The sequence below is a fragment of the Monodelphis domestica genome, chromosome 1 (assembly GCF_027887165.1).
Source record: "Monodelphis domestica isolate mMonDom1 chromosome 1, mMonDom1.pri, whole genome shotgun sequence".
Lineage (NCBI taxonomy): Eukaryota > Metazoa > Chordata > Mammalia > Didelphimorphia > Didelphidae > Monodelphis > Monodelphis domestica.
In genome coordinates this window covers 394,340,093-394,484,271 of record NC_077227.1, presented here as the reverse complement: position 1 = coordinate 394,484,271, position 144,179 = coordinate 394,340,093, and the positions used below count along the sequence as shown (strand labels likewise).

The 144,179-nt window shown below is 41.0% G+C and overlaps 2 protein-coding genes across 7 annotated transcripts; one reads left to right on the top strand and one right to left on the bottom strand.

The window, feature by feature from the left end:
• The first annotated feature begins 33,991 nt into the window (after positions 1–33,991).
• Positions 33,992–52,157, top strand: EIF2S2 (eukaryotic translation initiation factor 2 subunit beta). The gene is made up of 9 exons (XM_001371328.5): positions 33,992–34,300; positions 40,004–40,181; positions 40,934–41,037; positions 43,487–43,622; positions 45,690–45,790; positions 46,490–46,638; positions 47,787–47,843; positions 49,622–49,707; positions 50,273–52,157. The coding sequence occupies exons 1-9, from the start codon at positions 34,286–34,288 to the stop codon at positions 50,446–50,448; spliced, it is 1,002 nt and encodes a 333-aa protein (XP_001371365.1). The 5' UTR covers positions 33,992–34,285; the 3' UTR covers positions 50,449–52,157.
• Positions 52,158–66,634: 14,477 nt separating this feature from the next.
• RALY (RALY heterogeneous nuclear ribonucleoprotein) lies at positions 66,635–133,094 on the bottom strand. 6 transcript variants are annotated; one of them, XM_007474213.3, is made up of 9 exons: positions 132,963–133,094; positions 80,199–80,463; positions 79,055–79,127; positions 74,972–75,133; positions 73,948–74,105; positions 72,549–72,662; positions 71,819–71,958; positions 68,760–68,807; positions 66,635–67,104 (listed from the first exon to the last, which is right to left on the bottom strand). In XM_007474213.3, the coding sequence occupies exons 2-8, from the start codon at positions 80,452–80,454 to the stop codon at positions 68,763–68,765; spliced, it is 948 nt and encodes a 315-aa protein (XP_007474275.1). In that variant the 5' UTR covers positions 80,455–80,463; positions 132,963–133,094; the 3' UTR covers positions 66,635–67,104; positions 68,760–68,762. The 6 variants fall into 6 exon arrangements, with proteins under 6 accessions (XP_007474275.1, XP_007474278.1, XP_007474276.1 ...); XM_007474214.3 differs by lacking the exon at positions 66,635–67,104 and adding an exon at positions 67,995–68,420; XM_007474215.3 differs by lacking the exon at positions 66,635–67,104 and adding an exon at positions 67,995–68,381.
• Between the last annotated feature and the right edge of the window lie 11,085 nt (positions 133,095–144,179).

Sequence of the window (144,179 nt, the reverse complement as noted above, 5' to 3'; positions counted from 1 at the left end):
GGCCACTGCAGCATGCTAGCAGCTACTGGGAGCCACAAGTGAGAGCTGGGTGTCAGGTAGGGGTCAGAGGCTGGAGAGCTGCCCTAGGAGGGCACGACAGGCCCTTCATACCAGAGATACTACCCCTCCTATTGATTTTAATAAATAAGACTAGAAGCTAGTACTTTGAAAAAAACAAATAAAATAGACAAAATACTAGTCAGTCTAATTAAAAAAAGGAAAGAAGAAAACTAAATTGACAGTATCCAAGATGGAAATGGAGACCTCACCTATAATGAAGAGGAAATTAAGGCACATTAAAAACTACTATGCCCAATTATATGGCAACAAATATGGCAATCTAGGTGATATGGATGAATACTTACAAAAAATAAATTGTCTAGACTAAAAGAGGAAGAAGTAAATTACCTAAACAACCCCATATCAGAAAAAGAAATTGAACAAGCCATCAAAAAACTCCCTAAGAAAAAATCCCCAGGTCCAGATGGATTCACAAATGAATTCTATCAAACATTCAAAGAACAACTAATCCCAATAGTATACAAACTATTTGACAGAATAAGCAAAGAAGGGGTTCTACCAAATTCATTTTACAACACAAACATGGTACTAATCCCAAAGCCAGGCAGGCCAAAAACAGAGAAAGAAAACTATAGACCAATCTCCTTAATGAACATAGATGCTAAATTCTTAAATAGGATACTAGCAAAAAGACTCCAATAAGTCATCACAAGGGTTATTCACTATGACCAGGTAGGATTCATACCAGGAATGCAAGGATAGTTCAATATTAGGAAAACCATCCACATAATTGACCATATTAACAAGCAAACCGACAAAAATCACATGATTATCTGAATAGATGCAGAAAAAGTCTTTGATAAAATACAACACCCATTCCTATTGAAAACACTAGAAAGTATAGGAATAGAAGGGCCTTTCCTAAAAATAATAAACAGTATATATCTAAAACCATCAGCAAACATCATCTGCAATGGGGATAAACTAGAAGCCTTCCCAATAAGATCAGGAGTGAAACAAGGATGCCCATTATCACCTCTATTATTTAACATTGTACTAGAAACACTAGCAGTAGCAATTAGAGAAGAAAAAGAAATCGAAGTTATTAAAATTAGCAATGAGGACACCAAGCTATCACTCTGCGGATGATATGATGGTTTACTTAAAGAATCCTCGAGAATCAACCAAAAAGCTAGTCAAAACAATCAACAATTTTAGCAAAGTTGCAGGATACAAAATAAACCCGCATAAGTTATTAGCATTTCTATATATCTCCAACCCATTTCAGCAGCAAGAATTAGAAAGAGAAATTCCATTTAAAATCACCCTAGATAATATAAAATACTTAGGAATCTATCTGCTGAGACAAACACAGGAATTATATGAACACAACTACAAAACACTCTCCACACAATTAAAACTAGATCTAAACAATTAGAAAAACATTGATGGCTCATGGGTGGGATGAGCTAACATAATAAAAATGACAATCCTACCCAAATTAATTTACTTATTTAGTGCCATATCTATTGAAGTACCAAAAAACTTTTTTAGTGAATTAGAAAAAAAAAAACATAGCAAAGTTCATTTGGAAGAACAAAAGATCAAGGATATCCAGGGAAATCATGAAAAAAAAATGCAAAGGAAGGAGGACTTGCAGTCCTAGATCTCAAACTATACTATAAAGCAGTGGTTATCAAAACAATTTGGTACTGGCAAAGACACAGAAAGGAGAATCAATGAAATAGACTTGGGGTAAATGACCTCAGCAAGACAGTCTATGATAAATCCAAAGATCCCAGTTTTGGGGACCAAAACCCACTATTTGTTAAAAACTGCTGGGAAAATTGGAAGACAGTATGGGAGAGATTAGGTTTGGATCAACACCTCATACCCTACACCAAGATAAACTCTGAGTGCGTGAATGACCTGAATATAAAGAAGGAAACTATAAGCAAATTAGGCGAACACAGAATAGTATACTTGTCAGATCTTTGGGAAAGGAAAGACTTTAAAACCAAGCAAGAACTAGAAAAAAATCACAAAATGTAAAATCAATAATTTTGCTTACATCAAATTAAAAAGTTTTTGTACAAACAAAACTAATGCATCCAAAATTAGAAGGGAAGCAACAAATTGGGAAACAATCTTCATAACAAAAACCTCTGACAAAGGTCTAATTACTGAAATTTATAAAGAGCTAAACCAGTTGTACAAAAAATCAAGCCATTCTCCAATTGAAAAATGGGCAAGGGACATGAATAGGCAGTTTTCAGTTAAAAAAATCAAAACTATTAATAAGCACATGAAGAAGTGTTCTAAATCTCTTATAATCAGAGAGATGCAAGTCAAAACAACTCTGAGGTATCACCTCACACCTAGCAGATTGACTAACATGACAACAAAGGAAAGTAATGAATGTTGGAGGGGATGTGGCAAATTTGGGACATTAATTTATTGCTGGTGGAGTTGTGAATGGATCCAACCATTCTGGAAGGCAATTTGGAACTATGCCCAAAGGGCACTAAAAGACTTGTCTGCCCTTTGATCCAGCCATAGCACTGCTGGGTTTGTACCCCAAAGAGATAATAAGGAAAAAGACATGTACAAAAATATTCATAGCTGTGCTCTTCGTGGTGGCAAAAAATTGGAAAATGTGGGAATGCCCTTCAATTGCGGAATGACTGAACAAATTGTGGTACATATTGGTGATGGAATACTATTGTGCTATAAGGAATAATGAACTGGAGGAATTCCATGTGAACTGGAAAGACCTCCAGGAATTGATGCAGAGTGAGAGGAGCAGAACCAGGAAAACATTGTACACAGAGACTGATACACTGTGGTACAATTGAATGTAATGGAAATCTCCATTAGTGGCAATGCAATGACACTGAACAACTTGGAAGAACCTACAAGAAAAACCACTATCCACATACAGAGGAAACACAGTGGGAGTAAAAATACTGAAGAAAAACAACTGATTGAATACATGGGTCAAAGGCATATGGTTGGAGATGTAGACTGTAAATGAACATCCTAGTGTAAACAACAACATGGAAATAGGTTCTGATCAAGGACACATGTAATACCCAATGGAATTGTGTATTGGCTGTGGGAAGAGTAGATGGAGGGGAGGGAGGGAAATAATGTGATTATTGTAACCAAGGAATAATGTTCTATATTGACTAAATAAACTCATTCAAATGGAAAAAAAAAGAAATCATCTAGTGCAACCTCTCCTCCCACACAACATCCCCCCCACCTCCACATTTACAGAGGAGAAAACTGAGGCCCAGAGGACAAGAAATGATGGACTGAAATTTCATGGTACAATAATAGCTAGCTAGAAATTGTAGTGCCGGGGAAGACTTTTGAGAGTCCCTGGCACAACGAGGAAATCAAATTAGTCAATATTTAAAGAAATTAATTCAGAATAGTCACTGGAAGGACAAATACTAAAGCTGGAGCTTAAATACTGTAGCCACAAAATGAGAAGACAGAATTCATTGGAAAATACTGAAGGCAAAAGGAGAGTGGGACAGCAGAGGATACAATGGAGATCGTGTCATGGAAGCAAGGACAGAATGTGGAAAATAGTCGAGGATATGAGTGTATATATATATATATATATGGTCCTTGGGATCACAAAGAGTTGGACATGACTAAATAACAACAAAAAGCATTTACAGAGCACTCTAAAATCTGCAAAGCACTTTACAAATATATTATCTCATTTGATCCTTGCAACAACCCTGGGAAGTAGGTGTTATTATTTTCCTCATTTTACAAATGAGGAAACTGAAACTGAGAAATGAGAAGTGATATGCCCATGGTGACACAGCTAGCTAGTATCTGGAGCCAGGATTTGACCTCAGATCTCCCTAAAGTCTAAGTCCACTGCACTGTCTAGCTGTACTCAGTAATGGAAAGAGAACTGGATTTAGAGTCAAGTAACTGAATTTGAGTTCTAATTCAACACTCACTGCCAGTGTGATCTCTGGCAAGGTACTTTCCCATCTGGTCTCAGTTTCCTCACCTGTAAAATGAGAAGTTTGGATCAGACATTTTCTAAGCTTTTTCCCATTTCATCATTGATCCTATGACCTGGGAGCAAGTGTACTTGGCAGAGCCAAGAATCATTCTAGTACCAAATCTAATGGTGTTTTTGCTACCCCAAGTTACTCTGGGGAAAGGCTCAGCTTTGTTTCTGCTTTCTGTACACTGCCTAAAATGCAGAATTTGCAGAAAAGTTATTGGGGGATATGTATGAAAGGCATACATCATTTGTATCTCTCCTAAACCTTCTTCATTAAAAAAACAAAAACAAAAACTCTTACTTTCCATCTTACATTGGTTCTAAGGCAAAAGAGTGGTAAGGGCTAGGCAATGGGGGTTAAGTGACTTATCCAGGGTCACACAACTAGGAAATATTTGAGTTTAGATTTGAACCCAGGATCTCTCCTCTCCAGGACTGACTTTCATTCTACTGGGCTGGCCCCTACTAATTCTTAATATTGCTGCGAACTGTTTTTCATTATTGGCTCCTCATCTTGAACTCGAAATCATAACTGGCAATTTCCTAGTTGGGCTTTTGTTGTTTTAAGTTATGTTCTCGCCTCATGTTCCTAACTCTGTCTTTGATGTCGCTTTTCCCATCATCTCTTGTACTTTCCCCATTTGGCATCAGTGTTTGTAACCATGGCCAACAGAGAGACTATTTTATCTATGAAGATGTTATTTCTTTTGAAAATGTTAGCACCTATGGCCCCTCTACCACCAAGCCAGTATGGACACTTGGGCTTTCCATGATTGTGGTCCTCTCCACCATCTTCACTGTCAGGATTCGGCTGAGAACTGGTCCTAGACCCATCTCCTTCTGGCTCACTGTGCTTTCCCATCTTCACATTGTACTTCCAAGGGCCTAGCACAATTGGGATGATTGATGCTTGGTAGATTCTCCAGTATCCCAGGCTGACTGGTTGCATGCTGCAGAGCTTCATGTTCAGAGGCCAGAGGGCATCTATCCAATCCCACATTATCCAGTTAGTATCTGTGTGGCCCTGGCAAATCACTTCAACTCTCTTAGTCTCATCTGAAAGACACAACCAAGTGTCTTCACTCCAAGTCTCATCTTAAAATGAGGAAAATGAATCAGATAATCGCTGTAGTTCCTTCTAAGTTTTTATTTTTATGGTTGACTTAATATTTAATTGGTGGTCACCAGGGATTTAATTTCTAAATCCCAAAATGAATTACTAAAGTCAAATGTAATTTATGGTAGTTTATTTTATAAACTATATGGAATATATTGAGAAAGAGATAAAAGGGGGAGAAAGAGAGAGAGAGAGAGAGAGGGAGGGAGGGAGGGAGGGAGGGAGAGGGAGAGGGAGAGGGAGAGAGAAAGCTCCGGCTTCTTCTGAGCCAGTTAGAAATTCTAAGGCCTCAGCCAGGGGAAAGGAGTCTCAAGATGATGGGCCTTCTCAGAGGTTCACACCTCTGAAAAGGGCAAGGAAAGAAGTCACTCACCACAGTGACCATCTAAAAGGAAAGTAGTCTGAGTTCTCCTGCACAAGCTCCTCCAGGGGTCTATTTCCACAGCCAAGTGTCTTCACTCCAAGTCTGAGTGTCTGTCTTCCAGTCTCTCTTCAAGTGTCTGTCTTCCCTCCAGCTCCAAGTGATTGTTCTTCACTCCAAGCCTGAGTGACTATCTTCCACTCCAACTCCAAGTGACTGAATGTCTGTGTGTCTCTGTTTCCACTATTTAAAGACCTTTTTCTCTTGTGTCACCTCCCCTAAATTTTACATCTACCAATCACAGCAGACACTCCTCTCCAGCACTGCCCACTCTTTCACACGTGGGTCACAGACCTCCCACTCAATGTATGAAATGGGTATTCATACCTTTTGTGGTTAGTTCATACCTTTTTGTGGTTAAAATGGGTAGATCTACTTTAAGTACTGGGTTTACACTTTGGGGATTAAAATCTAAAAACAGACATGGGATTACAATTTAATATTCACAATAAAGGAAGAGCTTCATTATTATAATCAGGGGAGAGCCAAATCCAATCTTCACAAAGTCAACACTATGAGTACCTACAACAAATAGTTGATTCTGATATGCTATTGCTTTACTATGAATAGTGTAAAAATTAATCTCTAATAATGTTTTATTTTAAGAGACTTATTAATGTGAGAGAAAATTAGCAACTTACAGCAATAATAAAACATCAGTACAACCACTAACTGCCCCGATAGTATCATTGTGAGGCACAGATTTTATTTATTTATTTAAAATTTTATTTTTATCATCATGCAAAACACAATTTATATTGGTCATTGTTGTACGTATGTACTCATACAAAACCAAAACCCCAAAATAAAATTGTAAATACACTAATGTGAGAGATACTAGGCTTTCAACTAAACCCATCCAATTCCTAGTTTTTTCTCTGGAGGTGGATAGCATTCCTCATCACAAGTCTTTCTGGATTGTCCCTGATCATTGCATGAGGCATAGATTTTTTTAAAAGCATTGCTAATTGGTATGTTTCTCTTTAGAAAGTGCTATATTTGGGGGCAGCTAGGTAGCTCAGTTGATAAAGAACCAGGCCTGGAGATTGAAAGTCTTGGGTTCAAACCTGGCCTCAGATATTTCCTAGCTGTGTGACCCTGGTCAAGTCATAACCCCAACTTCCTAACCTTTACCACTCTTCTGCCCTGGAAACAATACTTAGTATTGATTCTAAAACAGAAGGTGAGGGTTTTTATAAATAAATAAATAAAAAGAAAGTGCTATATGTTTAAAAAGAAATCTATGGCTTAGAAATTGCTTGTATGCAGCCTGGTCCCTTCCTGTTTCTTCAAGGCTTATTCTTTCCTCCTTTCTATTTTCTCCCAGTGATATTGACCTCCTTGTTGTTCCTCCTTACATAGGATACTCTATTTCCTGCCTCTACACATTTTCACTGGCTGTCCCTTATGCCTATAATGTTATCCTTCCTCATTTATTCCTCCTGGCTTGCTCCAAGTTCCATCTGAATTCTTACCTTTTGCAAAAAGCTTTTCCCACTCCTCCTTAGTGCATCCTTATGAGATTATTTCTAATTTATCTAAATATATGGACTATATCCATATACATATTTTATATATAATTTAATACATTATACATATACAATTATATATGTGTATGGACATATACACATGTGATTGTGCCTATAAAGTACATATATAAATTATATATACATGTATGTATATATATGTGTACATCTATATCTATATAGATATAGATATATAGTTTGTTTGCCATAGTTTTTGTGTATTGTCTCCCCCCTAGACTGTAAGTTTCTGGAGGGCAAGGATCGTTTTTTTTTACTTTCTTTATATCTCCAGTCTCTAGGCAAGTTGATCAGAATAATCAGCATTTTGATTTTTTTTTCCTCTTTATACAATTTAAGTATAAAAATCAGTATCAAGATTTGGCTTGGAGTATTGAAATGAATGCCACAGTATAATCCTTTTTCCTTTTCCTAAATAAGGAGCTAAACAAAATAATATTTTATAAAAGTTTTTAAAACATTCTTTAATGTGACTTAGGCAATTGACACTCACAGCATGTGATTAGTATACTTAATTCTGGCCCCCCAAATCAAATTCTGCAGCAGGTCCCAGGACAAAATGAGTGGCTCCCTGCCCTTGTCATCCTGTTACTTCTACTCAAAGAATTCTAGAATGTCGGTGATAGAAGGGCCTTTAGAGAACATCCAGTACAACCTACTCATTTTGAAGATGAACAGAAGTCTAGAAAAGGAAAGAGACTTATCAAAGAGCATACAGTTTTAGTAGAGCTAGAACTAAAATTCAGATTTTCTGACTCCCTGGCCATTTCAACAATGTTCCTCAACCACAGACCTGGGTCAGGAGTCAGGCGAGAGAAAATTCTTACAATCATGGTCCTTCCTTCTTAATTCTAATGTGATAGGAACTGAGACGAAGGAACCTGCTTGAGAAAGAGCATGATGCTCTCTAATTTGGAGCATCCGTAGAAATCCTGTAACTGCTTCCTGTCTGATAACCATGTTGTGAAGAAATCCGTTTTTGATTGGCCAAGTAGCTAGAACTGGAGTGCATTCAAAGGGTAAAACCAATCTTTTATACTGTGCTAAAAGAAATGATAAACAGGATGATTTCAGAAAAAAAAAAACTGGAAAGACCTATGTGAACTGATGCAGAATGAAATAAGCACAACCAGGAGAACATTGTAAGCAGCAACAGCAATATTGTGGGATGGTGAAAGACTTAGTTACTCTCAGCAATACAATGATCTAGAACAATTCTGAGGGACTGAGCACAAAGAATGTTCTCCACCTCCAGAGAAAGAACTGTGGGAGTCAGTTGCTGATCAAAGCATATAATTTTTCACTTTAGTTTATTTGGGTTTTTGTTTTGAGGTTTTTTATTTTCCATCAGTATTCTCTCACAATAATGAACAAAATGGAAGTATGGTTTGCATGATAATACATGTATAACTCAGATCAAATTGCTGACCATCTCGGAGATGGGGAAAGTGAGGGAGAGAGGCAATTTGGACCTTATAACTACAGAAAATGTAAGTGGGGAATTATTGCATTAATTGGGAAAATAAAATACCTTTTAAAAGCAACCTTTTATCTCTGGTTCTTCCCAGATTGGCTGGTATTGGAGAAGCCTCAGGCCTTTATCTTCCCAATCAGGCTACTAAATGAAGAAAACAACTTATGGCCCTGCTGGTTGGTACTTCTGTCTCTTTTGAGTCTATTCTTTCCTGAGTTTAGGTAAAAGAATCAGAGTTGGCTTTGTGGACTCAGAAGAGTAAACCACCAGAGATCCAGGAGGTAGAGTTCATGCCAGGATCTGCTGAAATTCAGATGTTATAGAGCAACCCTCCTGGGCCAGTCTAGCAGTAGCAAAGATGCAGGCTCAGGGATCCAGTCGTTGGCCATGCTGCTTTTAGAAGGCGGAAATGCTATATAGAAGCTGGATTAAATATGGAATTGAGGAAGTATAAAGGAGAGTGTGTCTGGGGGCTTTAAGGGGAAACATTTATTCTTTTGTCCTTGCTCTATCCTCTTTGTAAAGTATCTTTTGTAAAACTGGATATTTGCTAATTGTTTAAATGGTACTGGACAATTTACTAGTATTATCATGACAGTGGGAAAAACACACCAGAATGGGGACTAGAGCCAGTAAATCACCCCCACAACCTCCTAAGGGGTTCTCCTAGAACTCTGAAGAAGGGATATATAGCCTTCCTCATTCTGTAAGAGCAAGTTAGGGGACAGTTGGGGGGTGCAGTGGATTGAGAGCCAGGCCTAGAGATAGGACCTCCTTGGTTTAAATCTGGCCTCAGACACTTCTTAGCTGTGTGACCCTGGGCACTTAACCCCCCCCTGCCTGCTCTTCTGCTCTTCTCTTTTGTTTTTTAAGTGCAAATCCATAGAACTTTTATATCTCTAAAAATTTTGGTGGGGGGAGGGAGGGAGAAAGAAATAGTCCCTGCCTTCAAGAACTTTACATTCGCTTGGAGGAAACAACAGGTATACTGTCAACATGGAATCTAGAAACCCCAAACTTGTGGCCTAGTGGGATTTGGTGAACCCCAGATTTCAGGTCTAGCTTGTAGGTTGGAGACCCCAAAGTTTGTATCTGTTCCTTGTTCCCATGGGAATCCACCCTGAAGGGAATCCCCGGTTAGCAGTTTCAGCCTAAGTGGGGGACCCTCAGATGAATGACAATCCTAGTTAGGTGGGACTGTAAAGGGAAATTTTAGGGTTGTAACTTAATCTAAATTTAATTGGTTGCCAGGGAAAATCCCAAATAAAATATTCAAGTCAGGTTGGAAATTTTATGGTGGTTTAATTAATATAGAGGGAAGGAATTAAGAAGAAGAGAGAGGGAAAGGATATAGGATTTCTCCCACCAAGCCTGTGCCAGAGGGAGTTCAAAGACCTCCACCACGAGGTCTCTTCAGAAGATTAGAGGCTTCCTAAGAGGATAATGTTTTGGAAGGTAAAGGAGAAAAGGATCAGTCTAAACTCCGAGAGAGCTCAAAGAAGATGCCTCACCTGAACTAGGTTACTAAGCTTCCCCAGTAGTGTATCAAGGACTCTCAGCGCCAAACCTAGACAATAGCTTCCACCATGCCAAGATGCCAAGATACTCAGGATGCTGCCGCCGGAGCCACCTATCTGCGAAAAGAAGCCGAGAAAGGAAGTGACGCAAAATATATAGACCATTTTTACATCACTTTCCTCCATCTCACATGTACCAGTGGTAGCTTTAGTTTGACTTAGGACGGCCCAAGGATCTGTCAGTTTTTTCTGATTTGTCATTTGCTAGTACATGTCTGTCATAGGCCATCCTTCTCAATACTTAATCCTTAAGTAGGGGTGTAGACATTCCTGTTTTGTTAGACTAATCAGGGTTAAGTAAATCTAATGTTCACAGGACTAAGCATATGCTATAGACCCTCTTTGTCTTAGGTAGTCTCCCCTATTGTATCAGAGACCCTTTCCCAAGAAGATCTACAGTTGGGCAGGAACCATCCTTTAGTATCCATTGTAAGCAGTCCCTACTCTTACACCTTAGCCTCTAGCTATGATTCCTTTCCCAGGCTTGATTGTATCCTATCAGTGTAGTTTGAATACTTCCATTTCCTTTGTAGATATGGTAATGTCAGTCATCTTTCCCTGCCCCGGGTTTCCCCCCAAATGGTATATAGGTTCCCCAAATTCCTTTGTTCCTCAGAGCTGTCAATCTCTCAAGTTTGGCAGTCCCAGCGGTCAGTGTCCAAAGCGGCCGGAGTTTAATCCTCGGACTCTGTGCAGTTGTGTGGCTCGCAGCTCTGTGTTGAGGCCTACTATTGCATCGAACCCCTTTCCCTTGATTAAAGAGTGATTTTTGACTCTTTCATAGTTCTGTGTTTTTTCCCAGTCAACAATACATGTTGTTGTTGGTTGTCTCTCAAACCGAGGATGACGATTGTCTTTCTGCGTTTTTGTGCACAAAGACACCTGTGCATGAAGATTTAAGTGGAAAAGTCAATGCACAGAGACAGTCCCACTCTCTCGGCATTGGAAGCCTGGGTCCATTGGCACAAAAAGTCGTTACACCTGGAGACTTCCTCAGCTGCATTGGATGGCCTTGTTGTCTTTTGTGCTCCATCACGCCCTAAGCATTCCACAGTGCCTTGCTGCATCGCCATCTCAGATGTTGAACCTTCTTGTTGGTTTCTTCCACCTGTTCCGCCGAAACAGTCTTCACATTCTGGGTGAGCAAAGCCCTAGTTCATCAGGGGTCGATGTCGACCTGATAGCTACCCTCACAAGGTTTAGCCGGCCTGTCAAAGCCGTTGCTCGGGGTGTGGCCACTGCTGCATGCTAGCAGCTACTGGGAGCCACAAGTGAGAGCTGGGTGTCAGGTGGGGGTCAGAGGCTGGAGAGCTGCCCTAGAAGGGCACGACAAGCCCTCCATACCAGAGATATTACCCCTCCCTGAGCACCCCATACACCCAAAACAAGTTAGTTCTGGCAAAAAAATTTTAAAAATTTAAAAAAACTTAAAAAGCGAAGCTGAACTTTGAAGGAAACTAGGGATTCTAAGAGTTAGAGATGAGGAGGAAAGGAAAATTCTAGGTAGTGGGTATGGCCTGAACAAAGATCCAGAGATGGGAGATGAAAGGAGGAACAGTTGTGAGGAACAGTAAGAAAGTTTGCTTGGTGGGGCAGCTGGGTATCTCAGTGTATTGAAAAGCCAGACCCAGAGACTAGAGGTCCTAGGTTCAAATTTGGACTTGAACACTTCCTAGCTGTGTGATCCTGGGCAAGTCACTTAACCCCCATTCCCTAGTCCTTACCACTTTTCTGCCTTAGAACCAATACACAGTACTAATTCTTAGATGGAAGGTAAGGGTTTTAAAAAAAAAAAAGAAAATCTGTTTGACTGAACCACAGAGTATATTGAAGTAGCCCCAAAAAGGGCAAAGATAGAAAAATTAAAAGTGGATAAAGCAGATAGACCCCTGCCAGCATTTTTTAGGGAACAGACCTGGCTTCCCTCCCTCAGGAAGTCGAGCTGTTTATGCAGACAGCAGACCAGTCTCTACTCAGCTTGGGGAATGTGAATTAGAAAGGGGCAGAAGACAAAGGAATTTCAGGACTATCAAAGAGGTCAGGATGGAAGCAAGATAACATATGGCTGACTAGGGCTAAGTGACTAAAATGAATAGCTCCTCAATAACAGCCCCCGCATAAATCTGAGGATTGATGTTTGATTAAGAACCTTTGTGTAAAAAGAAATAACTTTGTATCTTGTAACGTATATAAACTATCCTATAATGCCAGTCTGATGCACCCTTCCACTAGGAAAGGCTGTCCCAGCTGGTAGATTCCTTTATTTTTTCTTTTATTAATAAATTGCAGTTCCAATAATTGAAATTCTGGGTGTTTGAACTCACTTGTGAAGTGCACCGCTTCAATATGAAGGAGAATACTACATGGAAGAGAGGAGTTGGAACTACCCAATCACATTTTAACCTTGATATCTTAACTAGATGAGAATTTGTCTCAATGAATCAACTATAGACCTTAGACTAAAAGGCCTCCTGAAGTTTTGTCAGAATTATGTTCTCACAGGCCAAGGAAACTTAGCCGTGCCCTAGGGAGCATCTATAAATTATCAAGGGAGCCAAGGAATGATTGATTTTCAGATCGTGGAGCAAATGTGATTATCTAGTATAGCTCTGAGGAAGAATAACCTGGTGATGGGGGGGAAAGTAGAGGTCTCAGCTTCAGTCTTGGTCAAGTCCTGGTACCTCCCTTTTTGACAAAGGGAGATCTTGAAAGCTTTGGAGGGTCCTAAATATTTGGGACTTATACACACCCAGAGATACATACCCAGACACAGACACACACATCACACACCAGACACACACACAGACACAGAAATACATAGACACAGAGACACATAGACATACAATAAACACAGACACACAAATACACACACACACACACACACACACACACACACACAAATAGACACTGCCTTGAGAGCCAACAGTCTGGATTTATAGCCCTATCCCAGTATCCCAGTAAATAGGCTCCATTATGCCTAAGAAGAACTCTTTCATCCACAAATGGATGAAAAGGATTTCCATTCACCAGGTGCTGTTACCCTCTAAGCTGGGATCCTACTTTCATCTGGATTCTGTATGTATTTGTGGGAGAATGTGTCACAAACTTTTAGGGGGATGTTTTGTGTTTACTTCCTTGGTGAATTCTCCTTTCTTTTTTTTTTAATTTTTATTTTTTTTTTATTAAAACCCTTACCTTCCGTCTTGGAGTCAATACTGTGTATTGGCTCCAAGGCAGAAGAGTGGTAAGGGCTAGGCAATGGGGGTTAAGTGACTTGCCCAAGGTCACACAGCTAGGAAGTGGCTGAGGCCAGATTTGAACCTAGGACCTCCCGTCTCTAGGACTGGCTCTTAATCCACTGAGCTACCCAGCTGCCCCCGAATTCTCCTTTCTAAAAGCGACCTAAGACTGGCTAATTAAATTGATTCTTAACTGATCATCTTCCATTTGTAAAGAGATTTTATTTTACCAATTACAAGAAATTATCTCTCTACCCCTCTTCCCTCCCTTTCCCCTGAACTGGTAAGCAATTTGGTCTGGGTTATACATATATTATCATGCAAAGCATATTAACTGATAATCTTTGGAAGAAACACACTGATGGGGCTTCAAGACAGACACTAGAGAATGCCTGACACAATACCTTTACACCTCTTATGTGGACCACCTGGGATGCTAAAGGAGAGATGGAGTCAGTCTAGCTCTAGGAAGTCAAATTATCTGAAAGAGTGGGAGCTGGAAATAGCTAGGTCACTCAGTGGATAGAGAACTCAGCCTGAAGATGCTAGGTTCCAGATTCAAATATGGCTTCAGACACTTCCTAGCTATGTGGCCCTGGGCAAGTCACTTAACCTCCATTGTCCTTACCATTTTCTGCCTTGGAGCCAATACTTGGTATCAGTTCTAAGAAAAAAAGATAAGGGATTTTAAAAAGAAAAATAAAGTGGAGGCTGAAATGAGAATCCTCTGGGTTTACATAGGGTATGCAAAGAATAAGCCTGGGAAGAGCCATTGGAGTCAGGTGGTAAAGGAGTTCTGTAAAAATAAATTTGGCAAGTTGTAAAAATATAATATTTAGATGGAAAAATTGTTCCAATATAGGTTCAAAATTGTTCAAAACTGTTCAAAAACGATTTAACTCGCCAATCAGGTTCAAACTATTTGGACACTTTTGATAGATGTAATCAAATGTAAATTAAAAGCAATGAAGTGAAGCTCAAATGTGAACTTCCCTTCAGGGCCAGGAGCAAGGATGCTAAAGAGATTCTTATTATAAACATAAAATATTTATTGAAAAAGATAAGGATAAATAAAGGATTTCTAATTCTAAGGATTCTAAATCCACCCAAATAAACTCCCAGGTTCCACAAGGAACCACTTCTCCTGTGTTTCACAGGCTATACTACTCCTCTGTGTCAAGGAAGTTCATTCTTTCCCCCTCCTGAGTAGCCTGACCTGTCCATCAACATTCCTCACATAACACAGTTACACCAGGTTTTGTGTCCCTGTACGTGTTGTTCATCAATAAAAGTGAAGGGCCAGTGATGGTCCAGGGCTTTTGGCTTTGAACGAATGTGGGAACAGAGCAAGCAGGTAAGGGGGAAAGAGGAGGGACTGACAGGCTAGGCAACTCGTGGTCAGGTTACTTAGAGGAATGATGAGATTTAAAATTTTGATTGTCTACCCTTTCTAATAAATGTAAAAATTAAAAATCTCAATAATAAAAAATGTATTTTAAGGCATTTATTAAATGATCATTAGAAATCAAGGAATAAAGAGGATACAAAATAAAAACAACATGCCCATGGCTGGTTAGCCATTTTCAAAACCCTCACTCACCACCATCACTGCTGATTCTACATCAGACAGGAGGAGCCTCAACACCCACTCCCTTTATCCTCTGTCTACAGGAAGTACATAATGACAGGAAGTCAGTGGACTCTCAGGATATGTAGTTCTTTTTTAGGGTAACAGATTTTCAATTATACATTCCCCCTGAGAGCCAAGGAAGACTAGTCTCTCTGAAGGGTCTTGTAAACATACCAACTTTGAAATTACAATGATTTGAGGATAAGAGGAAAAGAAAACAAAACCAATAATTGCTAGGCGTATTGACAAAAAGCCAGTTAGGGGGCAATCCCCTACAGCATAAAGAGTATACATACAAAATAAATGCATTCAGTCCCACACAGTTCAAATCACCACATCCCAAAGTTCACTCTGGATCTTCTAGTGCAGTGTGTGGTCTGTGGAGGCATCTTCATGGTGCCTTCTCCAAAGAGTTCCCTTCCTGGATTTGGAAAGGTACCCTGTTTCTTAACCTAAAATTACTCTCAAAAAGAATTTAAACTTTGCAATTTAAAATAATTATATATCCCCCTCCCCCCTGAAGAGGATGTTGAAACACACAGGGATCACTTAGGAATGCATGGCTGAGTTATGAGGTATATGAATCAATTATCAAAAGAAAAAGAAGAAAACCAAAAACATAAAAGAAAAACAAATGGAAGAAAAAGTAAACTTTTTTGGGAGAAAGAAAAATTCAAAATCAGAATCAAAATATCAAAAATGTATGTACATAAAATTTTGAGTAAACAACAATAAATTTATAACAGGCCCTTATATTAGGGTCCAATGAAAGTAGTTTTTATCCCACAAGTCTGTAGGACAAAATGCAGTACTATTTTACTTGACCATTTGCAGTCAAGACTACAGGAAGTTACCACACTATGAAAGACAGAATAGGGACTAGATTATAGGAGTCAGGTAAGAGCCAAATTTGAGATACTTGGTAGAACAAGGAAGACCTGCCTTTAACACATGTTAAACAGCCCACAACCTCAAACCCAAACAAGTTCAAGTCCTCTTGTCTTCGCTCAAAATTTTCATCAATCCCATTGGGATTGGTTGGTCTCTTTGACCTTTTGCTTGATTGGCACTATGCAGTTTAGCTCTGTGCTTCTTTAGCACTGTGCAATGGCTCTTTTTGTATTCTCTTGTCCTAGAATCAGACACAATCATTAAGCAAAGTCCCATAATTTTTAAAAATAATCAATGACATAATTTTTCTAGTCTAAAGCTTTTTGAGTTTGCATTGACATTATAGCAAATGTATTTTAAACTTATATTACTGCAAAATAAAAAAAAGTTAAAGAAAAATATTCTCACTAAAAAAATGAGATCCATTTCCTTTTTAACTTAACCACTGTGTGAGTACAAACAATTTTCAGAATAAAACAGTAATACAGTAGATAATGCATATTCAAATAAGTACCAAAGTCCCAAAAATTCACAATAGTCCAATTAATTATAATAGCAAACAAGCCCACTATCATATTTCATATAAGTTGCTATATGACAAAAAAAAACCCAATGAACTGATGGATATTTGTCACAATTTTTATAGATGTAACAAATCTTTCAACCTTGGCAAATATATTTTTATGCAAAGTAAAAATTATTTGGGTCTAGAACATCCAAGAAATCTAGATTGTCCTGGTGAAAGTAAATTAAACTGAAGAATTTTGCAGGTGCTCTTTTTGGCTTCCTGCTTCATAGAAACACCTTGGTAGGAACATTTCTTTGTTTCTCTACCTTTAATATAACATTCTTTATAATATAAATATTACAAAAAATCATCCCTTCAGAAACCACTAGCTAATTAAAATTATTTTGAAGACCCCTTAGAATTACCATTTAAATTCTTAGTCCATTAAATTCTCCAAAGGTTGTTAGCCAGGTTGATTCCATCCATCATCTATGTGACAATTAGCAAATGAAAAATGGAAAAAAAAACTATTTATGGGCTTTTACAATATTTTATAATATTTTGTTCAGTAGCCATAGGGGAAAGGTAACAGAATATATCTAGTAGTTAAAACACAGTAGATTAAAATGATTCCATATAACAGAAGAGTATTAAATACATTAATATATGAACTTAAAACAAGAAAATTAAATCTTAACACAATCAGCAAAATACAATAAAATACAGAGACTTTTGTAAAAACAATGGCATCTGAAAAGGCTCACCTCAAGTCTTTTAAAGTTCCTTTCTCTATCCATTCATATTCTTTTTTTCAGTACTGTGGTATCTCCCATAACAAGGGAGAGCATGGGTTTTAGGAATCTCAAACTGGGCAGGCCCAAATGGCAAAGAGTTGCAGGGAAATGAATTTCTCCCCTGAATCTTAGGTAAGATAAGTAAAAGGATCAATGTACTCACGAATGGTAGAAGCTGTTTGAAATAGGCAATGCACTTCTCTTTCATATAATATGCCATGCTTATAATCAACTTCCTCTTTGGAAGAATATCTTCCTTCTCCTTGTCTCTCCACATACACACACACACAAGGTACCTGTCACATGGAGGCTAATTGTTGCCTACAGAAAAAAACACCTCAGTTTTTTACCATCTGCCCTGACTCCTTGCTTCTTGGTGGCAGCAATCAGCAACAGCAGTAGGGGTCAGGATCTGGTCGGAGGCTGATTTTAGAAGCAGAGCCACTGAAGGCCTGGGACTGGGGGCCAGATAAGCCATTGGGGTCAGGGGCTGGAGGAAGCAGTATCAGCAACACCAGAGTCAGCAGCAAGGAACAAGGAATGCAGGATTCAAGCAGTTGGGCAAGAGAAGCAGTTTATCTCTTCTTCACCAAGAGTCCCCCGGCTAAAGCCCAGCCAGTAGGGAGAGCAAGCAACCAGCAAAAAATAAGAAAAGAAAAACGCAGCAGCTCCAAATAGAGTTGGAGTTTGAGATGATGGGCAAAAAGCCTTGGCAGGAGAAATGTGACTTAAAAAAATTATCTAGGCTATCTTTAAAAAAAAATTGAGAGTTTCTCATCCCTTTTGGTCACCAATTGTAAAAATTAAAATCTCAATAATAAAAAATGTGTTTTAAGGAATTTATTAAATGATCATTAGAAATCAAGGAATAAAGAGGATACAAAATAAAAACAACATGCCCATGGCTGGTTAGCCATTTTCAAAACCCTCACTCACCACCATCACTGCTGATTCTACATCAGACAGGAGGAGCCTCAACACCCACTCCCTTTATCCTCTGTCTACAGGAAGTACATAATGACAGGAAGTCAGTGGACTCTCAGGATATGTAGTTCTTTTTTAGGGTAACAGATTTTCAATTATACATAAACTTTATAAAATATATATCTGGGTAAAAATAGTCATTTATTTCTTATACTTCCTTGATCTGACTAACCCAAATGTATACTATCTAAATAAAAACTATTGCTATTATCCTTATAAAGCTTAACTGTACCTTCAAATTATAATATAGCAAAGGCTAGCTGGTTGAGTCTCAATGAGAATCAAGTTAAACCAAAGACCAGATTTTTCTTTGGTCTTCTCAGAGTTAAACAATCTCTAAAAACTACAATAAATATTCAATAGTGTTTCCCAAGTTGATAAAGGAAAACACTGAGTTCCTTCAGATCTTTCCCTCAGACAGAGAAGCAAAGATGTTACCTCCTCCAGCCTTGAGAGATAGTATCTGAGAGTGTGTCTCTGCCAATTGGCAGAGACTAATTCTCAACTGCCAGAGAGAATGTTTGACACAGAAAAAAAGGTTATAACTGTCAACATCTGAAATCAACATGCTCTCAGCTCTGCTTCAAACTCCAGTTCTTTTCTCAAGCCAGCCACTTTACTTCTTATCTCTAAACTAATAAAACAATACTTATTTTCTAATGTCATCCTTACAGTTCAAACCCAAACAAGTATCTATTTGATCCCAGAGGTAATAGGGGGTTTGATCAGAGGACTGAAATTTTAGTAATTTTTCAGTTATATCTGACTCTTCATAACCCTTTTTGGGATTTTCTTTTGGGGTTTCCTTCCTTCCTTCCTTCCTTTTTTCCTTCCTTCCTTCCTTTCTTCCTTCCTTGCTCCCTCCCTCCCTTCCTATCTTTTTTTAAACTTTTACCTTCTGTCTTAGAATCAATACTCTGAATTGGTTCCAAGGCAGAAGAGCAGTAATGACTAACCAGTGGAGGTTAAGTGACTTGTCCAGGGTCACACAGAGTACTGTGTCCAAGGCCATATTTGAATTCAGGTCTTCCTGACTCCAGGCCCAGTACTCTATCTACTGTGCCATTTATCATATCAATTGTTCTGGTATGAGTCTAACTCAGGCCAATCCCCCAGTAGTTTGTTGGATACAGAGTGGAAATGAGACAATTCTGGAGTATTCAACAAAAGGAGATTTGGTCATTTAACTAAGGCTTTATTTAGATGGAGCTGGTAGAATATATTCAACCAGGCTAGACACTGAGGACACACCTAGTTGATTCAACTGAGATTGAGGCAACTCCCTGGCCTGATTTGCTCACAGCAAGCCTTCAGCCCAGCAATCTTTTGCATACAGGGCTCCCTCCCTGAACCATTAGTCTCCTGAGTCAATCAAGTCTTGAGGATGGTCTCAAAATTTAAAACAAAATGGCCTAAACTCACAAGGGGGCAGAAGTTAGAATATTGCTCTCACCACACTGCAGTTCTTAGTGGTAAGTTGCTTTGGGCCTTTCCTCATTTAGACAACTTTAGGGTTATACCTGGTCAACTCTGATCTCCAGGATTCAAGAAGCATGATTTAGGCAGTACTAAAGGAGAAAAAAAAGAAGAAAAAGCTAAAGCTAATTTTAAAAAAAGAAAACAACCCACCCAAATCAAAAGAATTACTAAATATTTGAGGACACCAGAAGTTCCAGGCTTTGGGTCTTTCCTCCCCTCTCTCCCTGGATCCATGTGATGAGAGATGCCAAATCTTTGTCATTTACAAGACAGTGTCAGAATAGCACTATGAACGATTTCAGGGCAACAAAAAGAGTTGATGACACTTTGCATCCTGCATAGTCCCTGAACTTCCTTACAGACAGAGCAGAAAGAATTGTTCTGTATTGCCATCAGCTAGTGCTTCAATTTTTTTTAATTTAAAAAAAGTTTATATTTTTAGTTTTATTAATATACTTGGTTTTATATTAAGGACATTTACAGATTACTTTAGGAGAATTCTTTTGTAACAAAGTAAAACAATTAAGTAAGAATAATATGTGACTTTGTCTGAATACATCATTTTACATCTGCAGCACCTCTATTTAAAAATTTAATAGAAATCTCTTTTCTCTTCTTATCACCCCATTTTTAAAAAGAAAGCTCCCCCAGATTTCATGTAGGAAATATGCATAATCAAGCAAATTCCCCAATGGCTATACTCGAAAATATTTGCGTTTCATTCTGTACCCAAAGAAATATTACTTTGGCAGCAACATAGAGGATGAATATACAAGTCATATAAACTATACTGCTGCCTCTCCAAAGATGATTTGTGTTTTACATCTACTTCCTATGGTGGAGGAAGACTTTGTTCCAATAAAAAGAAAATCAGGCATCAATAAGCATTCATTTATCCATTCAAATGCTTATGTTTATTAAGCATGTGCAAGTTACTGTGCTATGACTGGAGTGATAAGATTTCCTCTGTTCTCAGGCAGCTTTCATCTGCTAAGAGAGGTAAGTCACATACATACATATCAGTGGTAAACACATCAAAACATGGCAAGGACCTAAAAGGAGAGCTACATGCTATGAGATTAAATGAGGAAAGATCACTTCTAGATAGAAGAATCCAGGACAGTATCAATTCGATTTACATGAACATTTATTAAATGCCTACGACATGAAAGGCTGTTATGAATTTTAGATTTTCTCCACCCTGATTAAATCTTTAAAATCCTAACAAACAGGAATGTCTACACCCCTACTTAAGGATTAAGTGTTGAGGAGGATGGCCTATGACAGACATGTGCTAGCAAGTGACAAATAAGAAACAACTGACAGACCCCCTGGGCTATCCTAAGTCAAGCTGAAGCTACCATTGGTACATGTGAGAATCAGGAAGTGATGTAAAAAAGAGTCTAAATATTTCGCGTCTCTTCCTCTCTCTGGGCTCTCTCGGGGACACATGGCTCTTGCTCTGGCTGGTGTGGCTCGTGGCAGCATGCTGGGCATCCTGGCAGTTTGGCGGGTTGTGGTTTTCCGGTAAGGTAACTGGGAGAAGCTCTGTAGCGTGGGTTAGGTGAGGCATATTCCCTGAGTGACCTGGGCAAGTGTGTAGGTTGATTCCTTTTTCCTTTACCTCCTAAAACACTATCCTCCTAGGAGACCCCTCATCTTGGAGAAGGCCTCAAGATTGGAAGCCGAGCTAGATTAAATCTTCTGAGGAGGCCTCATGGCTGAGTTCTCTGAACTTCCCTTGGCTTAGGGCAGGTCAGAGAAATCTTATGCCTCTTTCTCTCTCTTCTTCTTAATTCCTTTCCTCTATATTAATTAAACCACCATAAAATTCCCAAACTGACTTGAGTATTTTATTAGGATTTGAATGAATCCCTGGCGATCACTAGTATAATATATTCAGCCAAAACCCTCTAAATTTACCCCTTACAGTGCTGAGTCAGAGAATGGTTGTTGTCCTTTGTACTTGAACAGGACCAAAATAATATCATTCTGCTGGGATCAATGTAGAGTGTGTCCGATTGTGGCTGATCAGACTTATAGGAGCTCCTGCTTTCAAAGAGTTTACAACCTACTCTTGAAAACAACAAAGAAACAAATAAGCATCATAGGAAGTGGCATGTGACTAGCTGGTGAGTGTGACTATATGATCCTGATCTCTTAGGTGAGTTAAACTCTCTCAGCCTCAATTTCCTCATTTGTAAAATGGGGAGAATAATAGCACCTACCAACCAGGATTATTGTGATGATCAATAGAGGGAAGATATGTACAGTACTTTGCAAACCTTAAAGCACTATGAGATATACTAAATATTATCTATTATTATTCTTATTCCTAGAGTCAAGGACAGATTCAGACCAAGATCCAGACCTTCTTAGAGGAATGAAATTCTTTCAGCTTAGTGATTAAGGGAAATCATAGTTCAGCTATGAACATTCTTGTACAAGTCTTTTTCCTTATTATCTCTTTGGGGTACAAGCCCAGCAGTGCTATGGCTGGATCAAAGGGCAGACAGTCTTTTATCACCCTTTGAGCATAGTTCCAAATTGTCCTCCAGAATGGTTGGATCAATTCACAACTCCACCAGCAATGAATTAGTGTTCCCACTTTGCCACATCCCCTCCAGCATTCATTACTTTCCTTTGCTGTCATGTTGGCCAATCTGCTATGTGTGAGGTGATACCTCAGAGTTGTTTTGATTTGGATCTCTCTGATTATAAGAGATTTAGAACATTTTTTCATGTGCTTATTAATAGTTTTGATTTCTTTAACTGAAAACTGCCTATTCATGCCCCTTGCCCATTTTTCAATTAGAGAATGGCTTGATTTTTCATACAACTGGTTTAACTCTTTATAAATTTCAGTAATTAGACCTTTGTCAGAGGTTTTTGTTATAAAGATTGTTTCCCAATTTGTTGCCTCCCTTCTAATTCTAGTTACATTGGTTTTGTTTGTACAGAAACTTTTTTATTTAATGTAGTCAAAATTATTTATTTTACATTTCGTGACTCTTTCTAAGTCTTGCTTGGTTTTAAAATCTTTCCCTTCCCAAAGGTATGTATACTATTCTGTGTTCACCTAATTTACTTATAGTTTCCTTCTTTATGTTCAGGTCATTCACCCATTCTGAGTTTATCTTGGTGTAGGGTGTGAGGTGTTGATCCAAACCTAATCTCTCCCACACTGTCTTCCAATTTTCCCAGCAGTTTTTATCGAATAGTGGATTTTTGTCCCAAAAGCTGGGGTCTTTGGGTTTGTCATAGACTGTCTTGCTGAGGTCATTTACGCCAAGTCTATTCCACTGATCCTCCTTTCTGTCTCTTAGCCAGTACCAAATTGTGTTGATGACCACTGCTTTGTAATATAGTTTGAGATCTGAGACTGCAAGGCCACCTTCCTTTGTATTTTTTTTTTCATTATTTCCCTGGGTATCCTTGATCCTTTGTTCTTCCAAATGAACTTTGTTATAGTTTTCTCTAATTCAGTAAAAAAGTTTTTTGGAAGTTCAATGGGTATGGCACTAAATAGATAAATAACTTTGGATAGGATGGTCATTTTTATTATGTTAGCTCATCCCACCCATGAGCAATCAATGTTTTTCCAATTGTTTAGATCTAGTTTTAATTGTGTGGAGAGTGTTTTGTAGTTGTGTTCATATAGTTCCTGTGTTTGTCTTGGCAGATAGATTCCTAAGTATTTTATATCATCTCGGGTGACTTTAAATGGAATTTCTCTTTCTAATTCTTGCTGCTGAACTGGGTTGGAGATATATAGAAATGCTGATGACTTATGCGGGTTTATTTTGTATCCTGCAACTTTGCTAAATTTGTTGATTATTTCGACTAGCTTTTTGGTTGATTCTCTAGGATTCTTTAAGTAAATCATCATATCATCCACAAAGAGTGACATCTTGGTCTCTTCATTGCCAATTTTAATACCTTCAATTTCTTTTTCTTCTCTAATTGCTACTGCTAGTGTTTCTAGTACAATATTAAATAGTAAAGGTGATAATGGGTATCCTGGTTTTACTCCTGATCTTATTGGGAAGGCTTCTATTTTATCCCCATTGCAGATGATTTTTGCTGATGGTTTTAGATATATACTGTTTATTATTTTTAGGAAAGGCCCTTCTATTCCTATACTTTCTAGTGTTTTCAATAGGAATGGGTGTTGTATTTTATCAGAGACTTTTTCTGCATCTATTCAGATAATCATGTGATTTTTGTTGGTTTGCTTGTTAATATGGTCAATTATGTGGATGGTTTTCCCAATATTGAACCATCCTAGCATTCCTGGTATGAACCCTACCTGATCATAGAGGATAACCCTTGTGATGACTTGCTGGAGTCTTTTTGCTAGTATCCTATTTAAGATTTTTGCATCTATATTCATTAGGGAGATTGGCCTACAGTTTTCTTTCTCTGTTTTTAATCTGCCTGGCTTTGGGATCAGTACCATGTTTGTGTCGTAAAAAGAATTTGGTAGAACCCCTTCTTGGCTTATTCTGTCAAATAGTTTGTATAATATTGGGATTAGTTGTTAGAAATGCTAAAGTGACAGAAAGTAAATTTAGGCAATACTATTTCACAAAAATGCTTAGCAGAGAGTTTGCTGCCCAAGTGAAACATTTAAATTTCACAAAATGTTAACAGCCCAGCAGAAATATGGAGTGATCCAGGGTCTGAATTATGGATAAAATCTCAGCATATTAAAACTGATCTGGCTGGTTTGTGGGGTATTTTTGTGCTGCAGATCTGGATCTTGTGCTGTGGGCAGGATGGTATTCAGCAAACACTGATGAATCATCTACTATGTGCAAGGGACTTTGGTGGGGATATGAAGCCAATACATTAACAGTTTCTGAAAACAAGGAGTTTTTATTTGACAGTGAGGATACATGTAGGTAGAGCATCCCAAAAGTGTTGAGGAAAGACAAGATTAAGACAAAAGTCTTTGTTTTGGGACTTTGGAAACACCCTGTAGATAAGTAAAAATAAAGTATATAAAATTTTATACAAAGTAATTTCAAGAGGACTGGGAGCACTGTCAACTTGGGGAATCAGGAAAGGCCTCAAGCAAGATAACTCCTGCTCTGTGCTTTGGAAGAAGCAAAATTTTTAAAAAATTTAATTTAATTTAAGAGAGAGAGAGAAACAGAGAGAGACAGAGACAGAGTGAGAGAGGTAAAACCCATGTAACCAGTATTCATAGTCAAGAGAAACAAATTCTCACTCTGATAATGTCTAAAAAATGTCTGTCTATACCCTAAGTCTATTGTCCTCTATCAGGAGATGGGTAGACTCTGAGTCTTCTGGAATCAGTTCATTGATCAGGGTTCTTAATCTTTTCAAAGTAATTTGTCTAGTGTTGTTTTTATTGTATAAGTTGTTCTCCTGGTTCTGTCTACTTTACTCTGCATGAGTCTATACAAGTCCTCCTAGGTTTCTCTAAAATGATCACCTTCACCATTTTTTAAACCTCACAATAGTATTACATTCCACTAAGTTATATGTACTGACACACATACATATGCACACACCCACCATTAATGAGCAATTCCTATGTTTCCAGTTTTCTGCTATAGCAAAAAATTACTGCTACAAATATTTTTGTACATATGGGTCCTTTTCCTCCTTCTTTGATCTTTATGGGATATAGAACTAGTGGTGATATTTCTTGGTCAAAACACTTTTGTTCCTTGTTCCAAATTGAAATTAAGAATCTTTGGGATTAGCTGGGTAGCTCAGTGGATTGAGAGCCAGGCCTAGAGACAGGAGGTCCTGGGTTCAAATCTTACCTCAGACACTTTCCAGCTGTGTGACTCTGAGCAAATCACTTGACCCCCATTGCCTAGCCTTTACAACTCTTCTGCCTTGAAACCAATACACAGTATTGATTCCAAGACAGAAAGTGAGGGTTTTATTTTTTTTTAAATCTTTAAAAGTAAAGGTGAGGAAGAAGTGCATTCAGGGCATCAAGGTACCATCTGGGAAAAGCACGGAGGCAAGAATTAGAATGTTGTATGTGTGATAATTAAAATGTTTTGGGAGCAAGGGAAATATATATATCAATTATGACCACTGAAATATGTTTTCTACTGTGTCTTGGTTTTATATAAATATAAGATGGTCGCCAGGGAATATATTCCCAATTTATGAATATGCCCAAGCCAACTGGGTTTTATAGAGAAATTTAATTTATAATACACTGATTAATTAATAGAAAAAGAGAGAAAGTAAGAAAGGAATAAGAATGAATAAATCAGTCAGTTGGTTTTATCACTCACCCAAGATCTCTCTAGGTAAGGTTTCTCATGCCAACCTCAGGCTCCACCTTCAAGAGAGCCTCCTTTCAAGAAATGTTTCCAGAGAATTCTCCTCCTTCAGAGCCAGCCTTCTCTCCTGGTCCTCCCACAGAGCAACCTCCTCAGTCCTCCTTCAGAGCCACCTCCTCAGTGCAAAACCTCCTCCCAGCAAAACCTCTCAGAGCAAAAAACTCTCCTCTCTCCTCAGACCCCGCTATCTTTAAGGAAACCATCTAAGTTCCCTCCCCTCAGTTCTCACATCTACCAATCACTGTCCATGTCTCCCCTGTGCCAATGGTGGCTCTAGCTTAACCCAGGACCACCCAGAGGTCTGTTTCCTTTGCACATGTCTGTTGTAGGTCATATTCTCAAATAATTAAATCTTGATCTATGCTGCAGCCCTTCCTAAATCCTGTTACTCTAAGTAGGGTGGAGACTATATTTTCCAAGACCTGGTTCTGTCATTCCAAGTATCTCTATTGTATCAATTCTAAAATCAATCATGACTCAAAGAACTTCCTGTTCTATACTTAAGCATAGGTCAAAACCCTTTCCATTGTTTAGCAAAAGGTTTCTGTCCTAAAGTAGTCTTAAGTAGGGAGGAGAAGGATCCTCCCATGCCAAGGGGTTTCACATTCCAATAGAGTTCTTACTATCAGTAGGAAATTTTTTCCAGTATGAAATTTCCCAATGGTGAAATTTCCAACATTCATAAGTCTAAGAAATTTTAAGGTTTACATATGAGAGGAACAGCCAGCAAGTTGGTTTGACAGTGACAATGAATTCATGACAGAAATAACATGAAATAAGATTGGAAAGATAGGTGGAAACCATAATGTAGAGATCTTCCTTTCAATTCTCTCCATTTCTACCTCAGCCCTCATAATCATCAAACCACTAGAACTAATTTTTGGGAAACTAAGGTGGATGTGAGAAGTGCCTTAAGGTACTGCCACCCTTTGTCATGGATTCTGAGCCTAGAGGTACTATTTTACTGTGGCTTCATGATTCCTATAACACTAGTTTAACACTGGTTTAATTTCACACAAATAAAAAAAGCAGTCAGCAAGATTTGTTTGCAATCCTAATAAAAACATCCTGATTCCCATTTACAGATGAAGAAGGAGAAATTTACAAAAAGGTTTTGACTTTTGCTGATGACCTAAGATCACACAGATAATAAATGTCAGAAATTGGAATAAACCAGGTCCTCGACTACAAAGCCAGTTTATTCTTAACACCCTAAGCCGGTGGGGCTGGTTCTAGCACTGGCAAGAAGAGACCATTTCTTAATACCACTAGTGGTCTACATGCCCTTCCTCTTCTTGGTGGGGGTGAGGTTGGTAGAGCCTGTGATGATTTGGGTTTTATTTTTCTTGAGGATTGCTATAGAAGAGGCTACCTTTTCCCCCTCATGGAATCCTCTAGGGGAAAAGCATATTAAATCCTCCTATTTCATTGGTCAGAAAGGAGTATGAAGTGGGCACACCTTGGTCCTCAGAGAGTAAGTCATTGCCAAAAAATTCACAAGGTTGGAATTTTGCCTGAGTTTGGGGTCCACTTCCTTTGGCTCACCTGCAAATTTTATTGCTTATATTTAGTCAGCTCCAGAGGCACCACAAGTCCTATAATTAGCCCCTTGCTTCATCACCAGCCCTCATAAAAGCTTGTGCTGTAGTTTCCCTTTAACAAAACTAAAGGCTATTTGGGACCTCATAGCTCAGACTGAAAGGGCTGGCCCAGCACACCCAGCCTCATTTAACTCATCTCTAAGAGGAACCAGCATACGTCATCTTTAGGGTGCACTCAGCATGCAGAAAGGAGCTAAATTTATATCAAGTGTAAAGAAGATCAGGAACACTGCAATCCTGAAGGAACTATTCTCTCCCACATTACCCTGATAAGTGTGAAGATTTGGAATTTACTACAGATGCACAAGATGGCACACTGAGTCTCTAGTTCTCCACTACTTCCCACCTCCCCGCCCCAACTCCAGTTCATGCCAATAAAGGCCGAGAACCTGAAGGAAAAGCCCAGCCCAGGTCAAAAAGGCCATTAGGCACTTAAAGATTTATTGTGTCAGCAATATCATCCTGAGTGGCCTCAGAGGAGAGGACTAGAATCAAAGGAAAAAGAGTGACAAGAAGACAGCTTTCAGTTCAATAGAAAAAATAACTTTCTAACCAAGCTTCCAACAGTTGGGTGAGCTGCTTTGGGAGAGAAGAGATGTTCTAGCCAATAACATGGCTGTGCTGTATAGAGGATGCTCGCTCAGATAGGACTTGGATTAGACTGACCCCTTATTCATGTGTGATTACTCTCCATTCAAATTATATTACTCTTCTCCTCAAAAACTTTCCATAGCTCCCTGTTACTCAAAAGAGTTAAGTCCAAACTCCTTGGGCAGTTCACAATATTTCTTCAATCAACTGCCTTTCCAAATTTTATCTCAGATTACAAGGTCCCAGGAGTTCATGTTTGGATTTCTCACTATATAATGTGTCTCCAAAGTCTTAGGACAGGTTTCAGTTTTAATAACTTCAGATGTATAAGGACTATAAATATATATTTTTTAATTTGAAAGGTAAATTGTCTTTTTTTTCCCCTAAACCCTACCTTCCATCTTAGAATCAATACTGTGTATTGTTTCCAAGACAGAAAAATGGTAAGTGCTAGGCAATGGGGGTTAAGTGACTTGCTCAGGATCACACAGCTTTGACATATGTGAGGCCACATTTGAACCCAGAATCTCCTATCTCTAAGTCTAGCTCTCATACCACTGAGCCACCTAACTGTCCCTGAAAAGTAAATTATCAAAATTCAACATTACTACTCTCTTATGCTATTTATCACTCTAATCCATTTCTGAACTTCTGAAAAATGTTCATGAATGAAAGGATTATATTTATAATCCTAGCCTTAAGATCAAAGAATAGATAACAATTTGATATGAATCCACCAGAAGAAAGTTAAATAGCTGTACCTCAGTTGACTGAAGCAACCAAGCAAGAGACCTCTGGTCTGAAAAACTGACATCTGGAAACTGTCACACAGGTGATGTATAATGCTTCATCTTATTAAAATTAAAATTTCACCATCATTCAAAATTCACAAAATTAATTATATATAAAACAAACTTGAGTGAATAAACTTTCAAAAGATGTTTTTTATAAGTTTTTCACATTTATACATTTCAAGTTATTAAAGCTGAGAACTGCACTAAGACTTCTGGTATACAGTGCTTTGCTGTGTCATTGTGATAACTTCTGTGCCTATAAAAGAGGAAAATGACTTTGAGTTTCCCCACTAGTATGAGGAGAACATTAATTAATGTTTATGAGATGCGGATATATTCCTAGATGAAAGGGATTATAAAACAGATGGGTGACTATTTGAGTAGCTTCTGTTATTAGTTTAGTCTAAATGGGCTTCCATCTCTTGTGATACCTGGGAAAGTTCAACCTACTTCAAGTTTTGAAATATCAGTAGAAAGCTAGGAATTTCTTCTAAAATGGGTCACTTTGACCAATCAGTATACGTGGTCTGGAATTCGACAATGAAACATTCTTGCTGCTTTGGCCAAGGGATCCTAAGATGGGGAGGTTGGTGATAACTGGTGCCAGATCATAGCATCTAGTGCTGGAAGGGATCTTAAAGGTCCTCTAGTCCAAACCCCTTATTCTACAGATGGGGAAACTGAGATCCAAGGAGGTGAAATAATTTGCTTAGAGATACGCAAGTGGTCACTGATATAGCTGGGATAAGAATTAAGGTCCTTGGGGCTCCAAGTTTAGCCCTCTTTACAGGGGAGGGGAGGACCACAAGAGTTGGAAAACTGATTTTTCTATCAAGTGAACCTCTAAATAGAACTGCATTTCCTGGCGAGCAGAAACACTCTGATCTATCTCAGTAAAGGTCTGATGGGCATGAGTAAATAAAGGAACAATTTAAGAATGACTTTTCTCTAACACATTGTAGAACAATCTAGTGTAATGGACTTTGCTACTAGTAGCAATGTAACAAGTCAGGACACTCTTGAAGGACTTATGGGAAAGAATGCTGTCCACCTTGAGAGAAAGAACTGTGGGAGCAGAAATGCAAAAGAAGAACATATGACATCACTTATCACATTATATATAGGTATGTGTTTTGGGGTTTATGCTTTTTAAAAAATCACTCTATAGGGGGCAGCTGAGTAGCTCAGTGGATTGAGAGCCAGGCCTAGAGACAGAAGGTCCTAGGTTCAAATCTGGCCTTAGAAGACCCTGGGCAAGTCACTTAACCCCCATGGCCTAGCCCTTAACACTCTTCTGCCTTGGAACCAATACACAGTAGTGATTCCAAGATGGAAGGTAAGGGTTTTGGTTTTTTTTTTAATCACACTATAGCAAAAATGAATAATACGTAAATAGGTATCAAGTGACATTTGTACAACCCAGTGGAATTGCCTGTTGGCTCTGGGAGGGGAGAGGGAAAAAGTGAGGGAAAGAAAATGAATTATGGAAACATGGAAAAATATTTTAAAATAAATACAATTTTTTGAAAAATGACTTTCTCAATATATATTATATGACAGTAGATGTATAACCTATATCAAATTTGATAGCAAAATGTCAGAAAACAAATGTTAAAAATTGTTTCTATAAGTAATTGGGGGAAAATAAAATATTACTGGAGGAGAATAAAAAAAGATTTCTTCTTTTTTCCCCATTTCTATGTTTATCCCTCTCCTTGCCATCAATATGAAAGAAAAACATGATTCAAGATGGGAGAGTACAGGGTTTGAGTGCTGGGCCTGGAGTCAGGAAGCCTCTTCTCAAATTCAAATCTGGACTTAGACATTTACTAGGTGGGTGACTACATGGGATAAGTTGCTTCAATTTTTTTTTTGCCTTGGTTTCATCACTTGTAAAGTGAATTGGAAAAGGAAATGGCAAACCACCCCAGGATCTTTGCCAAAAAAAAAAAAAACCAACCCAAATGGGGTCATGAAGAGTCAAACATGAACAAAAATAAATGGAAAGTATATTGGAGCTGGGATTCTAGGCCTTGGGTATCAATGCCCAGCTTTCTCACTTACTAACTGTGCGATCTTAGGGAAATATCTAGCAGACGAGTCCTGGTTTCTGAAGAAACTGCATGCATCCTAAGCAAATATGCCTTTCAGATCTAGGAAGAGTTCCTAAAACCCATTAACATAGTTTTTATAACTAACATTCCAATTTAAGTAACAACATATACACCAGGGGTTTATGGGTTTAGGTTGGAACTGAATGAATTAATAAGGTATAAAGAGGAGGATGAGAAGTCTATAATGACCCCAATGGATTTAAGCCATTACAGTTATTAGGGGAAGCTAGGTGGCACAAGGGATAGAGCACTGAGCCTGGAGTTAGGAAGATTCACCTTTCTGAGTTCAAATTTGACTTCAGACATTTACTAGCTGGGTGACCCTAAGAAAGTAATTTAACTCTGCCTCAATTTCCTCATCTGTCAAATGAGCTGGATGAGGAAATGGCAAACCACTCCAGTGTCTTTTCCAAGAAAACTCCAAATGGGGTTAAGAAGCATTGGGCAGGATTGAAAAATAACTGAACAACGATAATAGTCATTAGGTTGTCATTTTGGTATACCCTCTATTCTAAGCCTATGAACATCAAAAACCAAAGTGGAAGCAAGGATCTAACTCTTTTAGTCCAGCTGAATCAGTTAAGTACTCTGAGGGAGAGAAAAGGGGTGGCATGTGCCAAGAGAGCTGACCCACCATATCCTCAGCCACTACCTACCCTCATCATTCATAGCCCAAACTCAGGATCCTGAGACCAAGAACCCTGTTCCCTAGACCACTGTCCCTGCTTCCAACTGGCTGGTGATGAGTCTTTCTGAACAGAATTGAGCTGGTCCTCAGAATACTTGCATCCAAGATACACTTAAAACCTTTCTGGTAGGTCCTGTCAAAGTTTACTTTCAATTGGCATTGCCTTATAGAGACCAAGGTCACATTCAGGACATAAGGAGATACCAGACAAGGACTAGTGGAAAGTTTAATACCCCATCACCTATAAGTGGGTAGTTAATAAATGACTTTGGGTGGTGGAGAGGGAAGTCCATTTGCGGATTGACCTTTGCAGATGGGCTATGCTGAACCAATGTTATGATAGGATTTTAGGAAGGGAAAACACATAAGGATGAACACATAAATAGTTTGTATTTATTTGGAATTGGGGAGAAGGTTTTGGGGAAGGAGAATGAGGGAGAGGGTGATCTTATCTTTAAACCCTTAATTTTAACTCCTAAATTAATCATTCTAACTACACTAATATCCTAAAGGCAAATCAAACAGAGAAACTGGATCTTACAATAGAGTCTCTGGGAGCCAAATCAGGAATTTGATACAGCCCTATCCATAGTGCAAGTTCTAGCTACCTCAGTTCCCTGGTTCTGCCCCTCTGGAAGCATGGTCTACTACTCCTCTTTTAGCATGAAAATCTTCCAAGAGCCAGGAATTCAAGCAGAAGGATTAGTTTGTGTTTCATGACTTTCCGTCTCTGGGCCTTAGTTTTGTGGCCTGCAAAATGGGGACAATATTTGTACTATCTCTGAGTTATAAGTTAAATGCTTTATCTTTACAAGAGTTAATGCATTATAGAAATGTGAACTATGAGCTTGATGATTATTCCTGGATAGTTATTTTTTGGTCTTCATGCCTTGGCAGCTCTTACATCCTTCAACTCCCCTCAGTGTCTAGGGGCCTCCTTACCCTAGAACATCCAACCATCCCATGGATATTCTTACCCTGGAATATCCTTCTACCAAGCTGCCCTACATCTTCCTTTGGTGAGTTCCTCCTTGGAATCTCTATTTTGAGTAGAGGCTCAGTCTGACTAGCCTTCATTCCCTTCCCAGTTCTCCTGACTTCCCAGGCTCCAGAGCCATGACCCAGCTCAGGGTATCTTCATCTCTACCCCACCACCTCCCACTATCAGCTCCCTTTTTGGTATTATCTTCTCTTAGAATTTAAGCTCTTCATCTTTTTGCTTGTACTTGTATCTTTCACATTTGTCATAGTGACTAGCACTTAGTAAGAGTTTAATCAAAGTTAACTCTCTTCCCTCCCTTACATATGGACATTATTATGCCCATTGTACAGATGAAGCAATTGGACTTGGGGAGGGGGAATAACTTGTCTAGAACTTGTCACAGTTCTAGTTCCACACTGGCATACCACCCAGGCTTCTTCTATTGTTGCTTGATGGACCAGATTATAGACAAAATGTGTCAAGTTTTTATGGAGTGCACTGGGAATTTGAGGTCCTTCACCATACTGAATTTTTGGATGAGAGGGGATTGCATTTTTATTTTTATTGACTTCTAACTGAAATTTAGCATTTCTTTCAATTACTTAAAAGCTCTATTCTGAAAAGGGGTCCCCGGGCTAATTTACCAATTTACTAGAGAGGTCCAGGAAATAAACGTGCACGAGCACCCATACCTACACTCATCCCAATTCAGAAGACTTTGGTGGTCATTTCAACTTAGCAAAGGTCTCGCTGTGTGCCCTAGGGGAAGTCGCTCCTCTTCTCTGAGCCTCTCCGCAGGGCCACACTGGCTAAACGACCAGACCTCTAAAGTTACTTCCAGCTCGGGATCTCCGCTAATGTTGCCTACGGTCCGCTCAAAATTCCCTCAAACGGGTGTTTACGGGGCGAGGGACAGGGGAGGCTTTCCAGAAGGAAAACCTGGGCTTCTAGGACGGGTAGATCTCAGACCCGCATTCCAGAGGAGCTCGTCCAACTCGTAGTCGCATTCACGCTCTTCTTTCCTTCCACCTCCCCTTCTCTCTGGACCGAATAGAATTTTCTATCCCCACCTTTCTAGGAGAACCACTTGGACTCATCCATGCGTCAATAGCACGCATGCGCACCCCAAACCATCTTCTCGCCTCTTTCCAACGGCCCCTTCTCTTCTACAAACTACAACTCCCAGCAATGGCCGGTGCGCTGGTGCGCTGCAGGTCAGCGGAAGCAGAGCAGTGGTAGGATCCAGCTTCTCGCGCTCATGCAGAAGGGGGCGGGCTCGGCGCAGGCGTAGCTCCGGCGCCGGGAGGTCGAAGGGGAAACTCCCACCCCTTTTCGCTGATGCAAGAGGCGAGTGCGGCGCTGGGAGCGGCAGGAGCAGCAGCGGCATCGCTGGACTGGGGCCTGAAGCGGCGACTGGGCCATCCGATTCTCTGTCCGCACCGAATCTTCTTGAGCTGCAGCCATGTCCGGGGACGAGGTGAGGACCCGAGCTTGGCGCCGGAGGCCGGGGAGTAGCCGCCCGGACGTGAGGAGCCGGCGAAGCTGGGCTTGCGGCCTAACCGCGGCCGCCATGTGAGAACGAGCGCGGGGCCAGCCGGGGGTGGAGGCCAGGGCCTAGGCCCGGGGGAGCCCGCCCGACATCGGGCCTGCCCAATTCTCCTCCGCTCCTTTCTGCTCCTCGGGTTAGAACCTTGGATTCTTTCTCCCGCCCCCCACGTTGGAGGGTCGGGCCCAGGGTCACACAGCTTCGGGGACTGTTTGGGGCGTAGGCAAGGGAGAGGGTCGTGTGCGAGGCGAGGCCTCGGGAGAAGCGGGGCAGGAAGACAGGCCTGGCCCAATCCTTGGGAAACTGAGATCGGAAGAGAAGAAATTTGGTGGCCGGGGGGTGGTGTCTCCAACCAGCCCATTCCACATCCCACGTCTGGCCCCCACTGTCCCTGGGTGGGGTTGGGCAGAATGCGTAGTTAGGGGAGGCCAGGGTAGGAGGGATTGTTAGACTGAGATGTTAGAGAAAGGGTTACCAGCCCCTGGGAGAAGAAAAACTCCTGAAAGTTACTAGGAGGAGAGAGATGGCTCCTCCAAAGTTAAGTTGGTCTACAGTTTTCAAGACTTCTTTTTCCCAAAAATGTGGTTTTGCACTTTTTCATCAATGTAAGTTATTCCAGAGCTGGTTGCTATATAACTTAAGTGCTTGCTATCAACAAAAGTTGTAATTGTCCGTGGTTTCCATTGTAAATTGTAGGCTAGCAGATATTCTTATATAGCATTTTGCAAGTTGAGAGAATAGTGCTAAACTTTGTTTTCCCAGCTTTTTAAACATTTTGCAGAAGTTTATTGAATGCTTTTTCTATGTAAAGCCCAGTGCTGAGGATATGCAGATATCAAGATTACTACAGGTTTACTGGTGCTTCTGTTCTCACAACTAATAGTTTTTCCTGTAAAATGAAGGAAACTGTTTCTGAGTGGGTCAGCAAGATAATTTGTGCTTCTGCTTCTTAGTGATTAACTTTGGATTCCTCTAATCTCTTTCATTTTACAGTTGTTAAAAGGGGATTAATGATCCAAGAATGTTAAACTATATGAGGCAGTAATCTTAGTAAAGAGTCAAAATACACAAGTAATTGCCAAAGATTGGAGATTGTGACATAAAAAAAAGTTCTCAATGTATATTATAATCTAGAAGGGGGGAGAGTTCTCTTGCAACTAAAGGAGAGGGAATCAAAAGTTGACTTCCTTGGGAGGTAGAATGTGACCTGGGTTTTGAAGGGTTGACATTTCAGAGATAAAGAAGAATATAGGAAAGCCCAAGAAGAGTTTTCAAAGACATTAATTCTCTACCTTTCTTTTCCCTCTTAAAACCCGTACCTTCCATCTTAGAATCAATATTGTGTATTGGTTCCAAGGCAGAAGAGCAGTAAAGGCTAGGCAATGGGGCTTAAGTGACTTGCCCAAGGTCACCCATCTAGGAAGTGTCTGAGGCCTTATTTGAACCCAGGACTTCTTATCTCTGAGCTTCTTGATCCATTGAACCCCCTTAATTCTTGATTGAAGCATGGCTAGGGTCTTTAGAAGCCTCGGGCTAAGGAAGGACTTGAGTTTAAGACCTTTCTTGAATATGCTGTATGACCCTGGGCAAGTCACCTAACCTTTCAGTGTCCCAAGTATTCTCTAAAACTATAAGTTGGAGAACAGGTGCTGGTTTGCATTAGTAGAGGGCATCTACTCCCTTGGAATTTCCTATACCAAATAAATAACAAGTCCTGTCTCCCCACCCCCCAAAAATCACAGAGACAAATGGGAGTTTGGAATTTTACAGATAACAGGGAGCTCTTTCAAATAAATTTATTTTTTACCTAAGTTTCATTAATGAGTATAATATTTACTATATAACATAGACATACCTACTTAGAATCCACTCATTAGAACTTCAGCATGCCCCTTCTGGTGGGGTCTAAATCCATTAGAAGTGCTGGAGGGGGCAGCTGTGTAGCTCAGTGGCTTGAGAGCCAGGCCTAGAGACAGGAGGTCCTAGGTTCAAATCTGGCCTCAGACACTTCCCAGCTGTGTGACCCTGGGCAAGTCACTTAACCCCCATTGCCTAGCCCTTACCACTCTTCTGCCTTGGAGCCAATACACAGTATTGATTCTAAGAAGGAAGGTAAGGGTTTGCCCTAGATGTTAAAGGTTAATCACCAGTATATTTTCATTTGGTTTTTAAATCAGCACTTTCTGTATTTGGACCCCATTCACAAGGTATAGCTTTAGATTTTCAGTCACAACAAAAGATGTTACCTGTCTCTGACATGAATATTTTTAAAATGTAAACCTTTACTTTCTGTTTTAGAATCGATGCTGTGTATTGGTTCTAAGGCAGAAGAGTGATAAGGGCTAGGGAATGGGGGTTAAGTTGAACCCGGGACCCCCTGTCTCTAGGCCTGTCAACTAAATATAAGCAAAATTAACATAAAACAAAACTCATTTCATTTTTTACATAATTTTTTTTGGCCTTAAGAAACTGGGTGGGGGGCAGCTGGTTGGCTCAGTGGCTTGAGAGCCAGGCCTAGACAGGAGGTCCTAGGTTCAAATGTGGCCTCAGACACTTCCCAGCTGTGTGACCCTGGGCAAGTCACTTAACCCCCATTGCCTAGCCCTTACTGCTCTTGTGCCTTGGAACAAATACACAGTATTGATTCAAGACTGAAGGTGAGGGTTTAAAAAAAAAAGAAACTGGGTGAAAAGCTTTTAGTACATTTAAAACTGCCTGAATTTGAGCTGGAATTTTATAGAAACAATTAGTGATTTTAACTTCAACTGAGCTAATTTCAAAAATGTTTTTAAAACAAGTTTTTGATAGGCAATTGCACAATAAGTATTTGCTAAGCTTTCTGAAATTACTTACTGCTGAAAGATAAATAGCAAGTATATGTAACTTGATTTAAATTATTTCTAATAAATTTTGTCTTTCTTTTGTTAAACTAGACATACTCTTTTTCCTGTAGTAAAACTGAAGAGTATTTTTTCCTCTGAGAAGAATTGAGAATTTGCCTAGTTTTGGATTCCTAACATTTTTCCTGTTGTGTCTTTTTTAACTGCTTGAGTAATGATAAATGGACTGTTCATATTCTAGATAGTTTTATACTTCAAAGATACAGTAATTATCAAAAGCCATTCCAGAAACTGTAGTGCCTTGTGTAGTACTCTCCCTTTGTCAGACTGGTTTTAATTTAGTGCTACCTTCTTGAAACTGGCCAGTGGTTATCATTAGAATGAAGACTGACATTCAGAAATACTTGTTTTATACAATTAAATCCTTGTTTTAACTTGCCTGGTGTCATAATAGCCATTATGTATTAGAAGCTCAACTTGAAAATAAGGTCTTGCTACTACCTTTATTTTACCTAGGCAATTCTGGTAAGATTTAAGTTGCAGGATGATCGACAATATGCATTTTTCAAGGATGATTACTCACAGGGAATCTCTTATACCAAATAAAATCACAGGGCTCGTAAAAACATCTATTTATTTATTTATTTATTCATTCATTCATTCATTTATTTTCGGATAAGCCTTTGTTATATAAGACAGCCAATTCCGTTGTTATTTCATCCTGGTTTTTAAGTAATGGTTTTAGCAAAATAAAAATATCAGCATCTTTTCTAATAGAAGCTATTTCAAATTTTGTGAATGAAAATCAAGCTTTGTTGCTCATGATGCTCCATATTCAACTTTTGGTTTGGGTTTTACCAAATTTGGGAAATTCTCAGCTGCATATGAGCAAAATTAACATGAAATGGTCTTAAATGTGGTGGACTTTATTTTTACTGAGTTCATTTTACTAAATATTATTGCAGTAGATTTTGTGACAGGAAAAATACAGGGGGATTTATGTATTAGTTTCTAGCTAAACTAGATTGACTCTGAAAACCTTTAGACTTTGATTTTTTTTTAACCCTTACCTTCCATCTTAGAATTAATACTGAGTATTGGTTCTAATGCAGAAGAGCTGTAAGGACTAGGAAATGGGGTTAAATGACTTACCAGGGTCTTACTGCCAGGAAATGTTCTGAGGTTAGATTTGATCCCAGAACCTCCCACTTGAGGGACTAGCTCTCAATCTATTGAGCATTTAGCTGCTGCTCCCTTGAGGAAGTCATGGAAGCACTTTGAATGCATGGTAGGTTTTTCTTACTGCTCTCAGTTTTAGTTTGGAATTAGTATGTGGTAAGACAGGGTGGGAGAGTGGAGTCAGAAGTGGTTTGGGGTCTTAGCAATGCCTATTAACTAAGTTATAAAACTGGGCACCTCTACATCTGGTAACACCTATACCTATTTCACAAGGTCAAATGAGATAATGTATGTGAAAGTATTATGTTAATGTAGTATATATCATGTTATAAAATTATATAGCTGTGTATTAGTTGTACAGATTTCACTTAATGTGCTTTCTGACCAGGTAGCATTGGGATAGTGATTTCTAACCTTTTGGAGTTGATAATCTCACAGTTTAATTTCACAATATTCCTGTATGATGTTGTTAAAGTGAATTATAATTAATTTTTCTTTGAAAAATTTTTAGAATTTTAGAATATTTCTAATGAAATGGGGGGGGTACAGTATTGTAAATTAATGCAAATGAAGAGCTTTTAAAAAGGCTTAACAGGAAGTAGACAAGGAAGTATATAGCCCCCAAGTTGAAAGAGAAACAAGATAAAAGATCTCTTGAGGCCAGACAAGGGAATTAATTCTCCTGGGTTGGGAAAATCTGACCCTCAGTCTCTAATACTGAAAGGGAAATCTTTAAGGAAGCATCCCCTTGCCTTCAGCAAATGGTCAGTTCATAACTTTATTGCCTTTGGTAAAATATTATTAGTGGGAAGACTCATAAATAAAAAGGAGTACAATCTAACCTTAAGTGTGAAAACCTAGGCGTTAATTTTTAGAATTGATTTTGTAAAAAGTCATTCTATCATTATTGTTTTATCCTATTTCAAGTGATCCTTGATTTCATAAATATATATTTCCCTGCAGATTTCAACTCTTCCACACCTTAATTAATAGTTTGAGCTGCTTTGTGACACCCTCCCAAATCATCTAGTGGTCATTGTGGAGATTAGCCTCTCCATCCATAGATGACTGCTCTGGGACAATGGGTTGACACCAGTCTTATACAGTTCTAATTTAGCTGGACCTATCACAGCATAGGTAATTTTCATGCCACAGTAAGATCTCAGAACAGGTCATTATTTGGTGGCTGGATTTTTTATTTATTTATTTATTTTGAGCCCTTGGAAAAATCACTTAAACTATTCTGAGCCTCCAAGTTGTCATTATGTAAAATGATGCGACTTGATTAATAATCTTCAAAAGTAAAGTAATCATAGAATTTCAAAGATTATCTAGCCCAGCCCCCTCCAAGAAACTGAGAAGGCCAAAGAGGGAGAAATAACTCAGTGAGAGTTGAGACTAGAACTCAGGTCTTTTTTTATTCCAAGTTCAGGATTCTTTTCACCACACCATATTGCCTACCATGTTTGGTGCTTCTCAATTTCAAATGTATTCTTGCCATTTTTCTTGTACTTTTAAGATATGGAAGAATATTAATGTCACTAGAGTTCAGTTTCTTTTTGCATTTGTCATAAAATGAACTAGATGTGGTGGTTTTGTTCTTTTTTGCAAACAGATGATTTTCGATCCTACTATGAGCAAGAAGAAGAAAAAGAAGAAGAAGCCTTTTATGCTGGATGAAGAAGGAGATGCACAGACAGAAGAAACACAACCCTCAGAAACAAAAGAAACTGAACCAGAGCCAACAGAGGACAAAGATGTAGAAGCTGATGAAGAGGATGGTAGAAAGAAAGGTAAAAGAATACCATGAAAGAATCATTGTAAAACTTTAATGAGAGAGAGGGAAAAATGTGGAAAAGTTCTGTTTGCTTCACTGAGCATTTATTAAATTCTTATTAGTATAAAAATATAAAGATTAAAAACAATACAGACCTGGGGTCTTTAAGGAGTTTATAGTCTCCTCATGGGAAAAAACTTATGATCCAGGTACACAGATAAGTAAATGCAAGATATAATATATATGAGATGAATTTGGGCAAAGAGGATATAGGAAGAACTAACAACTGGTGGAATTAGAAAGGTCCTCTTATAGGTAGTTGCACTTGAGAAGTTGGGATACCTAAAGGTTAAGTCTAGGAGATAGAGTGTGGTAGAACAAGAAGTCAGTTTAGATAGAACCAAAAGTGGGTAAGTGAAAGTAACATCCATTCAGCCCAGGAAGATATTGGGAAATTTTTCACTTTTGCTTCTTAACAGATCTGAAAAGATTTAGAGGAAAGAACTAGAGCTGTTGACTAAAATAAGATTTAGTTACTTGGTTTTGGAAAGAAGAGTGAATTCTCTGAATTTCTTTTCTTTCTTGTGGTATTCTCAGACAATTAACTGTAAAGCAGAAATATACTAGTAGTAATAGTTATCTCATCCTTTTTGGTTGACTTGACTGAATAACCTGTGATACCTTTTAGCTGTGATTGGTATAGCCATTCCCAGAATTCATAAGGGAACTCATTCAGTGATTGGCAATTCCTGGACTTCCCTTTTTCAGATGCTTCTGATGACCTGGATGACTTAAACTTTTTCAATCAAAAGAAAAAGAAGAAAAAAACAAAAAAGATATTTGATATTGATGAAGCTGAAGAAGGTGTTAAGGTTTGTATTCACATACCTCATGTAAAGATAAAATATACCCTGTGGAGGTCAAATTGTTGATGTTCCTTGTCACAAATAACAGTTATGCCCTCTATTGATAGGTAAAGAAAAAATGGGAAACTATATCTCAAGCTTCTAATAGTCACTATTCTTTTGTTCAGTTTATTAAGAATATGTCACACTAGGAATCTTAAAGGTATTGTAGTATGGATTCATGAAGATGTTCACTTCATTATAAAAGGTTTACAGGTTTGGGGATTATACCATTGTTGTTCTTCCCATCTACTTAACTTTTTCTGTAGAATATCTATTTCAAGTAAGATATGTATATTTGAATAGCTATGTAATTTCATCTGATTTTTCAGATGTGATGAAATTTTGGGTGGTCCTATCACAGACAGCAGAATTTTGGCATGGATTGATTATCACCTGGATGATGGCATTGGACTAACATGCTGTAAAATGGTCTTGTTCAAGTCCATCCACCCAGTATAAACTCACATTTAAAAGTCTTAGTTGATTTGTAGATACTTTATATTTTGCAGGATTAGTGAACTGTCTGAATTAACTTGTTCACTCACAAAACAACCCATGTTACTGCTTAATTTGTAAACTTCCAAGAAATGAACGACCAGACTTAGTCTTCTGAACCAGCAGGTCTTGGGCCTAGTTTCAATACCTTTTAAGCAAAAACTGCCCTAAAATGTGTGGGTTAGGGCCTTAGAATATTGCTCTTAATCTCTTATCTAAATATGGACTTGAACTTCTAGGTCAATTTTATATTGAGACTCTAGGGACCTTGAGAATAAGGGTTATAGTTTCTGTGTAAATGAATTTTTAAGACAATTGAAGAGTTTTTGTGGAGATATAAATAAATGACTGAGATGTGAGAGGATTAACTTAAAAGGTCCAGAACCTCAAAAATGGTTCTTTCTATCACTACTAACTGGTCTTCATCTTCCCTCATCTACTCCTTTCTTCCTCTTTGATCCATTCTCCCCCTTGCCCCTTTCTTCTCTTCTATACCATAGAGTGGCTGTAGTTTGGAAGCTAATACCTTTAACCAGTAAAACAAAGTGATCAATGTCTTTTGGTCTTGAAACTTAAAACTAGTATGGGAATAAAATTTAACATTGTTACTTGGTAAATCTCTCATTAATGGACAGTGACTTCTTTGAAGGTCAGGTTCTTGTGTGGAACTGTGTGTATTATGGGGTTTAGCTAGTGCTATGAATAGCTAAATCAGGGATGACCAAACTTGATACTGAGGGTGGAATATGGTATTAAACAGTGTTAGGACATGTTCAACTGGGTTCTTCAAACCTGGCCTCAGACACTTCCTAGCTATGTGATCGTGGGCAAGGTTGGAACCAAGGACCTTCCTGCCTCTAGGCCTGACTGTCCTTCTGAAATTAAAAGTTGCCTCAGCTAATACAACGCTTTGTTAGTCTTAAGCTTCTGGGATTGATGGGAACAGGGAGCCAGGCTGGAAAGTGATATGGGCAAAATGGTAAGCAGAAGTTGTGACTAGATCTCTGTATCCCATCAGTGTTTCGTGTTTGTCACATCTGGAGTTAAGGTTTTGTGACTTTACCAAGTGGTATATAACTACTTATCGCTGTGCATGCATGTGTGCATGTGTGTGTGTAAAAACTTTGAGAATTTCAAGTTTCCAAAAGGCACCACCGCTTCTGTTCTCTTGACCTTAATTTAGTTCTCTTGAATTGTTGTATTCTTCATACCTTTCTACTCAATCTCCTTTATCTTGTAGCTTAAAATATATATAGATATCTTTTGTTTTCATATCACCTGCATTTCCCTCTAGATCCTTTCCCTATCCCCTTCCAAAGAGGCATCCCTTCTAACAAAGAATTTGGGGAGAAGGAGGGGGTGTCAGAAAAGGCAACTTTTATCTCTTTAATAATCTCTAGTATAAATTTTAGGAAGAACAGACATGAAAAGAGGTGAAGCAAAGTGACCCCTGACTCAAAATTAATTAGCGTGCCATAAACCATGATTTGGCTACTGGACATGGGCATTTAATAAATGTTTTTGACAAATAACCATGGTCTAAATTCATGGTCTAACATTCATCTCTTCATGACTCTGTACTTTGTCCCATTGGGTTAAGTGGAGGATTCCTGAATGAGACAAGATTGTTTGCTTGCCTATCCTTTACTAAATAGATAAGATATATAAAAAATAGTTAACACAAAATAAAATTTAAAAGGGCAGCAAAAAGCACAAATAAAGTTCTGTGGGAATTCCAAGAAAAGGGAGAGATTACTTCTAACTGGACAGTTTGAGGGAAAGGCTCTGTGGAAGTAGGTGACTTTATGCCTTTGTTTGAAATTTTCCCTAAATCATGAAACGAGATAGAAAACAATCTAATATAATCTTTTAGAAGTCTCTTATTTAAAAATATTGTGAATGGCTGTGATTTTTTCAGGACCTAAAGATTGAAAGTGATGTGCAAGAACCAGCAGAACCAGAAGATGACCTTGATATTATGCTTGGCAACAAAAAGAAGAAAAAGAAGAATGTCAAGTTCCCAGATGAGGATGAAATCCTAGAGAAAGATGAAGGTAAGGGTACATTACTTGCTTATGTGAGGGTAGGTTCTTGAGGTATAAACTTTTATCTGCTAACCACTTTTAAAGTAGGAGTAAAGAAAAATCATTTTACTACTTCCCAAGTATGTTATTTTCCTACAAACTTATTGCCACTGTTGCTTTATGGATGAGGGTCTAGACTAAACAATGGGGGAAAAGTGTCAGTGTTTTCCTAACATTCCTATTAGAGTTTTCTCTTCACACTATCACATTCAATTAATTTAATTAAAGTTAAAGTATGTATTTTAAATGCTGGGTTCCTTATTTCTTAAAGTGGCCAATATTTTATAGGTGAAATGCTTCAAGATTTATTTTGATGTCAAATTTAATAAGGTGGAGGTATTAAGCTTTAAATGTTTTCTTTTTCTGAGAGTTTACATATTGTTGGCTCATACATAAGATTATATACATAATTACATCATAGTATACCTCTGAAATATATCTACTAATGAGAATGGAACATCAATTTGCTTAGGAACAGAGTTTTTGTTTCCTGAAGTCTTTTCTTGGGTACATTGAAGGCCTTTATGACCTGAAAAATAAGGAACTTTTCCTTGTATCCTTGTGTGTTGAGCTTCAGAAAAAGGGAAGATTTGCTTTCTTTGGATGCCATAAAGAGGCAGCTTGATTTTAATGTAGGAATTCCCAGCCTCTTTCTCCAGGCTCCTTATCTTTCAGGCAACTTTCCTGTTCTTTCTTTCAGAACAAAAGGAAATAAATCCCCAGGTTTACCATATGTGTGCAAATAAAAAATGAGAAAAGAAAATTAATTTTTCGTAAAACTAATACAAAAATTTTTTATTGTATCACAAAGTTGTTGAATGTGTGTCTGAACATAGTCAATAAATTGGTGCGACCAAAGTGTCATTTTTTTAAAACCCATACATTCTGTCATTGAATCAGTTTTAAGTATTGGTTCCAAGACAAGAGCAGTAAGGACTGGGTAATTGGGGTTAAATGGCTTGCCACAGTTAGAACAAGTCTGAGGCCAAATTCGAACCCAAGACCTCCCATCTCCAGACCTGCCTCTATTGACTGAGACATCTCACTGTGCCTTTTTGGTATCATTTTTTGAAAGGGATACCTCTGTGTCATGTTCAGCATCTAGTTCGTTTCTTTCTTTGGATTTGAGTGAGAACAGGGCTAAGAATCTCATTCACAGAGAGTTGTTATAAAAAGAAAAAGAATTAAAGCCTTGCAGTCACACATAGTAAAATTAGCATATAATTCTCCAAAGATAACACCAAAATCTTGTGCCTTCATTGACTAGAAATCATTTTGGAATTTCTAGTTGTCATATAGTTCAGTTAACTGGTCTTCCACTGGGTCATTGTTGCTGATAGTTCCTAGCTCTGAAAAAGTTTTTTGTATCCAAATTCATTTGGTTTTGTTGATAGAAATTTTTCCTTCACCTGACTCTCCCTTTTTTTAGATGCTCTGTAAAACTCCCTTCTGACTTTGCCCCATCCTCACCATTTGCTCCTCCTCTGGGGAAAGGATAAAATACATATTGACTGTCTTATTTCTCATACCCCCTTGAGAAACATCTCATGGTCCTAAGGTTTTCCATCCACATAGAAACCTCTGATCTAGCTATGTATATGACCTTAGAGGAGAGATTTGATTCTTTGAAACTTAAGCTTTGTAGTTGGCCTCTCAGGATACAGTCATGTAATCTTTGAAACTGATTCTAGAAAACCTAGAAATTTTCTTTTAACCCTTACCTTCCATCTTGGAGTCAATGCTGTGTATTGGCTCCAAGGCAGAAGAGTGGTAAGGGCTAGGCAATGGGGGTTAAGTGACTTGCCCAGGGTCACACAGCTGGGAAGTGTCTGAGGCCAGATTTGAACCTAGGACCTCCCATCTCTAGGACTGGCTCTCAATCCACTGAGCTACTCAGATGCCCCCTCGGATTATGTTTTTTAAAAGTATGTGACAATTATATACTTTTAAGCTGTGTGAATGAAATTATAATAGGAAAATAAATTGGTGTTAAGAATCTCTAATTCCCTCTGGAATCTATTTTGCTTTTTTCTCAAGCCTTAGAAGATGAAGACAGCAAAAAGGATGATGGAATCTCCTTCAGCAATCAGACTGGCCCTGCATGGGCAGGTTCAGAAAGAGACTATACTTATGATGAGGTAAAATAATCTTTTTTTACGGAAAAATGCTCCCAAATATATTACTTTGCTATATAAACAAAAGTATCTGAATGCTTCTGTTAGGCAGCAATGTTCAACATTTTCACTGGCAACACTGATTATGGTCTAAGTTCATTCATTAAGGATCTGAGCATTTTTTCATTGTCAACAGCTTAAGAAAATCCAACCAGGTTGGGGCACAGATCGTGTGCTTTTGATATGTGTATGTTTTGGAAGTTTGTTAAAAGGACTTGAAGCTAATTGAAGTAGTAAGAAACTTAATTTTTCCACTCTAGGATTTAACTTGTCTCCTGTTCCTTCTAATTGGAGAGAGATAGGGCAGGTGGGTAGGTAATTAAGGGTGTCAGTGGGTAAGAATTTAATTTTCAAGCTTGTTCATTTTTAATCTATTTGAAAAATCTTGGAAGAAATAGCAGAATTAACGGAGAGGTTTCATTCCTTTTAGCATAAAAAGGGCAGGTGTATACAAATATTTTAAAGCTGAAAAATGAAATTCGTTTTTTTAGAAAAATTAAAAGGAGATCTTGGCAACTTTCCAATGAAATTTGGCATTCAGCAACCAATATGATCTGTACATACTAGAAAGTTGTAAATGTCACTTCTGGTCACTGAGACTAAAGAATATGAGCCTATCTTATTGAATATATACATAATTATAATTGCCTATTGTCTTTGTAGTTGCTGAATCGAGTATTCAACATAATGCGGGAAAAGAATCCAGATATGGTTGCTGGAGAAAAAAGAAAATTTGTCATGAAACCTCCACAGGTTGTTAGAGTAGGAACCAAGAAAACTTCTTTTGTCAACTTCACAGATATCTGTAAACTGTAAGTACTACTGGGGAAACTTCTCGGTTTGAATTTGAGATATCATTTGCCAGATAGATTTTCATTTACCCTCTCCAATTTGGCCTCAAGTAGGGTTGCAGATGTTTTTCTAAAGAAGCATTCCTTCTATAAATTGTAAGAGGAGAGTTGGAAAGTTCTACAGTATCTTACAGCATTTTGCTGTTGGTCTCTTCTTTCCATAAACCTGGCATATTTTTTGTCAGGAGTTTTTAAAAGATACTTAGATGGAAAGTTAACTTTTCTCATCCAGGTCCAATCCAAGTACTTCTCTTGAACTATGAGATTAATACTTGATAGCCAACAAATATTTCCCTATTCCCCCCAACCAAGTTCTTATATATATTCTCTTGTGACTTTACCAATGGTCACCAACAGAACTCATTAAAATTTTTGTTTTTTCTCTCCCTCTCCTCTCTCCTCCCTCCCCCTCTCCTGGCATATAATTCAAGCTGGGTTATTCATGTATATTATCTTTCAAAACATTTCCATATTATTCTTTTTTGTAATGCTCTTGTAAAACCAAATCCCCAAAAAACAAGTGATAAATCATATGCTTCCATCTGCATTCCAATTCCAATAGTTCTTTCTCTGGAGGTGGAGAACATTCTTTGGTCATAAGTCTCATAGAATTATCCTAGATCATTGTATTGCTTAGAGTAACTAATTGTCAGAATGATCATTACACAATATTGCTGTTACTGTGTACAGTGTTCTCCTGGTTCTGCTTATTTCATTCTGCATCAGTCCATGAAGGTCCTTCCGAAATCATCTTGTTCATCATTCCTTACAAGTATTCCATCACCAACATATACCACAATTTGTTCAGCCATTCCCCAATTGAGGGACATCCCTTTAGTTTCCAATTCCTTGCCCCCACAAAGAGCAGCTATAAATATTTTTGTACAAACAGGTCCTTTCCCATTTCATTTTAAAAAATTTCTACTAGTGTTTCACCGGTTACAGATGTTGCTTCCTGACAATTGGGTTCTAATTTATAGGACCATAGAGTGTGAGTAAGTGTGTTTGTGTTTGTATTTTTTTTATAACCAGGATGTTTACAGGGAAAAGCATGGATAAATTGTCATTTCCTTAGAATATAAATGTCAAATATTGCATTTTTCTTTTAGATTACATCGTCAGCCCAAACATCTCCTGGCATTTTTATTGGCTGAGTTGGGTACAAGGTAAATGAGCATCTTATTTTTTATTAGTTTACATTTATGTATGGTTTAAAATTTTTTTTATTAGAATTTCATTTGACTTAAAAACTCAGTGTATTTAGAAACCGTGTGCAATTTTATTATAGAGAGATTCGTGAAATGTAACACAACAGTATGACTTCATTAAATGAGAAATTCATTAGCTTGGGGGAAAGTGCCTCATTTGAATAGAGCCTATGCCCGTATCAGTGAAGATGTGGCATGCATGCCCCATTCCCCCGTTCCATGGTTCCTGAGGACATTTTTCAAATGCCCCACCCTTCTGCCCAATGCTAGCACTTCCTCCCTCTGTTGTGTAGGGTAATGCTGGGGGCTCACAGGCAGCTTAAAAGGTGTAGTTTGGGCACACAATCTTTAAAAGGTTTGCCAAAGCTGGTCTAGGCTTTCACTAGAAGGTTTTAAATGACCTTTGTGGAGTCCCGAGTGCCTTGTATTAGAAACTAGCTACATCTTGGTTGTCACATTTAGTCAGATAGACTGTGTTCCTTCCTCCCACTCCCTATAGCTACTTTAAAAATATTTACTTGGAAAGTTAGACATGGTTTAATCTGTCTTGAGAAAAGCAGGCCTGAAATGGTGGTGGTTGTATTTAGAAAATACTGCTCATGGGTCACATTGAAGCATAGCAACTGTTAGCAAAAAAAAAAATAATAAAGAACCTGTATACAACCAAAGGTTGGCAACTTGGACCACTTATGACCAGCAAAATTCAATGAAGGATACTGTTCCCTTGGTGTAGTTTGTCATAACCAGGATTTGAACAAATATAAATATCCAAGAAAAGCAGAATCCAATACTTCTATATCTGGGTGAAAAAAATAACATAGCAAACCAGCCTGTTTGTTACAGAAGCTAACTTTCTGGATGGGCTTCTGTAGACTGATATTTTGAAATTTGTTTTACATTTTCTGTTTTTAAGATCATCTATGTTTCCCTTCCTTTCCCAGAGTCATCCCTTTTAACCAAGCCATTAAGAAGGGGGGAGGGGGGAAAGATGGGATCAAAACTAACCAACACCTGTAGTGCCCTGCCTCTACCAAGTATGGGGAATTACCTTTAGAATAAGGCCACCATCACAATGAAGTGATTCGTTGGCAATATGATACTAGGAGAGGCCACTTCAGCTGTGGCATAGAGTCCCTTGTGACCACTGTGGGGCTAGTTTATAGGGTCCTGGAGGACAGGAGCCCTCTGTGGTGCTGGCACCATTCCTCACAAACATTAAGGCTCAATAAATGTCTGTGGGCAGTGAAGGTACAGTGTCTTCTTGGACACATCAGTGCCTCTGCAGCTTGTCTATGTCCTCTCCTATGCCGCATTGTTTATGCTTTTCCATCAGACCTTCAAGGAGGATTAACTTAGTGCATAGGAGGTCTTCCTTTTGTTTTCTTAGTCTCAAATACACACCGCTATCCTCAAAGGCTATGTTCTGAACTTGGAACCAGTGAAGTTTTCTGTTACCAAAAGTCTTATCTAATTGAAATGAGATTGACTTTCTAGTTTACAATATGCTTTCATATACAGCTCATGTGTCTTCTGAAGCGGTTGGCGTTCTAGTCTAGCTGGCCTCCCCTAGCTAGCATGACTGAAGCCCGTTGGTCAGTCCCACCTTGTTCTTAGAGAATCTCATGTTACTGAATCTCCATGAACTCTCTCAGATGTGCTAGGTATAAGGATTTGGTTTTCTCTTAAGAAGTCACAACTTTCATAATGAGTTTTTTTCTCCTCGTTTTTATTAATAGTGGTTCCATAGATGGTAATAATCAACTTGTAATCAAAGGAAGATTCCAACAGAAACAGATAGAAAACGTCTTGAGAAGATATATCAGTAAGTGCAGAGTTTGTCTTTGCATCCTTAAACATAGAGTTGGGATGGACCTTTGAGGTTATCTTAAGATTTGGGACTGTTGGGAAGCAGAGGTATTTAAAGGATAGCTGCTGCACACTTTTGGCCTTATGGCAGCATATGTCATAGAGAGCAGGCCCCGTGTTGTAACATGACCTGGCTGATTTAAGAGCATATGGTGACTTGTTTTTTCTATAGCTTAGTTAAAGTGTCAGATGATGTCCCTCCACCTGGCCAGAACTAGTATTCACTCTACAGATGCTTGTGGGCTTCTGGGAAGAGTGACCATCATGCCTTTTGGAGAGGTCTGACCTTTTTTCAACAACGGCTTTTTTTGGTGCCCAGATGCTTCACACAGAGCTTCAAAGGAGACAAGTTGTGTTTTCTGGTGCTAGACCCACAGCCTCAACTGTTTTGTGGCTCTGTGTTAGTAGTTTATGAATTGCTCAATGTGTCCCCTGATTGGCCTAAATCACAGGTTGCTTTCCTGAGTACTTGTGTCTTTTATGAACAGTACTTACATTGACACTGGGTTTCTTTTCCACAGAGGAGTATGTCACCTGCCATACATGTCGGTCACCAGACACAATCCTACAGAAGGATACACGACTCTATTTCTTACAGTGTGAGACCTGCCATTCTCGCTGCTCCGTCGCCAGCATCAAAACTGGGTTCCAGGCCGTCACAGGCAAGCGAGCACAGCTCCGTGCCAAAGCTAACTAATTTGCTAAACGACACTGGATTTTGCAAAGTATTTTGGAGATGTGGCTGGACAGGTTTACGATCTGAGTGGATTTACCATTGTATTAAAAGCAAGATTAAAAAAGCTGCCAAGTTCTCGTTTGGCATTGGGTTGGTTGGTCTATGAAATCCTTGCAAGATGCAGATCCTCAAACTGTTCACATGCTCATTGAATATTTTAACAACTGTCAGAGAAACATGATGGGAAAAGAGGAGGTGCTTTTTAAAAAACCGTTCCTAGACTTCTGTAAAATGCAAGATAAATTAAAGTTATTCTAACAGTGACTCTTTTCATGCCGGCTTGTCCTTCAGTTTCCTTTTTATATACATAAACAAACAAAAAATAAAACCATAACTGACAAATGCAACAAAAACAATTTACTGTGACCATGTGCAGGCTCTGACTAAATATCTCTGTACATTCCTAGTATTGAGGCCTGGAGCTTTAGCATAGACTTCCAAGATGCAGCTTCTCAGCTCCTCATGAGAAGCATTGACCCATGTGGGCAGAGGAGTATGTGAAAGGGATGGGAGGAGTTTGAAGTCCATGGCGGAGCTATTAGCAAACATTCCCAATCTGTATGGGATGATCTTATTGGTTTGAAATCTCTTTTTAAGATGTGAGAATTGTTTACTTTCTACCTCACTTCCACCTCATGCATGTGTCCTCCAACTATGATCATGTGGAAAATGGAAGGATAAGCTGGTTAATACCCTGATCACTTAGAGCTCTCTCTTCCCGGCATCTTGAGGTTGTCTTGGCAATACTGAACTTTTTGCTACTACTTTAACTCTTAAGACTCAACATGGCATCCCTGGGACGCTGGGTCAATGTGAAAGCAATGTACCGTGTGTCATATTGGACAGTATCTAGATGGTGATGTTAAGCATTCCCCCTCCCCCCCCCCCCCCCCCAGTTTGTAGTCTGTATTCTGAAAAGCCCCATTGTGAACAATTGTTTTTGTATACTTTGCAAACAGAGAGACTATTGCCAGCAAGCCTATAACTAGCATCCCAGGTTTCTAGCAGTAGAAAATGAATGTGCCATGCCACCTCAAGTGGATTTGATTATAAAGCGATTGTTCTACCTCTAGGAACCAAGAGGAACAGATGAATAACGTGCGCCTGTCCTCATTGGCCACATTAATATTGGTCTGACACAAGCTCATTGCAAAGAAAGGCACACTCCCCACTTTCTCTCTACCTTTCACGCCCTAGGGTCTTGGAAACCCACCTAAGCAAGTTTTACCGAGCATGTGTTCTATATGAGGCTGTGTTGGCACCCCAATGACTGAGCTGCGTTATTTTTAAATCACTGTGACCCTTAATTTTAAAGTTCGGGCCAAGAGCAAAGGAAACTTGGCTAAGAGGTAGTGGGTGGACGGGTTTGACTGGCATGTACCCGTGGTATCTAGACCCTAGGTAGCCCAAGATGACAGCTGCTGTGACTACTTGTTTTTGAACTTGACAAAACAGTTTCTATTTGGATTTTACTTTTTTTGTATCTGCACTAACAGTTTCCAATTTTACTGGCAAGTCATTTTTTATTTGAAATTCTTGACTGCAATTTGAAAGCAACAGGTCGAATCCAGGTTTGAGATTCTACAAAGCATTTTGGAATTTGAAGAAAGCTGTAACAAATGTTGGATGTAACTTTGAATAAAGCCAGGATCGGTGCCTCTTGTGTAACACCTAGGACTGTATTGTTTTGTTTTGGTTTGGGAGGTTTGTTTCGATTTTGGGGTTTTTTGCTCAGTTAGTACACTTTTCCTGTATTCCAGAGGGGTCAAGAAGACTGAAATGGATATCTAGGCACCTTCCCCATTGTTTTGGGGTAAGGCAGAAGACTTCATTTCAGAAGCAATGGTCTTGACTTGGGTCCTTAACTGGGGCTTTCAAAGTTCAAGCATTGGGTCTTGGACACTTTTTCTATAGGGGTTCAATTGAAAGCAAATCACCCAAGTGTGTTTGGATTGCTTAAAAAAAAAAAAGCAAAATCACTGCTGATTTTCATCTATTCTCAATAAAAATGAACTAAAAATTACTACAATTATGTTTACCCATGTTCTATGAGATATATTTGGACTTAGGGGGAGGCATCTATAAAATGTGGGCGGCAGGGTGGAGAGTGGAATCTCTAATGCCCCTTTCAGTCATGATTTCCGTGATTAGCTTTCTGCTTCATTGAGGTGCATGATGGGCATGAAGGGAGTACTGGATGGATAGAGCACCAAGCCAGGAGACAGTAAATACTGGCTTCAAATTTGCCTTCATATACTTCCTAGCTGAGCGACCCTGGGCAAGACACTTAACCTCAGTTGCCTAGCCCTTACCACTCTTCTGCCTTGTAACAAGTAATATTGTTTCTAAGAAGGTAAGGATTGGGGGGGTCGGGGGGGTGGGGGGGCTTAAGAAAGGTCCTTGGAGATCATCTAGTCCAAACTTTTGAGTGGTAAGGGCTTAGGTGACTTGCCCAGGTCACACAGCTTGGAAGTACCTGAGGCCAAATTTGAAGGGTCTCCCATCTCTAGGCCTGGCTCTGTCCACTGAGCCACCCAGCTGCCCCCTCATTTTTCTGAAATTTAAATCTGAAGTTTAAGCCAAAGGATTTGCCCCCAGGGTCACAAAGCAAATTGGGAGAAGAGTTGGGACAAGAATTCAAGTCTCCTAGGCCAGTATTTCCATAAATTTACCATCAAGAGCGCCTGGTTAGTATCAGAGCCTTGTGAAGTTGTGGGTTTTGAACTAGAAGGAATCTTAAAAGATTTCCACCTAATTTTATAGCTGAGGAAGTTGATTCCCAGAAAGGTGGTAACTAGCAGATGTCTCTCCTGAGAGCTGTTGGACTTTTAGGACTTAACCCTTGCTTGGCTCCTTGGCAAGGTTGTGGCTGCACAGAAGAAAGGGTTGGTGATTGTGCCAAGGTGGGCAGAGATGGTGGGAATCAGCTAGGAAGTAGTTTCTTCCCTATCAGCCTCATTAGAATAGAACCAATTGGCACATCTGCTCCCCCACAAGGCCTGGGATTGGAATGTAGGTTGTTAAGGCTTTTAGATTCACATCCTTTGAGTTAAATATTGCAAGTATTAAATCCCATTTTAGAGAGGAGAAAGTGGGCTCTGGGGGACTGAATTGCTCTGGCTGACTGTGGGTGTGCCTAGCTCGAGGCAGATCAGTTTATCCAGCCATAAAGTCCTGAACATCTGCCACTGCCTCCTGGACATCAGCTACAGGCATCGGGAACAAAATTCATCATCTCAAACCTTCCTTGTCCTAATTCTCTGATTTCCATGAACAGGCCTGCCGTCCTTTCAGGGGCCCAGGTTCATTACCCTTGGCTGCACTCTGTCACCTCATATCCAGTCAGTTGCCAAGTTTCATTGCCTTTTACCCCCACAATATCCCAAGAATCTTTTTTTTTTTAAACCCTTACCTTCGGTCTTAGAATCAATACTGGATATTAAGAGTGGAAAGGGCTAGGCAATGGGGGGTTAAGTGACTTGCCCAGGGTCACACAGCTAGGAAGGAAGTGTCTGAGACTAGATTTGAACCCAGGACCTCCCATCTCTAGGCCTGGCTCTTAATCCACTGAGCCACCCAGCTGCCCCGAAGAATCTTTTTCATTCACAACATTTCTCCTGGTTAAGACTTCTCTTGTAAGAGCCTCCTCATTGGGTGTTTGTCTCCAAACCATTCTCTACAGTGGCCAAATTGATTTTCCTAAAGCATTAGTCTGTCTGATCATGTCACTCCCCTGCTCAAGAAGCTTCTGACTCCTCGTCTCTAGAACAAAATGCAACACTTGACTCTAGCCTGCCTTTCCACGTTTATGGCCTATTACACTCCATGTAGCCTGCATTCTACCCAAACAAGTCCACTTTCTGCTTTTGAAAAGGATGGCTCTCCTCCCTGGACTGTGCTCCCCTCTTCCCCTCTGCCCCATAAAACCCCCAGCCTCTTTAAGGCTCAGTTTATTTGCTGCTAAATTCAGTTCTTGCCCCCTTCCCTCTACCTGGCAACCCACTTCACCTGTAGACACGATTCTATTTTGAATTGCATTTTCTAGATTAATGTGGGCGCCCAGAATGCAAGCTCCAGGAGGGTAGAAGCTGGTCCATTTGTATTCCCAGCCTAGCACAGTGCCTGTCACATAGAGAGTGCTAAATAAATGCCACTTACAGGAACAGTGCCCGACACGAACCTTGGCTCACAGGTGAGCAGAAAGCAGCCCCAGGAGGCTGGACCATGGCTCTAGGAAAAGCAGGGACAGGACTAGCACCAAAGACAGAATGATCACCTGTGGCGGCCTGTTACTACTCCAGGCAAAATAGCAGATAACTATAGCAATTATTAAGTGACTACAGTATCCACAAGTCTGCTGGATGCTGGGGAAGCGACGCTTGGCTAAGGGGATTCCTACCTTTAGCAAGTTTATGAGGCTAGAAATGCGATGAGCTCTGATACAGGTGCAGGAGGTACTCTAGGAGATCGGAGAAGGAAGGGTAGTGCTGGGATTTGGGATCGCAGAACAGGGAATTAGGGTTCTGCCTACCAGCGCCATGCATTTGGACAAGCTTGAGAGGAAGGAGGGGGGCAGCAAATACGGCCCCCTCTGAGGCTTCTGGCTACGCTGGGGGGCAGAGAAGGGGCTGCGTGAGAAACGGTTCCCATACCGTCGCGTCTTAGGGCATCATCTCTGTGAAAGGCAGACACCTATCGGCCACCAGAGGGCAGCCTGCGCCTGCGATAGGGGCCTCTAGTCCTGGCCACGCCCTCAGCGGGCCTCGCTCGTTGGCATGGAAACAGCTATTCTGAGCTTCCCGGGCTATAGGCTTGCCTAGACCTGGTATGGATGTCTGTGGGGTTTCTTAGGGGATTCAGCTCCCTCGGACCTCCCCTATCCATCCAGCCTCCACATTGACCACAATTACCTTTCTGCTCTAAGGTTCCCATCCCTTTCTTTCTTAGGCATGTGCAGATTAAACTTGTTTTCCCCTAAATTAAACTCCTGACTCCTGTCTTACCAGCCCCCATTTCTAATTTAAATGATCTCTTATTGCTAATGGATGAGAGATAGATAACTATCTATGTCCATGTAGAGCAGTGATGGCAAACCTTTTAGAGACCGAGTGCCCAAATTGCACCCTCACTCTGTGTATGAGCCACCCCCTTGCCTCAGACAGGGGAGGAAGGAAACTCTCCCATTGGGCTGCTGAATAGAGGGGTGGGCATGTGAGAAATGTCCTCAGGTGTGATGGAGAGGGGGAGGGGAGTAGCCCCCTCTAGCACATGTGCCATAGGTTCACCAACATGGATCTAGACTATCATTTTGCAGCCCTTAAAAGTGCTATCTAAGCATCATTATTATTATAGTGCTCCTTTCTACAAGCCTTTCCAGCTACTTTTGGAAACTACCTCTAATGTGTCCTGTTTATACAGTCATCTGCATGTTTGTCTCTTCACATTAGGCTAGGTTCCGTGAGAGCAAGAGTTATCGTTGCCTTATATCTCCAGCGCTTAGCAAATAGTATGTCAGTCAACTTAGTGTGGCTATTGTAGTAAGCAATCAATGTCAAAACCAGAGGGATTTGGATACAAATTCTACCTCCAACTGGTGGTCAAGCTCTGACACATACAAGGTATGAGACCCTGGCTAGTTCACATAATCTTGTAGCATCCTCAGATGATTCTGTGAGACTCCAAATTACAGAATGGATGCCAGACTACCATAGTAGAGAGAATTCATTTTTTAATTTGTATTTTAATTTATTTTGTTAAATATTTCCTAATTATAATGGTAAACGGTATAAATGGTAAACCTTTTAGAGACTAAGTGCCGTGCTGTGCCCCTCTCCACCCTCACACTGGGTATGTCCCACCCTTTAGCCCCCCTCCCGCCCCCTTTACCCCACACAGGAGAGGTAGGAAGTGCTCCCATTGGGCTGCTAGGCAGAGAGAGGAGCAGGTGATGAATATCCTCAGTGAGTGTAGAGAGGGGAAGGGGAGTTGCCTGAGTGCTCTGCTCCCCTCCAGCTCTGTTGCCTGTGAGCTACCCACTTTACTCCCTGTGCTGCTGGGAAGAGGGTTGGGGGATGTTGTTAGGCATGGTGGAGAGAAAAAGAGGAGCAGCTCTGCCTGGGTCCCTCTGTCTTTCTAGTAAGGGAGGGAGGGTGGCCATGTGCCCACAGAGAGTGTTCTGTGTGCTGTCTTTGGCACCTGTGCCATAGATTCACCATCATTGCCCTACACCAATGAACTCATAGGTCCAATCACCTCTGGAAATGATAACAATGATTATTAATTCTCCTTGTTATCCTAGGAGGCAGTATGGTACAGTAACTGGAAGGTCAGAAAGACCCCAAAGGGGTCACATACCAGTTGTGTGCCTGTGGCCATGTCACTGACTAAGTCTTAGTTTCGTAGGAAACTCTAAAACTATACAAGGGGTCATTGTTTCTTCAAGTTTTTACAATATATTTTACAAATGTTTAAGATGCTTTTTTTAAAATGATGGACTTAGTGGTCACCTACAAACATCAATATTTCAATATGCAAAGAAAAAAAGAGCTTTGCATACGAGACCATGAACTTCTGTTGTATAGTTTTCTAAACGTGTATGTGAAATTGAACAAGAGTAAGAGACTGTCATTTGTGTCCCCCTTCCGAACTTCCCAAGAAGAGAAATTATATTTAAATTGCCAAGCTGCACCAGCAGAGGAATTTTCAACTCTAAATGATTCCCCCCACAGAATCACAGATGCAGGAAGAAAAGTACCCACATATATGTGCAAATATATACCCCCACATATGTACATATATGTGTTTATACACATACACCATGCAGAGACAGGGTGTCCCAAAAGTCTTAGTGTTAACTAATTAATATAACAATAACCCTTCTATTATAATATCATTTGTTATTATGTAGAATATATTATATAATATATATTACATAATATAACATATTGCTATTATAAAAATGAATATAATAAAATAAACTACTTTAAACTGCATAAAACTAATAAAAATGCATCAGAGCAGGTAGGTGCCTTAGTGGATAGAGAGCTAGACCTAGGGACAGGAGATCCTGGGTTCATATCTGGCCTCAGATACTTTCTGGCTGTGTGATCCTGAGCAAGTCACTTGATCCCGCATTGCCTCATCCTTTATACTTTTCTTCCTTGGAACCAATACTTAGTCGTGATTTTAAGATGGAAGGTAAAGGTTTAAAAAGAAATTGCACCAAGACTTTTGGGACATTCCATTTATATTGAGATATGGGTATATTTTTTAAGCTTCAGTAGTTTAAAAGCTACACTAAAACTTTGGGGACATGCTGTATATACATATATGTGTGTGTGTGTGTGCTTCTGTGTACATACCTATCACTAATTTTTATAAATATAGACTCTAGTTTTTTAAATTTCTTTAAAAATACTTGATTTTTTAAATTAATGTGTCCCTCTCACTATCACCTTACCCCAGTGATTAAATTTTTAAAAAACTATGAAAAACAAATTCCTCGATACATCTCTACATAGGGGGCAGCTGGGTGGCTCAGTGGATTGAGAGCCAGATATAAATATGGGAGACCCTAGATTCAAATCTGGCCTCAGACACTTCCTAGCTATGTGACCCTGGGCAAGTCACTTAACCCCCATCTCCCAGTCCTTACCACTCTTCTGCCTTAGAACCAATTCATAATATTGATTCTAAGACAGAAGGTAAGGGTTTTTAAAAAATGTATATCTACATAGTCCAGCAAAACAAATCCTGGAATCTGCTATGTACAAAAATGTCTGACTCCCCATTTAAATTTACCTCTTCAGTTTGGAATTATGCCCAAAGGCTATAAAGGAATGCATACTCTTTGATCCAGCAATACCACTACTAGATCTGTATCCCAAAGAGATTTTAAAAAATGGCGTGGGGAGCCTACTTATACAAAATATTTATAGCTGCGTTCTTTGTGGTGGCAAAAAAAATGTAAAATGAGGGGGTGTCCCTCGATTGGGGAATGGCTGAACAAATTGTGGTATATGTTGGCGATGGAATACTACTATGCTTTAAGGATTGATGAACTGGAGGAATTCCATGGAGACTGGAAGAACCTCAATGAACTGATGCAGAGAGTGAGAGGAGCAGAACCAGGAGAACACTAAGCAGTAACAACAATACTGTGGAATAATCAACTGTGGTAGACTGAGCTACTCTCAGCAATGCAATGATCCAGGACAATTCTGAGGGACTTGGGACAAAGAATGCTCTCCACCTGCAGAGAAAGAACTGTGGGAGTCAGAATGCAGATCAAAGCATACTATTTTTCACTTGTTTAATTGGGTTTGTTTAGGGTTTTGGTTTTATAAGATTATTACAAAAATGAATAATATGAAAATAGAATTTGAGTGATAGTATACATATAACCCAGTGGAATTGTTTGTTGGCTGGGGGGGGGGGGAGTCTTCCAGTTTCCTCTGAAATTGTATATTTTGTCATTTCTGTTGGCACAGGAATATTCCATTACATTCACATACCACAATTTGGTCAGCTACTCCCCAACGAGGAGACACCCTCTTTGCGTCTAATGTTTAGCTACCACAAAAGAGCTACTCCAAATATCTTTCACATAAAAGATTCTTTTTGTCTCTCTTTGATTCTTCCATAAATGACCTGGGAGATTATAAAGTGTTTTCTTGCAGGTTCTGACTGTCGGGCTATCTGCCCCCGCCTTTGTGAAGCAGACAGGGCAGAAGGTTAATTAACCCCATTTTATTTATTTTTTAAAATTTATTTTATTTTTTAATTTTTATTTGGTCATTTCCAAACACTATTCATTGGAAACAAAGATCATTTTCTTTTCCTCCCCCCTCTTCCCACCACCTCTCCCATAGCCCACGTGCGATTCCACTGAGTATCACATGTGTTCTTGATTCGAACCCATTTCCATGTTGTTGGTATTTGCATTAGTGTTCATTTAGAGTCTCTCCTCAGTCATATCCTCTCAACCCCTGTAGTCAAGCAGTTGCTTTTCATCGGTGTTTTTACTCCCACAGTTTATCCTCTGCTTGTGGATAGTGTTTTTTAGATCCCTGCAGATTGTTCAGGATCACTGCATTGCCACTAATGGAGACGTCCCATTACGTTCAATTGTACCAGAGTGTATCAGTCTCTGTGTACAATGTTCTCCTGGTTCTGCTCCTTTTGCTCTGCATCACTTCCTGGAGGTTGTTCCAGTCTCTATGGAATTCCTCCACTTTATTATTCCTTTTAGCACAATAGTATTCCATCACCAACATATACCACAATTTGTTCAGCCATTCCCCAAGTGAAGGGCATCCCCTCATTTTCCAATTTTTGGCCACCACAAAGAGTGCTGCTATGAATATTCTTGTACAGGTCTTTTTCCTTATTATCTCTTTGGGGTACAAACCCAGCAGTGCTATGGCTGGATCAAAGGGCAGACAGTCTTTTATCGCCCTTTGGGCATAGTTCCAAATTGCCCTCCAGAATGGTTGGATCAGTTCACAACTCCACCAGCAATGAATTAATGTCCCTACTTTGCCACATCCCCTCCAGCATTTATTACTTTCCATAGCTGTCATGTTAGCCAATCTGCTAGGTGTGAGGTGATACCTCAGAGTTATTTTGATTTGCATTTCTCTAATTATAAGAGATTTAGAACACTTTTTCATGTGCTTATTAATAGTTTTGATTTCTTTGGCTGAGAACTGCCTGTTCATGTCCCTTGCCCATTTATCAATTATTAACCCCATTTTAAAGATGAGGAGACTCAGGCTTGGAGAGCTAAAGAAATAGCTTATCTAGAGAACCCTGGCTCTTGAGAATATGCTATGTACTCTGCCTCTAAGCTGGCCCCAAGGAATGCTATTTCCCAATTTAATTGTAGGACCAGGAAAAAGCATTCATTTCACTTCAAAACCAAATTCTTCCAGCCTACCTTGGCTCCTAGATCCTGGCCTTGGGACCCATACCCTGGGCATCGAGGTTCTCTTTCTCCACTCCACTCTACCTATGTCTCTCCTTCCTCCAATGTTTAACTGTAGGAAGAAGAGACTCAAAGCCCTAACCTGGGACTTGGGCCTTTTCTATCCAGTTTTAAGAGCTCCTCCTCCCTCCCCCCACCCATATTAGTAGGGCCAGTAGCTCAAAGGATCCCCGCTGTCAATGGGAGACTACAGGACAACCCAATCCTGACTGTGTCTTGTCCGTGTCCTTCTTTAATCATCCACAGGGTTCAGTGAGCACCCTGGAGTCCTCCCTGGCTGCTGCTATTTAAATAGTTGGTGGGTGCTGCCTAGTTAGCTGGTCTCTTTCCTTTTCCCTATATAACTGGCCGTCTTCTTTCCCTGTCACATCAGTCAGTTAACAGCAAACATGTATTTGTAGTAAAGACTTTGTGGCACCCTTTTTTCAAGTCAGGATAAAAGGGTTTGATGCTCTTCTTTGGCACAAGTTGCAAATCATCCCTCACAGTGAACAGAATGGATGGTTATTTTCCAACCTTCATCCACCGCTCCCATGCGAACCCTTCAAACCTACGTGCTTGTTGTACACCTACATTCCATTTATTGGGGACTCCTAAGCACCAGTCCTTCCCCTCTAACCCAGAACTACTCCCTCTCTTGGGAGACTTGAGCCTTCTGAGCTCTGGTGCTCCCGGGCATCGTCTGGGCTGATGAGTGTCATGTGGCTCCCTCTAACTGGCCAGTGCTAGCCATGGTTCCCCATTCTGCCTTGGGCGTCTTACCATCCACCTTGCCATCCCAACATGACTGGAGGGCTAGGAACAGGGATGATGGTTGCCTCCAAGCACTTGAAAGGGCTGTCATGTACGGGAGGGATGTGAATTATTCTGCTTGGCTACAAAGGAGCAATGGCAGAAGTTCCCAAAAGGCTCCCAGGAACGATCTACCTCACAATCTCATCTGCTCAAAAGCGAGGAGGCTTTAACTGGGTTCCCCTTCTTTGAAGGTTTTTGAGCAGAGGCTGGACACCACCACTTGTCACGAATGTGATAGAGCTTCCTCTATTGGGCGGCTGTCGAGGTTCCTTCCAACTCTCCTCCTTCCTGCCCCATCCCCTTCCCCTATTCTTCTGGTTCTGGAACCACAATCAAATCAATACTACCATTGCTATCGGAAAGAGAATGTCAGTCAACTCATGTCATGGCTCCACTCACCCTCCCTAGGACTTCCCAAACCAAAATGCTACCTGACTACCACTTCCCTTTATATATTGGCAGGGACCGTCTTGCTTATGCATATGTATGCCCAGAGCTTCACACAGTGCTTGGCAATTAATAAACAGTTAATGAATGCTTTTCCATTCATTCATTTCTTTTCTGGTCACCTTGGGGAAGGCCCCACCCTCTGGGCTTCATTTCCTCCTCTGGACAATGAAGAGGTTAGATTGGATAATTTCCAAAGTGCAGTTCTAAATCCTAGGAACGCCACTAAGTCATGCACTATACCCAAAGGAAGAAGCAGTTATGAAAAGAATTACAAATCTGGCCTCAGACACATTCTGACTGTGATCCTGGCCAAGCCACTTAACCCTGTTTGCCTAGTCCTTGCCTTTCTGCTATAAGAGTTGTAGGTAGGTAGGTAGGTAAGTAGGTAGGTAGGTAGGTAGGTAGGTAGGTAGGAAGGAAGGAAGGAAGGAAGGAAGGAAGGAAGGAAGGAAGGAAGGAAGGAAGGAAGGAAGGAAGGAAGGAAGGAAGAAGGAAGGAAGGAAGGAAGGAAGGAAGGAAGGAAGGAAGGAAGGAAGGAAGGAAGGAAGGAAGGAAGGAAGGAAGGAAGGAAGGAAGGAAGGAAGGAAGGAAGATAGGAAGGTAGGAAGGTAGGAAGGAAGGAAGGAAGGAAGGGAGAAGGGAGGGAGGGAGGAAAGCATCAATAATCACCCCTGGCCCTCAAAAAATGTTAATTTTTGGTATCTTATGCTACACCTTTGTAGAGCCAAACTGTGTGTGTATGTATACATACATATATTTGACCCCAAGACTAAACACATTGACAAATACCAATGAAGTCATTTCTAATCCATTAGCATTGTTTCACAACCTCCTCAGTTGAGCCATCCTTAACACTCCAGCATCACAGGATGCCATCCAGAGCTGAAGGCCATCCAATCTAACAACTTCACTTTCAGATGAAGTAAACTGAGGCTCATATGTAAAAGCCACTAATTTGAACTTGGCTCATCTAGATTCTAGAGCATTACTTTTCTTTGTCTTCATAACAACTGTTACAAGGCAAAGGTTGGACGATTAGGATTAAATGATTTCTCAGAGTTGCACAGCTGGGAAATGTCTGAGGTCACATTTGAACCCAGGACCTCCCTTCTCCAGGTCGGCCTCTTAAATCTACTGAGCCACCTAGCTGCCCTCTAGCACAGGTCTTCCCACTGTACCACGTGGCCTCTCTCATAGTTAAGAATTGGTATCGTCTGGTTTTGTCTGAAAGGGCATTTCAACCCTTCGACTCTACCCTGGCTGCAGACATATAGGTAGGTAGGGTTCCCATTAGACCACAGATTGAGGGGGCAGCTTTCTGAATAAGGTAGGACTTTCCTGATTCAAACCGACTCTCCTTGGAAACAGCACAAAATATTCTATGATCATCGGTGCTAAAAGAGCTTAGAATGTAGGTAAATGTCAAAAAGGAACCCCCCCCCCAAACACACACACACACTCTGATGTGGCTTGACCAGTAGTAGCAGGGGGACTTCAAGATACAGATTATCTAGTCTTTCTTTTATTCACTTCCCTTCTGGGCAGATAGGAGGATGCTCTCTGTCCTGGCTCACTTCCCTCTGATAAGACAGAGCAGTAGAAAGCATTAATGTCCGCAATTTCTCTATGGACTCAAGTGGAGGGGGCTACTTTCCTAGCAGGCAAAGGATTGACTAGCAGTCTTATCCTTTTCTTTTCTCTTTTCTTCATTAGAAATAGAGAAGTCACTGAGTTTTTGTCAGAGGTCTCGATAGGCTTAAGACATCTATAATTGTTAATCCATTGCCATCTTCTTTTCAAGAGTAATTGACTTATTTCTAGGATTAGCTAGGAATTCTGTTTTCAACACAAAATATTTTTTTTAAAATACTGACACATTTGTATCGAGTTAGAAATTTCTCCTGGTCTTCGGGATGTGCCTCAACATACACAAGTTAATATGCTTGTTATTGAGTTGGGAATTCCCCCTGTGGTTTATGTGCTTCAGGGTGACCATTGTGCACCTTTCTCAACTTAGCAAAATTGTGACATTATTTTGTGGAGTTCAGTTTCCATATACTTTTTTTTTTTAACCTTCACCTTCCACATGAAAATCAATACTGTGTATTGGTTCCCAGGCAGCAGTAAGGGCTAGGCAATGGGGTTAAGTAACTTGCACAGGGTCACATAGGTAGGAAGTGTCTGAATTCATATTTGAACCCAGGACCTCCCATCTCTAGGCCTGGCTCTTAAATCCACTGAGCCAACCAAGCTGCCCCCTCCATACACTCTTATGACCATTGCCTAGAGAATTCTGAAAGTGCTCAGATTTGAAGTACAGATATGAGAAGGGCAACAGATCACCTAGTGCAATTCCCTTGAAATCTTTCCAGGAGTTCAGATCCCTCTCTACAGGTAAATTCTTCTTCCTGGGAAACAACCAAGTGTCACATAGAGATGATGGATCAAAGCCGATTTTCTCCATCTACTCCATGGCATCTGGCCAGGTTCTTCACCCTGTTCGTTTCCTTTTCTTTACTGGTTCAAGAATTTTTGAGACCAACAAGTGCTCCCCTCAGACATGAGTGAGTGGAAATCATCAGTTTAGAATTGGAAGATATTCTTAAGAGATCAATTGGTCCAACCCCTTCATTTTACAGGTGAGGAAACTGAGGCCCAGAATGCTAAAGTTATTTGAAGTCACAAAGGGATGAGGAGGAATCAAAATCAGGTTATCTAATGTCAATCCCAGAACTCTTCAATACATCCCAGTGACAGGTCCTAAACTGGAATGTGTTGTCTGAATGATAAGTCTAGTTTGGGGGGTAGAGGAGGTTTCTGTGTTCCTCATGCTCAAAGAAATGAAGCCCTAGAGAGCAGATCACTCAATTCTGAGTAATCTGAGCCTGAAACACCTGGGGATGTCCCTAGGGCCCTAGTTAACCTTTGAGGCCTGGATGACTTGGAATCTGCAGCACAAATTGGGCCTTGGATGGGGTCAGCCTGTGGTTCAGGAACCAATGAACCTCTCCTCAGATATCAATCCTCCCCTAACACTAAGGATTTCACAAGGGGCATGCTGGGGAGAAAGGGAAAGATCCTGCCTCCTCCAGTTGCCTGGGCCAGGCTGATGGGAGACTGGTTCCACGTTTCCTCAGTGTATTCCACAATGCCAATTCTGGAAGGGCCCTCATCTGACCCACCCCCTCACTGCATTCTTAGATGGGCAAACTACAGCCCAGAGAAGGTAAAGGACTTGTCCTGGATCCCATAGTTAGTTACAGCTTACTTCTCTCTGGGCCTCTTCCTTCATTGGCACTTTGGCTCCAGCAGCAATTTCCAAGTCTTTCAAATCCACGGCAATGGATGCTCTGCCTGGACGCCCTTGCTGGCCTCTGAAGCTGCTGGCATTCACACGTACAAATACACACAAGCGTGCATGCCACGGTGAATTGACAGTCAGGCCTGGTAACGCCCTGTAACATTATCCCTAAATATGTGGCTGGCCTGTGGTGGAGAGCTGAGTCCAGACTCGCTAGCCCTGAAAAATCTCACTGGAGAATGACAATCCCAGCAGAGGAAAAGGATGGAGCCAACTGTCCGGGGATGGAGGAAAGGAACCAAGCAGAGGGTTGACAAAAGATAAGTGTTTTAATAACGAGAAATCATAGAATCCCAGAGTTGGAAGAGTAAAGTCAAATCTCCTACCCAGTGCACCCATGCCCTCTAACAGCACACATCCCTGAGAAGACTAGCTAATGCTTGAAGACCTCCAGTGAGGGGGAAATATTAAAGTAGCCCATTGCCTTGTATTGCTCAAACTGTACAGCAAGCTGCCCCTCATGTGGAGCCCGTTTCCCAGTTCCCCTTGCAATGGCCCCTAAGACCAAGTAGGACAAACCCAACCCGTCTTTATTAATGCCCATCTTTCTGGTATCTGAAGTCAAGTCTTTATATCTCCCTGGTTCTTTCAGAGGATCTGTGCAGCACTTAAGTTTCCAGTCCTCCCTCCATCCTTGCCATGACCTTGCCTTGACATGACCCAGTTTGTCTGCTTTTTCTAATGTGGTCCTAGACCTGGACACAGCTTGCATATATGATCTGACGGGGGCAGAGAACATGAATATGCTCATCCCTTTGGATGCTGGGTCTCTATCACATGTATCTGTGGCCTAAAGTCATCGTAACCTTTTGGGCTGCCTTATTCACACTATTAATGCATATTAAGCTGGTGATCTCAAATGCCCATTTAATTAACCCCTATTTAATCCTATCTCCTCCAATCATGAACTCAGGATCATAGGATTTAGTCCTGGAAGGGGACCTTAGAGACCGAATGCAATTGGCTTTTGTTTTTTTAAACCTTGTGTATTTTTTTAAAACCCTTACCTTCCATCTTGGAGTCAATACTGTGTATTGGCTCCAAGGCAGAAGAGTAGGAAGGGCTAGGCAATGGGGGTCAAGCGACTTGCCCAGGGTCACACAGCTGGGAAGTGTCTGAGGTCAGATTTGAACCTAGAACCTCCCGTCTCTAGGCCTCCACTGAGCTACCCAGCTGCCCCTGTATTGTGTATTTTTAAATATGTGTATTGGCTCTAAGGTGACTTGCCCAGGGTCACACAGCTGGGAAGTATCTGAGGCCACATTTGAACCCAAGACCTCCGGTCTCTGGGCCCGAATCTCAATCCACTAAGCTGCAACTGGCTTTTTGTACCCAATCTTAGCACTTTCCATCTACCCTTATTCAATTCAATTTGATTATGAAGATCCACCATTCCAGCCTGCTGAGATGTTTTAGGGAACCAAATTCTGTTTTCCAGCAGATTCATAATTCCCTCCTAGCTTTGAATAATTTGACAAGCAACTCTCTGCGTTAATAATGCCAATGGTATGAAAGATGGCTCTGAAGACAAACACAGCATCCAATCTGCCTGAACATTCAGGATCCAAACTCTTTTATTATCAGGGTCATTGTGAAGTCCCCGCCTTGTGGATTGCCCTCCCCAAACCCCTAGAAAATCCCAAAGCCCTGCAGTGTCCTGGTCCAGGATATAATACAGCTTCTGTGCTCTGCCCAGCCAGTCCCAGGCAGGAAGGAAGGCAGTTAGTTGAGGGGCTGAGGGGTGGGAGGTTGGGGGAGAGATTTCCTGCTATCTGCTCCAGCAGGAAGGTGCCCAGGTGAGCTGCTGAGGGTACCAGGTCCATCTGGAGAAGGGGCTGGCTGGATTTGGCACTGATGGGTGACAGGTGGGTAGAAGCCGTCGGACCCACAGTTCTCCTCCGCTGCCCAGTTGGGGATGATGGCACCTGGGGGGTGGGGGGTGATGGGTGCCTGGCTCAGAGGGCCAGGGTCAGGGTTTGCCCTCATACCGTCCTCCTCGGGTCAGCCTGCAGTCCCTCCTATCCCGCTGTGAGAATGGAACATAAGGAAGAAACACTGGTTTGAAGCACAACAGAGCAGGATGTTTGGAGGCTATGAATGGGTCAGTTCCTGACTGGGGTTTCTCATCGAGTATGGACATGAAAGCACCACTGAAACGGGGAGTATTGGGGAAGTTTGCATCCTAGTGAGAAGCATATTGAGAAGCCATGAGGTAGAGCGGGAAAAGCCTGGGGCCTGGGTTTGGGAGAGCTGGTCTGAGTCCTGGGCCAAATCATTTTCCCTCTATGAGCCTCAGTCTTCTCCTGTGTAAAGTGGGGCTAATAATCCTTGCATTACCTGTCTTATAAGACAGTTTTGAAGAAAGTGCTACAAGAAAATCAGTGCAGTGTAGAAAGCCTTGGATTTGAAATGAGGAAAGAGCTGGAATCAAATCCTACCTCCAATACTCATTGGATGTACAACTATGGGCAACCACTTAAATGCCTTGGTTTAATCTATAACATAGGGCTATTTACATTCCAAATACCTACCTGAGGAGGTTGTTGTGAGGATAAAATGAGATGTGGGAAAAGAGCTCTGAAACCCTTAAAAAGCTGTACTAAACACCAGCCATTATTACTAAACAAATAGCAGCAGCTGCTTATTATTCCTTTTCTTTCATAGTCTTACAAAAAAAGGGAAAGTGAGGTGTTGGGGGTCAGCTGGGATAGGACACAAGTGTCTTGGAAACAAAGTCAGCAATTTCCAAGTTCAAATCCAACTCCAGACACTTGTTAGCTCTCTGACCTCCCCTCCCTCCCTCCCAGCAAGTCATTTAACTTGGCTTAGTCTCAGTTTCTTCATCAGAAAAAGGGGATAACAAAAACATCACACAGGGATGTTGTCAGGATCAATGAGAGAATATATGTCAGGCACTTTTATAAATGTTAGCAATTATTTATTAATAATGGTGACCTAGTGGCACAGTTGAGCACTGGGGAGGGAGCATTGACAATAAGGCATGAGGCAGTGGACGGAGCTGAACTTGGACACAGGAAGGACTGGGGTCAAATCCTGCTCAATACATTGGCTATGTGACTCAGCCCCTTTGGGCTTGAGATTCCTCATACGTAAAATGCTCTGAATCTATGTCCCTTCCTGTCCAGTAGGTCAGAGACAGAGGGGAAAAAAAAACCAAACAAACAACTCTCCATCAGCTTTAAGATGAGATTTAAGGGCTTCTCCTGATGCAATTTAATGCTTCTTTAGTTGGATGCAAGATGCTGAGGACATTTCATCCTTGAGAAAAGAATCCTGGGTTGCCTAGAGAAGGATGAGTGGCAGGTGGGGAGGATTAATGTCCTGGAGAAGGAAAAGGGGCATTTTTTTATGGCTTAAGAGGTCCTGGACACCATCTCAGGCCTGTGGAGCAAGGTCAGGTTAGGGAGTAGAAAGGAAAGTCAGGCCCCAACCACTGACAAGCACTCACTTAACCCACCTTAATAATCACTGTGAGAAGCCCATGACTGGGAACGGGGTGAATGGAGAGGGAAGATGGTCTTATTACAGTATTCTTGTCAGTGCTGGAAAAACTGACTTCAGGCTAGAGGTCCTTTGATGGGACCCCATAAGACCTCCATGAAACCAAATTCCAGCCCAGCCCACCCTCCTCCCAAACCTCAGTCCCTCCAGGCCTCATACCATTTACTGTAGAGTCAGTTCATCCAGCTCTGTGTATCGGCTGTTGTCCTGAGAGAGGGGAGGGGACAGTGGAGGGAGGGAGACAATAGGTTAACACACATGAAGGGTTATGTTCAGTTTGGGGTTTGTGTTTTTGTGAAGGGCACTGACAAGATGGAACACACAGAAGAGAACAGGATGAACAGTAGAGTCTGGGTCATATGATTCATTGAAGAAACCAGGGGGTTTTAGCCTGAGAAGTAAAGGACTTCATGGAGATGTGATTTCTGACCTCAAAGATCTGAAGAGCTATCATGGAGAAGAGGAGTTGATTTGTACTTTGAAAGGCAAAATCAGGATAAGTGGAAGAGGGGGCAAGTAGAAGAGAAGGAAATCTACAGGGAAGTACATTTTGGCTCAATAGTTAAAGGAATCCACTATCCAACAATGGGATGGGGCTGCCTTGAAAGACATGGAACTCCTCAATATTATCAATAATCAGAGATGCCAATTAAAGTCACTCTTAGGTTGTTTTACTATACTTCAAACTAGAAAAAAATAATTAAAAGGAAACCCAACAGTGGCAGAGTTCTGGAATAATAGGTATCCTCCCCTCATTCACCACTGGTGGAAATGCAGACAATGCAGAATCTTTTCTGAGTGCCATCTAGTACAAAATTTAAGTAGTACAAATAATCCCACTGTTGGGAATACATCCCATGAGTGTTATAAAAAAATAAACGAGCTATCTGCGTAAAGATTTTCAAAGTCACATTATCTATAACTGTAAAAAACTGGAAAGGTCCTAAATGCCCAACAATAAGAAGAAAATTAAATAGGAAGTAGCCTATTAATGTAATGGAATACTATAGTGCAGTTAACACAAGTATGAAAAATCAAAGAAAGTTTGGAAAGATCTTTACATAATAATGCAAAGTAAGAAAAATGATCAGAACAAGAAGAGTGTACAGAGGAACTCTGACCATAAAAAAGAAAAAATAAATGAAAATGAATGGTTGAAAAATCCTGATGAAAAAATATGGTACCTAAAAGGAGCTGAAATTAATGTAAATGTTAACAGTCACTAAACCAAACTTAGGTGGTGATATTAATGTTAAGCTTTTTTTTTTTAAACCTTTACCTTCCATCTTGAAATCAATACTGTGTATTGGTTCCAAGGCAGAAGAGTGGTAAGGGCTAGGCAATGGGGGTCAAGTGACTTGGCCAGGGTCACACAGCTGGGAAGTGTCTGAGACCAAATTTGAACCTAGGACTGAGGACCTCCTGACTCTAAATACACTGATACCCAGCTTTTAACAGAACATTTAAAAAGAGAGAGAAGGGAAAGATAATCTAATCATTGGAGAATTCAAGGAGAGACAGTAAAATATAGGATAAACTAGAAACCTTGAGCCCTTCTAACTTAAAGAATCTATGCTTGGTGTGCAACTATGGCCTTCTAGCAAAAGAACTGCCCATGGGCAATGCTGCTGTGCTATACACATTGGCTATGGTTGGTCAGGTAAGAGAAGAGAGGCTAAAAGAAAACAGGAGAAATCAGATGGACTTAAGACTCCTCAGTACCCTGCACATAGTGGGTCCTCAATAAACCATTTCATAATCTCAGTGTTGGAAGTGGCCTTGAAGAGCTTAATCTACTCCAAGCAGCCTCTTTATATCATCAAGGGAGCAGGGTGGGAGTGTGCGTCTGGCCTCTGCCTGAACAAAGGACACCAGCTACACAAAAGCAGCTTATGCCACTACATTTCATCGGACAGATGGGAGTAGTTTTGGACTTTGGGGCCTCCAGACCTTGACTGAGAAAAAACAGAGAAGGCCCATGGGGTTGTGGAAAGAAATCTGGAGAGGTGATAGGATTCTAGTCTTCGAGCTGTCTTTGTGTGGCCTCCCTCAGGCTTGGTTTCTTCTTCTTGAAAATGAAGGATTTGGCTTAAGCAGTCTCTACAACTACTTCCAGCTCAGATGCTCTACATCTGCAGCATGAATCAAGGCCAGAGTTGGAGGATGAGGTGGTGGGGCAGGAAGCCCAAGGTCACATGGCATACCATCTGAAAAGTGTTCCTCTTAACAGGGATTGTTTTTACCTTTCAGCATGGGACAGAATTTAATATTACAACTACTTGTAAGTTCTTTTGAGTTCCTGTGACTCAGATTTTTTGAATGAAGTTTATGTTTCTATCCTATTCAATGTACAATGATAATTTCTAAAAGGAAATTATATTGGAAACTAGGCACTGGAATTTATTTAAATGTAAATCTATACTGAGCAAAGTTTCAACGGTTAAATTGAGTTCAATGCTAGGTTTTTAATAAAACACAAAAGAAAAGAAAGAAAACAGATGGTGGCTTAAGAGCCCCTGAGATCCCGGAAGCATCACTCAGTTTGTAGTTTCCAAGCCCATTTCTGTGTGTGGGTACATACGGTTCCTTGGGCTATGGGTTTGCCAGAAGAACTGACAGTGAATCTTTTGGGTGGTTTGTCTGTGTCTTGGCCTGACTGCTGAGCTTGCTCCATGGCTCTTGGGCCCCCAGGCTCATGGTCACTACCCCCCCCCCACAAGCTGCCAGTGACTGACCCCTGCCTCCCCCACGAGAAAAATTTACTTGGTTTTTATTTTGTATATAATTATCTATGCACATAGATATGATAGCTAATACATAGCTGTGTACATGCTGGGATGGTTTTGTTTGGGGTTTTGTTTTTGGTCTTTGAGCCAGGAAACAAAGTCAGGGAGACAAGGGCATAGACTAGGTCCAGAAGCTGGGAAAGGGACAGGAATTGGGAGAAATGGGCAGGGACAGTTGGGGGGGGGGGGGAGGAGCAGGGGCAGATAGAAGGAAGCAAGAACTAGGAGAGGAGTAGGGACAGGTAGGCTCTGGAAGGAAACTTCTTTCCCCCACATTGGATCAAAATGAATACCTGAAAGCCACCTGTCCAGGTGCCTCTTACAGGGTGGGGGTGGGGGTACGGACCTCCAAGGCTTTTAGTTTTAGGCAAACATTGGAGACTGAAGGTTGGACACTCAGGGGCCCAGTTTTTGTCCTCCCTTGACCCTCACCAAGTCTTCGAAGTCATCCTGAGCCAGCGCCTCATCACCTTCATCCCCAGGCAACAATTCTTCCAAGGGTGTCTCTGCCTCAGAAGCTGTGTCCTCCTGAATGGCCTCACTTTTCTTGCCATCACTCTTCTTCTTGCCATCTTTGCAGGGAGGGGGAAGGGGAGAAGCAAAGGCTCAGAGCAGGATGGCTCCCTATGGCATCATAAGCTGGATCAGGGAGAGCTTGGCCCATAGGAGGGCATTGAGGCCTCTGGGAGCCTGGTCAGGAAACCCTAATTTTACCTGTCATCACTTTTCTCTTAGATGCTCCCTTCCCCACTAGTGACCACAGCAGCCAACTAATAAAAGATCGCTGGAATAAAGTGAAACCAGTCTCAGAGCCCCACATTTTTAGAACTAAGGGTCTTGGAATGGCTTTCAGATAGATGAGGCCCCTCCCCTTATATGCCCAGAAATATCAGAACACAGACCTGAGAATTAAGCTACCTGAGTCATCTAGCGCAAGCCCAAATTTTGCAAAGTGACTTGTCCAACATCACACAGGCAGTAAATGGAAGAAGTAGAATTTTAACCTAGGGTCTCTGGCTGTAAAGCTAGTCTTCTTTCTGTTCTCCCAAGCTATCTTCTTTATCCCCAAGCTGCTTCCCTTCCCTCTCCTTTATTCCCTGTACTTCCTTGAGACTGAGCTAGGGAACAAGCTCCTCAAGAAGCAGGAATGGAAGGCTCTCACCTGTGCCAGGACTCTGCTCCTCCGAGATCTGGTCCAGCCGCCCCAGTAGGGCCTCAATGTTGTACTTGATTTGGGTCAGTTCTGTTTTGATGGTCTGCAGTTCAGTACATTTCACTGGTGGTACAAGGGAAGATCAATAAGCAGGGAGTCAAGACTATCAGATCTTTAACTGACAATTTCTGCTCTCAGGGCAAACAAGAGTAAGGGGCTCTCTTACAGTACCATCTCCTGGAGGAAGAAATCCACTCCAGGTCACCACAATATTTCTAAACTGTTCAAAATGAAAAACTGAGTGCTGGGAGGAAACCGATGCCAAGGATAAGGTCTGGCAGAGGAGAAAGAGGGCTCCTGGATGGTGCTGAGCTCTGAATTTCACACCCTAGGACAAAATATTAATGGCTCTTCCCTAGTTATGACTAAGGCTGAACTCTATGTAGAGCTGGCTCCTTGAGCTGGGCTACCAAAAGCAATCTTCACTGGGTCTCAATGGCTTCAGGGAAGCTGCATGAGGGCTTTGTCTTAGGCCCTAAACTAGGCCTTTATATTGTTTTCTGATTTAAGAAACCTGGAGTCCAGGAAGCTGAGATAGGCTTCAACCTCTCAGTATGTGGCCCTTGGGGCTTCAGTATGAAAAAGTAGAAACTGTTGGTATTAAGAATCTTTGACCTTTGTCCTCCATGGTGTGTCCTAATCTTACCCATCTAAATCTTCTTGGCCTCCAGACCCCGAGTAAATAAATAAATCAGACTACCTTCTCCTCATCCCCTGTCATCATAGTGTTTAAGTTATTCCTTATACTTAACCCAATCTTGGAGTCCTATAAGCATCATTGTTTACTCACATTCTAATACTTCTAAAAGTTTCACAAAGTGCCTTCCTCTTAATAACCTTGCAAAATAGGAAATGTAAGGAGTAGTGTACTCTTTGTGGGGGCAGGGATATAGGTCCAGAGAGGTGAAGTGATTTCTCCAGGGTAGACTACACTACAGGACTGATGGAACTCAAATGGAGGTTTTTTGCCTCCCCTCTCCACCTAGGACTCTTTTGACTGTCCCATACTCAAGTCAAATTTGCTCTCAGGGCCTCTCAGATTTTGTCTCCTCTTTGATGATGTGGCTCAGGGGGCTGTCAGGATTTCCTGCAGGGGCAAGGAATTTCCTAGGAGTTTTGTGTTGTGAAGAAAGGAAGTTCCCAAGAGCCTGCTAGGGAAAAAGCTGGGGGGACAGGGGAACACAACACACGGATGCTGAGAGAGGGTTCCCGGCTGTGGTTGGGAGATTGGTTCAGGGATCCCTGGGACTGGAAAGAAGTTTTAGAGATCTTAAGAGATCTCTTGGAGAGAAAGTTAAGGGTCTAACAACAGCTGCTCCCCACACATCATCCCAGCCCTGACACTCACACTTTAACTTAGTCGAACTGTTGGAGGTGGTGGAGCGGGCGAAGAGTCTGACAGGTAGAGTTGCTTTGATTCGCCGTACAAGAGGAATGGTGACCCGTGGTCGCTTCACAGGAACCACCCTGGGGACTGGAGAGAGCCGGCCCCGGGGCTCGAAAAGCCTGAATTTCAAAACAGGACAGAGACTTGCAGACTGGGTGTCCCAGGCAGTGTGTCCCCAGGGTCCAATGGCCAAACCAGAGATGGAGGATGTAAGAAGGACTGGAGGGATGGGGAATGGACAGAGTATGGATGAGCGAGAGAGGGTGAATTGAGGGAGGGAGAAAAACTACATATGGAACAATGGAGGGTATATGAGGGATGGACAGAGGGATTGGGGAGCTGGGGAAAAGATGTGGCCCCTTAGGGAGCCCCATGGCCTGAACTGTGGCTGAGGCCAGCAGCTCAGTGGCTAAGGCCCTTTCTTGACCTCCCTTCTCTCTCAGGTTATTTCTGGGCAATGATTTCTCCCATATCCCCCCCCCCCTCAAGCCCCCACCCACCAGTGATCCCAGGCCCAGCCTCCCAATTCCTCCCACCCCTTAGACATCAGACCCAAGACCTCTAGATGATTTACAGCCCCCCTAAAGCAGGCTGAATAGTGGCCCATGAAAATGGAAGGTAGATTTAAGAACAGGGCAGGGCTCTCAGGTGAGGAATAAAAGAGGGATTTTCAGGGGAAGGGGAAGTGTTGCTATTGAATTGGCAGAGTGAATCTGATCAGTCAATGAAGATTCAATTTCCTCATATGTTAAATGGGGAGAGCAAGACCTGTCTGATCTACTTCACAGGGTCTACTGTAAGGATCTAGCAAGAAGTCATTTTTCAAGGTAAAAGGGCACCCACCTGGAGAAGGGAGGAAGTTATGGACCTTGCCAACCTGCTCTCTCTCTTTGCCCACCCTGACCAGCCTGCCCACCCTCCATTCCCCCGTTCCCTCCAGTCTACAGATAGAGAAACTGAGGCACAGAGAGGGCAAGCAACTTGCCTCAGGCCACACAGTGGCTCCGTGGTGGATCTGGGGACTAAGAACCCAGGGTTCACATGCCTTCCCTCGGACAGTGGTCCTGACTGCACTCCTGAGCTGGGAGCCGGAAACCCCTTCTCCCGGGCAGCCAAGAGTAGGCTGAGGCTGAGGCTGGGACTGGGGCTGGGGCAGGGGGAGGAAGGGGAGGAAAGAGAAACAGGGGAGAGGACAGAACTTCAGGCTGAGCATGAAGATCTCTGGTCAGTAACCCCAGTGTCTGATGGGCTTGGTGTGGGACAGGGCTGGGGAGAGGAGGATGGAAAAGATCTTCTGAAGGTACACCTTTGGGGCCTTCTGGTTTCAGAGTAGCCTCTGTACTCTCCCCGACCAAGACAAGAGTGCCTTCAGTTATTAAATCCTGGCTTTCAATTTAATTCAACAAACACTTATTAAGAGCCTACTGTGTACAGATCTTTGTGCTAGGTTCAGAGGTAACTGGACTGAATTACAGAATGCTGGCTTCTCCCCTGCCTATGGCCACTAACCAGTGCTAAAGGCATCCCATCATTTCTGATTTCTGCTCACCTGTCATATAAGTCTTCCCTGAAGTAATTAGAGTAAAAAACATAGCCCTTAGGGAAACAAAGGGGAGTCACTCAAGGGTTAGAGACTTCCTCCTGTCCAGCAACTGTTGGTGTGAGCTCATTATTATCACTGCATGTCTCCTGATACCTCTACCTCTCCTGAGATCATAGCAATCCCTGAGGTAAGAAGGAAGGACAGGGGTTATCATTCCCAAACTAGAGATGAGGAAAGACTGAAGGAAGAGATCCTGAGAAAGTTATTAACTTTCTGAAGATCCATCTGGCTAGTAGGTGGTAAAGCCCATGGTGCAATGAAAAAACTGTAGCACCAGGAATCAGATATGGGCTCAAATCTGGTCCCATATTATCTATCAGGTGGGTGACCCTGGGTCTCTTTGAGCTTTGGTCTCCTTTTTGTAAAATGGGGATAATATCCTTGGCACTCTATACCTCACAGAGGTTTTTTTTTTTGGTGGGGGAAGTGCTCTCTACAGAAGAGTTGTTTATAATATAAGAACAACTAGCATTTCTATAGGTTTGCACTTTACGCATGTTATTCAACTGAACTTCACAACAACCTGATGAGCTAAGTGCCATTTTTATCCCCAAAGGACAACTGAGGAAGCTGAGGCTGAGAGACAATACAGGACTTGTCATCCAGATAATAGGTATATGAGACAAAATCTAAAGGAATTTGGGTTTTCTGAGGCCAACTTCAGTGCTTTCCTCATTCACATAGCTGAGTTATTATTACTGGGTAGGTTATTTAGGAATGACTGGCTCATAAGAGACTCGGATGCTGAGGCCTGTCACCTGCTTAGGGTCAAATCCATAAAAGCAACTGTTCCCCCAATTCTGTGCTGAGGATATTATCATCCAATAATAAGTGTGTAATAGTGGGGAAAGCCCTATATTTGGAATCGGGCAGTTGGGTTCAAAACCTGCCTTTGTGACACAACTAGATGACCTTGGCCAAGATATTTAATCATTCTGGAACTCAGTTGATCTACAAAATGGGAAGACAACTTAAGAGAGACCATTAAGATGCCTTCTTGTATTAAATCCCCTGACCTCTAAAACTCTGCTATTAACTTGGTACAATTGTTCTTCCTTCTCGGACTGCTCAGTCGTTCTCCTCCCAACTCCAGTGGAATCCCCTTTGAGGGACATCTTAGACCCTAGCTCATCAATTGTAGCCTTCTCTGATTATGCAGTCTTCCCCCCTCCCCTCATCTCAGGGTTCCTCTGGCCCTCTCATTTGGGTACTAGACTCTTTGCTGGTTCTTCTTCTTGTTTCGGGGGAAGGGGGTGGAAGAAAGGCAGGAATAAGGTCAGTGTCTTGGTACTTAGCAGGGGTCCATTAAAAGCCAGTTTTTATATTTCAGTAAGGAAGTGAAATCAATCCCTCTGAAAAGAGTGATTCTACCTAGGGATTTGTAGCTCACTTATACCCCCAGAAAAGGGGTTGGAAGGGGCAGCCTAACCCCTAAACTCCTTTCACTAGGTCTTCAAAACTTATAGGAAGCCATAGGCCCACTGGTGGCTAGATCCTTCCTGACATTCTTCCTCACCCTTCTTGTCTGGCACAGCCACTGTTCTGCTCATTTCACACCATGCAATGAACTAGGTCTTAATCCCTAATCCTGGTGGCAGTGCCTCACTGCGGAAGAAGGGAAGAGGAGAGACTGATATGACAATCTAGGTGGGGGTGGAAAGAGTGAGGTGTGGTAGACAGAATGAAGAACTTGGTAGTCAAAAAAGACCTGGACTCCATTCACTCCTGATATTAACTTGCTATGTGGCCTTAAAGGATCACTCATTAGCTGAACCTTAGTTCTTGTCTGTAAAATGAAGATAATGGTGATGCTGCCTAGTCCATGTGACCTTTGACATGTCACTTAATCTTTGTGAGATTCAATTTGGGGAAATGATATCTATTAATACCTGTCTCACAGGGCTTTGTGAGACCACCTATGCCAAATGTTCTGCAATTCTTCAAAGTACAACATACATGCCAAGGATTATTATAATGACCTCTACAAAAAGACCCTTCACTGACTAAACCTACATTTGAGATGACAAATAGGCAAGCCTTTTGACTACTTTGTTCTCTGGGTTTCTAAGGATGAGGAAGGAGGGAGGACTGAGTAAACATGCCAAGGACTTTTAGAATCAGAGAATTTTAAAAGTCAGACAAGACTTCAGAGGTCATCTGGTCCAACCCCCTGTTCCATAAAGGAATTCCCTCTCCAATACCCCTGACGGCTGACCATGCAGCTCCTTCCTAAAGTTCACCATTAATAATGAGCTCACTGCACCCAGAAGTAGCCTGGTTCTCCCTATGAATAGCTCTGTGGTCTTGAGGCCATCTGGCCTCCATTGGCCTTCTTGCAGCTTCCACCATCCTGTTCTTGGCTCTACCAAGCAGACTACATCTTCCTCCACAGGACAAACCTTCAAGTACATGAAAGTGACTGTCCTGGCCCCTTTACCTTCCTCTCTGGTGCAGGTTTTACAATCAGTCCTCACCAACCCAAGATCAAGGCTTTTGGACATGCTGGTGGACTTCTTCTGCTCACAATACGATTTAGCAATGTTTTTCCTTCCAATGTGGCAGTCAACACTGAACTCTATACTCCACATGGGCCCTGACCAGGATGAATGACATACTAGGCCTATCACTTTCTTCTTTCTGGACACACTATACCTCTCATTTTCATCCATACTAGAATTAGTACTGCTCACCCTGCTGAAGTTTCCTCTCCTCCCTGAGGCTCTGGGAGAGTAGGATCTCAGGAGGAGGAGAAGAAGGTCTGCACAGAGTCTGGCACACAGTAGGTACTTAATAAATGCTGTAGGTGGTGGTGGTGGTGGTGAGGACCTCCAATTTGTGATTTCATTGTATATGTAAAGAAGATCCCATAAAATGCAGTCTAGAGACTAGCCTACAACAAATAGAAAGGCAGCTAGGTAGCTCAGTGGATAGAGTTCCAGGCCTAGAGTGGGGTGGATATGGGTTCAAATCTGACCTCTTCACACATCCTAGCTGTGTGACTCCAACCTAGCCCATATCACTCTTCTGCTTTAGAAATGGAACTTTATATATAAATTCTAAGACACAGGTAACAAGAGTTTACAACAAAAAATCAAATAGTCTTAGAGAGTTGCCTTGGAATAATGAGAGGAAACTGACTTGGCTAGGGTCACCATTACTAATATATGTTGGAGACAAGACTAGAACCCAGTTCCTTCCTGCCACTCTTGATCCATTTAACTATCTCAATGAATGCTTGTTGAATTGAATTGAAGAAGGCACTGACCCCTATAGGAGGTCAAAAACAGGACCTAGGGACCTGAGTTCCTCAAGCCCCAACCACCCCAGTCACCCTTCAACTCTCAGACCTTCAGTGTATCCCCTAGTTACTGATCTGGGACATGGCACCAGCAGGTAAGGAATCCCCCTGTCTTTAGGGTCTGACCCCGCAGACAGATAAACAGACTAAAGGGCAAACACACATACCCATAGGAGGCAGAAGCTGCTCTCTTGAGTCCTTTTGGTCTATTAGGTTTAGGTTCTCCAGCCATGTTGATGTCTATACAAAGAAGAAGTCAAGGCAGGTGATGGAATGACGGCATCATACTTACACATGTGTGCATGTGTGAATACACACTCACCCAGAGGCATCTCACACCTACACCACAGATAGGGCCTTATTCTAGGTTTAGAGATGACTTGACTGGATGGAGGCTTCCCTTGACCAATTTTTGCCTCTAGTTCCTAAGTCACCCTCTTCACATATATAGGTACCACAAGCACAAATTGTATATAAACATCTACACACTCATGCACCCGCAAAATTATACTAAGACAGAGCTTTGTCCACATGCAAAAACTGCGTATATACTCATCTACGCAAAATACAAACAAAAATGTATATTCTATACACCTATGCTCACATACCAGATTCAAATCCGCAAGAGCAGTCACACATTTAAGTCCCACCCGTACTAGCACATACCCAGGGTGTCTTTTCTGCCACCAGGTGGCATTGTAGAGCTCGGCAAGGTGCCTGCTTTCGCCCTTACCAGCCTAGCAGAAAACAGTTTCTGCTGTGACCCATCCTCCTTCCCTCCTGCCTCCTGCCCGCCCCCCCCCCACTCCCCAAGTAGATAACATTCAGATCATCCAGTTACCAGTTTCCCTGGCACTCTGGACACTCACCCAAAGTGGTTGGGTAACGATTTACATGCCTATGTCAGAAGCATCTCAAGAGTAGAGAATAATCAACTATAGAGAAGCTGATCAGGATAGGTCAAGGACAGGCATCAACCAAGGAGGGGGGGTGTCCCTCTGTCCTCTTCTCCCTCTCCACTACACAAACCTATTATTAGGGAAAGCCCTGATGCTCCTCCCTAATACCTAAGGATACAGATAAGTAGTCACTGGCTTGCTTCATTCAAAAGAATTTTAAATTTCAATTCTAAATGTGTAATTAAAGGCTGTCTCTTAAGGGAATTTCAGCCACTCTGGGAAATGGAAGAAGAGAGCTCTCAGAAGCCCCCCACAGGTAGTTGTTGTCTATTTCACCTATGGGTAAGGCCAGCCTTGAGCTTGAGTAAAGGTCTGCCAGAACCCAGAAATAGGGCAGGGGCCTACTCCTTACCCAGAGTCTGCCCTGCCAGCACCCGCCCGTTTTCGCCCAGCACAGCGGCACGGGCATGGCGCTCGCTAGCGTACTGGACGAAGGCGTAGCCCTTGTGCACAGAGCAGCCAGCTACCCGGCCATACTTGGAGAAGATGGTCTCTACATCTGCCTTCTTCACCATGGCTGTGTTTAAGTTCCCAATGAAGACTCGAGAGTTGAGGGACTTGGGGTCATTCTTGTTGGTGATGTTGCTTGTGTGCACTTTCAGAGACATGGTGATGACCTAGAAAGACAGAAACTCAATGAGGTTACCACACTGACCCACATGCTAGTCTAGGCTTACATACTTCCCTGATTGGCAGAGAGTAAGAGGGGGAGCACAATGGGTTCTGCTACTTTATTTATTAAAATCCTTACCTAAGGATCTAGTTGTAGAAAACCATTTATAGCTCTTTTTTTGTGGCAAAGAATTGGAAATTATGGGGATGTATTATGGGATGTCCATCAATTGGGAATGATTGAAAAAACTTTGGTACATGTTGGTGAATACTTTTCACCAACCATTGCTGTAAGAAATGATGAACAGGATGATTTCAGAAAGAGCTGGAAAGACTTCCATGAACTGATACAGAGTGAAATAAGCAGAACCAGGAGAACATTATACACAGCAATATTGGAAGATGATTATCTGTGAAAACTTGGCTACTCTCAGCAGTACAATGATCTAGGACAATTCTGAAGGACTTATGCCAGGGAATGCCAAGTTGTCTTTCACATCAGTATATTTATGGTTGTATTTTGGGATTTTGGTTATGTATGAGTTTGCTCTTATAACGATGATCAATATGGAAGTGTGTTTTACATGACAATAAAAATAAATTTAAAAACAAAACAACACAACAACAAGAAACACCCTTACCTTCCTTCTTAGAATCAACACTAAGTATAGGTTCCAAGGCAGAAGAGTTTTAAGGAATAGGCAACTGGGAGTCATGTCATAGGAAGCTGAGGTAAAATTTGAACCCAGATCCTCTCTTTCCAATGCACCATGCTGCCTTTCACCTTGAGGATAAGGTGTGATCACCCTTTGCCTATAGTTGTCATCACCCCAATACCTTCTTCTCCTCTCACAGGAACACCTCCCTGAGTGAGGTCTTCCCTGGTCTAAGACCAACATCTCCTGGCACTGAGCTGAGCACCTGGTGCCTCAGATCCCCAAAGGCTGGTGAAGCAACCTTTTACTCCCAACTGGCTCCTGGCAGTTAGTGAGATGGGCTGGAAAGTAAAAAGAGCTTTCAGATAGCTGTGAGGTCTCAGACTGACGGAGGTCTCCAGACCTCCTGAAAGAAAGCCTAGGGTGGTAGGGAGGATTGGATTAGATGAGGAACTGGGAAGTACCTAGTGACAGAGGAGGAGATACCAAAAAAACGAAGTCTTGTGCCCTCCAAAAGTTAATACAGTTGAAAAGTTTCTTATTAATCCTTCTAACCCTAAGAATGAAAGTCTTATCAATTCAACCTTTCTAATATCTCTTTACTATCTTTCCTCTTCATTCACAGAGCCACACCTCTAAGTTCTGGCCTTTATTGCCCTAAGACAGTGATGGCAAACCTATGGCACGGGTGCTACAGAGCATGCTCTGAACATGTGGCTGGCCGCAACCCCTCCCCACCATTACTAGAAAGGCAGAGGGACTCAGGCGGAGCTACTCCCCTTCCCCTCTCCACCATACCTGACGACACTTTTTCACATCCCTTGACCCTCTGCCCAGCAGCCAATGGGAGTGCTTCCTCCCTCCACCATGGGGTAAAGACAACACAGGGTCTATGGGGGTGGAATGGGAGCAGGGGCAGGGCTTGCCACTCCATCTCTAAAAGGTTCATCATCACTGCCCCAGGAGCTAATTTAACAGTTCTGGTTCTGTCTGGCATTGAAAGTCTTTCACAATGGGCTCCAGGTATACACACATTACTCTACTTCACATGCTCTATAGTTCGGCCAAAGTGGTCTAATTACTGTCTCTCACATGACAATGCTACCCCCCTCCCCCCGCACTTTCCATGCCTGAAATGGTCACCCTCCTCAACCTCAACTTTAAGAACCTCTAGTTTTCTTCAAAGCTCAAGGTGCCACCTTGTCTCCTTAAAGGCCTAAGTTTTCCCTGGTCCTTAGCACAAATGCATGTTAACTGTTTAATACTGAGAGTTCATAGTATAATGGAGTGATGGCCAGTCATGAGTCAGGATGACTTGGGTCCAAGTCTAGCCTCTGATACATGGTAGCTGTATGTTCATGAACCAACCATCTCAGTGCCCTCATGTGACTCACTAAGTAGAGACAAGGTGGCAATCTACATTGGCAGGGGAAGTTTCTATCCTGGGAACTCCCCCATTCTGATGAAATCACAGAATAAGTCCAGACCAACAATTAAGAACCACAATGCACTACCACAGAATACTTTATACAGTTTACAAAACACTTGCATGATTTGGCTAGCTAGTGAGATTAAGAAGAGCAATATAATCAAGAGGCTTGGGTTCCAATTTCAGCTGTGTGCCCTAACTAGGTAAGAGTACTGGGCCCAGAGTTGGAAGACTCATATTCCTGAGATCAAATATGGCCTCACTCACTAGCTGTGTAACCCGTTCTGCAGGTCACTTTATCCTGTTGGCCTTATGGAAAATGAGCTGGTGAAAGAATGGCAAACCACTTCAGTATCTTTACCAAGAAAAATAGTCACAAGAAGTTAGACATGACTGAAATCGACAAAACCAAAATATCAACCCTCCCTAGCCCCCATGATACCCCAGGTTAAGTCAAGCCTCATTGTCTCCATCAGCAAAATGGGAATAATATCAACCTTACTAGGATGTTGTGGGGAAAGGGCAAGCCTACCAAACTTTGATATTTCAAGGAATTGTGATTTCATAAGTGAGGGTGTTCTCCCCCACCCATACAGACTAAAACCTTGAACCAGTCTTCATGGGTTGCTAAGACTGAAAAAATTAATTATCTTCTGTTCAACTTTCTAGTGACAAGCCTCTCAACTTAACTAGCATAGTTCTAGAATGGTTAACACACATTCTGTCCCCGAGTTGTCTCTGAAGATTGCCATCTATCAAAAGCGGCAGAGCCTTGAAAAACAAGGGTTCACTTACATGCCAAGAGGCATCAGAGGAAGACTATAATAAAGGAATATTATCTGGCAAAAGAGCACCAGCCTCTCCCTGCCTCAGAATTACTGCACAGAAACCTAACCTTCCATGCCTGGGAAATATCTTCATCTGGTTCCATCAGTCTGGGGAGCCTTCTGACTTGCCTACTCTCTCTTACCTGCCCCAGTTGGCTTTGCCTCCCAGAAAGGGTCAGTGGCTATTATAGAGGAGGTGAGGAAGACTATAAAAGAGCAGGAAAATCCTTTGGAGACAAGAACAGTCAAATTTGTTACTAGAGTTAATCAGAAAATGTCTGGACTGAAATTAAGGGTCCTGAGATGAATTTCAGAACTAGAAGAGGCCTTCCAGGTCAAGCAGTTGAACCCTTTCATTTCACAGATAAGGAAACTGATGTCCAGGGAGAGGAAAGGGGTTTAGACCAAGGTCAGACAATGAGCAAGTGACAGAATAAGAACCAGAATCCAAATGAAGCTTGAGAAGAACACGACCAGAAAAACAGAGACAGACAAACAGAAATAGAGTCCAGGATATATTGAGAATGTCAGAAATGAACAAACAGAAACAGATGGACGGTTTAAGAGACAGACAAGAATAGGCTCATAGGATTATAGATTTAGAGCTGGAAGGAACCTTAGAGGTACTTAGTTCAATCCTCTCCTTTTACAATTGAGGAAACTGAGGCTCAGAGATGTTAAGTGGATTGCACTAGGGCAAGTAGAAAGCCTCAGAATCAGATTTTAAACACAAGTCTTCCTCCTCCATATCAGAGACAGAGATCTTTCCCCTGCACTCCAGATAGAGAATAATGTGAGTTGTATTTATAAAAGATTTACATACATTATCTCATCTGATCCTCTCAACCTGATTGTGAGCAAAGTGCTATTTTGAGAGAGGTGATTTCATCAGCATTGGGAACTCCCTGGTATGGAAACTCCACAGATCAACAACACTTCTCTCTGCAACCTGGGGAGCTCAGAGAGCTACCTGGGGCACCAAGAGGCTGAGAGGACTGTCAAAGATGAGTCAGAAGCAAGATCTGACTCCAAGGTTGATCCCTCTGCCCACTATCTCACCCTATCCTCTACTGCTATTCTCTTAATTTTATAGTTGTGGTCCAGAGAGATTGTGATTGGAGCAAGGTCACAAAGCTAGCATCTGAGGCTCATTTCAAACAAAATTTCCTGACTCCTGATCTGGCCCACTTTACGTCACATTTGCTCTCTTGGTAGCCGAGCTGGATCTTGAACCTGGATCCCCTGAGCTGGGTCAGTGAAACTTTAGGCAATGGGGGACAGCCGTGCAGAGTCTTCTGAAAAGTTTACATGTTTCACCCATTATACAAGCAATCTAGGAGGAACACTTGGGCTAAGCACTGAAGGAGACCTGTGATTCTAAAAGTTAAGGGTGAGGAGGGAGTCTAGTCCAGGCCTGGGAAACAGATTGTACAAAGACATAAGATTACCAGAAGGGACAACCCCTAGACTAGTTTGCCTGAACTAGACCTTAAGCTGATTTACTGCCCTCCATGGGACAAATTATTTGAAATATAATTAGGGGCAGTTAGTGGTTCAGAAAACAGAGAGCCAGTCACTTAACTTCCATTGTCGAGTCCTTGTCCTTTTGTTTAAGAGCTGTTACTAAGACAAATTAAGAGTTAAAAAACATATAATTTATATTATAAATTATATAGCTAGGAGACAGCACATTTCTGCAAAAAACAAAAACAAAACCCACAACATTTTCTCAGTTGAAATATTTTAGTCATTTTGATGGCATCAATCACCAGTCTGGGAAAAGTGGATAGAATTCTATTAAGTCAGAGAAGTAGCAGAATGTAATGTGCTGGCCTTGGTACACAGAGATACAGTGATGGTCTTGTGACAGGGTTTGTTTCTATCAGTTGGTCTATGCCTCTCCATGCTTCTCTATATATTCTTCATATTCTTTACCTCTTAGCATTCAGTAACATTCATGTGCCACAGTTTAGTTAAGTATGTTTCCAGTTCTGTTATCACCAAAGTGCTGATATGAGAATTCTGCTGTATAAGGAAAGGGGTCTTTCTTTTTTCATCCTTCTCTACCCTAAGGTATATGCTTTGCAGTAGGATTGCTCAGAAAAAAGAGAACCAACACTATAATTATTTACTTCAATTAATTCCAAATTGCTCTTCAGAACCACTTAATTCATAGCTTTACCAATAGTGTAGTAATGTGTCTGCCTTTCCAGAACCTCATCAATACTCTTTCCATCTTTGCCAATAGTTGGGTGCAAAGTGAGAGATCATCAGCATTGTTGTGACTCTTTCCCCCCTTATTATTAGTTATTTGGGGTTCTCTTTCATATGTTTGTTAACAGTATATAATTCTTATGAGAACTATTCATATCCTTTGATGTCCCAATGGGGAATGGCTTTCACCTTACATAATAGTATTAGTACCCTATAGACAGATATCTTGGCTATCAGACATTTCCCCAAAAATCTATTTTCCTTCTTATCATAGCTGTGTTGTTTTGCTTTGTGTGAAAGTTTTCCAATTTCAAGTAATAAAATTATCTATTTTGTTCTTTATGATCAATTATTTCTTTTCCTTGTTATGATCTTGCATACCTCAAGAACCATCTATAGCTCCCTGGTGCCTGCAAAATCAATTGTAAATTCCTCATCCTCCATAATTATGTGACCATAACTTCCCTAAATTCATCTCACATGATCCCCTCAGCATGGACTGTATTCTTTCAAAGATGACAACTTCCCTCTAGAATAGCCTTTATCCTCAACTCAACCTAGCTGAAGTCATAACGGAATAAGTACCTTAATGTCTTAAAACCAGAAGGGCCTTTTAAGATTAATAACAGTCACATTTCTTCTATAGCTTTTCCTACTACAGCCTTCCCTGAATAACTGACCTCTCTGCTTCCCTTCACTGATCCATATGCATATACCAAGGATGTTGAAAAAAACTTCTTAGGGCACTAGGTCTCTGTCCATATGATTTCCCTGATCAAGAGCCTTCAGTAGCTTTCTACTGCCTCTAAGATAATGTATCAACTACTTGGGTTGCTGTTTAAGGCCTGCCACAATTTGTCTTCAACTTAACTTTCTGGCTTTATTTCACATGACCTTCCTTCATGTGTTCTAGGCTCTGGCCAAACTGAATTGCAAACTATTCCCTGACTCAACTGTCTCCAGCCTCCATGTATTTGCACAACCATATCCCTGCCCATAGTGTACACCTCTCCCACATTCCCCCCTGCCCAATTCCAGCCTTTCAGAATCCTGAAACCCTCCTTCCAGGCTTGGCCCAGGTATAACTTCTTTAGTGCTCTCTCCCTCCTCAAATGACCTTCTGTTTGTTTCTCTGTGTACATGTGTTCTCTCCCCTCTCCCCACTAGAATAAAAACTCTTTGAGAAGCAGAACTTGTTTTATTTTGGACTTTATAGCTCTAGCCCTTAGCATAGTATTCTCTTTTTACTAGGCTCTTAATATTCATTGAATCGAGTTATTAACCCCATTTCACAGAGGAAGAAATTGAGATTGATAGGAAAAGTGACTTGACCAGAGTCATATAGTTAATAAACAGCAGGCCAGAACTCAAACTCAGTTCTTTTATCTCTAGACTCCTTTGTTAAAACACAGACTAGCCCACTCTAACTTTTATCAGTACTCTGACCTTGCACCACACCACTGTGACTGATCTCTCTACTAGACCTAGAACCTTTTATGCCTTAGTTACTAAGGTATATAAGGTAGACCAGGGGTCCCCAAACTTTTTGCACAGGGGGCCAATTCACTGTCCCTCAGACCGCTGGAGGGCCAGACTATTAAAAAAAAAAACAAAACTATGAACAAATCTGAATACCACTGTCTGGGATAGTGGAGACTGCAGCGCTGGTAGTGATGGGCCTGTTACACTTTGTACAGACCCATCACTGCCACCACTATACCAGGAAGCAGTATACACAGTGAGGAATCCCCTCCCTCAGATCGCCACTCACCATACTAACATCTTCCATTGTGCAGCCACATAATCCTTTGCACGGAGCCTCGTTCTCATTCAGCTACTCTCAGAACAAGGTGCCATGCAAAGGATTATATCACTGGAAGTAGTACTGTACGTGAGTGATGCTATGTTTTGCAGCGCCGCCACATACAGTGCTCCTCTCACTGACCACCAATGAAAGAGGTGCCCCTTCCAGAAGTGTGGCAGAGGCTGGATAAATGGCCTCAGGGGGCCTCATGTGACCTGCAGGCCTGAGTTTGGGGCCTCCTGCCTTGATATATGCATTTATGAGCCACTAAAGGGGGGGGGGTCAAAATTCATCCACCAGTTTACTTTCTATCTTCGGTATGGAGAGGGGGAAAGAGAGGAGAACCCCTTTCTCAAAGTGGGGTTCAGGGGACACAGCAGATGTAATGAGTTGGCTTAGAGAGAGGATTGGGGATTTGAAGATTTCCCCCCTTAGCTAAAGCTGCTCTCCCAGATTCATTCTTGTCTCTCTTGTCCCCCCTCCACTACTCGAGACCAAAGGGTCTCCCATTGATCTAGTCACTCACACTCAGCTCTAAACCCTTTCCCCTCCCCTCCTTGAGTTTGGGGAGAACTCCGGCCTTGACAACCTGAGCCCCCTCAGAGAAAGTCAGGTTGACTCACCCCTGGGCAAAAGGAGCTGAGGTAAAATCTGCTCAGATTTCTCTTCAGAAGTCCCTTCAATTGGGAAGTGTTGGGGGGGAAAGATTTCCAGTCACCAACAGGAAAAATGGGCAACCCTCAGGAGAAAGTCTTTCCCCCCCAACTTCTCTCTAGGCTTTTCAAGACGGAGAGACCCTCACTGCTCTCCCAGCCAGTCTTCTCCTCTGGATTCCACTCCTGGGGCCCCTCCCCCATCAAGGTGATCAATTTCACATACTCTTCAGCTTGACACTTTTTTCTATAGTGCCAGCCTTTGTCACAATGTCTGCCCACACTTAGCCAGGCTGGTAGTCATCTCTCTCTCCTTTCTCTCTCCCTTTTTCTATCTTCTATCCCTTCCCCTACCCTCACCCCCCCCCCCCCCACCAAATCCCTTATTTTGTGAGTGAAAAAAAAAAGGATTTACGGAAGGCATATGACTTCTACATCCTAGCAGGAGCCAAGCCAGCATTCACACCCAGGTCTTCTAACTCCCAGTAAGAGATTCTTTCCTGTCTCCTGAGCTTGCTTAGAAATCAAAGCCAGAATTTCAAGGTCAGCAGAGTGCAACCAGCCCCAAGTCCTCAAGCCTAGCTAGGTGATATCTGTGTGGCTTGGAAAAGAAACAGCTTTCTGCAGTGAGAAATATTTTAGAAGGAAAATGAAGCAATTAGGTAGGACAGATACTGGGGGCATCTTAGTAGAAAAGCTCCAGGTTACTGAGGCTGTGGCTGACAGAGCATCTATTAATCTCATTCAAATCCTCTCTAGTGCAGGGCTCAGCCATCTCGTTAGTGCTGCCCAACTAGCCAGGCAGGACTAATTTCTCCTAAAGCTTTTTAATTCTTCACCTTATTTATGCTGTGAGGTGCTAGTCCAGGGCCCCATTTCTCAGTTCCCCTGTCCCTTTCCACCCCAAGAGACCTTCTCTCCATTCACCACTTTTCCTACCTCTATAAGCCAATCTGATCAATCAATAACCATTTATTAAAAGCTACCATGTGCCCGGCACTATGCTGGATATTGGGAATACAAAGACAAAAATGAAATAGTCCCTCACCTCAAAGAGCTTACATTCTAATGGGGGGAGGGATAGAACATAGAAACTGACAGGCATTTACCAATGTATTTGAGTTGAGAGGGAGTACCTTCAAAAAGGGCACCTCTTTGGAGGTGCCACAGAGGTTCAAGTGAGAAGGGAGTACATTTTAGGCATGGGAAGCTTTCATTGCCTATTTTAAGGGTCCACTAAGGACTAGCCCACTCCTTCCCCATTGGGAATACCATCCATCCTCTGAAACTGAACAGGGAGCCTCCTTAATACCCAATGCTTGAGGTTGTTGTTCCCTAGAAGCTAATGCCAGGGATCTCAGGCATGATTAGTCACAAAGCACCCCTTCTTGATCATAGACATTCTTCTCTGCAAATGATGTTTAAAAGTCATTAAAAGATTTGTCAGCTGTGACTTATGAGCCTTGTTCCCACCAGGAAGCTGGGCATTGACAAATGCCCCACTAGGCCTCTCATCTGTCATGTGGCCAGGAGTTGCCCAGTTCCAATTACAGGGGTGAAAATGACAAAAAAAAGTCCTTGCTTTACCATTACTCAGGCACCTCCTCCAGGTCTGGCTCTGGGGGAAAGAAACACTGCCGGGGAAGAAAAGCTCTCCTAGACTGTCTTCAGCTTAGAAGGGAGCTCAGCCATGCAGTTGACAAGCGGGAGTCCTTTCTATGTCTCCTCTTCAGTCACTATAGATCTCAGGTCAGGATTCTGAATGTCTGAATTTGAGTTGGACATTGGCAGTAAGAAGAATTGAGACAAGCATCCCATTAGTTCCTACCCTCCTTTAATGCTGAATCTCTACTGGTCCTTTAGTTGCTTTTGTTGTTCAGTCATTTCAATCTTGTCTGACACTGTGTTCTCATTTGGGGTTTTCTTGGCAGAGATACTAGAATAGTCTGCCATTTCCTTCTGCCTATTTTCCAGATGAGGAAACTGAGGCAAACAGGGTTAAGTGACTTGCCCAGAGTCACATAATTAGGTTGAGGTCACATTTGAACTCATGAAGATGAGTTTTCCTGACTCCAGGCCCAGTGTACTATCCACTGTGCCATTTAGCTGCCCCAGTGCTGTGTCCTTTAGAGCCCAGCTTGAATGCCATCTCTTCCAAGAAGTCTTCCCTGAGTCACCACTGGGTGATGTCCTCCTCTCAGAGATCTTAAAAGGCATTTTTGGCACCTCTATAATGCAATTTAAAAGCCTCATGATTAGCTTTGGAATTAGGAAGACCTAAATTCAAGGCCTGTCTCTAGATCAAATACTGGCTCTGGGGTCTCACCTCTCTGTACCCTGGGGGCTGAGGCAACTCTAAGACCCTAAGTTGAAGAAATGATGTCGATCTGCACTGGTAGAGGTCTTTTTTCTCACTGAGAGTTCCCTATAACAGTAAAATCACAGGTCTAGTCCAAAATAATAATGCAATTATCATATAAAATTGTGTATTATGAATTGGCATCTTATCTTCTTTCTTCACTGTGAGAGCCATAAGGGCAGGGACTTTCATCTTCTCTAAATTTTGTATCTCTCCCAACACAGGGATCTCTGCACACCACAGAGAGGGACTGAACATGTGATTTTATTAATATAAAGAAAAATGAGGAAACTCCTCTTTCTAACACAAGTGAGCACTAAGAGAAGAGGTATCAAACAGGAAATATTAAAAATAAAAATACAATAAAACAAATAATACTACATTTTAAAACTAAGCCAATATATGGCCCACGGGAATCCTTATAGATAAGAGTAGTGGCCCCTATTTCTATCTGAGATTGACACTCCTGGCCTAGAGTTTGGACTTGACCCAGAGGTCAGCTCTCTAGTTACAAGTTGCCTCTCATAGTACATACTTTATGTTTGCTAAACTGAAATACTTAATAATATCCACCCCAAACAGCAATTTACACTTCTAGAATCACAGAATTTCAGAGATGGAAGGACTACAGAGACTATCTAGATGCCACCCTGTGCTTCCCTAATCCCCATTTTACATATGCCCAGAAAGGGAGGACTTGACCAATGTTACACAGTTAAGTCTGGCCCTAGACCCCAGATCCTGTCTCCTCAGTCTAGGGCTCTTTCTACTGTACCACAGTGTCCCCAATGACCCCTAGTTCCCACAAAAACCTATAAAGGAGTTTATTCCTTTTCTTTTTGGTCCACTGACTGACTTCTTTTAGGTTTTAACTTAACTTTAACTTTTAGGTTTTAACCTTAACTTCCCTGCTCTGACTTCACCTCTGTGACCAAACCTTCCCCACTTTTCCCCCAATCCTGACAGAGGGTTGAAGTAGGGAGAGATAACAAAGGCCAAATTGGAAGTTGGGGCTCTTCGGTCTCCAGTCAGGCCCCTGCACACTCTCAAACACCAAACATGAAGAGGCCTGGGCACCCCTGAGGCTCTCACTTAGCTCACTCTCGGTGATGGATGAGGGTTGGGAGCCTCCAATGGGCTCCAGCTAGTGAGACTGGGGAGAGATGGAAGTTTAATCTGGCACTGAGGCCAAGCTGTTCCTCCCTGGGGTGTCGGAGCATTTTGATTAAAATCTTTTTATGGGGAATCAATACTTTCCTCATTACAACATTCCTTCTCCTCCTAAAAACACCAGGAGGGACCTGAAGGGGCTGCCCTCTCCACCCGGACATCATCCATCAGGCTCTAGCCCAATTGCCATGTTTGATTTTATTTCATAAATATAGCTAGGAAAAACTTACACCCCAGGGGCTAACTCAGATGGACGTGTCACATCCTGTCTCATGGCTGCCACACAGCAAAGGCCACTGGGGCTCTGACCATGCGCTATAGTCACAGCTCTAGCCTATGTGAGAACAGGGCAAGACTTCCCCTAAGTCTGAGGTCCTCATCTATATTCAAAGCTAAGTAAACTAGAAGGACCTAAAAAACCATCCAGTTCAACCCTTTTGTTTTACAGATTAAGAAGGTCAAGGTTAAGTAATCTGCCCAAGAACATAGAGGGAGGAAGCAGCATGGAATAGCAAAGTGAGCACTAGCTCTCAAGTCAAGAAGATCGGGTGTGAACCCCATCTCTGACACTACCTATGTGAACCTGGATAAGTCATCTAACCTAAGCAAGCCTCAGGTTCCTCATCTACAAAATGAAGGGGCTGACACTGAGCTGGGGTCCCTTCCAGCTTTAAATCATTTAAGTCATTCCAGAAAAAGTAAAGTTTGTGAAACCGAATATCCATAATCCCCAGATCTCATCCCATTGCCCACTAGTGGGACTGACCTAATAAGCAAAGGGACCATCGTCATTTTTAAAAAAGGGACAAAAACAAGATCTGAGACTCTTTCTTCCTCATTCCTCAATAAAATCTAACCTTTCCAAACTAACATTCAAGGGTCTTCTCATTCTCGGCTTTGTCTACCATTACTTCTCTTTAATCTTTCCTGTGCTCTAGCCAAACTGCACTTGACATTCTTCCATGTCTTTGCTTCACACTCTCCTTTTGTCTAGAATCCCTTTCCTCCAATATTTTCTCTATCAGCTGAAATTCTACCCGTTCTTCTAGACCCAAGCTCTTCTCAGGAGAAGACAAAACAGGTTTTCCCAGGAAACAGTGCTATAGGGACCCCCATCTCCAAAAATGTCCTGTATGTTTTTGTTGGACTTTTTTGAGGAGGGTTGGGCTTGACCACGTATGTTAACTTAGTATGCAAGTTTGATATTGCAGAAAGAAGACTGGGCTTGGAGGTCAGAAGGCCTCAGTTCCTAACCCAACTTAAAGTCACTTCTAAATGACCTAGGAGTCTTTATAGTCGGATCTCTCCATTTTTAAGGATGAGGAAAATAAAATTTAAGAGAAAGGAAGTAATATGTACAATAATACACAAAAGTAATAACCAGTGAGAACCTGGGTTCTAATTAGCTCAAGACTTTTAACTTCAAGTCTATAATTTATTATATGCTCCCCAAATAATAGTTTAAAAACTCTACAGAGAAAAGAGTAAGATTCATACTATTATGGTCCATGAGAAAGGTGCCTATAAGTACCTAAATAGTACCTAAAAAGAATACTGAGGAATCAAAAGGTCTAGTTTTTGGCCTAAATTCTGTCTAGACTAAAATCTGAACTCAAGGCTCTCTGAATCTCAGTTTCTTCATCTCTACAATGGGAATAGTCTTTGCCCCACTACCTTATAGAATGTGTGCAAGGAAAGGATGAACATGAACTGTTTTATAAAACAAAAAGCACTATATCAATACATGACAAGCATGTCCAAGAGAGAAAGGGCCACATTTCTCAGGGTATGTGAATGGAGATTGAGAAGGGGGAGAGCACAATATATTCCTTAGAAAAGAGCATGGTCTCCATTTCCTGAAGCTCTCCTGGCTTTTATATTCTGATGACTTTTCTACTCTTTCCCAGCTGTTGATTGGAGATAAAAGCTTCTCAGAAGGAGGATAGCTATGAGGAAAAAGGGTATCCAGGAGAGTGGGAACTAAGCAGGTTTTGTGCATTTGTGCACATGCACACTCACACACCCTAAAGCAAATGGGTCAGATGCAGGAAATGTTCTGGCTAAAGCAAAATGTAAAATGTGGCATAAATTGATCTGAGGTAGAACATGCCAGTTTCCAAACCCTGCTGTTCCCCCATTCCAGCTCTAGCGAGATTAGAGGCATGAGTGTTTGAAGGTTGCAAGCCTTGGACTATTCTGGATGTGGAACTGATGGAGAATGAGTCTGTACTCATAAAGAACATAGTTTGTGGTTGCATTCTGTTAGTTTACTATTTATTTCTGTCCTGAATAAATGTGATCTATGTCTAAATCTATTGGTAATCTTTGGTTTGCTAGAAAATCTGGAAATGGATAATTTAGAGATGAGTTAGTTTCAGAAGTTCCCAGTTCTGAGTGGAGACAAAGAAACCACAGAGGCAATTTTATTGCTAAGAATCCCACTCATATGAATCTGTGCCTACCTAAGTCCAGAACAGTTAGGGGAACAGGGATTGTGATCAGGTGATAATGGCAACAAAGTAAACCACAAAGCAATATATATGTGCATAAGCAGTGCTTTGGGAGGTATGGTCTTAGCCCCTTATTACACTGGCCACAATTCTCAGTCAGGTGAATTTCAGAATGGGAAGGGGAATCAAAAACCAACTAATCCAGCACACATCTCAGTGTCTCTATAGCATACTGACAAGTGACCAAGCAGCCTTGCCCTTGTTTGAAAACCTCTAATGGAGGGGAAGAAGGGGCCCATCACTTCCCAAAGCAGTATATTCCACTTGGAGACAGTTTTAAATTATAAGGAAGTTTTTCTTTATTAGCAAAACTTAAATCTAACTCCCTATATAACTTCTACTTATTGCTCCAAGTTCAACAACTCTATGGGATCAAGCAGAACACTTTAGCTCTTTAAAATGATTCATCACTTATAAAAAGAAGAGGTGGGGGCAGCAAGATTCAGTAGAAAGACCCACTTTGTGGGCAAAAGACCTGAGCTCCAGTTGTGGTCCATCTACTTGAGCCTACTTCCTTGTTTGTAAAATGAAGGATAATAGAAGCTGTACCTGCCTTCTAGGGTTATTGTGAAAATTATATAAAACAATGGAAGCAAAAGGGCTATGCAAATGTGAATGTGAGTTATTAAGACAGCACTCCAAATAGCAAAAGGCCATTACCCCCAATGGATAAGTGGTCAAAGGAAATTAACAGTTTTTTACAAAAACTGCCAACTACTAACACGACCATATGAAAGACTGTTCCAAACGACTAATCAGAGAATTGGAAATAACTCTAAGGTCCTACCTCACACCCAGCAAATTGTCAAAGATGACAAAAGATAGGAATAGTTAATATTGTAGGGGCTGAAGCAAGACAGACACACTAATGAAGCTATGAATTGGTCCAATAATTCTGGACCAAAAAAAGGAATTATTCAAAGAAAGTGACTAAAATGCCCATACCCTTTGACCCAGAAGTCCTGCCACTAAGTATATACCCTAAAAAGATCAAAGAGAGAAATAAAGGCTTTATGTAGAAGCCTAAATTTATCTCCTTAACCACTAGTGCCCACTTCATACTAATTTACCTAGTATTTATTTTACATATATTTATATGTATAAACATTTCCCCTGATAAAAATGTAAGCTCCTTGAGAACAGAAACTTTCTCCATATATACCAAAATAATTCCAGCAGTACTTTTTGTAGTAGCAAAGATCTGGAAACAAAGTAGATGCCCATAGGGGAATGGCCAAACAAATTATGGCACACTGATAAAATACAATCTTATTATGCTGTGAGAAATGATAAAGGGGAAATATTTATATTAAATAATGCAGTGAAATAAGCAAATCAAAGAAACACTATATACATACAATGACTAAAACAATGACCAACTTTGGTTCCCTCAAAGAAGATATGAAAATATATCTCTTTCCCTTCTTTACCTTGGAGAGAGGGTAGAAGAGCTGAAGAGCCAGGATAATATGGCTGTGGAAAACTGTATATATACTGTCATATTTGACCTATATGGTTATTAGTCTTATTGAACTGCATCTCTTTTTCTTGTTATAAAAAGTGGCACTTTTCTATTTTACTTCATGAGTTTTTTCTTGTATGTGTGAGATGTGTCCTTTTTCATGACATGAGGAATATGGAAATACGCATTGCATGACAGCAATGATATAGCCTATATCAAACTATTTGCTGCCCTGAGGAGGAAGGGAGGGAGAGAATCTGAATCTGGAAATGTCAGTTAACAATTGTCAAAAATTGTTTCTACATGTAATTGAAAAACAAAATACACCAGTAAAAATTAATTTTCTTTATAAAAGACAAGCACTTCTGACCTACATGAGTCATTTTGATTATATTACATCCTGTATTATTTGCCATTTGTTTCTTTTACCCCAATAAGAGTCCTAAGATATGTAGACAAGGACTCTGTTTTGCAAGTATCCTCTTCTGTGCTCAGCAAAGAGCCCTGAACTTGATAAATGCTGAAGGACATATAGGAGGAGGAAAAGAGCTCATATACTTTTAAAGTTTGCAGAAGGAAAATTTCCATAGCTCTTTTCTCCCCCTAGTTCAACATTTTTGTTTTATTTTTATTATTTTTAATTTTTTTTGTTACATTAAAGTTCCCAGGTATTTTTTCCTTCCCCTCACTAGCAAAGGCATTATTTGACAAAAACATTTTTTAAAATTTATATATATGACTACATAAAACTGTATCATACATGGTTCTCTTTATCAGTTCTTTCTCTGGAGATGCACAATTATTCTTCAATTTTTTTTTTAAACCCTTACCTTCTGTGTATTGTGTGTACAATACTGTGTATTGACTCCAAGGCAGAAGAGTAGTAAGGGCTAAGCAATGGGGGTTAAGTGACTTGCCCAGGGTCACACAGTTGGGAAGTGTCTGAAACTAGATTTGAACCTAGGACCTCCCGTCTCTAGGCATAGCTCTCAATCCACTGAGCTACCCAGCTGCCCTCTCTTCAAACAATTTTTTTATTGTACATAATGTTCTTTTGGTTCTGCTTGTTTCACTCTTCATAATTTCACATAGGTCCTTCTATTTTTTTGATTAACCTGCTCTTCACTCCTTATCTCACAGTACACAGCTCTTTAAATTGTACAAAAGCATCTTCTTCACTAAAAAATCTATGAGGTAGGCAGTGAAAGAATTATCTTCTTATGAATGAAAAATCCGAGGGTCTTAACTTGCTGATAATTGTTTAGCTCATCAGTATCAAACTCAGGTCTCTTGACTTCCAGTTACATCACTCTTTTGACAATCCCAGGCCTCAACATTGCCTGGATCTTAGCAACCCATGCTTGAGGTCTTAGGGTCCTTTTTGGACCTTGAAATCTAAGCAGATGCCTGGGCTGGTCTCTAGTTCCCTGATCCCCTATCCTATTCTCTACCAAATAACTGAGGTTAAGTTGGGCTGCTGGGGTTCATTCTCCCTGCCAGTATTATAGCCAAATGCTGAAATAAAAACCCAAATAAAGGTAAAAGAAAGTCTCCATTCCCAATGAAAGACAACAGGATAATGGCAGCAGAAATGAGATGTCAAAGGTCATCTAGTCCAATTCTTTAAATTTGCAGATAAGAAATTGAAGCCCAGAGAAATTTTATAATTTGCCCAAAGTTGCACAGGAAGAAGTCTGGTTTAATTAAGTTGTGAATCCAAGACATCTAAACCTAGAAGGGTTCTGACACTCTGCAATGGAACAGATGGATAAGTGGTCCTGGGATAAGACCTAAGAAAGCTAATGGAGAGAACAGGCAGGGAAAACAGAGACAATGCAGTAGGAAAGAATATTGGCTCTGGATTCAGGACCTTGATAGACTCAACTCCTATTTCTAGTGTTTACTACCAGTATAACCTAGGGGAAAATCATTTAACCTCTTTGGGTCTCAGTCTCCTCATCTGTAAATAAGGAGGCTGGACTATCTGGCCTCCAAGGTCTTTTCTAGCTCTAGATCTGTGATCTGATGATACTATACAAAAAAGGAAGAATGTCTAGTCCAAAAAGCATTTGTTGATGAAAAATGCTATCCACCTCAAGAGAGAGAACTGATGAGTTCTGCAGACTGAAGCATACTTTTCCCACTTTATTTTTCATGCTTTTTTGGATTTGTTTTTGCAATATGACTGATATGGAAATGTTTTGCATGACTCCACATGTATAACTAATATCATATTGCTTGCCTTCTCAATTAATGGAAGAATCCGAAACTCAAAATTTTTAACAATGGATGCTAAAAATAAAGGAGGAAGGGCATGTGAAAGATTCAATGGGAACAGGATCTTAGATCCCTCCAATCAGCCCTTGTCTTCTAATCCTTCAAAATAACTGCAGCTCTCCTGAGCCTGCTTTACTTCCAGTTTGCTTCTCTGGTTCCATGTTGGCCTCATCCATTCCGTAGCAGACCTAACTCCTTGTCCAGATCCTGCCCTCTTCTCTCACCTGCAATCACCTCTGAGCTTTGGTCTTTATCTGTCCAAGCCTTGTAATTACCAATCACTGAAACATCTTTTTCTTGGGTCCCTGGTACCTCAGCCATACCATGACCTACCCTGCTCTACTAATCTGATGCTGCTGCTGCTGATGACGAATGATACGTCACTGATTTTCAAAGGGCTTTCACATCCATGATCTCTTCAAAACAGTCCTTTGAGGTTAGTAATATTGGCTAATTACCCTGATTAGCAGATAAGAAAATGAGACCAAAGAAGGAAAAAGTCAAAATCGCATGGTAGTGGCAAAATGATGAATATGAAGGAAGGAATGGGAAGATCCGTATGAACTGGTACGAAACAAAGTAAGCATTAAACCTGAACTGAACCCAGATCTCCTGATAACCCAACCTGAGATTCTTTCTGCTCTGCTGCACTACACTCTCAAAATAAGTTTCAGGTTTTTATGCTTGTTCAAACCAAGTTCTTCTTGATTTTTCAATTATATGGTACTACACAGCTGAGCCCTGACTTCCTCTCCACATTCATTCCTCAATCTCAACTACTCCAGGACTTGAGCAAAGAAATAAGAACATTCTCTAGTCCTGAAATCAACTTTCCAGAATCCATCTGGTCCTATCCCTGTTCCCCAGGCTGTTTACAAACATTCTGTGACTCCTTCATTTTCTCCCTCTTGAAATAAGTGCACCCATAGGAGGGCCTGAAAGCTGTAACAATGCTGGCTGATTAGTGCTTTCCAGAAGTCCCATTACTGAGAACCTGCTGCTAGAATTCTTACCTGGCTTCTTCCAGTTCTGTTAAGACTCCAATTGTTAGTAATACAGGATAAAGGAGGAGTATTTCAGTTAACAATATTTTTGTTAATGGAAATATAAGACTTTGAGCTGGAAGGGGCTCTAAAGCGCATCTCATTCAATTCTCTGCTCCAGAAATGGATGCTTTCTACAGTTTCCTCTTCATATGGTAATATTACTAATAATTACATCATATGAAGAATTTTATATTTGTTACAAATAAAACTGATCTGGAGACTCAATCACCAATTATATACATTTATTGAGAGATTGAGAAAAGAGAAATCAAGTTAAATTTCAGCCTACTATATGTGATACTTCATTGTGTTGGATGGCTTCAATAGCTGCACGATTGCCAGTGATTCCCTATCAGATAAGGAAGAGCACTGAGGAAAAACACCCCCCACACACACAAGTAAGGAAGCCAAGAGACCCTACTAGGATTCCTGTCCTTCCTTAAAAAACCCTGTTGGCTCCACCTTCCTTTCTATGGCCATTCAAAAGTTATGCCATCTGCCCTTCAGTGGCACAGGGACACAGAACCAGAGCTAGCCTCTGTTCTTGGGATCAATGCCCCCTAAGTCATTTATTTCACACATATTTCTACACAATAACTACAACAATGCAAATGGAAAGAATGGCACACCAAAGAAAAAGTAAATGTAACAAAATTATAAAGAGCAAATAGAATTCAAATTTAGAAATATGAGAGACATCTCCAAAATACTCCTTCATGGAGTTGAGAAGAGTACAGGTGTAACATATTGCACATGTTTTTGGCCTTTTTCAATGTATGGATCAGTTGTACTGCGCCTTTTGGGGGGGGGGGTCATATGAGATGGTTCTCAGGGAGGGGGAGGGAAAAGGATATATTGAATGCTTTTGTGAGGAAAGAAACAAAGAAGGTCAATAAAAAATTATTTTCGAAAAATCAAGTGTTTCTTTCAAAATTCTTCTCAGGCCACCCTTCTATAGGAGGCCTGTCTTTATAACTCTAGCTACTAGTGCCTTTCTCACCCCAATTAACCCTGAGTTTATATTACATATATATTTATTTATTTATATGTATGCAGGTTTCTTTTGATAAAATCTAAGCTCCCTGAGGACATTTCATTTTTTATTCTGTAACCTCAGTGCCTAACAAGTTCTTGGTTAATGGGAAGCATTTACATAATATTTTTGACTGGTGATCCATTTCATAGCAGAATGGCTCTAAGTGCTAGGAAATTCTTCATACTTCATCTATTGCCAATAACTTCTCCCCCAATGTTTAGTAATGACAGTCTACATATCATAGATTATTGATTTCTAAAGAATTAAGAGAAATAATTCCAAGGAATTATTCTGGAATAAGAATATATAAAATATACTTGGAGACTAGTCCTGATTTTGCCAGCTGAACTCAAATATATGACTTAGATTGACACAGTATTTTCACTTTTTCTTGCAACATGGCTAATATGGAAATATTTTGTACGATTTCACATGCATAATTTTGCTTGCTTTCTTAATGTGTGAATGGAGGGAGAGAATTTGGAACTCAAGAATTTAAAAATATTATTTTTTAAAGAAAAGTTAAAAAGAAAGGAAAAAAGAAAAAGTTATTGAGAGAAAGTACTTAACTTCTCTCAGGCTCAACTTCCCTATTCAACAAATAAGGATAATATTAGCACCATGGGAATCATCTGATCCAATAACTGTTTTAACAGAGGAAGAAACCCAGCAAGTCAGAGGAGAGCTCAAGCCTCTAGATCCCCAGTCCAGGCCTCTTCTCCCTTCATCTCAATCATTACTTAGAAAATCAAATGAGAGAATGGACAGGAAACTGCTTTGAAATATATAAATCACAGTACCCAGATGCAAGAGATCATTAAAACTACAATGAGCATGATTGAATCTTTTCTCAGTGATTCAAAAAGCTCCCAGGGATGTCACAGGGCTATAAGGTCAACATTCTGAATATCAATTATTCTGTTGGGGCTTTAAAAAAATTCTGCCTCTCCTATCACTGGGTTGGAAGACAAAAGACATATTCTAGGCCCAACTCTTCCAATGACTGACTGATGCCAGGGAAAATAGCTTTCTATGTAAGCCTCAGTTTCCTTATTTGCATAATAAAAGAACAAGACTAGATCTTTTTTTTTTTTTAACCCTTACCTTCTGACTGGGAATCAATACTGTGCATTGGTTCCAAGGCAGAAGAGTGGTAAGGGCTAGGCAAAGGGGGTCAAGTGACTTGCCCAGGGTCACACAGTTGGGAAGTGTCTGAGGCCAAATTTGAACCTAGGACCTCCCATCTCTAGGCCTGGCTCTCAATCTACTGAGCTACCCAGATGCCCCCAGGACTAGATCTTAAGATAAATTTAGAGCTAAAAAGTTACCTAATCCAATTCCTTCATTTAACAAATAAGGAAATGAACATCCCCCCTACTCCCCAGGTTACTACTTACTAGACACTGTAGTGATATAATAATACATAATAGAATTGGGATTGTCTGAAGCCCAGTTCTCCAAATACATCATGGTTCCCTCTATATCGCAGTCTTGAAGATCTTTAAGGACTCCTCTAGCTCTGAAATTCTATGGTTCTTTCCAGATCTAAGTAAAGCATGGGGTCCTGAGCCAGGCCCAGACTGGTAGGATAGAGGCCAAAGACCCTTAGCAGCAAGGGGTATGTATGGTGGGATGTATGCCGCACAAGCTGCCTCCCCAGGCACCAACTTGTTTAATTCTTCTTGATGAAGGGCCAAGAATAAATTACAGGTGAACAGCAGAGCATTTTAATGAGCCCATAGACTAATGAATCTTTTCCTTCCCTGCGTCAATTAGAATCTCGGAGCCAGTTCCCAGAGGACCAATTTATTGGAAGCTGAGAGAAGCCTTTTGTTCGGCAGCTGGGGGCCTGGTTATGGGGCCTGGCATGCAGGCGCCTAGCAGCCATCCTTGTTCACTCAGATAAGACATGGAACATGGAGGCCCAAAGCTCAGGGGACACATCCCCACATCTGGGGTTCCTAGATTCCAGCAAAGACTCTTTAAGGGGCAGATGGGAGATCTGCTTTTCTTTCCTAAAGTCTTTAATCCAAACCAATCCAGACTTCTCATGACATATAGGCCACACTCCCATCATCAATCATAGGAGCAGGTTCAAAAGCAATCTGGTCTAACCCTCTCATTTTACAGATGCAGAAACTAAGGCCCAGGATGACCAGTGATTTGCTCAAGGCAAATATCAAAGGCCATAATTCAACAAGGTTTTATTAAAAGTTCATTATGTACCAGGCAATCACAATTGGTCAATTAGCAAGCATTTATTAGGCTCCTTTCTTGAGCCAGGAACCAGGCACCATGTTAGGAACCGGGTATACAAAGACAAAAAAAAGAAATAATCCCTATTCTCAATGGGAGACAATATGTGGGGGGGGGGGGGGAGGATATAGACAAAAGAGATAGGTGGTAAACTACAGGGGGTGGGGGAAGGGAATCAGGAAAGGCTTCATGTAGAAAGTGGTATTTGAGCTAAGCTTGGAAGGAAACTTGAGACTCTTTAAGAGGAGACTGTGACAGTGCATCCCAGTCATGGAGATCAAGCAGTGCAAAGGTTCTGGGAGAGATGGGAGACAGAGGATGTCAGTATATTCACAATGGGGAGAAATATTTAATAAGCCTAGAAAGATAGCTGAAGCCAGGTTGTGAAGGGCTTTAAATACAGAGGGACTTGTATTACCAGATATACTAATGAGCTGTCTTCTCAAGCTGTGCCATACTCTACATCTATTGTGAATTCTCTTCATTTTACATTTTGGTAATTTCATTTTCTGCTCTCTTTTAAAAACTCAAATTAGATAATGGGACTGGTCTATTTTATCAGCTTTTTCATAAGACCAGCTTTAGTTTCATTCATTATTCAAACTCCATAGGTTTGGGATTTTTTGTTTTGTTTTCAATTTTATCTCTTTTTTATTTTACGAATGTCTACTTTTGTTGTTTATTTGGGATTTTTTTAATTTGTCACTTTCCCCTCCAAGTCCTGTTCCATTTCGGAGTTTGGCAACTCCCCGATTCCCAAGCCAACCTGGAACAGAAAAAACTAAACCAAGCACAGATAAGTTAAGGAAGTATATGTGTACGGATATAAAATCATAGAACACAGATTAAGAGTTGGAGGGGACCTAAAAGTCCATCTAATTCAAACTCCTCGTTTTAAAGAAGAGGAAGCTGAAACCCAGAAAGATGACAACTTGCTACATAGATATCAATCAATCAGAATTTCTAATGTATTTAATTCATTCCAGGCACCAAGCTAAAGTACAGATAGAAAGAATGAAATAAGCCCTATTCTCAAGAAGCTTACATTTTAACAGAAAGCATATATGCAGTAAGATTTGAACCCAAGTTCTCTGACTTTAAAGCCAGTCAGTCAATGAATACTTATTAAGTACTTTCTATGCACCAAGGTTCTCTACTCACAACAACCAGGACTGGAGGATTCCCTGGGATCCTGTAATGGCTCTGGCTGAATCTCTGGGATTTCTTCCAGCTCAGAAATTCATAGGATTAGAGAATCTCAAGAATTAGAAAGAACCTCAGAAGTCTGTAGTTCAACTTGGACCCGAAAAGAAATCTCCTCTACAACATTTCTAACAAGTAATCATCTAGCTTCAGACTAGACCCCAAAGTGAAAAGGGAATTCACTTCCTAGACAGTCAATCACATTTACAGATAACTATAACTATAGGAAGTTTTCCCTTTCATCCAATCTGAATCTGCTTCTCAGTAAATTATACCCCATTGTCCCTAGTTCCATAGTTTTAGGTTGGGGTTGATTCAGATTCCATTTTCCTTGGTATTTGATGAAAACCAAAACCAGTGTTAGAATTTTAGTCCTGAAGTCAATGTACTTCAACCCATACTGCAACAAGGAATCGTCCTCTGACTCTAGGTTCCCAAACCTGCTTACTACCTGATATCAGAGATCAGAATCCCCCCAAAAAAAGGCATTTTATCTCCTCTTTGACTGGGATAAAGAAACCTCAGGCTGCCATTCACCTCCATGAGGGTCAATGTTCAAATATCCACAAACTAAGTAAAACTATAGAATTCTGCCAAACAAGATATTTGAGGCTTAGATAAGAAGCTGGCAGATGCAGTCAATTATCTCCAGACCTTCTATTGCCTCCTCCCTGGGCCTCCACTAGATGGAGTCTGTTGGCTTTAACTACACAATATTGTTCTTTCCAATGCACCATTAATAATTCTTATGGTTTTGTTTTATTGAAATCTTTTGCTTTTACATCTAGCCTTCTTTTCCATTTGTAACCCTCCCCCCAATACTCTACCAAGAGCTATCCCTTGTAACAAAGAAAGGGGGGCAATTTGGCAAAACTTACCATTATATCAACTGAATTTGACAGTATATACAATTATCAATATCCTCCCATAGATATATATTTTTTTTCTTTTTAAAGGGAGTGACATGCATTCTCTTATCTTTTCAAGGTCAAGTTTGGTCACTATAAATGGTTTTAGAATTTTTTATTATTATTTTCTCCATTTCCATTTCTTTTAGATTTCAATCCCCTTACCTCTTCTTATCCCAGGCAACAGTTTCAAGATCCCCAGGAACCTTAACCCTAAGGGTCCACTGACAAAGGATTTGAAATACATTTCCTTACAACTTCCCACTGAGTAGGTCCCACCCCTTGTCCCAGGCAAGAAGGGGATTCAAACAGCTTGCCCAGGCTGCTAGAGATCTCCTAATAATTATTATTTCCATTATCTTGAATCTGAAAGTTGTTGCCAGAAACCCTCCCAAAAACAGGCCTGTCCCTGGAACCCTTATGCTTCACCCTTAGCTGATGGAGAGTCTTTCCACTGATTAGCAAAAAGGATTGCTGGCTTCTGTGAGCAAGGTCAGGGGAGGGGGAGGGGATCAGAGAGAGAACAGTAAGGCAGAGCATCTCCCTGTGAGAGCCCTTTTAAACTGCCAAGGAAAAGAAAGAAGGAATCAAGGGATAGAAAACTGGGATTCTGATGGCTTAGATTTCTAGATCTTTCAGATCATCAAATCCAAACTCCTTAGTTTTTATAGCTGAGGAAAACAGGTTCAGCTAGAGGGTGGGGCCTGGCTGAGCATCTACTATGTGCCAGGCACCGTGCTTAGGTGTTTTTACAAATATTATGTCATTTGGACTTGAGAAGTAGGTACTATTATTGTCCCTATTTTATAAATGAGTAAACTGAGGCATGGATTTAAAGTGACTCGCCTAGGTTCATACAACTGTTAAGTGTCTGAGGCCAGACTTAAACTTAAGTCTTCTGGATTCCAGGCCCAGAGATCTATCCACTGAACCACCTAGCTGTCTTGTAGCTGAATGATGGAAAGGGGCCTAGAAATTGGGCCTCCTGACTCCCAACCCACTTCCTATTGGGAAAGGGGCCCTATTCTCTCAAGCTTTGGAGATACAGCTCTGATGTGTGTATGTGTGTGCAGTGGAAGCAAGCATCCACATGTAAGCATGTATGGAGAAATGGGTCATATATGTCTGTGACAGGGAGTTATATGTGCAGGTGTATAGAAAGCAGAAAGAGCTGGGCATAATTCTGACCCATCTGGCCCAAGTTTTGCCTGGAGGCTCATATCACAAAGGGACAGATCTGTCTGGAGAGATTTCTCATTAGAACCAAAACTCTGACAATTATTAAAAAATGAGGAGAAAAAAAGAAAAAGCACTTCTAAAGAGATAGGGACAGAGGCAAAGAGACTCACTGAAAAAATGCATACAGACAAGAAACACAGAGAAAAAGTCAGTCAGAAAGAGAGAAAAACATGGTTTATGGGGCAAAAGGATACTGGATTTGGAGTCAGAGGGCCTGGATTGGACTTAGTCACTTAAGAGTCTCTGAGACTCAATTTCCTCATAAGAGAGATGGACTAGAAGTTCTATATTATGATCCTTGCTCTTAGAGAGAGAGACAAAGAAAGAGGCATCCCCAACATGGTGGAAAGTCAAAGAAAACATTGCTATCTATTTGTATGGCAGATGCTCATATCTATCCACCAGTCACCTCCAGTTTCACAAAAGATGTTGCTTGGAATAAAATACTGTTAAGTCAGTTTCCAAAAACGTTGAATTATTGGAAGAGGGATGGGGAGGTAAGAGGAAGAAAGAGGAAGCTGACACTGGAGAGGGAGGGAAGGGTACCTACATTAGAGGATAGTATGTGTCTATCTGCACTCATCTGGTTACATGTATAGAAAGGGGACATCTTGACGTAAAAAAGGAGCATGTGCTAGAAACTTCTGTGAAATCACCTGGGACAAATGAAGGTGCTAAAGAGTCTAGTTCTTGTGAGCACCAGCAGCTGGTTACAATCTAGACCCAGCAGGTATGAACACCAAGGGTCTCAAACATGGGAAGGGCAGAGAAAAAGACTGGATGAAGTTCAAGATTGTCTTGAGCTTAAATCCCATAGATCCACACATCTACAAATGCTCAAGTCTACCTACTCTTCAAGGCCTACATCAAATACTACCTTCTCCAAGAAGCTATCACTAAAGCCCATATCCAACCCAATCCCCCCCACTGAAAATAACTACTGACCCATCTAATCTTCTGGCATTTAATATTCCTTATTCACTCAATAGATTTTCACTTGTATTACAATTATTTGCCAGTGTTCTAGCCCATCCTTCTCCTCAACTATACTGTGAGGGACCACATCTAATTCACTTCTATATCTTCACTAGCCCTACTTGAACATAGTAGGTGCTTAATGTTTGTTCAATGAATGAATCTGATGCTTACAAAAAGGCCCATTCCTATCCACTGCTTTTGGTGAGATCCAGGGGCAGAAAGAACTCTGAAGCCTGGAGAAGAGAAGATGGGGTGGGGAGGCAAGAGACAAGGTTGCCATGTTTAAGTTGTAGCAGAGGGCTGGCTGGACTCTGAGTCAGGAAGATCCTGCTTCTCATGCATTAGCTGTGTGACCCCAGGCAAATCACTTAGTCTCTCTGGACCTCAGTTATCTCATCTGTAAAGTCAATGGGGTTGAACTTTGATGATTTCTAAAATTTCTTTGATTCCATGTCTACAATCCTATTTGGTCCTAAAGGGCATGCCTATGCCAACAGGTGGAAATCAACAATGATGTGGATTAAGATTTGATTTAAGGAAAAACTTCCTAACAATTAGAGTTGGCCAAAAGAGGATGAGTTTGATTTACTGTGTGGCCTGAGGGAGAAAAGAACAATTCTGTCCTCAGATGGTTAGTAGGTAGGTCCAGAAACATGGCTAAGCTAGTTAGAGGCCTCTCTTCACCAGGGACATCAGGTAACTTGGGAGGTCCAGGGAATTACTGAATTCTATTAATTCATAAAGTCAAGAAAAACAGATACAGAAAGAACTGCACATAATCAAAGCATAATTTGTTCCCTGAAATAGAATGAAGAAAAGAAAGAACAGAAGGGAGTCAAACAAAGAGGAGAAATCACATGGGAGGAATGGAGAACAGCTAGTAGCCACTTCCAGGTATATATTCCTATAAGGTTCATGGCCTGCTTTCCCCACTATAGCCCTGGAAGGGAAGCACTGCAAGCCTGATGATCCTTATGGAGGCTCAGAGAGATTAGGCAATTTGCCCAAGATCACACAGCTAATAACTTTTGCCCAAAGTTTTGAACTAATAACTGATTTGTCTGATAACTCCAAATTCAATATTCTCTTCTTATTGTATGAACTCTAAACTATACAGTTGATTGGGCCCTGTTGATCATTTGAGCTTTGGGCTTCAGGAGCTCAGCTCTCAGGCTGGAAAAATTTAATTGGCTGATTAACCAGGATTCACAGCTGACAATTGCTCTATATCCCTGGGTCTCTACAGGCTCCTCTGCACTGGGCAGTCTCACAGGAGCCTGCCAAGGTGAAAGGATTATCTGATCCCTTTTGACTACAGTAACCAGAACAGTATTACTCAAAAGACAGAATAAAATAAAGCTGAGGACCTGGTATGAGCCCCAACGCGAGAAGTTTTCCACTACCCTTCCATCAGAGGATCCGATCCTTTGTGGTCCTCTCTCTCTTGTTCATTAATATATTATAGAGACCACCAGCAATTCCAAGTCCATTCTCCATCTTCTGATCCCAAATTCTGCTGTGATATCATATGGATTGACAAGAAATGCTATATAGCAGAAAACCTTGGACTTAAGGCAAGAGATTTGTGCTTTAGTTTCAATTCTGCCTTAACTTTTTTAATTTAAAAATTTGCTTTTATTTTCAGTTCTACATTTTCTTCTTCCCCCAACTCCATCCCCATCTAATGAATACAACAGCTATTATACATATATAATCATACAAAGCATATTTCCAGATTAGTCATCTTCTGGAAGGAAAAAAAAAGCAAGAAAAAGAAAGGTGGGGGGAATGCCTCAATATGCTCTCTGAATTAATCAGTTCTCTTCCTGGAAATAGAAAGCATCTTATATTATAAGTCCTTTGGCAGATCATTGTATGGATCAGTTACCAAGCCATTTATAGCTGGTTTTCCTTACAATATTACTGTTACTGTGTAGACTGTTCTCTTGGTTCTACCAACTTCACTTTGCATCAGTTCACACAGGTTTACCCAGATTTTCTGAAACCATCCCCTTCATTTTTTTATAGCACAATAGTAGTCTATCATATTCATATTCCATAACTTGTTTAGACATCCCCCAATTGATGGCCATCCTCCGAGTTTCCAGTTTTTTGCTATCACAAAAAAAGAGGTGCTATACTTTTGTACATGAGTCCTTTTCTTTTTTCTTTAATCTCTTTAAAGTATAGATCTAGTAGTGATATTGCTCAGTCAAATATGCATGGCTTTTTAGTCCTCTGTATATGGTTACAAAATGTTCTCCATAATGGTTGGAATGGTTCACAGCTCCACCAATAGCACATTAGTGTACCAATTTTCAAGTCCCCACATTCCCCGTCAACATTTGTCATTTTCCTTTTCTGTCATTTTAGCCAATCTAATAGGTTTGAGTTAAACATCAGTTGTTTTAATTTGCATTTTTCTAACTGTCAGTGATTTAGAGCATTTTTTCACATATATTGAGAGCTTTGATTTCTTCCTTTGAAAGCTGCCTGCTCATATCCTTTGACCATTTATCAATTGGGGGAAGGCTCCCCTTTAAAAAATTTTTGTCTCGATTCTCTATTTGAGAAATAAGACCTTAATTGGAGAAACTTGGAACAAAATTCTCCCTCCTCCCCTAGTTTTCTATTTTTCTTCTAATTTGGGCTGCACTGGTTTTGTTTGTGCAAAAACTTCTTAATTTTATATAATCAAAATTATCTATTTTACTTCCTCTGAGCCTATCTTTTGTTTGGTCTTGAAATCTCCTCTTGTTAGATGTGACAAGTATTTTTTCCATGCTTTTCTAATTTGCTTATATTATCCTTTTAGGTCTAAATATGTACTCATTTTGAATTTATCTTGGTAAACTGTGTGAGATGTTGATCCATGTTTATTTTTCGCCAGACTACTTTCTAAACTTCTTAGCATTTTTTGTCAAATAGCAAATTCTTGCTCCAATAGCTTTGGGTTTATCAAAATTTAGGCTAGTGTGTTCATTTGCTTCTATATATTGTATGCCTAATCTGTTCCACTGCTCAACACTCTTATTTATTAACCAGTTTCAAACTGTTTTGCAATATAGAAAGAATGATATCTAACCAGAATTCTATTTTTTTCATTTATTCTCTTGATATTCTTGACCTCTTGTTCCTGTAGATGAATTGTTATTTTTAATAGCCTTTTCAATTAATTCGTTGGTAGTCTGGTATGGCACTGAGTAAATAAGTAATTTAGGTAATACTGCCATTTTATGATATTGGTTCAGCCTACCCATGAGCAATTAATATTTCTCAAATTGTTTAGGTCTATTTATGTGAAATGTGTTTTGTAACTCTGTTCATATAATTCCCATGCTGCTTGGTAAGCCATCTGGACTCCCAAAGAGTTTTCTACTGTCTACAGTTATTTTGTATGGGATTTTTCTTTCTTTCTCCTCCTGCTGGGTTTTGCGGCAATATATAGAAATGCTGATGATTTGTGTGGGCTTATTTTATAGGTTGCAACTTTGCAAAGTTGTTAATTATTTCAACTGGTTTTTTCATCCGACTCTAGTGCCACCAACTCTTGACATTAAACAAGTCATGTTCCTTTGGTTGGCCTCAAATAATTCCTCTATAAAATGAAGAGTTTGGACAGAAAGGATGAGAAAAGAGTGAGAAAAGTTAAGAAAATCAAGGAAGACTAGAAAAACGAATGAAAGGGAGAAGGAATGAGATGAAGAGAGGAAAGAAGAAAACTGAATGGGAAGGGTATAATGAAACAAATGAAAAAAAGAGAAAAGAAGTAAAGAAATGAGACAGGAGAGGGGAAAGGAGGAGATGGAAAGGAATGATAGAAAGAGGTAGTGGGTTCCCCCTCCCTGGAGGTCTTCAAGCAAAGGTTGAATGATCATTTGTTAGTAGTGTTGCAGAAAGGATTCTTTTTCAGGTAAGGGTTGAACTAGAAGCCAAAGATCCCTTCAGATCCCTAAATTCTGGATTCTGTGAGAGGAAGAAGCAAAGAGGGAGGCAAAGGGAAGGCGATTCAGAGACTGGATCAGTCTTCAGTGTCTCTCTAGGCTAAGAAATAAGGTCACCTTCAAGCATGTTACATAAATAGCTCTCAGTACTAAGACTTGGTCCTAGTTTAGCCAGTTGTGCTGCCTGAAACTAAAAACCATTTTCATCCCACCCCCACCCCCCAGAACCAACAAGGCTTGTCTTACTCTGTGTATATGTGGAAGACTTCCCAACCTCTCCTATGTATTAGGAACTCCATCAAAGGATGACTTGGTTTCTCTAAGCTAGAAAGTTGAGATCTGGGGCCTCCTGTCACCCTGACCATCCAAGTAAGGGCTGAACTCTACCCCTAGAAGCCAAGGGAGTTCCCAGAACTCTAGTATGGGTTGTATGATGGGATTGCCATTACTTGTGGGCAAACATCACAATGAATTTCCCATTTGTCAGGGAAGCAGATTAATTGCAGCCTGAAGAAAACACACTGGTTACTACCTGTTCAGAGAGATTTGAGCTCTGGCCTAGGGGATGAAGCTGTCCTCCACCGCTGCCCCCCCCCCCCCCCAAGGATGCTCTCTTGTCTGTGATACTCTGTAGCCTGTTTTCTAAGGGCCAGTGAGATGTCTACACCAACTGAAGACAATTCAAATTCCACAGGAGCAGGCTATTTGCAAATCAGGCAGCTGAAGAGTAGGCATGTGCTCAGTTTTAAAGATGATATGTTGTGCTAGGACTTGGGCTGGGCCTCTGTTTCCATAAACCCCAGCCCCTTTTCTCAATATGGCTCTTTCCTTGGCTACCTGCAGTCTTTTTCCCTCAGTCCCCTCAGTGCTAGGAATGTGAGAGTCCATCACCTATTTCCTGGAGCCAAGGCACTGTTCTACTCCAGGCCAGGTTTTAAACCATGCAAGTGGTTACCCCACTCACCCACCCAACAATGAAAGACAAAGGAGAATGGTGTTGATGAAGCATGTTCTCTTTCACCAGAGTGTACAAACAAAAGTATGTTACTGCTCACCAGGGAACAGCCTTCACAGTAACACATACAACTTGACTATCACAAAATAAATCCCTCCAGGCACGGGAGTGTGGGATTTTCCAGTGTTAAAAATATTTATTTATGAAAAAAAATCCTTTAAAAGTATTCCTAGTTGCACTGCCTCAGTACTGTGCCTCCAGCAAACTATTTGTCCCCTCATCTCCAAGTCTTGGTTTTTTAATAATAAGATGGGGATAATAACATTGTCCTGGTCTTTCTCTTAGGACTATTTGAATAAGCTGGGACTTATGGATCTAATGGATCTAATCACCAATTGAGACTTCAGAGGTCTGGAAGTGAAGCAAGCCTCCCTCTTCTCAGCCAAGATAGTGGCTATAGGTATAAAAGGAAGCATATATTTTCCAGAATAATAAATTTATTTGTTTTTTGTCTCCCTCCCCAACTATACTTCTTTGTTATAAGAGTATCCTAGGAAGGAGGGAGTCAATGAGAAAAAATGATAAAAAAAGCATCAGTAAAAATTTTAAAAGAAAATATGCAGCTATACAAAAACAGGGAGGTAGGAGGAAGTACTGGAAGTTTATGGTGTTTCACATGGGGTTAGTAGAAAACTGAGTGGCCTAGAAAGGCTTCTGTGTTCAAACAATAGTGAACTCTGATTAAGTTTAGGCTCTATAGTATACAGTAGAGTCAACACCATCAGCTTTAGGCACAGGAAGCAGAGGACTGGGTTCCTTCTGCAATTAGGTCGCTTTTTGAATCTATGAACCAAGAGATAATCTGGAGGCAATGAGGTATAAAAAAAAATGGGCTAATATATATCAGAGCTCAAATGCTAACTGATAACTTATCCATGTGACTGTTGGTAAGTAATTTTCTTTGCCTCAGTTTTCTTATCTATAAAATAAATAATCCTTCTTAAGGACTCTGGCAATCTAAAGTTCCTCTTGGCTTTGAAACTCTTATCAATCAACCAATGAGCATCTATCAAGTACCAAGTATGTGCCAGGTCAGGGGCTAGGGATACAAAGAAAAAAGGAGAAAGTCCCCATCCTCAAGGAGCTTATATTACAAGGTATTTTGTAGAGGAGACCAGAGAGGCTGAGAGATCTGGAAAAGCTTCATTTAGGTGGAATCTGAGGAGCTGAGCTTTGAAAGAACTAGGAAGGTATTCTAAGGACTGAGGGAAGGAGGGAAGTTGTACTATGTTCTAAGTTCTCTTCTAACTCACATTCTGTGATTCTATTGGTATTACCAGAGAGAAGATACTATGTTCAGTCATGCCTTTTTCATGATTGTTCACTTCTCATTTTTATCTAGGAAAACTGAACCAGTTGTTAAGAAGATTAGCATGGTACTTCACATATGGAACAGAATTAAGGGTACAGGGAACACAGGAAACTATGGTATGCTTTTTTTTAAGCCCTTACCTTCCACCTTAGAATCAATACTATGTATTAGTTCCTAGGCAAAAGAGTGGCAAGGGCTAGGCAATGGGGGTTAAGTGACTTGCCCAGGGTCACACAGCTAGGAAGTGTCTGAGGCCAGATATGAACTTAGGACCTCCTGTCTCTAGGCCTGACTCTCAATCCATTGAACTACCCAGCTGCCCCTCTATGTTACACTTTAAATCAAGAAGAGCCACTTATCCAGCAAGTCCTTTCAAAAAGTAACCTGTTGTTTAAGGCTGCCCAATAGGCCAGGGACTAACTTGAAAATAAAATCTGCTTGCTTTTGAATTCTTGTTTTTAATAGCTTCTTTCCTCAGGCTCTGATGCTGTCCTAAGTGAGAGACAGAGTCCAAGAGGTGAATTTTCTAAGCACAAAGTCACAGAGACCCACTGTAGCAACTTTTAGCATCTTCCTGTATATTGCAGAGGGGATATTGATGGGTGCATGCCCTAAGCAGTCCCAAGTCAGGTCAGAAGCTATAACCAAATCCAACAAATGAACTAAGATGACAAAATATGAAAATAGTGATGGAAGGGCTGTAGAAATATTTATTAAGGGCTTACAGTGTGCCAGACAGTATGCTAAGCACTAAGGATACAAAGAAACTAGCAAAAATAAATAATAGTCTCTGCCCACAAGGAGTTTACATTATAATGAATAGACTCCACATATAAATCAAAACATAACAAGATAATGGTGGCTCTGTAAGCTGGTCTAACCATTCAAGAAAACAATTAGGACATTAATGCCCATACTCTTTGACCCAGAGGCCTCACAACTAGGGACATATTCAAGGGAGTTCAAACACAAAGAAATGTTCCCTATCCATCAAAATAGCACGTAAGTACTTTTTCTTTTTGTTCCAAGAAATGATTCTATAGGAGTACGGAAAGTGATGAAGTTATTCCCAATATAGCAAAAGATATGAATAGGAAGTTTTCAAAGAAGAAACCCATGTTATCAACAATCCCATTTTTAAAATGCTCCAAATCACTAATTGGAAAAATGCAAATACTCTGAAGTTATGACTTACACTAATTGCTCTGACAAAGATGAAAAAAACATAAAATGACAAACATAGAGGTTGTGGAAAAACCAGTACATTGGAACACTGCAGTAAAATTGTATATTAGTTCAGCTATACTGGAAAAGAATTTGGAATGATACCCAAGATTACTAAATTGTGCATTTTCTCTGCTCCAGCAGTGCTATTACCAGGCTTATACTCCCCAAAGAGATGTAAGAAAAAAGACCTATATGCACAAAAATACATACAATAGCAATTTTTATTAAAGAAAAAACTGGAAACAAAGAAAGTTCCCATCAATTGGAAAATGGAGGAATTATTGCATATGAATATGGTATTAATGTATAGTGAGAAATGATAGGGATGATTTTTGAGAAACCTAGGAAGCCTTTTATGAACAGCAGAATGAAGTGAGAAGAGACAGGAATACAATTTATATATTAACTACAATACTGTGGAGACATAAAACTTTGAAAAACAAAAAACTAATCAATGCAATGACCAACTAGGATACTAGAGGATTCAAGATGAAGTATGTGATAAACTCAAAGTACAGAATGAGATATAAATTTTTGGACAAGGCCAATGTGTGGATTTGTTTTGCTCGATTATGCATATATAATACAATGTGGTGTTTTTCTTTTCTTTTTCCTTGTTTTTTAATTGAAGGAAGAGGTGAGGGAAAAGCGACTATAGCTAGTATAGAGAAAAAATAAAGAAAACCCGGTCACTGAGACATGACCAGGATTTGAGGGGAATATTCAAGTTCAGGATAAAAAAATAAATAACATTTTGTAACTCTTATTTTTAAATAAAAAGTAATAACATCTCCCAGAGTTCTTTTGGTCCCCTGAGATACTCTAGTTCATCTGGGAATGATGACTTGAGGGCATCAAGGTATTCTCTCAACTAGGTATTCTCTTAACACCAAACTCATATTAGGATCTAGTTTTATTTGTTTGCTTGCTTATTTCCTTTTCCAAACCAAAAATTATTCTTGCCAGAAAAAAAGCAAATAAAACGTGAGGATTTGTGTTTTCTATTATGTTATTATCATTTCCATACTCCCTAACCAGTAGACCAGACATCCTTTCTTTATTCTCTTTTTCTCAAATAGCTTGAAGAGTCAACTCTTTGTTCTGAAATCTTTCTCATCAGTCTTAGTTCATTCTAAGCTTTAGCACTCTTGACACTGTTTTTAAAGGACTATACCTCACTTTGATATTCATATTTAATACTGACTGTTTCTATCTTCAGTCCGGTCTTTTTAAAATCTAAGTTGGAATGATACATGTATAACAACCCAATAGAATTGCTTGTTAACTCAGGGAGGGGGGAAGAAAGGAGGAGGAGAAGAATCATGAATCATAGAACCATGGAAAAATATTCTAAATAAAGTTAAAAGAAAAAAAGGAAAAACAAATAAATAAAATCTAAGTTGGCTGACTAGTTCCTTGAGTATATACCCACATCAGTCTCTTTAACAAATACTCTTCCCCTTCTTCATCAGAATTGTTTCTTTGTGTCTTCAGAATTGCATTCTTAGGAGCTCCTCCCACTCCTCCTTTACAGACTTCCTTTACAAAACTGTTGACCATGAGATCTTACCTATTCTTTCCCCTGATCCAGTTGAAATCTGCTTTTATTTTTTTAAGAGTTTAGGATGAACACCAGCTTTTATCTCCTTTTCTAAGGAGTCTCTGCTACAACTGAATGAAGAGAGAGGGGAACTATTGATAGTGTTGAAGGAAAAAAATAAAGAAAATATGATCATCACTCAAGTATGGTTGGGGTTTGGGAGAGTATTCCAGTTATAAAGTTAGAAAATGTTATTTTTTGATTCTCTGCTCTACCCTTTCTTAACCACACACACACAAGATGACCTATGTATGCCTGAGGCCTTGCCCTTCCTCACATTGTCTACCACCTATCTTGAGCACTGTTCTCATTTAACTATCAATGAATGAGTAATATAGTAGAGTAGAAAGATCCCTGGATTTAGGATTAGAGAATTTGAGTTTGAATCCCAACCTTGCAGTTTCCTGCCTAAGTGGGGTTCACTCCTCATAAGCACAATGAGTAAAATAATTTCTGACCTTGTTTAGAGGTTAATCTGGCAGCAGTATCGGGAGGATAGAGAAAGACAAGGCAGAAGGAACTTAAATTAATAGGTTTTGCATGTGGAAAGATCATAGGATCACAGATTTAAGATCTAGAAAAGACTTTATTTAGAAGGCATCCAATTCACAATCCTTAAGTACTTATGATAGGAAAAGCTATCCACCATCTTTCACATCACTGTATTTATGTTTTTATTTTGAAGTTTTGGTTATATATGAGTTTGCTCTTACAACAATGGCCAATATAAATTATAAAATAAAAATTTTAATTTAATTTTAAAAAGGCATCCAATCCAATGCCCTTATTTTACAGATGAAGAAACTAAGACTCCAAGAAATCAAGGGGTAGGGGGCAGCTATATGGCTCAGTGGATTGAGAACCAGGCCTAGAGAAAAGAGATGTCTTAGGTTCAAATCTGGCCTCAGCCACCTCTCAGTTGTGACCCTGGTCAAGTCACTTAACCCCCACTACCTAGCCTTTTCCATTCTTCTGCCTTGGAACCAATACACAGAATTGAGTGTAAGGCAGAAAGTAAGGGTTAAAAAAAGAAGAAGAAGAAGAAAGAGAAAGAAATTAAGTAAGTTGCCTCAAATTACAAAGATAGTGACTGTGGAAGAATATGAATCCAGTTCTTCATTCCAAATCTAGTACTTTCTCCATTAAATAATGATGCCAATTAGGCAGCTAGGCTTGGAATGAGAAAGATCTAAGTTCACATCCTGCCTCTAACACTAGCTGTATGCCCCATCATATGTCACTTAACCTCTGTTTACTTCAGTTTCCTCACCTGTAAAATAGGTATATAATAACTGCACCTACCTCCCAGAGGGGAGATATCAAACAATATATTTGTAAAGACCTTAGCATAGTACCTAGCATTTAGCAAATGTTTCCCCTCCTCCATGGGTGTGGGTGGGAAACAGGTTAAATAGAGACAACTCTTTTATGCAGCAGGTTCTAATGAATAGACTCCACATATAAATCAGGTCTTTTTCATCCCTCATTCTGTTTCGTCCTCATAGCAACCTTGGAAGGCAGGTATTGTATGTGTAATTATTCCCATTTCATATGAAGGAATGAAAGTGTTCCCCTCCTCCCCTCATATTAATATTATATCTATTAAATGCCTGAGTAAAGGTCTCAAATGCAAGTTTCAGGATTCCAAGTCCAAGGTCCTTTTAAGGTCTCTGGACTACTGGAAAAAGAATGATATAACTGGAATGAAACAGAATTCTGAGATCAGGGTAGTCATAAATACAAATATTTTACTTGGATATACAATCGGAAGGTAAGACATCTAGGTAACAGGTGACTCTGGCATAAAGGGTTAAATTCAATCCTTGGTGATGATCCTGTAGGGACTGCAGCAGAATAGTTTAAAATCCATCAGTGTGACACTGTAACACTGGAAATACTGCTAGTGTAAGCATGAACTATCCAATCAAATAGCTTGAGATTAACAATGTTGAGTGATTATTCTGCTGTGTCCTACCAATTACTAATATTTAGAACTTGAGGACTGATGCTAACATTTTATATATAATCATAAAATTGACTGGATATTAATGTTGTTAAGCCTATTTGGTTTGAGAATTTAAAGAAAAGAAGCAAAGGAGGAACAGAACTATGGCCTGCCTTAGTTCTTGATTACAGGGGATATGGAGACACCAAATGGCAGGTTCTAGTAAGCCATTCAAATCTAACTAGGGTCACTAGTTAGGAGAGGTTTGAAAGGGGAAAATAAAAAGAATTAAAAACAAAAGAATTTGAAGAAAGAAAAGAAATAAAAATATGGGGGGATAGGGAGAAACCTTAGTAACCATCTCAGGTCATTTAGGAGGCCCCAGAGTCCCTCCCTTTTCAGATATTCTACAGTCCTATCTCCCCTAGAGACAAAGCATCTGTTGTCCCCCCCACCCCCACCCCTTGACCATCATCCCAAAGAATTCTCAGTACATCTCAGTTTCTGAAATGTGCAAAATGAGGGGTTTGGGCTTGATGACATCTAATATCCCTCCTGGCTCCAAATCTATGATCCTTTGAACTGACTCAGAAATTAAGGGATCAGGGCTGTTTAGGCAGAAACCCATAAATGTTGTTAAGACTGGCAAGGACACAGAGACAAAGATGTGGGCTCAGGAGGGGCCATATGGATAGGCTCTAGAAGGAAAAGATTCATGGATGAGTTATGAAATCAGTCAGGCAGACAAGACACACAAAATACAGACAGAAACTACTGAATGGAGGTGCAGCTGGGTTATAAGCATTAGTTCTGGCCAATCCACTCTCTCCTCCCATCAAGTCAGTCAAGTCAACAAGCATCTCTTTGAACTCAAAGACACCTTCAAGGCACTAACTAATCTACTGGGGAATGGGGTGCCAAGAACACTGAAAGTACACAAATCCTTATAATACAAAGGAGACATACCTGGAAAGATCCAAATTATTCCAGGAAAACAAGGCAGGAAAGGGCACTCTTAGCTAGAAAGGTGAAGAAAAAGGGAATAGCACTTGGGCTAGACCTTTTTTAAAGGAAAAAGAAAAGATAAAAGGTGGAGATGAAGAAAGAGTGTATGCCAAGTACAAGGAACTAGGAGGCACTGTAAATACAGAATGGCAGGAGAGGTGATAAGAGATAGGACAAAATCAAACTGGCAGTCATATAAGTATAGAGAAGAAATCTTTAGAAAAGACATTGTAGAGGTAGGTTTTACTGGGCTTGAGCCTTCCTTGCCCTTGCCCATGACAGGATGGCTCTGCTTTCTACTGCAATAGAAGAAAATAACCTTTGTTTGGTTACAGATCATCCACACAGGAAGGTCTATACTGTTTGAAAATAATCTTTTCATGCCCAGAGGCCACTGTGAATGACACATTTTCAAGGAGTGAATGATACATAGGAACTGAGAAAGGTTTGCAGGAGACAGTATTCTCAAGGTATCTCAAGAACTAGCCTGGTAAAACAGGCCCCCAAAATAGGGGGTGGGGGTGAAGAGGTTCCAGAGAATCACTTGGATGCCTATTTGTGCCCCAACTTCTCCAGCTATAATGCAGACCATCATTAGAGAATAATTAGAATTCAGAGTTGGAGAGGACCTTAAAGGACAGTCATACCCTCTCATTTTACATAGGGGGAGCTAAGATCAAAAAGAGGAAAAAGTAAAGCAACTTGCCCATGGTCGTAATGCTTCCAAGTGGAAAAGCAGAGGAAGGATTCCTTCTGGTTCTCTGGGATAATTATCTGCCACATCTGTATTAGTTTCATACATTGGACAAACACATCCATGAATGATCTCATTTCATCTAACAGCATGCCTCATAAAGGAGGCAGAACAGGAATTATTATGCGAGTTTTAATGTCCATTTTAAAGATGAGGAAACTGAGGCACAAGGAAGGCTAATGGGAGTCAGGTGTCTGGGGCTATAAAAAGTTGCAAGAAAAATCGGAGAGGAAAATGTTTCACCAAATTCATGCTACAAAGAGGTCAAAGGAATAAGCTTAAAGTAACTGGGAGAAAAAAACACAAGGCGAGGCAGAAGGAATAAGCAAAAGGATCTTATATCACAAAAACATCAAGCTCATGAAGTTGGACAGTGAGAAAGCCTGTACCCTAAATCTACCTGCAGGAGCCTGAAGGCAACCCTAAAGAAGTCAGTTCACTGTCCAGGGAAAATAACTCCTTGGTTCTAAGGAAGACTGATCAAAAGATGAGTGGAAAGTGCAACCATATCTTAAGAAAGGGAGCAGACACCCCAAAAGTCATAGCCACAAGGGAACTCTGAGAAATTATGAAGACCAAGTGCCCTCGTCTGGCTCAGCATTCTCAAGTAAAGTCCTTTAAGCCAGTCCAAAACTTTCCCCAGCTTTTTCAAAGTACTAAGATCATTGTGCTCTGTCTATCAAAGGAGGGGAGACAGTGTGGACCTGGATGGGCTGGGTAAGGCAACATGTCTATCAGTCCAGAGTCAAAACACTGAAGATGACCATCAGCACTGTGTGAATTCAGTCCCTGGGGTTACCAATTTCCTTTCTTCCTCCTCAAATATCAGTCTTGTTGGTAGCTAATAATAATAATAACAATGTATATAATGCTTTAAGGTTTATATAACACTCTACATGTTACCTTATTTGATCCTCACAACAACTCTACATGGTAAGTGCTATTATCTCCATTTTACAGATGAGGAAGTTGAGGCACAGAGAATTTAAATGACTTTCCTAGCATTGCACAGCTAATAAATTTCTAAAGCAAGCTTCAAACTCAATCTCAGGTCTTCCCATGTTCTATCCACTGTGCCACCTAATTGCTAGTTTTCCCTAATCCAAACCTGTTCTTAGGAAGAATCCAAACCTCATTCATAGAACAACTCAATATTTGTTCCTCTGGGGAACAGGGGGAGGCAGAAAATGACCTTTTAATGAGGATCAGACCTAGAGATCTCAATCTAGTAAGGGTTTTTTTCACCTTTTGTGGGGGATCATGAGCCCCTTTGGCAATCTGGTGATATCTATGGACACCTTGTCAGGAAAAAAAAAACTTTTTAAAGACCTAAAATATAACACATAGGATTACAAAGAAAATTATGCTGAAATAGTTTTCAAAATACCTATTTCTTTAAAGTTCAGGAATTAACTCTTGACATATTCAACATTTATTAAGCATCTACTATGTGCAGGGAACTTCCTAACTGTGCTTAATGATAGGGGTTATAAAGATAGATATAATAATATAATGGGGTGTATGGGGTGCTCAGGGAGGGGTAATATCTCTGGTATGGAGGGCTTGTCGTGCCCTCCTAGGACAGCTCTCCAGCCTCTGACCCCCACCTGACACCCAGCTCTCACTTGTGGCTCCCAGTAGCTGCTAGCACGCGGCAGCGGCCACACCCCGGGCAACGGCTTCGACAGGCCGGCTAAACCTTGTGAGGGTAGCCATCGGGTCATAGACCCCTGGTGAACCAGGGCTTTGCTCACCCAGCATGTGAAGACTGCGTCGGCTGAACAAACGGAAGAAACCAATAAGAAGGTTCAACAGCTGAGATGGCGACGCAGCAAAGCACTATGGAGTGCTTAGGGCATGTCGGAGCACAAAAGACAACACAGCCATCCAATGCAACTGAGGAAGTCTCCAGGTGTAACGACTTTTCATGCCACTGGACCCAGGCTTCCAACGCCGAAAGAGTGAGACTGTCTTTGTGCATCGACTTTTCCACTTAAATCTTCTTCACGCTCAAGTGTATCGTCATACTCAGTTACGGAGAGACTACTACTATACTATAATAGGCATTATTAGAATTTTTCTTCAAATGGGGCCTATATGGGGTGGAGAACAAGTACAAAAGTAATCATGCTGCAAAGCAAAGAGGAATAAAAAAGTGAGGTCTTAGGCAAAGTGTTTGGTGACATTTGGTGGTAAGAAGTCACTTTTACTTCAGGAAGGCAGGGAGATCAGAAAGGGCTTCATGGAGGAGTTATAGTACCTGAGGGTCTTCAAGTAAAGAATTTCAACAGCATGAAGCCCTAATGCTAGAATTACAGAAATCAGAGCTAGAAAAGACCCTAAAGGTTTCAACCCTCTCAGTTTTACTTTTTTAATTTAAACATTTTATTTTAATTAATAAGTTCCCTCATTGAGAAGGAAAGCAACTTGATAAAAGTTATGCATGTGCTGTCATGCAAAACATCCCTCTCAGTTTTAAAATAAGGAAATCAAGGACCAGAAAGGGACAGGCAGGGACTGACCTGAAGTCACAAATGTAGAAAATGTCAGAGCCAGAAATTCGAACTCAGCCCTATAATTCCAAATCCCATTCTTGCCATCATACCATGGCTACCTCATGCTAGATACAAGAAAAAGGGGTGAGTTGCTGGAATGTACCTGAAATAGGTATATGTGCCTAGTCAATATATGCATATTCCAATTCCATCTATGAATAAGCCATTATATATTCCTTCAAACTCTCATGTCTTCTGAGACCCCTATCACTGACAAGGGCACATCCACCCAGTTTTATAACTTCAGTGACTCCTCATAATCACTCACCCCATATACCCAAAGCCATTTCCAAATCTTGTCATTTGTACCTTCACAATATTCCCTATAAATATCAATCACCACCTCTTCACTCACATGGCCACCACCCTAGTTCAGGCCATCATCACCTCTTACCTGAAAGACAGTTTTAACCTCCTATTTGTTATCACCATTTTGTCTTTCCCAACTCCAATCTATTCTCCACTCGGCTGCCAAAATGATTTTGCTAAAGTGCAGGGCTAACCAAGCCATACCCCTATCCCTAACTCTAATGGCTCCCTATTAATTAGCTCCACAATCAAGTGTAAGTCCTCCACTTGGCAATGAAGATCTTTTTGCCTGGCCCCTTCCCAGTTTCTTATACTTTATTTCCCCCTCCACACTGTAATTCAGAGACACTGGCTTCCTTGCTGTTCTGTGAACAAGACATTCCATCTTGTGTTTCACCAGGCCTAGAAGGTTCTCCTTCCTGATCTTTCTGCCTCTTAGAATCTCTGACTTCCTCCAAAATTTAATTCAAATGTCACCTTCTACAGAATGTCTTTCTTGATCTTCTCTGCCCTCCAGGGACTAGAAACTTCCATCTATTCTTTAAGTATTGGGGAATTTGTGGAATGGCAGCATGTTTGAACCTAGAAAAGCCCAGACCTCCCACAAATACCCCAATAAGGCTGTAAAATAATTGTACCAGAAGGAACAATGATAAAGAAAAATTTTTAAATTTAGTCTAAGTTCCTCCACACAATACAAAATACTATCAGAATTCTATGGAAGCTATAACAAGAAGAAAAAAAAAGGTAGGGAGGTGAGGCATAAAAGCAGCCATGGATCCAAAGGAGGAAACAGGTCCAGACCATCTGGTTTACATCCTAGCCACAAGAGATATGACCAGAGCAGGGTCCAGGCAGTCTTCCCAAGGCTCAGCAGGAGACAAGGGCAGACCAACACCTAAGTAGCCAATTACTTGAATCCCAAAAGAACAAAGGGCTAGCACTGCACTTGGGGCCTTGTAGGAGGTTGCTACCAACACAAACATCATCCAGTTGAAGCTTGTTATATTTATTTATTATTTTTTATTTATTTATATATTTATTATATATATATATATATATATATATATTATATATTTATTTATTATTTATTTTTATTTTTTATTATTTATTTACTATTATTTATTTATTTATTATTTATAAAGAATAGAACCATCTCTGAATTCAGGATGGCACAAGGAGAAGGAGACAGATAAGAGTTGTCCAAGGCCAAAGCCATATCACTAGGAAAATGAGCCCAAACCCAGGAATTCTTGCAGAAGGTATGACAAGTCTTAGCAAACACATCTAAGACCTAGTAGGAAGCCATTCTCATTTATTAAGAAGAATATGGGAGAGAACAGAACCTGACCCAAACACAAAGCCTGTCCAGAAACTGAAGCTAGAGAAATAAGTAAACAGGAAAAAAAAAAACACAACTGTCAAATCCAATTAAGAAATGCTATAGAGAGAAACCCAAGAGATAAACCCAGAAGAACAATTAACTCTACCACAAGTCCTAGCAGTATCAGAAAAATGTCTTGACTAGAATATCTAGAAGAAACAAAGCCAAAAATATGTATATAGCTTGAATACACTTAATTATATGTCACCCCTTTCAGAATTCAAGTTTTTTATGTCCAACTAAGTGGCTCAATGGAGGGAGACCTAGATTCAAATCTGACTTCATATCCCTACTAGCTGGGTGACTCTAGGCAAGTCACTTAACCCCAACTATCTAGTCCTTGCTGTTCTTCTATCTTTGAACTGATACTAAAGATATTAAATTGATAGTAAAAATACTAAAAGTTAGGATTTTAAAAAAGTAAGCTTCCCAATGACAGAACTTAAAACTTATATTCTATTTTTGCTTTTCTTTATATTTCTAATGGTTGACACATGATAAGCACTTAATATTTATTGATGAACTAATTGAAGATTGGCAAGATCCTACTCATGCTGTTCCTTCTGCCTGTCAGAATCTTATCCATTTTTCAAATCCATGTGCAATGCCACCTCCCCAATGCCTTCCCTGATTCTTCTGTCTAAAAATAAATTCTCCCAGCACTTTTGTAATCATCTCCATTATGGACTTATCCCATACAACTATGTATTCCAGTTATTTATGAGGCAGCAGCATGGTATAGTAGAAGCAACTCACACTCTAACAATAACTGTAAGGCTCTGGGCAAGTATTAGTCTGTTTAAGCATCCTTTCCCTCATCTAGAAAATGATCACCACACTTGTACTACCTGATTCTCAAAACTGCTGCAAGGAAAGTGCTTTGTTTAAAGTCCAGTAGAAATGAGACTTCTCATTTACCTCTGTGTCATCATTGCCCCAATAGGCCAGGGCTTTTGGTCTCACTCATCTTTGTCCTCACCCATCTCGAGGCCCTGCAGGTGGTTAGGAAATCATTACTGAATGAGCAGAGGAAGCTATAGTCCACACATACCATGCTGCAATCTGGGTCTGGTCAGCTCTGGTGTCCCTTAAAGGGCAATGTGGTATGGGAGGAAGAACACTAGCTAGTACTGATTAGAATGTCAGTCCTGTCACTTTTTACCTGTGTGACTGTAACCAAAGTCACTTAACCTTCTAAGCCTCAGTTTCTTTCTCTGTAACCTAAGGGGGTTAGACTAGATGGCCTTTAAGGTCCCTTCTAATGATGACCCAACAGCTATTTTCACAGACAGCAGTTATGAGTCCCAAATATGAGAAGCCCTGGTCTGGCCAAATTGAGCAGTAGATGACCTGGCTCCTAAGAAACATAAAAGTGTACCAGGGAATAGGCAGAGCCATTTTATTTCTCCAAACTGGGTAATTTAAAGCACATTTTCTAATATTTGCTGACAGAACAAAGAGGAAAGAAAAGCTCTAAGGTATGACCCACGTTCACTTCAGTCTTCAAAGTGATTTGGTAAAACTGCAGAACATAAACAGGGAGTCAGATCCACATAGCAGATAAAAGCAGACAAAGTGTGTTGGGGTTTTTTTTCACCCTGAGCAAATATACAACTAACGGATGAGTCCTGTCAGATCCTAACTCTTGTTTGTTTGTTTTTAAGTAGAGCAAAAATGCACACACTGGGCAATTGGTCATTCTTGAGACAAATTCTTCTTTGGAATGAGTGTTATAAAAGAGATCAAGCTGAAAACTGGTTTCATGGTCTTCAATCTATCCAGCAAATGCCACCAGATTTATCTTCCCCACTCTAGTCATATCTCTACCTGGCTCATTCCACAATCCCCCTCACTGCCTACAAGATAAGGTCCAACCTCCCCAGCATCCATTCAAGGACCTCCATCGTTTTGCTCCAACTTCTCTTTCTAGGTTTCTCTTCTTTCCAGGCACTCCATAGACTAGCCCCAAAGGATTACTCTCTGTTCTACTTATGTATCTTCTGCTAATCTGACTCAATACCTTTTGTTCATGCCATTCCCTCCTATTAAAATATTCATATTTATATGTAGACATAGCAAGGTTTGCAAAATGTTTTCTCCACAACAATCGTATGAGATAGGCAATGCAAGTATTCTTTTTTTCTTTCACTATTTTATTTTTTCCTCAATTATATGCTGAAGCAATTTTTAACATTCATTTTCTCATATTTTTGAGTTCCAGATTCTTTCCTTTCAATCCTCTCCCCCCAAAAGGGTTTTAAAAAGGCAGTATGATATGCCCAAAGGGCGACAAAAGAATGTCTACCCTTTGATCCAGCCATAGCACTGCTGGGTCTGTACCCCAAAGAGATAATGGACAAAAAGACTTGTACAAAAATATTCATAGCTGCGCTCTTTGTGGTGGCCAAAAATTGGAAAACAAGGGGATGCCCATCAATTGGGGAATGGCTAAGCAAATTGTGGTATATGTTGGTGATGGAATACTATTGTGCTAAAAGGAATAATAAAGTGGAGGAATTCCATGGAGACTGGAATAACCTCCAGGAAGTGATGCAGAGCGAAAGGAGCAGAACCAGGAGAACATTGTACACAGAGACTAATACACTGTGGTATAATAGAACGTAATGGACTTCTCCATTAAGGGCAGTGTAATGTCCCTGAACAATCTGCAGGGATCTAGGAGAAAAAACACTATTCATAAGCAGAGGATAAACTGTGGGAGTAGAAACACCGAGGAAAAGCAACTGCCTGACTACAGCGGTTGAGGGGACATGACAGAGGAGAGACTCTAAACGAAACTCTAATGCAAATATTAACAACATGGCAATGGTCTCAAATCAAGAACACATATGATACCCAGTGGAATCATGCGTGGGCTATGGGGGGTGGGTGGAGGAAAAGAAAATGATCTTTGTCTTTAATGAATAATGCTTGGAAATGATGAAATAAAATATTATAAAATTTAAAAAAAAGAAAAAAAAGAAAGGCAGTATGAGTGCAGGTACTCTGAGAGTACTGGATTGAGTAAAATGCTTCTGCTACTTATGACCTGGATAACCCTCTCTCTGAATTTCAGTGTCTTCATCTGCAATATGGAGATAATAATACTTTCAGTATTGACTTCATAGATCTGTTATATTGAATGGAAGAGCAGTAAAGCATATTTGTGAACTGTAAGTCATTATGTAAATGAATTATCATTAGGATTAACGGTCAACAGTACTAATGAATGAATAAACTTTACTTGGGAAGGAGACAGAAAGGCCAACAAGGTTAAATAATCTACCTATTTTAAGTTTCCTTCTACTACCACAGCACTTTTGGTGGAGTCATGAACTGATCTCCATTCTGAAGAGCATTCTGGAACTATGTCCAAAGGGCTAAAAAAACTATACATACCATTTGATTCAGCAAAACTACTACTAGGTCTTTATCTCAAAGAGATTTTTAAAAAGAGAAAAGGACCTATATATAAAAAAATAGTTATATAGCTCTTTTTGTGGTGGTAAAGAAATGGAAATTCACAGAATAACCATCAACTGGAGAATGGCTGATTGTGGTATATGATTGTGAGAGAATAATATTGTGCTATAAGGATGAACAAGATGATTTCAGAAAGCTTACATGAACTGATGCAGAATGAAGTGAGCAGAACCAGGAGAACATTATACACAATAACAGCAATATTGCATGGTGATCAACTGTGAATGACTTAGCTATTCTCAGCAACATAATGATTCAATACAATTCTTTAAGATTTATGATGAAAAATGCCATCCACCTCCAGAGAAAAAAATGATGGCATCTGAATGTAAATTGAGGCAAACTTTTTTACTTTATTTTTCTTGGGTTAGAGGGAGGTTTGGGTTTTTTTGGTCTGTGTCCTCTTTCACAAGACTGACAAATATAGAGCTGTTTTGCATGACTGCATATGTATAATCTATTTCAAATTGCTTGCCTTCTCAATTGTGGGGAGGAAAGGAAGAGAATTTAAAACACAAAATTTTTTTAAATGATGTTAAAAATTGTTTTATGTGTAATTAGGGGAAAAAATAACATTAAAAAAAGTTTCTACCAACCAGGAACAGGTTTGGGAAAAGCTAAGTTTAATGCAAGTTACACACCTGAAGGCAACAGAGATTGTCATGAAAAAATCTACTCAGACTGAGTCTTTAAGACATGAAGAGTAACTATATTTAGTTAAGAGTCCTCCCTCTATTATAATTTGAGCTTCCTTGTGGATATAATGTAAAAAGTCCCAAAATACAGAATTGGCCATTTGCATGGCAGAATTTTACTTTTTCTTACTATAGCCTAAGTAAATCTTTCTTAAAGAAAACACTGTCCCAATAGAGATGAGTGAGAGTGATGAGTGAGAGAAATTACCTTTTTTTTGATTCCCTACAAGTTAGAAAGGAAAGTTAACAAAAGGAACAACAGATACCAAATAAAAAGCCCAACAAGAAACTAGAAAAAGAGATAAACTCCCCTAGAATCAATATTACCTAGCCAATAGCAGGGAACTTATAAATTTGGGCTTTTAATAGAAACCACTTAGTAAGAATGAAGTAGTGATTTATCTTGGCATGTAGCAAGCAGATTTCTGTCTTTACAAATGGCATTTCTAGAATCCTTGAATGTCAGAGCTGGAAGAAGCTTTAGAGATAGGCTAGTCCAACCTCCTTACATCTTACATAGAATACAAACTCAAACTCTGGTCTTCTGACTATAAAACCAGGGGTCTTCCTCACTGCTTAGATGGTAAACTTCCTGAGATCTCACTTCACATAGCTCAATCCTGACCAGTGAGCAGGAATTAAGAAGCCCAGGATTCACTGGGGCCAAAGGGAGGGTCCCCTCTAACTGCCTAATAAGGTTTTTGCCCTCATAATACTTTAAAACAAATAAATTTAAAAAAAAAATCAATGGCCTGGCCTAAAACGAGACTAAGAATGATATGGATCAGTGGGACTAGCTAGAGCAATCTCTTCTACTCTAAGAAAAAAGATGCTTTTAGAAATAAAATAGAATGATAGAAAGAGCTCTAAACAAGGAATTTGGGACCCTAGGAGACTTGGAAGCTAATCTGTGGCTAACTTGCTACATTAACTTAATCAAGTCCCATCTCTTCCTTGGGTCTCATTTAAATGACAATCACTTAGATGTCTCATTTTCACAACAATCATGGTGAAATAGGTGTCCAATCTTTAAGCAGAGAGATAGCAGACTTACAGATGTAGAATGAGACATACATTTTCAGATGTAGCCAATGTTTTGTTTTATTTTGCATGACTCTACCCACTTATTACAAAGGGAGAATGTCACTAGGAAGTCACAATAATGTTTTTAAAAAAGGAAAAGAACATCAATAAAGCCTTTTAAAAAATAAAAGGACCTCAGAGCCCTAATCTACCTAATCCACAATTGCTTCTAGATTAGTGACAAATGGTAGCCACTAAAGAAGTCATTCTAATTTTGGACAGCTCTAATTGTTAGGAAGTTTTCCCTTTCATAAAGCCTAAATATGCTACTCCCAACAATTGCTATTCTTCTGGGGCAAAGCAAAAAAAGATAGTCCCTCCTTCATGTGGGCAGCTCCTTAAATACCTGAAGATAGTGATCACATCCTACAACTAACTCTAGTCTTCCCTAGGCTGAACACTCCCATTTCTACATCCTATCATCATATAGCATGGTCCCCAGTCCTCATTGTGGCTGTCCTCCTATAGACAGGTTCCAGCTTGTCAAATCCTTCTTAAAAATATGGTGCCTATAACTGAATATAATACTTCAGATGTAGTCTGACCTGGGCAAAGTGCCATGGTACTATCACCATTCTCAGTCAGGACACTATGCTTCTGTTAATGCAGCACAACAGTGAATTAGCTTTTCTGAATGTTTTCTCACAACTCATTTTGGACTTGCAGTCCATTGTAAACCCAAGATTTTTGACACAAGCACTTTTGTCAGGTCATACCTTAATTGTGGTATACTGAAGGGAGAAAAAAAAGTCTCTGGGATCAGACTTCAACTCCTACCTCTAGCACAACTTTGTAGAACCTTGGGTAAATCACTTCACCTCCCCAAAGCCTCAGTTTCCTCATTTGCAAAAATGAGAAAGTTGGATTGCATGGTCTCTAAGGTCCCTTTCAGCTCTAGATCTATGATCCTCTTCCCTTAAATCACAGGATTTAGAATTGGAAGGGGATTGGAGAGACTCTAGTTCAACCTCTTCATTCTATATATCAGGAAACGAAGCTCAGAAGGCAGAAGGGCTTTGCTCAAGATTGAAAAAAGTAAGCAACAGAGTCAGAATTTGGGCCTACAAATCCATTCTTTACATGACACCATGCATGTCCCTTTTGCCCCCAAATAATATTAACCATAGGCTGGCTTTAACCAAACTGCATTGACAGAGAAAGGCATAGAAACATTCTGGGAAAGGAGAGGACACAGAAATGACCAAGGAATTGCTATCAGTGCAGAGATGCAAGGTGACAGGGCAGGAAGAAGCACCAATCTTCTCTTTGCTTCTTGTCTTACACAATCAATATATCACAGAAACAGATTCTAAACAGAAAGGGAAATCGGAGATAGTTTTGTTCAATCCTTTCATTTTACAGATAAGGAATCTGAGGCCAATAGAGGGAAAATACAAACTAGATTCTCCTGACCCCCTTTTCAAGGCCCTCCCTTCTAATATGTTAAAAAGACCACTTCCACATTAAACTACTTTACCCCTAGTTCCCAGTTCTTTTCTCCCAGAAATTCAAAAGGCAGCCCCAGAGAAAAATAATTAACAGATGTTTACATAGCACTAAAAAATGTGAAAACTTCTTCACATGTTATTTCTTTTGAGCTTTCCATTTTCCCCATTTTACAGAGGAGGAAACAAAGGCTTGTGGATGTTGAATGACTCTATAATAGTAATATGAATTTACTTCGACTCCAAGTCCAGAATCCTAGCCAATATGCCAGGCTGCCTTTCTGGTGCCACAGATCATTATGATGAGCCAATACTGCTAGATTCTTTTGGAGGGCCATACAACATCCTCATTATCAAGATCTTGATCTTGTCCTCCATCCCTGAGCAGTTATTTGGGTCACTGAAGGCCCCAGGAGTTCGTTGTCAGACTCCTTTTGTCCCTATCTCTTATCTTCAGCCACCCCAGAGCAAGGCATCTAATAAATATCAGCTGCTTCTTCTATGGGAAGCACTGCCTACCTCCCTCATTTCCTTTGCCCCCCACCCTTGGAATCCCTGTTTACATCAGATAAGAAATGTGAGGAACTCCTCCTAAGCCCAGGCTCTCAGCCAAATGCTGCCCCTAACTGGGTCCTAGCACCCTAGGTCAGGATTCCTGCAGCTGCCAAAAAGTAATCCTTCCCCCTGAACTAATCTCTCCCCAAGATCAGCAAGGTCAGAGCAACAATCTTTCTGAAAGGTGATCCACTCCAATGATCCTCTTGATCAATCTTCCAGAGGGAGCTTTGAATTCAGATCTCATCTTCCCAGAAGAGGGCCCCAAACAGTCTTTGGGGGAAAGGCTGGACTAACAGTCAAGAAAATTGGGTTCTAATCTCAGCTTTGATTATAATGGTTTGCGCCCTTGGGCAAGTCAGTTCCTCTCAGCCTTCTCCATACTACAAAGAATAGGACTGGACTACTGGCTGATATCCCAGGACTGCATAAGCAGCTTACCTGGAGTTCTTTCCCTGACATACTTAGAGAAGGTGATTTTTAATGCTCTTTGGATTCAGTTCAGGAGAAGTTTTGGGTCAAGCTTACTAGTCTGAGACACAAACAGTTTTTGGGAGTTCCAAAGGCAGAGTTTGAGAACCTTAAATCAAAAGCCAAACTTGGATACCATATCCTCCCACCAATCCAGCTCTCCTCATCCAATTCTCTTTAACCAAACAGGTGCCAATTCCTCCCTCCCCAGCTCCCAAGCTAGATAAGGAAAGGATCTGCCCAGCTCCCTTTCTCCAGTCCAGTTCTAGGGGATCTCAAGCTGAGACCTTTAAGGGCTAAGAGGCCCTGTTTGTTGCCTATGGGCCCCCAAACCCGCTTCAGACAGGATGCTGGAGCTGTAAGGGACCATAGTTTTCATTTAATCCTAACCCCAAACACATCAGGAGAGACACCCTGCCAGGAACTTCCCCAGAGAGTTCAAAGAACCAACAGGATGGCAGCAATCCAACAATCCAATTCAACAAGCCTACCAAGTGCAGGAGATAAAAAGACAAAAGGAAAAACAACCCCAGCAGTCCTCAAGGATATTACATTCTACAAGAAGGTAAATTTAGAGCTAGATTACCTTTCAGGCTAAAGATCTCCACAAGTGACCCTTTGGGTAGGAATTTCTCAGAGTTGGGTTTGCTTTCCTTCTCAGCGCTTCAAAAATCCCTCCTTGCCTATTCTTCTCCCCAAGCCCGCTAAAGGGAAGATAAGAATGGTACAGAAAGTCCTACAACGAATTCATTTTAATTTTCTTTGCATTTTCGGTGGCCTCAAAGTTAAAATAAGGAAAATAATTCCTTGTCCACCTAAAGGTTAGGAGCTGGTCTGGGCGGCCTCTTTAAGTTCTCTAGAATTCTCATTAGATTATAAAAATTACTTTTTCAGTGGTGGGGGAGCGGAAAGAAAGAGAGCGAGAGAGAGACAGACAGACAGAGACAGAGAAAGAGAGAAAGAGAGAGAAAGAAAGACTGGAGAAGCATCTCCCTTGTAAAGGCCCCAGGCTCTTAAGTGGGAGATAACTTCTTCCAAACCAACAGCCCTGAATGGGGAGAGCTGGCTACCTGCGCCTTCTACTGCTGGGCCCCGTCCAGCAGGGGCGGCCTCCGAGCCTCCGCCCGGAAGAGCCGGGGGGAGGGCGCGCCTCACTGCGGGGAGGCCAGCGTGTGGCTGGGGCCCGAGGGCAGGATCGGAGCCCGGGGGCCATAGGGTCCGAAGCCACCTGGGTCCCTCGGGAGCCGCCCCGGCCCCGGCGCCATCGCCACCCCGCCCCTTCTAGGCCGCCCCTCCCCCCCCCCCCCAGCTCCCAGGCCCAGCCACGAGAGCACCCCCAGGGGCCACCAGAGTCCCCCGCGGCGAGCCGGAGACCTGGGCGGCGGCGGCGGTTCTCGGGACTAAGGCCCGAGCGGGGCGCATCCGGGCCGCGCAAGGCGGAAGGTTTCGAGCCCTCCGAGGGGGGCCGCCGAGGCCTCACCACCCCCACCCCCCAGCCCCTGGAGCGCCTCTACTTATTTGTGTATTTACTCCGTCCCGGGCCAGCACGTGGTTCCCTCCAGGAGCAGAAAGTGTTTCTAAAAATAGGAGGGGGTGGGGGAGATGGGGGGGTGCGGAGAACAGAAGAAGAAAAACCACCGGGAGAAGGGGAAACAAGACCCTCCCGTCCCGCTCCACCCCCCGAGCCCCACTCACCCTGCGAGGAAAGGTCAGGAGCAAAAAAGGTTCCGAGAAACAACGGGAGGCGGAGGTGGGGAGGAGCGAGGGCCGAGTGGAGGAGGGGACCGAGAGGCGGGAGCGACCGCGAGTCTCGCACGGGCTGCAGAAAAGGCCCAGGGGCGGGGGCAGTAGAGGGAACTAATGCAGGGGTGGGGGCCAGAGAAGAGGTGGCCGCCCCCGTCGTCGTCGTCGTCGCCGCCGCCGCTGCAGCCTCTAGCAGGCCCCCCGCGCACACCGCTGGGGAGCCCGGACGCACTGACAGCGGCGCCAGTCGGGCTGTGGCTAGTCGTTCTCGCGGTACGCACCACTGAGGCGCGAGTAGGAGGGGGAGCTCGAAAGGGAAGGATAAAGGAGAGTCGACACCTTCACAGCTTGATTCCCTGCACTCCTGCCCTCCCAGCGCACGCACTCCTCTTCGTGCGTCCGAGCGCACCGCTGAAGGAGCTGCAGCCGAAGCGGGAGGAGGTCTGGCCAGGGTAAGTTTCCCGATACCCCTTCTCTCAGCTCAACTTTGGAAAGGCCCAAGGTCTCGCGGGGGAAGGCGGGGCCGAGGGCGGGGCGCGAGCAGCCCGGGAGGGCCTTCGGGAGGGGGCAACCCTCCGGTTCAAGCCCCACCCTCTCGAGGGATGGGGATGGGGCTCCCCAGAGCAGAGGCGCCCCGCCCTTATCTATGGGCGGATTGCTGCGGAGCTGAGCAGGCGGGGGACCCCATCCCCCAGCATCTCCTGCTCTGTTTCTGCCAGGTCTCCGAGAGGCCGGACGTAGCGAGTGGAGGAGACAGCTTAGTCCGGGGCCCTAGCTGTCTTCATCCCTTTGCACCTAAATGCCCCGGATAGGAAGAGGCCAAGTCCCAGCCTGCCGGGTCCATCAACCCTAACTTAAATCTCGTTAACCCTGGGGACGGGCATCTTATGAATTTGTAGAAACGACGAGGTGGAAGGATCCTGTACTGGGCCAGAAAAAGAGTTGGAGGTTTTCTTTACGCTTACCCTCAGTTCTGCAGATGGGAAAACTGAGGGGAAGTAACTTACCCAAGGTTGAAGAGGAAGACAAAGGCCTCTAACAATAATATTCTGTGTATGTAACTGAACCAGATTCAGGAGCTTACAAAACACTTCCCATCCATTATTTCATCTGATCCTCCCAACAACCCTAGTGAATAAGGCAGAACCAGGTTTTATTGTTATCTTCATTTTACAGATGAAAATACTGTAACACCAAGAGAGGAGTGGACTTGCCCAAGGTCACACAGGTACTAAGTTTCAGGATCAGAACTCAAACCCATTACATAGGAATCATAGATTTTGAGTTAGAAGGAACCCTTAGAGGCTATCTAGCCGAACCCTTTCAATTTTACAAATGAAGAAATTGAAGCCCAGAGAATTAAATTGCTTGTCTACAGGCACACAAGTAGGAAACAGGGAGCCAAGCTTCAAGCCCAGGTCCTTTAACTAAAAATCTAGCACACTCTCTGATTCCAGATGCAGTCTTCTATCCACCTCAGCATCCCTGCCTCTGTTGACTCAAGAGCTGTCCCTGGTCCTCCTTCCCTGACCCATTCCAGGATCCTCATACTGCTTTCCTAAATTCATCTCAATAAACAGCCCTGTGGCTTCTTAAAGAGCACTGGCTAAGAACAGAGGTCCTTTAACACAGATCTGTCCTTCTGGGGTTTCATTTGAAGTCCCTAATTAATTTTATTATTTTTATTAAGCAAAAGATGTGTTGGCACTTTAAAGTATGATCTTCATTAAGAAGTCATCAAATTGGCCCAGCCTACATGGCTGCAAGTCCACAGAATTCCCATCAACAAGGGCAGGGTCTCCCACTCTCCAATGACCCTCCTGACTATTCATTGGATGGAAGTCCACAATCAGAGGCAAATACTTTAATTAAAACCGACATTAAGGACTCACTTACTGGAGCAGAATAACATTAACAGAAATATAAATGAGGTGGTTTGTGGATGTGTGGCATTTGTTCTAATGAGGAAACCTTTTCTCCTGCAACCTATTCAAATTAATTGAGTCCCAGGCAAAAAACAGATGTAGCCTTCCTCCACCCCCACCCCCCAACAATCCTGTAATTAACTTTGTTGAGACCTGTTCCCAGTCTATAACACTCCTCCTAGATGTTCTCAAGTAACATTATTCTACATGTTCTTAGCCATGTTATGCCCCACTACCGTCCATATTTTCCCCAATATATTTTCATATACATTTGCCCACATGTTCCCAGCCAGAGTCTCCAAGATGGTCTCAGTCTTAGGACTCAACACTGAGAGGCAAAGAGGTGGTGAAATGGATAGTACCCAGCCTGGACTCAAGAAGACCCATCTTCCTGAATTCTAATCTGCTCTCAGACACTTACCAGCTTTGCAACTCTGGGCAAGTCACTTAACCCTTTTTACCTCCGTTTCCTTACTTATAAAATGAGCTGCAAAAGGAAATGAAAAACGACTGTAGTATCTTTACCAGGAAGACCCCAAATGGGGTGACAAAGAGTCAGGAAGGACTGAAAAAGGATTGAACAACTGAGAGTCCCTGAGGGCCTTTCAGTTTAGAAGTGGCCCCACAGAAATCCAGGCCAGGACTTTAGCCCCTCCTGTTTAACCTAAAATCCAAGTCTAAACCGGATTAGAGGAATAAAAGGGAGAGACAGAAAGGGGGAAAGGTTAGAGCATTGACTAGCAGTGGGCCAGTGTTTTTAGAATCCCCAGGACAACACAACACTAGCCAAAGGCGATAAATCCAGCCTCCAACAGAACAAAGAATCTTCCACCCTGTTAGTAGAGAATTGGTGGACAGCGACCTTACCAAATGATGTCTTGAATTGCCGGTGATTTGGAGTTGCACAAAGTCATCAGCCTCACTCTCTCTTCCAGAATCATTGAAGTTCAATGGCAAAACAAAAGTCAAGATGACTGACTGTGATCCAGGATGCAATGGGTGGACTTGATGTCTTTGATGTCTGATCAAACTCTAAGCACTCCACAATGCCTGCTTCAACAGTGTACATAACCATTGAAATATATTGTTCTCATCTGCTGGAGAAGTCTTCACATGCTTGGGATAGACAATCCTCTAACTCACTGACTTGATTTGAGCCCTGGGCTAACCAGGTTCAAATTGAGCCTGGTTTTTAACCTGTTTGCAAAGACAGTTTTAAGGGGGGGGGGTGGAGTCTGCTGCCCATGCTACAGAATCTTGGAGCCATAGATGAGAGTTGAGTGCCTGGTAGACACCAAAGGCAAATGAGTGACCTTCATGCCAAAGGTGCTAGTCCTTCTTGAACACCCATACAACTTGCTGTACTCCTAAACTGGTCACAGAATCAGAGAATCAAACTGGAAAGGACTTCAGAAACCATCTCCTCCAACTCCAACATTTTATAGATGAGAGAAATGAATATAAGTAAAAATATATTAAATGAGGGGATATTTGTACTCCCTGCCTCAAAAGGTTGTTGGAAGGGGGAGCGCTGGAGGAATATGAGTGGTTGCTATTATTATGGTTATATGTCACCATCAATCCTTTCTTGTCATTCTCATTGGAGTGCTGTGAGGATTAATATGATGACCTGTTGAGATCTCTGTAACTATAAAGTGCTATATAGGGGGCAGCAACATGACTCAATGTATTATAGCCAGGCCTAGAGATATGAAGTCTTGGGTTCAAATATGGATTCAGACACTTCCTAGCTGTGTGATCATGTGCAAATCACTTAACCCCAATTGCCTATCCACTAAACTTCTGCCTTGGAAACTATACTTAGCATCAATTCGAAGAAGAAGATAAGGATTTTAAAAAGAGAGAGATTGGGAAATGCTTCCTGTAGAAGGCAGGATTTTAACTGGAACTATAAGGAATCCAGGGAAGCCAGGAGACAGAGATAAGGAAGGAAAGCATGGAGGATAGCCACTGAAAATGCCCAGAACCAAGAGATGGAGTTTCATTCAGCAAACAATAGGACCTGTTACTGAATCCAAAAATATGAGTGTGGGGAAGTAGTTATAAGTAATAAGAAGACTGGAAGGGTTATGAAGGGTTTTGAATGTCAGACAGATTTTTTTTTCCTTAGGTATGATCAGGAGTCCCTGGAGTTTATTAAATTGTGGGGCAGGGAGTAGAATCAGATGATCAAATCTGAGCTTTAGGAAAAATCACTTTTTTGGCTGTATGGAGGATGAATGAGTGGAGAAACTTGTTGCAAGCAGACCAACCAGAGATAAAGGTAATGGCAATACCAAAGGAAAGGGTGACTCAGAGGACAGAGAGCAAGGCCTAGAGATGGAAGGTCCTGAATTCAAATGTGACCTCAGATACTTCCTAAGTGTATGACCCTGGGCAAGACATTTAACACCCATTACCTAGCCCTTACTACTCTTCAGTGTTGGAACCAAAACATAATATTGATTCTAAAGCAGAAGGTAAGGGTTAAAAAAAATGGTCAATTGGAGATAATTAAAAAACTGGAAGTAAGCTGAGCAGTTATAACTAGATAAGTAAATTTGAGAATCATTAGCTTAAAGATGATCATTTCATTTATTGAAGCTGATCAGACTACCAAGTGAAATAATACAGAGTTAAAAAAGAAGCAAGCCCAAGACACAGCTCTGTGAGACACTCACAGGTAGTGGGAATGACCTGGAGGAAGATCTAGGAAAGAAGACTAAGAAAAAGTGGTCCAATAGGTAGGAGGAGAACCAAGTAAGAGTAATGTCCCAAAAACCTAGAGAAAGAATATCAAGGAGAAGAGGGTGGTTGACAGGATGAGGACTGAGAAAAGGCCATTGGATTTGGCAATTAAGAGATCATTTGGTAACTTTTCAGAAAGCAATTTCAGTTGAATGATGAGGTTGGAAGCCAAATAGTAAAGAGTTAAGAGAAGGATAGGAGAGGAAATGAAGGCACCTTTTGTGAATGACCTTTTCAAGGAATTTAGCCACAAAAGGCAAAAGAGATATGGGATGCTAATTAGTGGGTTTTCTGGAAGGATCAAATAAGAGATCTTGCTAAGGATGTAAGAGACATAAGGCATGTTTGTAGATGGTAAGGAAGCAGCTACTAGACTGGAAGGGATTGGAAATAAGTGAGATAATGGAGATGATAGAGGGGACAATCTTCTGGAGGAGACAGGATGAAATGGGATCATGTGTGAAGGCAGAGGGGTTTCCCTTAGAAAGGAGAAGAGACACCTCTTCATGTGAGACAGGAATGAAAGAGGGTTTAGTAGCAGAAGGCATTTGAGTGGAATGAAATGAAAAGGAGAAAAGAGAGATCTCTGGGTAAATGCCCTTATTTTTTTTTTCCAGGAAAATATGAGATAAGATTTCTAGCTGAGAGAGTGGAAGGAAGGGAAGTCATGGAAGGTTTGAGGGGGGATGAAAATATTTGGAGGAGCTACTATAGTGAATAGGATAGTGAGTTGATTAGGAACATGTAGAAGGATTGACCAGAAGCATGGAGGTCCCAGTTGAGGTTATGGAAAATACATTTGTAGTGGAACAAGTCAGAATGGTCAAATGATTTTCTCCTGCTTTGTTCAATAGCATGTGTATAGAAACAAAGACAAAAGAAGATGGGGGTGAACCAAGCTGAGGCTTGGCAGGGCACAATCAGCAATATAATAAGGGGGCAAGGAATTTGAAGAGGACAGTGCAGAATTGAGCTGGTTCACCAAATAGACTTTATATTTGGTCTCAGAGCTAAAAGGGAGCCACTGAAATTTATTGAGTTGAGGAGAGGGAAGAAGATTAGAGTCAAACCTGTGCTTTAGGATAAACATTTTATCAACTGAATGATGAATGGATGAGAGTGGAAAGACACATAAAACAATAAGTCCAATTAGAAGGCTATGGCAATAGTCTACTTTAAAGGTGATGAGGAACTTTACTAGGGTGATAGTAGCAAAGGGGGGAAAGGAGATCTATATGCAAAAGGTGTTTTGAAGATAGAAATGGCAGGATTTGATAATAGATTGAATTGTGGGGAGAGTAATTGTGAAGAATCATGGGTGACATTGAGGATGCAAATCTGGGAGGATGGTGATGCCTTCTACCATAACAGGAGAAATTAGGTAAAGGAAAGGACTGGACAGAGATCAGTCATAAACTAAGGAGTATTCTATACTTTAGAAGGGTGGATTTCAAGGAATACAGAGAAAGGACAAGTTTTTCTTCCATGGTGAAATTGTAAAAAGGAAGTAGCTTTAAGAGGAATCAGAAATTCTTAGGATAGGAAATCTAGGTGGCTTAGTGGATTGGGAGCCAGGCCTAGAGATGGGAGATCCTGGGTTCAAATCTGGTAGCAGACAAATCTGGCTTTTGTTCCTACACACATGCTACTGAACAAAGAAAGAAAAAAATCACTCAACCATTCTGACTGGGTCCACTACAAACTTATGTTAAATAACCTCAACTGGGCTCTCACTGATAGTAGGCCTCATACTTCCTAGGTACGTGACCATGGGGAAGTCACTTAACCCCTATTGCCTATTCCTTGCTATGCTTCTGCCTTGAAACCAATATGCAGTATATGTTAGTCATTAGAGTATAGATATCTGAGGTTATACCTATTTCCCCTGACTTGTTGCCCAGTGACCTTAGACTGTGAATTTAATTAATGAGACCTTCCTTCTCATTAAAAAAAATTTTTTTTAGAACCCTTACCTTCCATTTTAGAATCAATACTTGATATTGATTCCAAGGCAGAACAGTGGTAAAGGCTAGGCAATGGGGGGAGGAGGGTTAAGTGACTTGCCCAGGGTCACACAGCTGGGAAGTATCTGAGGCCAGATTTGAACCTAGGACCTCCTATCTCTAGGTCTGGCTCTCAATCCACTGAGCAACCTAGCCGCCCCCCTTCTCATTTATTTTTAAGAGGCAGTATAGAGTAATAATAAGAAAAAAGCCACTGATTTTGGAGAAGATTAGAGACTGAGTACCAGATTTTTTACTTATTAGTTATGATACCTGGGGTGGGTCCTTTCTGTGAGATTCAGTTTTCTGACCTATAAAAGAAGGGTGGCATACTGAATGATTAGGTTCCTTCCAACTCTAAATCTACATTTCTATAATTCTGCTCTTTTTCTGTCATACTATTTTCTTACACTGGGTTGGCTTTTGATGATCTCTGGGCAATTTTCTTGTTTTTTTCCCTATCTTTTAAAAAATATTTCTCTTATTATCATGCAAAATACACTTCTGTATTGGTCATTATTATAAAAACCAAAACCTCAAAATAAAACCATAAATACACTGAGTTGAAAGAAGTATACTTTGATTTGCATCCATCCAATTCCAATAGTTCTTTCTCTGGAGGTGGGTAGTATTCCCCATCATAAGTCTTTCAGGATTGTCCCAGATGCTGAGAGTGTCCAAGTTTCCACAGATGATCATCATACAGTACTGCTGTTACTGTGTACAATGTTCTCCCGATTCTGCTTATTTCTCTCTGCATCAGTTCATACAGATCTTTCATCTGGGCAGTTTTCCTTCACTTGCTCTATTTTAAATGTCCCCTGGATCAAACTGGCAGTTTATCTACTAGTAATACATCCCAAAGCCTTTGGTATCATCAGGATGTACATGGTTTTGTTCCTAGCCCCACCCACTAAGGGCTTCTTAGGATGAGCAAGTTATGATCACTTGTATCTTAATTGTGCTTTGCATTATACAAAACACTGGCCTCACAATAGCTAAGTGAGATAAGCAGGACAGGGTCATCTGTTTTGGAGGTCTAGAAGGGTTAATATTTCTGAACCCATGGTCATAGAACTAGCAAAATTATGCCCCTAGGCCTTTTGGCCCCAAATCCAGGTTCTTTGAAAATATAAATATGGATATTGCCTTGGGCAGTCTTCTCTTGTTAGGGTCCTTCAGGTTCCTACTCAATGAAGAGTCAACAAGGCACAATAGAAGGAGCACCAGCTCTGAAGGCAGTGGACTTAGAGTCAAATCCTGACTTTGTCACTTACCCTGTGACCCTGGGTAAGTCAGTTAACCTTACTTGACCTCAGTTTTTTTTTAATATGAAAAATGAAGAGATCAGATAACATGACCTCTAAGATCCCGTCTAGCTCCACATTTATGATCCTATGATTACAATATACATATACCTCTGGCCTTGGTGCTGAAATATAGAGGAAGGCAGGATGCTTAAGCTAGGGCCACTATATACTCACTCCTGCTTCTCTGCTGGGTGGTGTCAGCCAAGCCCTAGGCATCCTGACACTGATTAATAAATAGCATCACAAAATCCCAAGTGATTTTAGCTTGTCTTTTTTTTAACCCTTACTTTCTGTCTTAGAATCAATACTAAGTATTGGTTCCAAGAGAGAAGAGTGGTAAGGGCTAGGCAATAAGGGTTAAGTGTCTAGGGTCACACAGCTAGGAAGTAGCTGAGGCCATATTTGAATCTAGGATCTCCCAAGGCCTGTTTCTCAATTCACTGCACTACCTAGCTTCCCCCTAAGTTTAGGCTTAATGATTTTTTTCTAGCTAAGTAGCCAATTCTAGAGTCACAGAACTATGGAACTGTCAGGAAGCATGGGAGATTTATCTGTCATCCCCAATTTATGCCCCAAACAAAGATAGTAGTCAAAGAAAGAATAGAGACTAGACCATGAACACTAATGGAAATTCCCTACAGTAGAAGGTATAGTTATGAGGGAGCGGGGAAGAAAGAGACTCAGTTTCCACTGGATTTAGCTATATCCCTTTGGAGAAAATCCAATTAAGAATTCTGATCAATGTAATAACCAACCATGATTCTATATGTCAGATAAAAAAGTATTCTTCCCATCTCTTAACCAAGAGATAATGAACTGTAGGCAAAGAATGAGATATGTATTCTCAGCCATGGACAATGTACAGATTTATTATATATTTTGACAAAAATAAACTTTCCTGTTAGAGATTCATGGTTTTATGTAAAATCCTCTTATGTATATATAGATATGGAAGCAATAATATTTTCTGGTATTTATCAAGTACATAATAGCAAAAAAACAAAAAAAATTCTTTTTTTTTTAAGAGCAAATCCAAAGGAAGTACTCTCCCTGCCTTGAAGAAATTCCAACAGGTCTCCAAAAGGAAACTTGTGGTAATGATTCTTTGATCAGCCTCTTATAGGTGAACCTCGCCATGAAAAAATAGTTTACAAAGGATGAGAAATACATCAGGAGTTTAATGTCAGCTACCAAATAGCTTAGGACCAGCCTTGTTCCAGACAAACCTTTTCAGTGTTTTAAGGAATAAAATTTGCTCTGGGAAAGAGAGGCTTAGGCTGAATCAAAAAAGGCAGGAAACATCCAGGTTAAGTCTTCTTCCACAGGGGTCCAGTTAAAAGGAAGCATAGTTCTCCAGAAGATTAACTTCTAAGACAGTGCTGGTACCTCTGCTGTGCAATGGGCCAATTCCATCCCCACTGCCAATGACCCTACCTCCCTTGCACATTAGACTAACAATAAAAACAATGGCAGTAGCTCACATTTATGTGGCACTCAGAGATTTACAGGCCCTTTACATACATCATCTCATGTGATCCTCACAACAATCCTATGTGTTTGGTTTTATTATTAGCCCCATTCTACAGATCAAGGAACTTGAGGTCAGAGAGATTAAATGAGATTCTCCGAGTAAGTGTCTGAGGTGAGATTAGTATCATTATCTCCATTTCATTGGTTTCAGCCTTCTAGACTCCATGTCCAGCTCCCTATCTATTCTTTCTCATGCTGTCTTCCTAGGAAGAGGCCTGCCTACCCAAACCCCCATCCCCACCACATACAACCCCTCATCTCCCCACTCCCCACCCTGATTCTGTCAGGTTCCATTGTTCAATGCCTGGAGCTCTTATTTCTGGGGCTCCTCCAAGACATAGTATCTGGGATGTACAGGGAGGACTGGTATGTCTGGTGTGAGGGCTTGCTGAGCCCTTTTCAGGGCTGCTCATCCACCTTTGGTAGCCCTTTGGCACCCAACTCTCAGCTGTGACTTCAAGAAACTGTAGAATGTGCAAGAGCCACCCTCCAGTAAATTCTCTCAGTAGGTGAGTTAACCCAGCTTGAGGTAACTGACTCCACCTATCAATGAATTAGGGGGATGTCTACCCCAAATATGTGAAGACTTCTTCCAGCAGAATGGGCAAATGAGAACAATTTATTCCAGCAGCCAAGAAGGCGGCTGAGGCAGGCATAGTAGAGTATTTGGAGTTTGGTCAAACATAGAAGACATGAAGGTCATCCACTGTATACCAGGCTATAGCCAGTCATCTTGACTTTTGTCTTACCACTGGACTTTAATGACTCTGAAAGAGAAAGTGAGGTTGATGACTTTGTGCAACTCTACTTCACTTAAATCCAATTAAACACGTCAAAACATCACCTCATGATGTCATTGGTACTCTTCAAAATAAAGGACAAACAACAATGATGGTGAATCTATGGAATGGGTACCAAAGATGGCACACAGAACACTCTCTGTAGGCACATGGCCATCACCACCACCCTGCCCAGTTCATTACTAGAAAGGCAGAGGGACTCAGGTAGAACTGCTCCCCTACCCCTCTCCATTGTGCCTGATGATATTTTTTCACATCCTCTACCCCTCTGCCAAGCAGCCAATGGGAATTCACAGGAGGTAAGGTGGGTGGCTCACAAGCAGCAGAGCTAGAGGGGAGCAGAGTGCTTGGGCCACTCCCTTCCACCTCTCTATACTCTCTGAGGACATTCGTCACTTTACCTGCCCCTCTGCGCAGCAGCCCAACAGGAGTGCTTCCTCCCTCCCCTGTGTGGGGCAAGGTGGGGCAGGATGTACCCAGTATGTGGTAGTGGGGGGAGAAGCATGGCACTTTGTCTCTAAAAGGTTCGCCATCACTGATGTAGCCTGAGGTAGGCAAGGACATGGACTAAACCCACTGCTCAAACTCAATGGGAAATCATTGCTATTTGGTAACATTTATATAGTACTTTAGGATTTACAAGTCACTTTAGGATAATAAATTTAGAGTGGAAGAGACCTTTGAGACCATCTAATCCAACTTCTTCATTTTATAAAGAAGGGAAATGAGGTGCAGAGAGGTTCCATGATTTGCCCAAAGTCACATAAGTAGTAAGAGCCAGGGGTAGGATTTGAAGCCAGGTCCTCTAATGCCAGGATCAGTGTTCTTCTCACTAAACTACGCTGCTTCCTTT

Bases quoted from the DNA above. Each gene is read 5' to 3' on its own strand.
- EIF2S2 (XM_001371328.5), top strand. The intron at 43,623-45,689 runs GTAAGGGTACAT...TTTTTTCTCAAG, and splicing joins AATCCTAGAGAAAGATGAAG to CCTTAGAAGATGAAGACAGC. The intron at 45,791-46,489 runs GTAAAATAATCT...TTGTCTTTGTAG, and splicing joins GAGACTATACTTATGATGAG to TTGCTGAATCGAGTATTCAA.
- RALY (XM_007474213.3), bottom strand. From the start codon at position 80,454: ATGTCTCTGAAAGTGCACACAAGCAACATCACCAACAAGAATGACCCC. The intron at 79,128-80,198 runs GTAAGGAGTAGG...TTCTTTGTATAG, and splicing joins GCTGGCAGGGCAGACTCTGG to ACATCAACATGGCTGGAGAA. The intron at 74,106-74,971 runs GCAAGTTGCTTG...TTTGAAATTCAG, and splicing joins GAGCCACTGTGTGGCCTGAG to GCTTTTCGAGCCCCGGGGCC.